Source organism: Panicum virgatum, chromosome 9N (genome assembly GCF_016808335.1).
Source record: "Panicum virgatum strain AP13 chromosome 9N, P.virgatum_v5, whole genome shotgun sequence".
In the NCBI taxonomy this organism is placed as follows: Eukaryota; Viridiplantae; Streptophyta; class Magnoliopsida; order Poales; family Poaceae; genus Panicum; species Panicum virgatum.
This window is the reverse complement of record NC_053153.1, coordinates 10294493-10433206: the sequence shown is the minus strand read 5'-3', so window position 1 is coordinate 10433206 and position 138714 is coordinate 10294493. Positions and strand designations below refer to the sequence as shown.

General features: G+C 50.8%; 11 protein-coding genes, 1 long non-coding RNA gene and 1 pseudogene across 17 annotated transcripts; 5 read left to right on the top strand and 8 right to left on the bottom strand.

Moving 5' to 3' along the window:
* Nucleotides 1–1409: 1409 nt before the first annotated feature.
* On the bottom strand, nt 1410–2996 carry LOC120692905 (zinc finger BED domain-containing protein RICESLEEPER 2-like). Its single transcript, XM_039976291.1, has 3 exons — nt 2119–2996; nt 1967–2020; nt 1410–1589 (listed from the first exon to the last, which is right to left on the bottom strand). Exons 1-3 carry the CDS (start codon nt 2966–2968, stop codon nt 1561–1563), a joined length of 933 nt encoding a protein of 310 aa, XP_039832225.1. The 5' UTR covers nt 2969–2996; the 3' UTR covers nt 1410–1560.
* Nucleotides 2997–7475: 4479 nt separating this feature from the next.
* LOC120687538 (UV-B-induced protein At3g17800, chloroplastic-like) lies at nt 7476–10111 on the top strand. The gene is made up of 3 exons (XM_039969551.1): nt 7476–7773; nt 8089–8369; nt 8959–10111. The coding sequence occupies exons 1-3, from the start codon at nt 7636–7638 to the stop codon at nt 9776–9778; spliced, it is 1239 nt and encodes a 412-aa protein (XP_039825485.1). The 5' UTR covers nt 7476–7635; the 3' UTR covers nt 9779–10111.
* A 244-nt stretch (nt 10112–10355) lies between these two features.
* LOC120688697 lies at nt 10356–14396 on the bottom strand (annotated as a pseudogene).
* Nucleotides 14397–17718: 3322 nt separating this feature from the next.
* LOC120688627 (actin-1) lies at nt 17719–20127 on the top strand. Of its 2 annotated transcripts, none has more exons than XM_039971017.1 (5): nt 17719–17857; nt 18370–18436; nt 18525–18918; nt 19040–19653; nt 19737–20127. In XM_039971017.1, the coding sequence occupies exons 2-5, from the start codon at nt 18377–18379 to the stop codon at nt 19800–19802; spliced, it is 1134 nt and encodes a 377-aa protein (XP_039826951.1). In that variant the 5' UTR covers nt 17719–17857; nt 18370–18376; the 3' UTR covers nt 19803–20127. The 2 variants fall into 2 exon arrangements, with proteins under 2 accessions (XP_039826951.1, XP_039826952.1); XM_039971018.1 differs by having other exon boundaries at nt 17766–17894; nt 19737–20074.
* Nucleotides 20128–52472: 32345 nt separating this feature from the next.
* Nucleotides 52473–53862, top strand: LOC120687679 (zinc-finger homeodomain protein 11-like). The gene has a single exon (XM_039969708.1). The coding sequence runs from the start codon at nt 52943–52945 to the stop codon at nt 53639–53641; it is 699 nt and encodes a 232-aa protein (XP_039825642.1). The 5' UTR covers nt 52473–52942; the 3' UTR covers nt 53642–53862.
* Nucleotides 53863–59139: 5277 nt separating this feature from the next.
* LOC120691567 (cytochrome c oxidase assembly protein COX11, mitochondrial-like) lies at nt 59140–63326 on the bottom strand. 3 transcript variants are annotated; one of them, XR_005682303.1, is made up of 7 exons: nt 62897–63326; nt 61685–61737; nt 60889–61013; nt 60754–60826; nt 60570–60674; nt 59596–59676; nt 59140–59491 (listed from the first exon to the last, which is right to left on the bottom strand). XR_005682303.1 is itself a non-coding variant. In XM_039974661.1 (7 exons), the coding sequence occupies exons 1-7, from the start codon at nt 63200–63202 to the stop codon at nt 59390–59392; spliced, it is 840 nt and encodes a 279-aa protein (XP_039830595.1). In that variant the 5' UTR covers nt 63203–63299; the 3' UTR covers nt 59140–59389. The 3 variants fall into 3 exon arrangements, 2 of the variants coding, with proteins under 2 accessions (XP_039830595.1, XP_039830596.1); XM_039974661.1 differs by having other exon boundaries at nt 60570–60669; nt 62897–63299; XM_039974662.1 differs by lacking the exon at nt 60889–61013 and having other exon boundaries at nt 62897–63287.
* A 1684-nt stretch (nt 63327–65010) lies between these two features.
* On the top strand, nt 65011–65842 carry LOC120692635 (cortical cell-delineating protein-like). The gene has a single exon (XM_039976015.1). It carries the CDS (start codon nt 65126–65128, stop codon nt 65483–65485), a length of 360 nt encoding a protein of 119 aa, XP_039831949.1. The 5' UTR covers nt 65011–65125; the 3' UTR covers nt 65486–65842.
* Nucleotides 65843–67158: 1316 nt separating this feature from the next.
* Nucleotides 67159–68154, bottom strand: LOC120692359. The gene is made up of 2 exons (XR_005682595.1): nt 67806–68154; nt 67159–67721 (listed from the first exon to the last, which is right to left on the bottom strand). It is a non-coding gene; the product is annotated as an uncharacterized LOC120692359 (long non-coding RNA).
* Nucleotides 68155–70678: 2524 nt separating this feature from the next.
* LOC120692358 (65-kDa microtubule-associated protein 6-like) lies at nt 70679–74485 on the bottom strand. The gene is made up of 10 exons (XM_039975630.1): nt 74216–74485; nt 73871–74077; nt 73130–73390; nt 72480–72698; nt 72227–72382; nt 71969–72128; nt 71711–71862; nt 71531–71618; nt 71261–71409; nt 70679–71134 (listed from the first exon to the last, which is right to left on the bottom strand). The coding sequence occupies exons 1-10, from the start codon at nt 74345–74347 to the stop codon at nt 70787–70789; spliced, it is 1872 nt and encodes a 623-aa protein (XP_039831564.1). The 5' UTR covers nt 74348–74485; the 3' UTR covers nt 70679–70786.
* A 6862-nt stretch (nt 74486–81347) lies between these two features.
* LOC120688695 (uncharacterized PE-PGRS family protein PE_PGRS24-like) lies at nt 81348–81725 on the top strand. The gene has a single exon (XM_039971084.1). The coding sequence runs from the start codon at nt 81348–81350 to the stop codon at nt 81723–81725; it is 378 nt and encodes a 125-aa protein (XP_039827018.1).
* Nucleotides 81726–82355: 630 nt separating this feature from the next.
* On the bottom strand, nt 82356–107591 carry LOC120693525 (putative 3,4-dihydroxy-2-butanone kinase). 3 transcript variants are annotated; one of them, XR_005683008.1, is made up of 21 exons: nt 107398–107588; nt 107218–107291; nt 107053–107116; nt 105915–106027; nt 105777–105824; nt 105522–105593; nt 105348–105437; nt 104278–104451; nt 104025–104108; nt 103305–103360; nt 96595–96725; nt 96376–96468; nt 95807–95874; nt 84285–84428; nt 84150–84193; nt 83814–83897; nt 83666–83733; nt 83477–83589; nt 83302–83397; nt 82764–82950; nt 82425–82669 (listed from the first exon to the last, which is right to left on the bottom strand). XR_005683008.1 is itself a non-coding variant. In XM_039976975.1 (20 exons), the coding sequence occupies exons 1-20, from the start codon at nt 107435–107437 to the stop codon at nt 82819–82821; spliced, it is 1788 nt and encodes a 595-aa protein (XP_039832909.1). In that variant the 5' UTR covers nt 107438–107587; the 3' UTR covers nt 82356–82818. The 3 variants fall into 3 exon arrangements, 2 of the variants coding, with proteins under 2 accessions (XP_039832909.1, XP_039832910.1); XM_039976975.1 differs by having other exon boundaries at nt 82356–82950; nt 107398–107587; XM_039976976.1 differs by lacking the exons at nt 82425–82669; nt 82764–82950; nt 83302–83397; nt 83477–83589; nt 83666–83733 and having other exon boundaries at nt 83823–83931; nt 107398–107591.
* A 193-nt stretch (nt 107592–107784) lies between these two features.
* LOC120693526 (putative 3,4-dihydroxy-2-butanone kinase) lies at nt 107785–115385 on the bottom strand. Its single transcript, XM_039976977.1, has 20 exons — nt 115204–115385; nt 115008–115081; nt 114865–114928; nt 114216–114328; nt 114076–114123; nt 113556–113627; nt 113384–113473; nt 112740–112913; nt 112509–112592; nt 111941–111996; nt 111043–111173; nt 110675–110767; nt 110296–110360; nt 109760–109903; nt 109636–109679; nt 108870–108953; nt 108713–108780; nt 108521–108633; nt 108354–108449; nt 107785–108258 (listed from the first exon to the last, which is right to left on the bottom strand). The coding sequence occupies exons 1-20, from the start codon at nt 115241–115243 to the stop codon at nt 108127–108129; spliced, it is 1785 nt and encodes a 594-aa protein (XP_039832911.1). The 5' UTR covers nt 115244–115385; the 3' UTR covers nt 107785–108126.
* Nucleotides 115386–118665: 3280 nt separating this feature from the next.
* Nucleotides 118666–122984, bottom strand: LOC120691795 (monoacylglycerol lipase-like). The gene is made up of 7 exons (XM_039974989.1): nt 122069–122984; nt 121875–121913; nt 121698–121768; nt 120014–120078; nt 119843–119932; nt 119630–119722; nt 118666–119435 (listed from the first exon to the last, which is right to left on the bottom strand). The coding sequence occupies exons 1-7, from the start codon at nt 122482–122484 to the stop codon at nt 119034–119036; spliced, it is 1176 nt and encodes a 391-aa protein (XP_039830923.1). The 5' UTR covers nt 122485–122984; the 3' UTR covers nt 118666–119033.
* Between the last annotated feature and the right edge of the window lie 15730 nt (nt 122985–138714).

Here is a 138714-nt window from a genome sequence, read left to right as displayed (position 1 = left end):
ACATGCGGCCATGGGTCCTGGCATTATCTCCGGCGTCGTGTCTGCACGTCGACCTCAGCGGCTCGGGCGCCTACCTTGACCAGGCCAGACCAAAAACCTCAGGGCAGGCCGGCAGGGGCACGTACGGCTGTAGGCTGTAGCAGCTAGCTTTTCCCTTCCCCAATCTGCCGTGCCCGAGAGCACCCAACCAGCCCACGTCCCCCTCCGCGATCCACACACGCGCACAGACAGGACAAGCGGACAGGTCCGGGCGTGGGGCAGAGCACGAAACCAGCGGGGATGGGGGAGATCTTTTCTTTCCGCCAGTGACCTCGTCGGTTTCCGGCCGGCTCCGAGACGCAGGGGCGAGCGGAGGAGAGGTGGCTCAGCTCCGCACGCCGCCGCTGCGTTCGGCGTGTGGTGGCGGCGAGTTCGGCCGGGGATGCATCGTGCGGCCGTGGAGCTGCCGGGTCACGAGGAAGTCTCCGTCCACGGCGAGAGTTGGAGGCCCCTCTGGAGGTTACGTGGCGCCGTAGTCTCTGGGCGATGTGTTTGGAGCCGGGAAAAGATCTCTGCGCCACAATGCGCCGGCGTCTAGATTCAGAAGGAACTTGCCATCAACATCAGATAACCCTCCTTTCATAAGGAAAACATCTATCTGATAACCCTCTAAACATGTCCTCGCAAGAAGGAACACACCGTGCATATGTTTGAAAAGGAAAATCAGCTCCACTGGCTAATCCAACCGGTGCATAGCAACTTGGAGTTTTCTTTAGCACGGCTTAGATCAAAATAGAAGTTGATGATGTCTGGGTTGTTCAGCCTTTGCACTCAACTAATTCGCGTCATCGTCATATATGATTTGCTGAATCAAATCAGCACTGTCAGGAAAATGCTGATTAGTAATCACACAGTTAGCTCAAGTGGACAGTTGTACGCGCAGGAATCGTCGTTAGGAACTTTTTCCACGTCTGGTTGGTACTTTCGCATTTAGCATTGAGTGTGCCTTAAGGATGGAATAGTGCAGCTGCAAAGGGTGTCTTCATCTGAGTTCAGAACTAGACTATGAAATGTCTGAAGAATCCTGCGTTCAGGGGCCTTGAACGAGACGGCAAATGCTGCCAACATACCCTGTTCGCATCACTGTCTTAGAAAATGAAATCGAACTTCTAGTTACTTCCAGAACATCGTGAGTTTCTTTCAGTCAAGATGGGAATGGGCCGACCCGGACCTGGCCTTGAACCTGGCCCTTATGGCCTCAGGGCCAAATTGTGAGGCCACGGGCCGGCCTAATCTACCATATGTATATGGCCTCATTGGCCCAATGGGCATAATGGGTTGACCTATTCTTCAAATATAACATATATATATAGTAAATATTATATTAATCATGCAATGAAGATGACACCAACACATAATAATATTTAATTCTGCAGTTAATCATCACCAGCAAACGTTATTACAGCAACAATCATGATGGTATTGATACATAAATAATTTCATTCAGTTTTTTCACTGCTCTGCCGCTGAATGTCACTGAATTGCTTGCTTGCTTGCCCTCTGCATGACGTTCCTCCTGCTCTATGAGCTTGCCTCTACAGTCTCCTCACCTACATGTTCATCAGTACATCAGAAAAACCACCATGAAGCTGCTATCCATTTTGCTGAAGTAACCTACATATTAACTAATGAATACAAATGGACTAATCATGAACACTGAAGATGTGTAAAAGCTGCACATATTATGCAAAAGTCTTGATGGGCACAAATCACATGTGACAGTACGACCATAGTTTTCCTAATCACAAAAGAAAAATGAAAGCTAGCATTCTACGAGTTTCTGGACAATTATATGGTCAAGCTCAGAATCAGAGCAACCACTGGCAGAACTTATAGAAAGCTTGTATAAGCTATTGAAGACACTGCAAGATAACTATATATCATCTAGTGGACTAGTGCTAGCTGAAAACTCGACAAACAACAATACCTTCCAAAGTCAAGATGATGTCATGAACTGAATCCATGGGGCGCCGAGTATTAGCTGCACAAAAAAAGAGCAGATTTTCAGTTCGGCATGAGGTTTCAGTGTGAAGCTTGCTACAACTATCCAAGGAAAATCTGCAGCGCATAGTAACATACCTATGGCTCTTATCCAGTCTTGTAAACACACTAGAGCTTCAACAGTTTCTGCAGTCATTCGACTTCGAAAATCTGATAGTACTCTTGACCCAGTACTAAATGCAGATTCTGATGCAACAGTAGAAGCCGGAACAACCAATATATCTCTTGCCATACGACTCAATGTAGGGTATTCAGCTGAGCTCATTTGCCACCATGCAAGGATATTGAACTGTTTACTTCGACGAACTGGTACCTTTGACAAATATGTCTCAAACTCAATGGAAGCCTCATTTGAAGATCGGGCACTAAGGGTGACATGCTGGTCCCAACTTGCCAAAGGATCATGATTATTTATAGCCATGTCAACATCACCTCCTTGTGACATGGGATCTGAACTGTTATCATTCAATTTGAGGTACTCTTGGAATAGACCATGTAGCAGATTTTTTACTTTACTAATCATTCCTATAGCATCATACCCAAATTCTAGTTTAAATCGAAAATCAAGGTATTTCAACTTGAATTGGGGGTCTAAAATGACAGGAATACAGAGATCCAACCATGATGCCTTCCAATACTTGTCAAATTTTTTCTTCATGTATTTGACCATAGTGTTCAGCTCAGATTCTTCCTCAAAATGTTGATTCTCCAATGTTAACTTCACTTTCAGCAACACATGAAGGTACAGGTTGGCAGTTGGGTATTTTGTGCCTGATATCACATTAGTGGCTTCATAGAATACCTTCAGCAACTTGCAAATGACATCAGCATTTTCCCATTCCTCAAATGATGGCTTGAAGGTGTAGTTCGGATCTTGAATAGACAATGAATCAAACACCAAGCGAAACTCTTTTGCTGTAGCAAGCATGATGTAAGTGGAGTTCCAGCGTGTGCAGACATCAAGGTTAGGATTTTTCTCACAAGTTATGCCTAGTTGTGAAACAATTTCTTCAAACTTTTCCTTTCTTGCTGAAGAGCTCCGGATGTACTTCACAGTCTCACGAATCTTCCTTATCATTGGGCTAAGATAATCCAGTCCAGCTTGACAAATCAAGTTGATGACGTGAGTAGCGCAGCGTTGCCGAAACAGCCTCCCACCACAAAATAGCATCTTCTTATTTATCAAATGGGTCTTCATCAACTTCACCATTGCACCATTGTTGGATGCATTGTCAAGAGTAAGAGCAAATAATTTATCTTCTATCTTCCACTCTCTTATGAACTTCACCATGGTGTTGAACATTACAACGCCTGTGTGGGGAGTCTCTATAGCTGTGAATTTCACTATTCTCTTTTGTGGCTGCCACTCCTCATCAATAAAATGAGCTGTAATGCAGATGTACCCCACCATTCGGTTAGAAGTCCATAGATCCATAGTCAAAGAAATCTTGGATGCAGAGGTTTTGAACAATCCTTGGAGATTTTGTTTCTCTTCCATAAATGCTTTCAAACAGTCATTATGCACTGTTTTTCTGCAAATCATCTTAAAGCTTGGGTTTAGACTGGAGACAAACCTTCTGAAGCCATCATATTCCACAAGTGAGAAGGGTAACTCATGCAACACAATCATCCTCATGAGTTCTTTGCGTGACACTGCCTGATTAAATGTCCAAGGCCCTAAGGCAACTCCATCGGGGGTCATGATAGAGGCATTTAACTGACCAGCAACTCTGAGAGCCTTCTTCCTTTCATTGCATCTTTTCAAGTGATTGCGCAACGAACTTGTTCCATGCTTACGCTCAGCACGTATATTCCTTGCACAATGTTTACACTCAGCAGCGACCACTACTCCATCAACACGGATAGGCTCATATTCCTTCCATACTTTGGACAGAAACTTTTGCCCTGGTTCAGAAAATGAGCCCATGTCAACATCAACCATCTGAAATCCTTCATCATCATCTTCTTCTTCTACCTCATCCTCATCATCTCCCTCTTCGTCTTCATCTTCTTCCTCTTCTTCTAGTTCATAGTCAGCGTCTTCATCGTCATAATCATCTCAACCATTTCAGTGTCGTGGGGAAGTCCTGATTAGAAAAGGACATAACTTAATGTGATAGCTATTGGTTAAAAGGTCTACAAAGTTTAAAAAAAAAGAAAAAGAAAAATGCTCACCACTGATATAAACTCTGCAAAGGTTTACAACTGAAGGAGACAACCCTGGTGATGGTGGAGACCTTATCCGTGATTCGTCAACCTACTCACATTTAAATCATCAGAAAGAAACTTCTGTAGCACATCTAGGCCAATAGATGCTAATGGTAAGTTTCGGTGATTAATGACAACCGTATGTGACTAACGTGTGTTTTAAAGGAAATCTCTTTGACTGGATTAGTCTCATATGAAATATGAAAGGTGACCCCTCAATTCGAAACAATCATGCGTACCAAGGACTCAATTTCAAAGATTAAGGATCTTTCTAGTCTCAAGTGTCACAAGGAGATGAAGGACACTTGATTTAGCTAGGTTTTATAGTTTCTAGTTCTTGATCGTACTATTAAGAGAGGTTCATGAGTTAGTAGCTTGATCAAAATTGAGTTGGCCTTAGAAATCTTGCACACTCACTCAAAAACAGCAAAATATGGTCAATAGAAGTTAACACAACTCTTGGAAGAAGAAACAATCAAAGTCACATTCAAATCCAAGTCAATTCAGCTGAAAACAAAGAAAAACAGCAGCACCGGTTGAACCGGTGCCCTAGCATCGGAGCATCCGATGCATGGCGGAAGGACCGATGCCCTGTCGGTCTATCTTCTCTGGAAGCAGGCAGGAATCAAGTCAAAAACTCTATAGCACCGGTTGAACCGATGGTCCCAAGAAAAGCACCGGTGCATTAGATGTACTTTGTTCCAGAGAACATGTTTTGGTGGATTTCAACTTCTCTTCAGCACCGGTTGAACCGACGCTTCAGAATCAAAGCACCGGTGCATTGGATGTACTTTGTTCCAGAACGCTTGTTTGAGTTGATCAGTGAACCTCTTCAGCACCGGTTGAACCGATGCCCCTACGGAGCATGCACCGGTGTAATGACGCAAGCGTGGATACTGTGTCAGAACTCCAACGGCTACTTATTGGACACAGAGAGACCGGTTGAACCGATGCTTATACTTTCTATCCCGTCGGTTCTTCCGGTGGTCACGGTTTTTCTGCAGAAAACTTCCAACGGCTATGTGACCTCCTCCACTCTATATAAGGGTACCCCCTGGCTCATTTCAGTTGCCTTTGACACCTTGAAAACCTAAGGCCACCCTTGAGAAGAAGAGAAAGAGCTTTGAGCAAAAGAGAGAAGATCTAGTGCTTTGTTTGTGCTTCAACCTTGAAGATTTCATCCTTTGCAAGTGTAGCAAGTGTGCTTGAGCTAGGGCCAACTGAGTGTAGGTCAAGTGAAGGCTTAGGAGCTTGTTACTCTTGGTGTTTGGCAGCACCTAGACGATCTTGGTGATCGAAGTGTTTCTCGCGGAGCTTGCCAAGGATTGTGGGAGCCCGGAGAAGAAGATTGTACGTGGCTTGAGCTCCACCACGCCGGGATGGTGAACGGAGACTCTTAGTGAGCGCCCAAGTCTCGGTGACATGGGAGGTGACAAGACTCTTAGTGAGTGTCATAACGTGGATTAGGGGTGTGTGCGAACACATCGACACCACGGGAAAAAATCCGGTTGTCTCTTGCACTCTCTTTCATTTCAAGCACTTACTTTCATGCATTCTTTCATGTGCTTGACCTTAGAGATCATAGCTTAGCTCTACCTTGCTTAGTTTCATATCTTTGTTAGCTTGTGTAGTTTGTTTTGTTTAGCCGGTTGGTGAATTGAGCCTTACTAGCATTGCATAGGTTAAAGTTGTTTTATCTATCTTAGAAATTTGAAAAAGGCCCAATTCACCCCCCCTCTTGGTCCATCGATCCTTACAACTTCTCACAATAACCTTTTTTATTTATAAAGGAAAAGTGGATCTATTAGCATTGGTGATGCATATGGATGGCTACCACCTGATCTATTCAGTATTCACATTTGGTAGTTTTGGAAACACTAGTTAAGTGGGTAAATAAATTTAGTAAGCATCCAATAGATTAGCAGCCTCAGTGGGAAATATTTTCATACATAACACAATTATATTGCCTAAAAAATAACACAATTATATAGCCATATGAGTTGCGTTCCAAGTTCAACATTTGGACCACAAATTCAAATGATTAGCTCACAGCACTGCAGGAAAGAAATATATTACTAACGGAGAGCAAGCAACTAGGCCAAGCCAACAATTGAGTCTACATCGAGTGGGCCGGCGGCGGGCTGCTCCTAGCACTTGGGGTTAGGGGGGCATGCAAAGATAAGGGACATCACTCATCCCCTTGTAAGTCATATGCATCACGGGATTCAGTCACCATACAGGATAGCCGCAGGACAAGAATAGAGTCTGAAATCCTACAAACAAATCCTAGCACAACCACGGGAGAAGAATAGAGATGAGAGAAGCTTACCTGATAGGACAGCTTCTGGAGGGGAGCACGACGTGCAGATTCATCGCCGCCGGAGGATAGCGCGACGCGCCGAGACGCCGCGGCGGCCGCCGCCGCCGCTGTCGCCGCGGCAAGCTCGGTCGCCTCCATGCCCCTCTCTCCCGTGCGTCTCAGATGGAACTGGCCAACTGAGTCCGTCAGGTGCTGAGGGGAGCTATATTTTGGGCCGACCCATCTTGCCCGTTGGGCCAGTAGGCTCCGGCTCATATGGCTCATATCTAATTTGAGACCGGTTCATATGGCCCATTGGCCTTGCTCTTATGGGTCGGGCCGACTACCCAATGGGTCGACCCGGCCGGCTCCCATCTTGATCTTTCAGCATTTGGAATGCCCAAAACCCTATCAACTCCTAAGCAAATGGGACATAGAAAACACAACATAATAGTAGTATTTTCTCGCAAAAAAAAACATAATAGTAGTATTGTACTTCCGAGATTACATTACTTATTACTTTCTAAAAAAATAGCTTAAACTATCTTGTTTATTTTCACATCAACTTATATCCAAGCTATCTAAAAAGGTACCCCAGGGGTCAGAGGTTGCGTAAATATCTGGAATTTGGGAATCGCAATCCGAGCCCAAGAGCATGCGAACCACAGGTGCGTACCGTGCCACCTGCTCCATCACCCGTAATTTTCCAGCCTGCGTGCACGTTTTGTGCTTCATTTATACGAATTTCCCCTTGCTTGAATTTTACATCTCTTTCACACGAAAAAAAATAGACCAGAAAAAAGAACAGACAATCATATCGCCACCTGTTCTAACACGCGAGAAGAAGAACACGGCGACGGCTGCTTCGTTTCCGTCCGCGTGCTCTGACCACGCGGCCTACCCCCCCTATATATAACCGGGCGCCCAAAAACCCCAACCTGACCCAACGAATCTCCCAGTCTCCAAACCAACCACCGCAGCGCAGAGAGAGAGAGAGAGATCCCCAATTGCGCGACCCCAGGCCGGGCTCTCCCCGGATTCGCGCGTGCTGCGTCCAGATTCGCGCGGCCGAGGCTTCGAATCGGCCCATGGAGGCGGCAGCAGCAGCCGCGGCGCTCAGGTCGCCCACCGCCGCCGCCGCCGGGCCCTCGCGGCGGCCCGCGGCGCCGGGCGCGAGCTCGATCCCCTTCGACCGGAGGCGCGGCTTCGCCTTCGGCCCCGTCAAGGTAGGGAGGAGCTCCTGCCCCTCTGTTCCGGTGAAGGCCTTGTGCCTTGACGGGCGTGTGCTTCTCTGTTGGGAAATGGAAAGGAAGCTGGTTGGATCTTATCTCTAGTTTCCTTGTGGCGTGCTTATCCATTTCATGTGTTTTGCGTCCTCGCTTGAGGAGGAAGGGTTTCACCTTCCTTGTGTTGCTTTGTTTTGGTGTGATTGTCCTGCAATTTGTCCATTATATATCTCCACAAGGTTCGGGTTGTCATGTATAATTCGTTTGAGCATGGAAATGGAGTGGTTGCCTGATGCTGCCGGTCGTTACGCGCAGGGTCTCGGGCGGCAGCAGCTCACCTCTAGGACTAAGAGGCGAAGCAGTGTGGTCAGGGCCTCCTTGTCCCCCTCGGAGTCCCTGCCGCCGTCCTCGTCGATCGCGCCGCTCAGGATGGAATCGCCGGCGGGGCAGCTCCTCTCCCAGATCCTGCACACGCACCCGCACCTTCTGCCCGCCGCCGCCGAGCAGCAGCTGGAGCAGCTCCAGACGGACAAGGACAAGGAGAGCGGTGCAGGTGACAAGCCAGCTCCGTCAGGGGGCGACCTGGTGCTGTACAGGTAATTGTGGTTTTTCGTCATTGAGTTCGTTACCCTTGTTACTTACGGTGCATCTAGCTGTTAGAGGATAGGATTTTGGTAAAGATATTTCTTCTGAGTTATCAGATTGCATATCAAGAGACCAAGCAAAACAGGCTGTCCAATAGGGATTGCATAACTGTCAAGCTATCATGGCCAGCTGATATGCTGCATCCATCGCAGATTAAATATTGTAGTTTATGGATGCCTGATGACCTTTTTAAACATTATATGCGGTTAAAATAAATCCAGAAATGTTTCGGGAGATGGCAGCACTACCATATATGGAGTGCTTCTCAATTGTGTCATGCAGAGGAAAAGACAAATTATTCTAGCCTATTTGATTGTGATGGATCTATTGTAGTTGATAAATATATGAGCAATTGATAATTGTCATTTAGAATAGTTTTCTGAATCACACTGTACCTTCCTTAAAAGGGATATTCCTAGTGACATCTGAAAGTTCAATTTGGTCACTTCTAATAATGAACTAGTAGTTACATGTGAGTTGGACATGGACTGTTGGAAAACTCTCGGCTAATTTCCCCTTCTTGTTTTTTTCTGGAAATAGGCGGATTGCTGAAGTAAAGGAAAAGGAGCGGAGAAGGACCTTGGAGGAGATACTCTATGCTCTGGTTGTTCAGAAGTTTGTTGAAGCTGGCGTTTCTTTGATTCCAGCTCTGTCACACTCCATTGATTCTTCTGAAAGAGTTGACCAGTGGGGAGAAACTGTAGAAGAAAGGCTTCAGCGTTTGCACTCGCCCGAGGCCTATGAAATGATCGAGAATCATCTTTCTCTAATTCTGGGGCAGCGTCAAGGTGATTCCACCGTTGCGGCAATAAGTAAGCTTCGAGTTGGCCAGGTCTATGCTGCATCTGTGATGTATGGTTATTTCCTCAAGAGAGTTGATAAAAGATTTCAGCTTGAGAAGTCGATGAAGAACCTCCCTTGGGGATCAGAAGAGGGAAACGATTCTTTCAATCAAGTTATGACGACCGACTCTATGCCCTCAGCTCAGGCTTCTAGCCCTCATCCGGAGATTGCCTCATGGACCCCACCTAACTTCAGCGCGGGAGGGCCTAGCCAATCTATCAAGCCTTGCCGCCTTAGATCGTATGTCATGTCATTTGATTCAGACACACTACAGAGGTATGCGACGGTTAGGTCAAAGGAGGCCTTCGGCATCATTGAGAAGCACACAGAGGCACTCTTTGGGAAACCAGAGATTGTGATTACACCTGAAGGCACGGTTGATTCTTCCAAAGATGAGCATATTAGAATTAGCTTCGCTGGGTTAAGAAGGCTGATCCTGGAGGCTGTTACTTTCGGATCCTTCCTCTGGGATGTTGAGAGCTTTGTGGACTCTAGGTACCATTTCGTGACCAACTAAGATTGGTCCCAAAGAGTCAACGAAGATTCATGGCTTGCATATCTGGTCTGTTGCTATGGGCTTCAGTAAAGAATGTTGTACAATGGTGTTACTGTTACCACAACCCGTGCTATATGCAATCCTATTTATGATTCGCCTAGTTTTATGGCATCACAGTATTGTAAAGACCTAATATCATTAGCCTGATATTTAGCATTAAGTTCTCTATTAACATCTGTACTGCCCGGGGTGCTGCTTTGTGTTGTATTTTATGACCCTGTCATCTGAAAACTGTAAGAGGAGCCCTAGGCTCCTAGCCAGTTCTTTTGCGAAGCCATTCTTGATGATTGCCTAGCTGCTGTTATATTTGACTATTTGAGTTTTTAACTCCAATTTAGTTCAGAAAGCAATGCTGAACATCAGAACATCACACAAATTTTTGCGGTGAATTTTTTCCGGGGTTGACATTCTTTCTTGTACGTTGCATGCCTGATGGCCGGGAATAGAGAGGTCTCAAATTTCAGTGCATTGAATTTGAACCAGTTACCAGTTCATTTTGTCGCTAGGATTTAGAGGTCAAATTCACCAGAGGGATAACTGAACTACACGTTGACGACCCACTTGAATCCCTGCCGCCAAAGAAGACACGATTTCATGTCCATTTTGTAATGTTACTAGACGTGTGAACATGTACAGCGTTGTGACACCTGGAACGTGAGCAGCCGAAGTTTACATGTTTGAGCACAGGGGAATTACGCTGAAGGGAGACCAGAATATATCGTTACAGCATAGTAACCATGTATGTCTGCTCCTTCCAACTAGATGAATCATGGAATACCGTTCAAGGCTTCGTAGCCTTCAATAATCTTGATGAAATTCTTGACCATGAGCCTCCCTTCAGTGGTTATGATGCTCTCTGGATGGAACTGCACGCCCTGCATCATGAATGTTCACGATGTAAATCTGAAAGGGAGAACGGTGATACGTAAAAGAAATGACTATGTGTTTTCAGCTGTTTTCATTCATAAACATTAAGCATGCTAGACAGATTGAAACAGTTGGTTTGAACAAAAAGAATAGAGTCAAGAATTTCAATAACAGCAAATAACAGCAATGGTGTTAAAAAGTACACTGGCAGAATGCATATAGATATAGGCACTACTGGAAACACAAACACCAACCAGAATTCTGCTAGTTTTGCTCAAAGGCAGCCGAATTCAAGCAACCTACACAAACCCACTAAGTCTAGTTCAAAGTTCAAAAAAAAAAACTCTAGTCTGCTCCCCTTGGTAATTTATTTATGGATTGTGTGCTGATGGCCCAGAGGTGAGCACAGAAGAAGAAAACTTGCGTTGCCGAACAGATATTTTCGGTCATGGTTCACAATTACAAAAGCAGTAGGATGACATGTTTCAAAGGCCTTAACGGTTATACAGGCTTCCAGTTATTATGCACCATTTTTTGGTCTTTGTGTGAGAGTCCACGAATCACAAGGCAACAGAAAAGGCATTTTATTTTGAGGAAAGCAACTTATAAACACAGTAGCAAATTTCTGGGTTACAAGATGCTTAGGATAACATCAAAAAAAGACATATGAGCATACCTGAATATGTCTGTATTTCCTGTGGCGAGCAGCCATGATCAACCCATCATCTGTCCATCAATAATTTCTAGGGCATCACGCGGAAAGCTATCCTTTTCAATCACGAGGCTGTGGTACCTTCCGGCTTGGAATGGGCTACAGGACAAGTGATCAGTGTTTTGCATAAAAAAGAGACAGTGCTAATAGATAAGTCGCATCTCCGAATGAAGCTTTAGCCTGTTGCAACTAAAGTGTTTCTTCTTTTCAACATGCCCATTAGGGTGCTCACATGAAAGAGATCAAATTCATTGTCGAAAATTTCTGTATCCTATTGCATTTTTTATGCCGCTGATGCTAAAATATTGAGATCCAAAAAACTAAATTAGCTGTGAAACTTGCATCTTGAAAACAGGGAGTCATTTTTTTAACAAGAAAAAAATTAAGAGCTTCCCTCCTGTACTGTTGACTCAAATGTTTAGAGAAAAATATACCATACTTTTCTACATTTCCAACAGCCCTAAATGGATGCTCCAAAGAGAGAACAGGACAAATTAACTTCCTTTCTTGGAGAAAATAAAGATGGTTCAACCGTTCAACAATGTTTCTTTGTTCCCTTTGTGGTAAAGCTATTAAATGGAACAAAAGAAGCAACTCTACTTTTGTGATAAATAAGTATAAGGATGATAAGTCCAACAGTATAACTCTCAAAAAAAAAAAACTTGATTCCAATTTAGTGAACCCAAGTTCTTGACTGGCAATATATTTTTTGTTGTATTGTCAAGCTGTTTGTACCATAGTGAATATCCTTTATCTTTAAATTATGTATCATCATTCCACATTTTGTAGTAAAGCCTAACTACTGTGCTCTTAACCTGGACATATAAGGCATGAATTGAGCTTATTGCCTGTGGCACTAGCAGGCTATATGATAAGCTGGTCTATATTGTTCTAGGCAAATGAGGATCACCAAACAGAAGAAAGAAGATAATCAAAGTATCAGGCTGTACATATGACAAGCTATACACCAACAACGAGCGAAGGGAAGACTTTAATAAGGGATCTTACTTTGGGAGACCAGAAAACAGAGTTCCATCAAGCTTCTCATCATAATGAACAAGAGAGCCCTTTCCATGCACAACTCCATAAGGAGATCGAACAACCTTCCCTACAAACATACAACACTTGATAGGAACACTTTCATGCAGAGCAGAAAATCAAGACAGGTTTGAAGTTTATAAAGAAACTAATGAAGTGAACAACTTGTTTATATACAAACCTCCAAATGCCTCTCCAATGCATTGTAAACCCATGAAAACCCCAAACAACGGTATAGAGGGTCCAAGCTCTGTAACTGTTTGCAAAGATATTCCTTAATCTTGAGGCGTGCCTGCCATTTCAATTTGGTTAAAAAGAAAATGAAGAATACTTAGGCATGCCAAAATAGCAGGTTTTAGCTTTGAGCTCCGTTGCACCTAATATGTTAGCATTGTTATATGGAATTAGTACAAAAGACACTAACCAGGGCCTGGGGAGATAAGTATTCCTCTAGGAGAAATCCTGTAGAAAAAGCAACACGTTCAGATGATTTTCTTTATTGATAGAAATCAACATGTAAACATGTAAGACTTTATATAGGACAGGTCAGCTACCAACTTCTTAATTTCTTCCACGGTGATCTCATCATTGCGATAAACCTCAAAATTAGCCCCCACCTCTCCCAGGTACTGCATATAGATAAATGTTAGGGAACTTCATTGAAATCCAGAAGAGAAGCTGTAGATATTTGTGACGCCTTGTTCCTTTCAAGAATGCATATTTATTAAAGATTTTCCATTGGACATTCTAAGAAATATCACAGCTTTGATTGCTCAAGCTAGCTTCATTCATCAAACATTCTTTTCACTAAGGATGTAACAGGGCAGTGTTAAAGCTTCACCATGTAATTATCTATGAATAAAGATGGAAAGTATTGTCATAATAATAAACACCATACTCAAGAGAATGCAGAAAGCTGCCTTTGATACTAATCCCTAATTATTCCATCACATCACCCATCTAATTATATTTGAAGTTACCATAATGTGAAAAAGTCCCTCCATCATTAATGTAGCAAAATATTGCTGTTACCTGGCATAGATTGTAAGTGAAGCTATCGTAGTTGTCTATGACTATGATTGGTCTAGTATTTTGCTTTACTCCAACAAATGCATCACCACCGTCCACCACGGAGATAGCTGATTTAGCAACAAATTTTTGCTGTTGAACTGTTGTGCATCCACTCAGAGCCCCTGCATGATGCAGTTAAAATATCTATTGGAATTAAACAAACAGGACTAAATTCTGTGAATTCTAGGTTTTCTCATTCTTGTTATTGGAAAAGTTAGCATAGCAAGTGATGGAAAGATATCGCAGCTTGCTAGAAGAATTCGCATAAACTTCTTTGACCATTCAATTAAAGGATCCACGAACAAGAACCTAGTTTGCTTCACTGAACAGGAAAAGTTAAAAACAGCATGTTTGTTTCACTACTCCCAATTGCTAAGACTCAGATTACCACTGCCAATATTAAAAAAGGAGGACAGAATACAGATCATTGGTGGGGGCAGGTAAGACAGAAAGAGACAGCCAACCAGCTTGATCAAGTACACGAAGCATCGCCGGCGGCCGGCGCTCATGACGAAGGCTATAGGTTGCTCCTACCACTAGGTGGATCTCGGATTCATCCCGATCGAGGGAACACAGCCAGGATACCCGACGGCATGAAACAAACACGCGTATCGCCAAGTCGCTCACCTACACGGAGGCTGGAGGGGCGGCGCGGCTCGGACCGCGGCGTTGCGGCGAGGGAGGCGGCGGGCTGGATCCTGGCCACTACGCGCGCGGCGTAGGCAATTGGATTCTATTTGGAGCAACGAGGCGGGGCGGCTCCGGGGGGTCGATCGGAGTGGAGAGAGAGGATGCAGCAGGAGTGCTCTGTTGGGGAGGCGACCAACTCTCTACTTTGGTGCCAAATCAGACTTTCTGCCTTTGATTCTGCGGCCTGTTTAGTTCCCACATAAACCCTATAAACACAAAAAAGCCGTCACATCGAATATTTCGATACATGCATGGAATACTAAATGAAGTTTATTTATAAAACTTTTTTATAGATGGACTGTAAATCGCAAGATAAATCTAATGAGCCTACTTAATCCATGTTTTGCAACAGTGATACTACAGTAACCATCTGCTAATTATTGATTAATCATGGATTAATTAGCATCATTAGATTCGTCTCGCGATTTACAATCCATCTGTGTAAAAAGTTTTGTAAATAGACTTCATTTAGTACTTCAAATTAGCAAGATTCCAACTCAAATTTTTTTTGGGTCCATCTAAACAGACCCTGCCTTACGTGTCCTGCAAATTTCTTTTTTAAGACAGCGTTTCCGGCAATTTTTATTTGACAAATTATGATGGACGCATCAATGCTACTCTCTTCGTTTTAAATTTTATAAGTTATTTTAATTTTTTTGGAGAGTTAAAATATTTCAAATTTGATCAAACTATACAATAAAATACTAACATTTATGATATTAATGTAGTCTAGTGGTTATAAGAGCCCCGGTAGCACATGCATTCCTGGGTTCGACTCTCTTTGGGAGCGAATATTTTGGAATTTAATGGCGCTATGCATTCAGTGGTAGGCGACGTTCCCGTCGACAGCGAGACGCCATTGGTGACTTCGTCAATCTCGAGGATTTGCCGGCTCGGTCTTCGAAAATGCTCATAGAGGTAGGTTTTGCGTACGTGTGTTCATAGGGGTGTGAGTGTGCGTGCATTGTGAGTATCTGAGTTGTACCGTGTAATCTCAAAAAAAATATTTTTTCATTAAATATTTTTATAGTATATCTATTTGATGCTATAAATCTTTATAATTTTTTTATAACTTAATAAAGCACAAGAGTAGTTTGATTTAAAAATTAAAATAATTTATAATTTGGAACGGAGAGATTATTAGCAAAAACGAGTGATGTAATTTGGCTAGCATTTTAGATGCACATGCACTGACCATTGTCACGGTCCCCGACTCCTCGTCCAGCTTTTCACCGTGCTATCTAAAAACCTTTTTTCCCATCTTATTAAACTCTTTTGTTCTGTAGACTTTAAACAACTGGTTTTATATATCTAATCTAACTATTAAACGATTGAATGGTGAATTGACGACCATTTCTTTCTTCCTATACTGTGCGACTGACTCCTCGAGTTTTGGTCATGTCCATTTTCCATAATACTAGAACTCATCAGGGATCCATTCCCAGATAGCTCCAACATCAATGTTTCATCGTAACCACATACTCGACCACGATGTGGCATCTTGTATTGGTATTGATAGCCCGATAGAGCAAGATCACGGGGAAGAAGATGTGCTAGCAGTTTTTGAGTGACCATGAATTCTTGCCATATGAGTGACCATGAGAGCAAATATTTTAGAATTTAAATGAGTTGTGTAGGCGATGTTTCCGTCGACAGCGAGCATATACGATGACTTCTTCAATCTCAAGGATTTGCCGGCTCAGTTTTCGAAGATGTTCTAGAGGTAAGGATTGTGTACGTGCGTTCGTAGAGAGTAAGTGTGCGTGCGTTGTGAGTGTCTGAGTTGTACTGTGTAACCGAAAAAAAAATCTTGCCATATGAAAAATGTGCTCTTTGGTTGTGATTCTGTTATTTATATAAAGAGTAAAGTCCATCACCAGTTTCTAAACTTGTGTAGTTGTGTCATTCCGGCCCATAAACTCACAAATCGACCGTTCACGTCCTCAAATTTGACCATATGTATCATCTCGGTTGATAAACTTGTTCCCCTGTGTCATCCCGGTCCCTAAACTAGAAAATCAAATGTTTACGTCCTCAAATTTGTTCAATCATATCATTCCAGTCCCTAAACTTGATTTTGAGTCTCACATGGGTCAAAACAAGGCGATCTAAAATCTATATATCAAAAATAATTCATAACTTTTTCATATGAACTTGAATAAAGATAAACTTTATATCAAAATGGTAGCTCTCGACGTAATCTACAATTTTGTAGTTGAAATATTTTTGAATTAAAACCGTAGGCTCTCAAAATATTGTTGTAACTTTATAGATTTTGGAATTTAAAAATTAAAATTAAATTTTGGGACTTTAAACAATTTTAATTCAAAAACTTTTAAACTGCAAAGTTGTAGATTTTAGATCATATGAGTCGAGAGATACAATTTTGATACAAAGTTTGTCTTCATTTGAGTTCATATGAAAAAAAATATAAATTATTTTTTGATATATAGATTTTAGATCGTCCGGTTTGGACTTACATGAGACTTGAAACCAAATTTAGGGACTAGGATGACACGACTGGACAAGTTTGAGAATCTAAATAGATGGTTTATAAATTTAGAGACTGGAATGACACAGTCAAACAAGTTTGAGAACACGATCGATTTACGAGTTTAGAAACCGGGATGACACAGTAGAACAAGTTTAGGGACCGGTGACGCAATTTACTTTTATATAAATATATAGTATCTTATATCGTGTTAGTGTTGGAAGCCATACAATACAAGAGAGGAGGAAAGAGCAAAGTGGGTGGGTGCTTTAATCATAAAAATGGCATGTGAGAAAGTTCACAGCCAAAAATGACATAAGAACCAATTTATAACTGTTCGGATTAGAGGTCTTGGCAAGAAACTAGTTCTTGCGCAAGATTTTCAAAAGTCCAAAATGATATTTCTATTCAACTGGCTTGTCAGTCAATTAACTAGCAGTTTTTTTTCTTTCATATCAAATCAATATCAATCACCAATCAGCAGCCAGCCAGCAGTACAATAAATTAGCACTAATTATCAGCCACAGCCAGCAGAATAGAGGGAGGATTTTTGGTGATGGACTGTTTGGTACTTTGGTGGTGCGACCTCCATTCGAAATTGTCAAAGCCGTTTCTAGAGGAATTCAAAACCTCGAAGTGCCTGGTAGCCCCGGGGGGGGGGGGGGGGGGGGCAATTCTCTCTCCCCCTGATCCGCCCGCGCCAGCCTCTTCCAAACGTGCCGGCCCATGATCCGTCCGCCCGAATCTCCGCGCACTCCCCCTGGCCCCTGGATGGCCGATGGCCCGAGCCCGAGCCATGCCCCCGGCGCCGGCGCCAGTTGTTGTCCGCACGCAGACGGGCACGTCGGGCGCGGAGCGGGGGGCCCTGGCCCCTGGCTTCCCTGGCCGTCCGCCCTCGGCCAGTGGGAGGCCACTGTTTCCTCCCGCACCGGGTGTCCGGGTCGTGTGGCGGGGCGTGTGGGGCCAGGGTGGGGCCGCGGCTCCCGGCCCGGGGCGCCGAGCGCGCTCCTCCGCTCGCGCAGCGCCCGCGACACCCCCGCGCCGTGGCTTATATACACCCCCGTCCCAACCCTACCGCTCCACCACCACCGCTTCGCCCTCTCCTCTCCTCCCTCTCCCCCACCGTGAGCTCGCCGCCCGCTCCTCGCCGCGGATCGCCCCCGCTACTCCGGTAACCGCCTTGCCACTCACCGCCCTGTGTCTCCTCGGTAGAGCCCCCTCCCCTCCCCTCTCCCTCCCCGGTACGGTCCTCTCAGATCCGCCCGGCATTGCTCGCCCGGCGATCCGATCTCGCATTCGCGCGCTCCCGCCGCGGATCCGGCCGGATCTCGCGGAAGTGGGCCGCGGGTTCCTTTGAAATGCTGTAGATCTGCCTGTTCCGGCGCGTGATCCGGTGGCATCTCGGGCGTTTCGGTAACGAAATGGCCCGATCTCCGGCGGCTTCGCGGAATGCCATGTTTTTGTTCGTTAATTGCTGGTTTGGAAAGTTTTTTTTCTGCTATCTTATTGGGAGGAAAAAAATAGAGGCAGGTAGTTCTATTGATTGCCTTTAGAACAGAAGATTTTGAATGTAGAGCCAAAAAAAAGGGAACAAATCATCCATAGCTTTGCAATTTGCCTGTTTGTTTATTTAATTCCTGCTTGATTTGACAAAATGTGGCATTCGTGCGAGCTTCCCTGTAGGTAAAAAATGGCTGACGCTGAGGATATCCAGCCCCTCGTCTGCGACAATGGAACTGGTATGGTGAAGGTAAGCAACCGTTTTGATCTCTGAAACACTCGTCTTCATTTAGTAACTGATGAGGCTCTAACAACAGCAATGTGGGTTTTGATGCCAGGCGGGGTTCGCTGGAGACGATGCGCCCAGGGCCGTCTTCCCCAGCATCGTGGGGCGCCCGCGCCACACCGGTGTCATGGTCGGGATGGGGCAGAAGGACGCCTACGTCGGTGACGAGGCGCAGTCCAAGAGGGGTATCCTGACCCTCAAGTACCCCATCGAGCACGGCATCGTCAGCAACTGGGACGACATGGAGAAGATCTGGCATCACACCTTCTACAACGAGCTCCGTGTGGCTCCCGAGGAGCACCCCGTCCTCCTCACTGAGGCGCCCCTCAACCCCAAGGCTAACCGTGAGAAGATGACCCAGATCATGTTCGAGACCTTCAACACCCCCGCTATGTACGTCGCCATCCAGGCCGTCCTCTCGCTGTATGCCAGTGGTCGTACCACAGGTGAGCTAATTTGATTCTATACTGAACCGCCTTTTGAAATTTAGAGATCTTGAAAAATGTTCATATGTAAACGAGATTGATCAATGATAAATCAATCTAAATCTGCTCTCTTACATCTCAGGTATTGTGCTCGACTCTGGAGATGGTGTCAGCCACACTGTCCCCATCTATGAGGGATACGCCCTCCCCCACGCCATCCTTCGTCTTGACCTGGCTGGTCGTGATCTTACTGACTACCTGATGAAGATCCTGACTGAGCGCGGCTACTCCTTCACCACTACTGCTGAGCGGGAAATTGTGAGGGACATGAAGGAGAAGCTTGCCTACATTGCCCTGGACTACGACCAGGAGATGGAGACTGCTAAGACCAGCTCCTCTGTTGAGAAGAGCTACGAGCTTCCTGATGGGCAGGTCATCACCATTGGTGCTGAGCGCTTCCGCTGCCCTGAGGTCCTCTTCCAGCCATCCTTCATTGGGATGGAAGCTGCTGGTATCCACGAGACTACCTACAACTCCATCATGAAGTGCGACGTGGATATTAGGAAGGATCTATACGGCAACATTGTCCTCTCTGGTGGTACCACCATGTTCCCTGGAATTGCTGACAGGATGAGCAAGGAAATCACTGCCTTGGCTCCTAGCAGCATGAAGATCAAGGTGGTTGCTCCTCCAGAAAGGAAGTACAGTGTCTGGATTGGAGGATCCATCTTGGCTTCCCTCAGCACCTTCCAGCAGGTAAATAAACATTGCTTCAATTAACTACATTCCAATTTCCTTAAGGTTAATGGATTTGCTTACAAGTTTGCTTGCAACTGCAGATGTGGATCGCCAAGGCTGAGTACGACGAGTCCGGCCCATCCATTGTGCACAGGAAATGCTTCTAATTCTTCGGGCCCAAGAAATGCAAGCCGAGAGGAGCCATTATCGCCAGCCTCCAGCCCTGTTTCTTTCTCTTTTTGTTGCTGTTTCTTCATTAGCGTGGACAAAGTTTTCGGCGGGTCTATCGTGATCGTTTTCTTCTATTCATCAAGACTGTAATATCTATTGCTACCTATGCTTCTCACTTGTGATTTTGAACACATATGTTCGGTTTATTCAATTTTATTGAGATGCCTGATGAGGCAACTAGCAAATACATATGGTGTTCTGATTGTCATTGGTTATTGATCTCTTATGAAATGAATGAATAATATAAAATTTTGAGCTCTACATATGTGTTACACAAGCCTTTTGTTGTGGAATTTGGTGCCTTTGGGATGCTTTTTTAACTTGTCTAGCTTTGAGAATTGAGATACTGTAACTTGTGCCATTGCATCTGTACTTTTCTGATTGCCGAGTCCCCAGTTCCATCAGATTCCCTCCTGCCTTGGTTGATGTGCTGCTGCATGCATCAGAATCATTCTGCTGTCTAAGCTTTTGCAGCGCATGAGCACGCTTTGCTGCTCAAAAGTTCTGATCGATACATCCTCGTTGGGATGAGGAATCTTTTCTCTTTTCTTCAAACATAACGCGAGGGAGCCTGGAACCATGTGATGCTTTGGCTGTCGTCTGGTTTTCTACAAGGTACTGTATACATTACTATATTGTGGGCCTCTTAGCTTGTTCCAAATGGGATGATGGTATGCATTGCCATGTTTTCGACAGATTGGATGAGCCTTCACCTGATCTGGTCGATCTGGTCAATGCGAGTGCATCTTTGCACGTTGTGTGCCCAATGTCACTCCTTTGCTTTGTGTGTGCTCCACATGTTCCTGCCTGATAGTTTGCACTGTGCCTTGTGTTAGATGGGCGTTGGAAATGGACAAATGGCTTCTAAAGGCTGCACAACGGGGCCGTAGCCACACAGGAATGAATAACAAGCCTGCAAATTTCATAGTATTTAAATAGACGACAATTTTTTTTTGCCACTATCTAAGGTTTGTGTTTGTGTGCAGCTTTTATGCTTGACTTTCCAGTCAATGCGAGGTTTGGGTAAATTACGCAGAAATGTTTAAATTTACCCATACCCTGTAAATTTCCTTTTCAGAACAGGCTATAGTACACCTGTACGTATCCAAATATCACAAGGTAACTGTGTTTACCATGTTAGTCTTGGAGTTATGATTGATGAAGCAATAAAATGGGATGCAGATGGAGTTAATGAATGAAACGGTGAGAAATTGAATTCATCAGGGAAATCATCTCAAGCTACAAACACATATGTAGTAAATGAAACAGGAATTGCCACAACGGAGCAAATGTGCACTATAGAGCCATGTTCGTCATATTGTAACATTGACTAACAATTTGCTGTTCAAGTGAACTATCTCAGAAAAAGGCAACCTGAAGAGTTTGCTGTGCAAAGGTGAAAACCTGCCCAGATGTTGATCCTTCCCTAGCATATCTAAGGGAATCACGGTACAGCTCACTATATTGCAAACATTCATCCAACACGAAACCATTCTTCGCTTCTTTCGTCTACCGTTTCAGGATGTAAAACTCTGGTAGAGCACGCACATCAAGAGCTAAGAATAACCTCAGTATATGGCTATATGCCAACACAAGATCCCAGATCTCTCGAACAACAACTGCACCAAGCTCTCTTGTCAGTGGCGTCGTAGCTGACAGTGAATGAAGATCCAGTGCCCTCCTTCGTGACTTTATGCATATCAATCGGACCATCATTATTAAGACTGGAAACATAATATCCTAATGATTCGATGAATTCCTCCTCAAAGATGTTGAATACTGTTACTGTGTATATTTCTGACACCTGTTTCAACATGTTTGAGGGAATTCTTAACATAGGTTTGGTAAGGATCCTCCAGAGTGTCTGCCCATCCAGCCATCGCATGTCCAAATAACTAGATGAAGACTGGCAAAGTTGTTGTTTTGTGGAAGTATTTCTTGAAGCAGCTTCCCAAGCTTTCAGGTCCGTTAGTTGCTGAAAGTTCAGCAGTAAAAACATTTTTGAAGTACACAGGAACCCATCTTTGCTGAATACTGTATAGAGACTGGAGCCATAGGTTGTCATCCAGATCATATTTATCAAGGATCTTCTTCCAACTCGACTCAAATATTTCTGTTGTTTCTGGCTCATTAATGCACACACCAAATTCCTCGTTAAAAGAAGCATATCCAGAATATATGTTTGCTAATTTTTCCTTGCATCTGTTTAATATCTGAAGTACAATACAGATGGTGCGTCTGTGGAAATACTTTTGCTGCTGCTGAACCAATGGCTTCATTATAATATGTAGTTAATGATGTAGGATGGTGTGAACCCATAGCAGCGATCCAGTTCTGAAAGAACCAAATGTTAGGAGGATTCTGTGAAATCAGTAAGTAATGCACAACCAAACAACTACACTTTGCAGGTGACGAGTGATACCAGTTAACAAAACTAATGGCAAAATGTCCTCATTCTATACAAAAGAAGTGTCAAGCTTATACCCAAAATCGTAGTATGATGATGTCCTAACTTTTGCATCAGCCCAGAAGGCATGTGTCAAGCAATCATTTTTGTTAACCTGAAATACGTATGAAAATGTAGAATTCTCAGCATTCAGCCGCTAGAAGTATCCAAGAAGCTTTTGGGTATCATCCAGCCCAAAACCACAACGGTTATGTTCTATTACTTCTTGATCATTTGCAGATTGATCCTTAAAATTCCTTCCCAATTCCCCAAGATGCAGATTCATAGTTATCAAATTTTCTTGAAGAACACTAGTTTTCGCAAGAGTGATCACCTCACTTTTTGAGTGAATGTAGTGTATCTTTGGTGCAAACAAAGCGCCGCATTACAAATGTTCATCCTTAGGCGAGCGGCGGGATAATCTGATACGTACCAAAGCCCATACAGCTGGCATAAGCATAATAGAATGTCTGGGCAGCTTCATGAGAAGGAAACTCCATTCCTACGAATGGTTCCAGTGTGCATATTCCTCAGGTGCAACATATCTCACTATGCTTGGAGCCTCTTAAGATAAATTGTGTTCCTTGATCAACTTGACCACAACCCACCATCCGCAGTACTTCTGAGTTACTTCAATCATTGCATGACACCCCTCCCTTACTGTTGCACGACTTCTCTTTCTCTTACCAGTGTTGTAGTTTTGCTTCTTATTACGGAAACCCTCCTTCGAACACACGAAACGCCTCATGATTATAGAGAAACCTATCCGACTTGCATAAGCTATGTAGAAAACCTTGACAGCTTCATCTGATTCAAACTCCATGACAACAAAAGGTTCACTGTTTTCCAGGTTCTCTTTGATGTGATTATTATTCATGTCAACCAGATCACTGCTGATACCTAATGCCATCTGGTTTCACTGTGATCATCAAGATCGGCATTTTCGTCTCCCAATGAATCATCTTCATTTGAGGTACTGTCCATGATAGAACTCAATGCTTTCGAAGCATAGAAGATGCGTTTCTAGCACTATGAACCATATACCCTGGAAAAACAATAGTAGATCAAACTTGTCGTGGTGCTGCAAACCACAGCCGGGTGGCGGAAGGCACCTGCCTAAGCCCAGAGGGTGTGTACTCAGGGGTTAGCTAGTCCTAGTTCGATCTCGCTCAAGAACACGATGAACACAGCGGGATTAGAGTGGTTCGGGCCGCCGGAGCGTAATACCCTACGTCCACTGTGTGTTGTATTGCCTTGCCGAGAGAGAGTTCGCGAGAGCTTGTGTGTGTCTGGAGAGCTTATTGTGTACAGCGAGCGCCTCCCTTTTATATCTCAAGGGGCGCGTACATGGCCGTTGGGACCCCGACAGGTGGGCCCAACGATGAAGTATAAGATAACGTACTGTTCATAATTATGGCGTTGCAGGCGAAGGAGATCCATCTCCCGAATTCCATGCCTGCTCCCGGAATCCTCCGTCCGGCGTGTCCAGGCGTTGTCTTGTCGGAGTGGCGCCAGGCATAGCTAGCGGCGTTGCCTGCCACGTAGCTGAACGGGCCGCATAACTTGCGGCATAGGAGGCATGATGGAAAAGTGTCGTGCTGTCGTATCCAATTAATGCGGCAGACGGGCTCTGCGCGGGTGCGGCACAGGCGGCTGCACTGTGTACCTTGGTAGTACGCGATGCAAAGTGAGGCCTGACAAAGGCCGTCCCGCGTGCCGCGGCGGCAGAGCATGCCTCAACCATCCGCATTAAATGCGGTGGGTGGGCGAGTCTTCCAGCAAAAAACTCGCGCACGAGCCCGCGCCCGTGCCTCCGGGACACGTGGCGGCTCCGGACCCCCACGCAGTAAGGGAGGTCCGGATGGACGCAGGAGATCCCGGACCCCTATGGGGGTCCGAGGCCTCGGCTGTCAGCTCGGAGCTTCCTTTCCTTAGAGACACGTGGCGTCTCCGGACCCATCCCCAGGCGGGGAACGGGTCCGGGGTCGTTGGCTTGGTGAGGAAAGAGCCTGACCCGTGGGGCCTGGCTACTCCGTCCTTTCCGCGCAGTTACGGATAACTACGCGGGTCCTGCCTTGCCGCAGTAAGAGTGGGTATCCCTGTTACAGGGTACCGACAGTGGCCCCCGGGCCCACCTTGGGGGAGGTACGATCCCGCAGGTGGGGCCACTACTGGGATTTGGCTCTGCATAGCTTGAAGCTCCTTACTGCAGGGGCCTTGACCGGCTTTGACCATCCGTTGGGTTGTTTGCTGCTTCATCACATCGCAACGGCTTACTGACTCATGGCCCCCACGCACGGTGGTTCACCTCGTCACGCGCGCGACGCTCGGCATTGTTGCGGCCGGAGTAAACGGTACATTTACCACCGGCGCAGTTCCCGAAAAGCTCGGCCACGCCAGCGCTTAATACGCGCTCGTCAGCTCAGTTTCCGCCTCGCTTCGCGCGTGGGCGACGGTTCAGATTCCGCCTTTTCACACTTTTGTTGGTTACCCGCCCTACCTGACAGATGGGCCTGGGCCCCCTTGTCAGGGACTGAGCGGTTAACACCAGGTGCAGGCGCCGCTTGGGTTCCAGCGACGGTTCCGGGGCGCGCCGGTTGAGTCAGGCTTTATAATGGGGCGAACCGCATACCGCGGTTACTTTCCCGCATTCGCCTTTTTCCTCCCAACCTTTGCACCCCCTTGCCTTCGAGCTTCCTTGCCCCTTGCTCCCCCACGCAGGCTGCTCCTCAGCTCCACAGAGAGATGACATCCCTTGCTCATCCCCGCCGTTTCCAGTCCGAGGAGGAGTTGAACACGGTGCGCCGCCTGCTTGGGTGGAGTGCTCAGGAGACCGGCTGGGGGGTCCGAGCAGGCTCGGTTCCCCTTGGCAACCTCTGCGCCGGGGAGTTTGTGCTATTCACCTCGCACATCTCCACCGGCGTGGGGCTGCCAATCTCTTCGTTCCTGCTACTGCTGCTGGAGGACTTCGGCCTCCAACTTCAGCACCTGACGCCCCACTCCCTCCTCCTGATGTCCATCTTCGTGCATTTGTGCGAGATGTTCGTGGGAGTGTGGCCCTGCGTCATCCTCTTCCGCTACTTCTTCGTTCTGGTGAGGTCCGGAAGGAGCAAGGACGAAGTGGGGGGATACTACTTCCAGGTGAGGAGTGGCCTTACATTCCCGGCCTCACTGGCTGGAAGTGGGAGGAGTGGCACAGGGATTGGGTGATCGCCACCACCGAAGCCAATGAGCGCCTCGCCCTGCCGACCGAGGGACCTGCCACCGACCGTGGATCCTAGAGGGCCAAGCCGTCCCTACAGCCGGAATTCGACTCTGTGCTGGGCAAGATCAGGTCGCTGGCGGAGAGCGGCCTCACCTCGTGGCACGTGCTCGGAGATTTCCTGAAACGCCGGATCGCCCCCCTGAAGCAGCGGCCGCGCCCTGCTTGGAGCTTCACCGGCCTCAACGACTGCAGCAGGACCCACCGTGGAGAGGGGAGCGACCTGACCCAGGAAGCCTTGGAGGTCCTGGTGCGGGCCGTGATGGGAGACGCCTTCATCCCAGAGAACCTGATCCTCCCTCAGGGTATTGTCCCCCTCTGCGAGGACTCCGCGAGGGTGGCGGTGCTGGCTACCCTGCCAACTCTTGACGACGGGGGGCTGGCCCCACGCCAGACCGGGGACGATCCGAACCGTGGGCTCCGGATCCCTGGCGCATCAGGGGATCAAGCTACACTGAGCACCGCGGGGTCCGGCGCCACCACGAAGGGAAGCAGGCCGTGGCCAGTAGCGCCGCCACAGCCGGTTCCAGCCAGGTACATAGTAGCTCCGGTGCATCGTCGGGGGATGCAGGCCGGCGCAGGCTACTCAGGGGTGACGGGACCCCAGTCTCGGAGCCCGCCACGAAGCGTCAGAGGACCGCTGAGGGCGCGGGCCAGGGTAGCTCCCGGGCCACCGGCCCTCGCGGGTCCTCCGGGGCGATTGCGCCGCCACCATCGCCGCCGAGAGATACCTCCCGCCGGCAGCAACAGCTGCAGCAGCAGCCGCAGGAGCAGCTACAGCGGGTGCCAGAGCGGCAACAGCAGCAACAGGTGCAACCCCGGGTTGCGTTCGCGCCGCAGCCACGGGAACAGCAGCAACATCAGGACCAAGCCCGGGTTGCGCCTGCATCACAGCTGCAGGAGCAGCAGCAGCAGGAGCGGAGGTCGGGCCTCCGAGGACGCTGGGTACCCAACACTTCTGGGTTAGTGTTATTCTGCTCTCTTCCCCTATGCCAGGTGCTCTGCTTTTTGCTGAAGGTTTCTCCGCTTGTTGCTAGGGCTCCTCGCCCCAGCAGTTCTTCTACCATCGCCGGCTCGTCGGCTGGTGCCCAGGCGACCGCGGCCTCGTCGGCGGCAGCAGTGGCGACGGCGGGTGCGGAACCCTCAGGTACAGTGACCTCTGCCAGCCCGGTGATGCCCGATGTGGTGCTGACAGGCGCGTCATTACCAGACTCAGCAGCACACAACACTGCAGCGGCGGGGGCAGCAGATGCAGCGGTGGCGGAGGCACCGGTGCTGGGCGCAGCCGCACCCGACGCAGCGACGGCGGAGGCGCCGACGCTGGGCGCAGCCGCACCCGACGTAGCAGCGGTGGAAGCGCCAGCGCTGGGCGCAGCCGCACCCGATGTGGCGGCGGCGGAGGCGCCGGTGCTGGGTGCTGCCGCACCCGACGCAACGGCGGCGGAGGCGCCGGTGCTGGGTGCAGCCGCACCCGTCGCAGCGGCGGCAGAGGCGCCGGTACTGGGCGCCGCCGCAGCCGACGCAGCGGCGGCAGAGACGCCGATGCCGGGCGCAGCCGCATCCAACGCAGCAGCGGCGGAGGCGCCGAAGACAAGTGCTGCAGCGGAAGCTCCCACCTCCAGCTCGGATCCTATTGTAGAGGAGGCATTGGAGGTGGTCTTTGGCAGGCAGCTCCTGCAGCTCCAACTCCCGGAGGAGGAAGCGACTCCCCTTCCCCAGGTGCTGACCCAGGTCTGGCGGTCGATAGTGGAGGCAACCTCCTCCACCGAGGCGGCCTTCCGGCGGGAGTGGTCTGCCCTGGAGAGCGAACGCCAGCGCCTCTCCGACTGGCACACCCGCCTGGAGGCGCACACGAAAGCGGAAGCCTCCCGTGCTGCGGAAACCCGGTCGAAGCTCAAAGCCGACCAGGAGGCCTATCGAGCCAACCTTCTGAAGGTATTCAACCGGGAGCTTGCAGTATCGAGCCGGGAGAAGACCCTGGCCTAGCGGGAGGAGACTTTTGCCTTGGAGGTTGTTGGCTTCGCGGCTCAGCGGTCCGACCTCAAGACTCGCCTTGCGGCCCAGCAGTCCGAGCTGGAGACTCGCAGCCAGGGTCTCGACATCCGCAGGCAGGAGCTGGACGAGCTCTCTAGGACCCTGGCTGGATGGCAGAAACAGCTGGAGGAGAGGGCCAGCAAGCTGGCCGACGCCGAGGCGGAGCTGGAGGAGGACCGGAAGTCCCTCTCCAAGCGGGAGGCCCACGCCACCGGCATAGAGAAGGAACTTGGGCGCCAGCGGGACTCCCTCAAGAAGCTGAAGGAGTGGTCGGAAAAGAGGAAGGCCGAGCTCGAGGAGAGGTCCCGTGAGCTCGAGGAGAGATCCCGCGAGGTGGAGGTGGCCAAGGCGACGCTGGACACCCGGGTGCAAGAGGCGGTCCAGGAGGTGGTCCGGAAGCACCAGGAGGACCAGCGCGTGGAGGCCCAGCGGATCGCTGACTGGGTGACCGAAGCGAGCCTAGCACTGGTGCCACTTGGAATGAGCCCAATCCAGGTGGCGGAGCCGCCAGCTTCGATAGCTGACGCCCTCCCAATGCTGAGTTCTGCTTCGGATTGGCTCTGGTGTCTAGAGCCGGTCCTTGCTGGTTAGCTCGAAGCTGAGGGTCGCGAGCTGATCCGGATGGTGGCGGAGCACATCCTGACCTGCCTCCAGAGCCATGACCCGGCCATCTCACTGACGCCCGTGGTCGATGGTCCTGTAGCGGAGACGGAGGCCGCCGCTTGGGACAGCGTGCGGGAGGTCGTCGACTTCGTTGCCGCCTACTTCAAGCGGGAGCCTGCAGACCCTTGAGCTGGGGATTGTATCTTTTGCGTTATGTAACAAACATTGTATTAGTTGAAAATTTTGAAATAGAAGAAAACTTCAACTTAGCTGTTTGTCAGTTGCTGATTTGCGGTATGCAGCACCCCGGCGCCCTGGCCCCCTGGCGGATAGGTTCAGTTGTTTGGACCTGTCTGCCACCTGAGCCGTAGAAGATACTCCGGACCTCCTTGGGCATAGGTGCTGCATAGTTTGCAAGGCGAGCGAGCGTCTTGTTCCCTGTGTAGCATACAGAACTATAGAGAGAAGAATCAAATTCGCTTATACGGTAGTAATGATACTGCAACTTAGCTGTTTGACGCATGCACAGTCCATTCATGATGTCTGGGACAAAGCGGATGCTCCGGGCCCCCTGGGAGATAGACTCAGTTGTTTTGAGTCTGTCTACCATTGAAACTGTACCTTGATATGCATGAAACCTCTGAAGCGGATGCCAGGACCCCCTGGTAGGTAGGCTCAATGGTTTGAGGCTGTCTACCACCAGTCAGGGCTTAACCTGTGTACCACTTCAAAGTTACAGCTTAGTAGCAGGCCCGCGGGACTCATCCTGGACCGGTCCGAGGCTGGTACCAGGTCCGGGGCTCTAGATGCACAGGTCCAGGTAGCTCAGTGCTTGTTACAGAGTGGTGGAGTGCATAGGCTTAGGGTACGGAACCAGACTAAGGCGCTACATAGGACTCCGGACCACTCCAGGAAACAGCATGATCTTCCCGGACCTGGCTTCAACGTCCCAGACCCATGGCAGCAGTGGGTGATGTCACTTTGTTGTACTCGATCCTTTGAGATATAGGGCTGGACATGCCATGTAGGATTTAGGAAGCCAACTCTTGAGCTGGAACGAGGTCCAGGCCCCTAATTACCCAGCCTCGGGTACTAGGGCACTCGTTACAGGGTGGTGGAGTGTGTAGGCTTTGGGTACGGAACCGGCTAAGCGGCTACACAGGGCTCCGGACCACCCCAGGAAATAAGTACCCCCTCTCCAGAGCTGGTTCTTAGGGGTCCGGACCTCTCTCCCAGCAGCAAGAGGGTCCGGATCTGTACGGCAGTCCAGCAACTCAATACAGATCTTAGTTGTAGCAACAAGAGTAGAGGTCCACGCGGGGGTTAGAAAGGTAAAATCTCGAGAATCAGAATGCGAAATTAAATTTTGACACAAAGACAGAACTGGGAGGAAATCTTTCCTTTGCAATCTTGATGTACATGGCTTTGCGCGATGGATGCCAGAGACCGGGTTTACGAGGTCGGACCTCTACCGCTCTGAGCCGCGCGTTAGCTGACGGTGCGATGGATGCCAGAGGTCGGGTTTACGAGGGTGGCCCTCAACCGCTCTGGGCCGCACGCGAACTCTAACGTATTACAAAGGAAAAGTTTATTTCCTTGCTCTGCCTAGGTGTAAAACTTACGCAGATGCTCTATGTTCCATGGGTTGGGCAGCGGTACTCCATCTTCTGTGGCGAGGCGAACGCATCCGGGCCGGCATACCTCTGTAACCTTGAAGGGCCCCTCCCAGCTGGGGGAAAGTTTGTGGAGCCCTGCTCAGCTCAGGATCCGTCTGAGGATGAGATCGCCAGCCCGGAGCTCCGTACTGTGCATGAACCATTGATGATAGCGCCGGAGCGCCTTGTTGTAGCGTGCATTTCGGATTGCTGCTCGCCATCTTCGCTCGTCAACGAAGTCCACGTCGTCACGCCGCAGCTGCTCCTGCATGGATTCGTCAAAAGCCTGGACCCGTGGTGAGCCCAGGTGGATTTCTGGGGGAAGGCATGCTTCAGCCCCGTAGACCAGGAAGAACGGAGTCTCCCCAATGGCTCGGCTGGGTGTGGTCCGGTTGCCCCATAGTACACACGGAAGCTCATCAACCCATTTGGTACCATGCTTTTTCAAGCAGTTGTAGGTGCGAGTCTTGAGTCCCCTGAGGATCTCTGCATTCGCTCTCTTAACCTATCCATTGCTGCGGGGGTGTGCCACGGACGCAAAGCATAGCTGGATGCCGATGTCTTCGCAGTACCCTTGGAAGAGTCTGCTTTTGAATTGGGTCTCGTTGTCCGCGATGATACGGTTTGGGATGCTAAATCTGCACACAATGGACTTGAGGAATGCGACTACTGATTTCTTTGTGATATTCACCACAGGGGTAACCTCCGGCCACTTTGTGAACTTGTCGATGGCGACGTAAAGGAACCGGTACCCGCCGACGGCCCGGGGGAATGGCCCCAGGATATCCACACCCCACACGGCAAATGGCTATGAGGGCAGAATCATTTGCAGAGCTTGAGCCGGTGTGTGTATTTGCTTTGCATGGAACTGGCATGCTTTGCAGGATTTTACCAGCTCAGCCGCATCCTGGAGTGCTGTTGGCCAGTAGAAACCATGCCGAAAGGCCTTGCCAACAAGCGTGCGAGATGATGAATGACTTCCACACTCGCCTCCATGGATCTCCGCGAGCAGCTCGCGGCCCTCTCCCTAGGAGATGCATCGCATGAGGACACCATTGGCGCCACGGCGGTAGAGATCCCCTTCTACCACCGCGTAGCGTTTAGCCAATCGGACTATGCGCTCAGCGGACACATCGTCATCAGGGAGGATGTCATCTTTCAGGTAACCCAGGATCTCGGAGATCCATGCATCGGGAGTTCCCTGATCTGGTGGGGGTGGCTCTATGAGGTCTCCAGGATCCTCAATAGAGCACACAGCCCAGGTCGGGCACCATAGGTGGAATGCCGCCGGGACTGCTAGCTTCGAGGTGCTAGCATGATCCCCTTCACCCAGCTCGGCAGGCTGGGAGGTAGGTCTCAGCAGCCGTCTTTCGAAGACACCCTCGGGCACGGATGCCCAGGTAGATGCTCTCGCGGAGAGATCATCCGCTGCTGAGTTGAGTTCGCGGGGAACGTGTTGCAGTTCCAAGGCGTCGAAGTCCTTCTCGAGCTTCCTCACGTGGATGAGGTATGCCGCGAGCTGGGGATTGTTGCAGCTGCAATCCCCTCAGACCTGCTTGACGATGAGCTGTGAGTCCCCCTTCACCAGAAGCTGCCGGACCCCCAGAGACAGGGCTTGCGTCAGACCAAAGATTAGAGCTTCGTACTCCGCCATGTTGTTGGTGGCCTTGAACTCAAGGTGCACTATGTACTTCAGCTGATCTCCGTCTGGGTCGATGAGGACCACACCAGCTCCGGCCCACTTCTCGCGGGCAGACCTGTCGAAGAAGAGTGTCCAGTGGGGCTTGGTGAAGACTGGTGTCCTGATTTCCGGCTCCGGGGGTCCGGCGTTGAAGTCCGGACCCCCAGAATTACTTGGGGAAGGAGTCCATTCTGCTATGAAATCTGCCAGGATCTGGCTCTTGACTGTGTGGCGAGGCTGGAAGTCCAGTTGGAACTCAGCCAGCTCTGCTGCCTACTTGGCGATATTGGCTGTGGCGTTGGAGTTGTGCAGGATCGCTCTTAGCGGGTAAGAGGTCACTACGACAACTCGGTGTGCCTGAAAGTAGTGGCGCAGTTTCCTGGATGCAATAAGTATCGCATAGATGAGTTTATGCGTCTCAAGATACCTGGCCTTCGGCTCGTGAAGGACTTCGCTGATGTAGTAGGCTGGCTTATGGATGGTCCGGACCCTGGTGACCGGGTCCGGTTCACCCTTATCCTCCACGTCAGGTCCTTGGGCCCCCAGTGGTCCTGGGTTCCCACTGGTACGAGGCTCCTCCGGACCCTCCTGTCCGGGCTCCGGAGCTTTAGGCAGAGGTGAGGCTGACGGGCCCCGTGTCTGGGGTCTGGCTCACCATCTTTGGCCACGGAGACCCTGGTGTCCCCCCGGCGAGTTTGCTCCGTCCTTTCGGCGACCAGCACCATGCTGACCGCCTCCGCAGACGCAGCAAGATATAGAAACAACGGCTCACCAGGCTCTGGAGCCACCAATACTGGCAGTGAGGTGAGGTGTTGCTTCAGTTCCTGGAAGGCTTGCTCAGCCTCTTCGGTCCAAGCGAATGGACCGGACTTCCTCAATAGTTTGAAGAAGGGGAGGGCCCTCTCAGCCAGCCTCGATATGAAGCGGCTAAGAGCGGCGAGAGATCCAATAAGCTTCTGGATGTCCTTGATGCAGACGGGAGGCCTCATCGCTTCGATCGCCTTGATCTTGGCTGGGTTTGCCTTGATGCCTCGATGAGAGACCAGGAAACCCGGTAGCTTCCCCGCTGAGACGCCGAAGATGCACTTCTCGGGGTTCAGCTTCGTGCGCGTGGCGCGGAGCCGGTCGAAGACGAGGGACAGGTCCTCCACTAGTGTAGATCCTACCTTGGTCTTGACCACAATGTCATCAACATACACCTCAACAATATCTCTAATTAAATTATAGAAGGTTTTGTTCATAGCTCGTACAAACGTGGGTAAGGCATTCCTTAGACCATACGACATGACAATGTAGCAATAAAGCCCATCTACTGTTACAAAGGCAGTATGCTTCCTATCCTCTCTAGACATCTGAATCTGGTGAAAACCAGAGTATGCATCTAGGAAAGACAAAAGGTCACACCCGGAGGTGGAGTCCACGATCTGATCGATACGTGGAAGAGGATAGGGGTCTCTAGGACATGCCTTGTTGAGGCTGGTGTAGTCGATGCACATCCAAAGCTTCCCATTGGCCATTGGGACGACGACCGGGTTGGCCAGCCACTCAGGGTGGTGGACCTCCTCGATGAAGCCAGCGTGTAGGAGCTTGTGGACTTCTTCGCGGATGAAGTTCTGCCGCTCCACGGACTGCTTCCGAGGCTTCTGGCGCACCAGCGTGGCGTCGGGGTAGATCCTCAGATTGTGCTCGATCACTTCCCTGGGGATCCCGGGCATCTGCGACAGTTCCCAGGCGAACACGTCGACATTTGCCCAGAGGAAAGCGATGAGCGCGTCTTCCTATTTCTTCTCCAGGTTCCCCGCGATGCGGGTGGTCCCGGAGGAGTCCGCCCCGATCTGGACCGTCTTCACGGGGACATCGTCCGGATCAGACGGCTGAACCCTAGGTGCCTTTGCAGGCGCCCTGGGTTGCGAGGAGGATGGGTCCTCCTCGGAACGTGCAGCCTCTGCCGCCAGAGCATGCAGTCTCTCAACTGCAGCGACGGCAGCGGTGCGGTCGCCCTGCACGGTGAGGACACCGGCAGGGGAAGGCATCTTCAAGACCAAATACCCGTAATGAGCAATGACCATGAAGCGGTAGAGAGCCGGCCGACCAATGATGGCGTTGAATGGGAGGTTCACCTCCGCAACATCGAACAGAACGCTCTCTGTGCGGAAGTTCCCCTCGGTCCCGAACGTGACCGGCAGTGTGATGCTCCCCAGAGGGAACACCGGATGTGGGCCCACTCCGGAGAATGGGCGAGAGGGAGTCAGCTTGGACTCCGGGATCTGCAGCTGCTTGAAAGCTGCATAGCTGATGACATTGAGGCCAGCCCCCCCGTCGATCAGCACGTGATAGAGCCTCACGTTGGATATGACAGGGGCGGTGACTAGAGGTAGTACACCAGCCCCAGCCATATTCTCCGGGCAGTCGGATGGCCCGAAAGAGATGGTGGTGTTCATCCACCTCTGGTGCGGCGCCGCCTTCGGGACCCCTGGCTTCACCGAAAGGACCTCTCGGCGAAGGGTCTTCACGTCCCGCCGGGAGACAAGCTCCCAGCTTCCGCCGTACATTACGTACAGCTTCTTGCGGCGGTCACTGTTGTCGGAATCAGAGTCGTCGTCGTGGTAGACGCCCTTCAGCTCCCGAGCAGGGGACTGGTACCCCAGCTCCTTCTCCCCAGCAGCGGCTCCGCTGTCGGAGGCCTTCTCCTTGCCAGGCCGCTGGCGAGGAGGGGGCGATCCGTCCTTGGAGGACTGCTCACGCCGCCCACTGACCCGCTTCGCGAGCTTCTGGATCTCGCGGCAGTCAGCGGCGCTGTGGCGAGCGGTGGGATGCACTGGGCATGAACCTCCGCTTCCACCTTGTGGGCGAGGGCGTTTGCCATGTGCATTCTGGCCCCCAGCCGCTGCTGCAGCCGCTGGTGTTGCTGCTGCAACGACTGGCCCACCAGAATGTGGCTCCCCGCGACTCCGGTTCTTGTTCTTCTTCTTCTTGCCACCGCCCTGAGCAGTAGCACCGGAGCCACCAGCCTTGGTGTCTCCGTCTTGGGGGGCTGAGTGCCATGCATGGCCCTCAGCGGCCCTGGCACACTTGTCTGCCAGGGAGAAAAGCATAGTAATGCTTTCCACCTCGTGCGTCGCCAGCTTCTCGAGCATCTTCTCGTCACGTACCCCCTGGCGGAAAGCAGTGATAATAGATGCATCGGAGATATGAGGAATGGTACCCCGTACCTTGGTGAAGCGCGAGATGAAGGCCCGGAGCGTTTCTCCGGGTTTTTGCCTCACGGCGTGAAGGTGTGCCTCCACACCATGCTGCTGGTATGCGCTGGCGAAGTTTGCTGTGAACCTCGCACAGAGCTCCTCCCAGGACTGGATCGTCCCAGGTGTGAGATTCATGAGCCAAGTCCGGGCTGGCCCAGATAAGGCTACATGAAAGTAGCTCACCATGACGGCGTCATTACCACTAGCTGCTGTGATGGCGGTAACGTACACCTGTAGGAATTCCGACGGGTTAGTGGTACCGTCGTACTTCTCCGGCAGGTGCGGGCAGAACTTGGACGGCCATGCGACCGCGCGGAGGTGCTCTACCAGCGCAGCGCAGCCCACCCCAGCCACCGGGGCGCATGCCTGTATCCGGGCGTTCACTGGAGGCTTTGGTGCTGCTACGTCCAAGTCGGCGTTGAGGTTGCGCCCCTCAATGTTGAGACGGCGCTCTCGCGCCCTCTCGACGGACATGCTGGCATCCTCTCCCGCACGCCGGCAGTTGAGCTCCACCCGCAAGTCTTCTGTCCGTGCACCCCTCACGGTGGGGGAGTGCACAGATGCCGACGCACCGCCCTGGCGCTGGTGGTAGGGTACCACCGCATTGCCGGGCGGAGGTCGTTGCCCAGTCCTTGCAGAACTGGGGGAGGCCTGAGCCAGATGGAGGAGACGGTCAACGTCGTCCCGCCACTGCCTCAGGGCGTCTGGCGAGGCTGCAGCAGCCGGAGGGTTGCGAAACAACTCCCTAGCCGCCGCCAGCACTCCGCCGCTCGCAGCCTGCGAGGGGGCCGTGACGGCCGCCCTGTCCCTTGCCGTCGAGCAGCGCGCACTACCGCCGACGGTGCCTGCCACACAGGCACAGTTGCCCCTGGAGCAGGAACTCGAGAGGCGTGTGGCTTGGAGGACGCCACACCCTCCGTCATCTCCTCGTCATCCACACAAACCATGGAGACGGGGAAGAGATGAACTGTGACCAACTAGGCCCCCTACCTGGCGCGCCAAATGTCGTGGTGCTGCAAACCACAGCCGGGTGGCGGAAGGCACCCGCCTAAGCCCAGAGGGTGTGTACTCAGGGGTTAGCTAGTCCTAGTTCGATCTCGCTCAAGAACACGATGAACACAGCGGGATTAGAGTGGTTCGGGCCACCGGAGCGTAATACCCTACGTCCACTGTGTGTTGTATTGCCTTGCCTCGAGAGAGTTCGCGAGAGCTTGTGTGTGTCTGGAGAGCTTATTGTGTACAGTGAGCGCCTCCCTTTTATATCTCAGGGGGCGCGTACATGGCCGTTGGGACCCCGACAGGTGGGCCCAACGATGAAGTACAAGATAACGTACTGTTCATAATTATGGCGTTGCAGGCGAAGGAGATCCCTCTCCCGGATTCCATGCCTGCTCCCGGAATCCTCCGTCCGGCGTGTCCAGGCGCTGTCTTGTCGGAGTGGCGCCAGGCATAGCTAGCGGCGTTGCCTGCCACATAACTGAACGGGCCGCATAGCTTGCGGCGTAGGAGGCATGATGGAAAAGTGCCGTGCTGTCGTATCCAATTAATGCGGCAGACGGGCTCTGCGCGGGTGCGGCACAGGCGGCTGCACTGTGTACCTTGGTAGTACGCGATGCACAGTGAGGCCTGACAAAGGCTGTCCTGCGTGCCGCGGCGGCAGAGCACGCCTCAACCATCCGCTTTAAATGCGGTGGGTGGGCGAGTCTTCCAACGGAAGACTCGCGCACGAGCCCGCGCCCGTGCCTCCGGGACACGTGGCGGCTCCGGACCCCCACGCGGTAAGTGAGGTCCGGATGGACATAGGAGGTCCCGGACCCCTATGGGGGTCCGAGGCCTCGGCTGGCAGCTCGGAGCTTCCCTTCCTTAGAGACACGTGGTGTCTCCGGACCCATCCCCAGGCGGGGAATGGGTCCGGGGCCGTTGGCCTGGTGAGGAAAGAGCCTGACCCGTGGGGCCTGGCTACTCCGTCCTTTCCGCGCAGTTACGGATAACTACGCGGGTCCTGCCTTGCCGCAGTAAGAGTGGGTATCCCTGTTACAGGGTACCGACAAAACTCATTCCAGCGATAAAACTATATGTGCAAAAATACGTGATAATTAACCAAATGAAAGATAAACTGCCATCTAAACTATACAGAGCAGTCCATTGAAAGGCTCAGGGTACCGATTAAATGTTCAAAGTTATAAAATCAAGATTGGTCAGGTGCTACAACAGAATATTACATTAGTGTCGCTCTCAATCAAGGCAACCTCGAAGGCTTTTGTTGTTTGCCATCTACAACTAAACCAATGCCAACGAGATAAGCATAATTTAGATTTGTCATGTGCCACGTAGTAATTAAGATTGAGCAATTATTCATTGTAAAACACCAAAGCCCAAATGTTATGAATCAGCCATCAGTTTCTAGTTTAACATAATTCTTCACAGTTCACACAAACCAGGCAAAATGTGCCAGTACACAGTATTGGTGCTACTCAAGGGTCAAAGCAAAGTACTCCCTGCCTGCATTGCTTTAGAGTCTCTAAGACACGAAAAGGCGTCCCCAGCCCGGCCGATTCCCTGGCCTGGGAGCGTGGCCACGTCGGTCACGTTTCCCAGCCGTCGGATCGGCCGGGCAGACGGCCTAGATCGAGCTTTCCTTTCTTATTTTACAAAAAAACCCTCGACTTTTTTCGAAATAAAACCCGCCGTCCATCCCTCTCTCTTAGCGAAATTTTCAAAAAAACCCTCAGATTTTGCCAAAACCAACCCGAAGTCCACTTCCACCCGACCAGCAATATTTTCCAAAAGACCCCCTGTGTTTTCTTAAAATCAACCCGCCATCCTTTCTCTCTCTCTCAGGAACTATCATTGAAAGACCCTCGAATTTTACTTAAATTATGTAACAATCCGTTACAATCGTTACTACTACAATAGCAACACTATACGTACAATTCGATCACCATTCTTCTATGGTTTCTCATACTACCTCCATAATAACGCGTCATATTTTAATATAACTACTACTTTCTAAAAAAATAACATGTCTACTAATCGCAACATATTTTCGCAAATACATTAAGTATCAGACTAATTGTGCTGCGCCCTCCCTAATAAACTATCTTACCCCTTTTTTCACCACAAAAAAACAACAAATGTAATAACTTCGTTTCGATATCCAAAATAATATACTACTTAAAATAGCATCTCCATAGTATAATGCTAAAAATATATACCATGTGCAATAACGAGCTGCAGACCATAACACCTATGCGAAAATAATAAAGTGATGGATTTATCTTAACTATGTTACTTAAAAGAAAAAACTACTACATGCATCAACTAAAGCTCGCATCAAATACAATACTACGACTTGAGACACGGGCTCGGCGGATGGCGGACTGTGTGTTCTCTGTAATTTTAGAAAAAACTCCTCCGACTTTAAAAAAATCAATCCGCGGTCTGGTCTCCACTCTGGGACATGAACTGAACTTGCTATATTCGTACTAATTATGTCAACCTCCCATGCAAATCCTCTCTCATGATTTCTTATAAAAAAAACCCTTAAATTTTAATTAAATCAAACCACAACTCGTTTCATCCGTTACTTCTACACGAGCAACATTATACTTACAACTTGAATACCAAAAAGTGTTGAAATCAAAAGTTGATCAACATAGAATTTGATCAAGAATTCAAAAACTACAACTTCATTATATAGAGATTTTTAAAATTCAAAACACTTTTGCAATTCATTTGCACAAACATGTACATGCAACCCATTGTACCTACAATACAGACACGAGAGTCTAAAATATATACCATGCATTATCACAACTTGTACGAAAAGGGAACCTATAGTCCACGACAACTTTTAAATTTGATGAATAATTAATATTTCCAAACATTCAAACCTAGCGCAGCAACGCCGCGCCCCAGCCTTTCTAGTTCAAATGAATTTGAATCCTGTCGTCGATAGGTGGGTTCAACCACACGGTTGGGCTGGTGGAGGCCGGTCGGACCAGGTGGTGGCTGGCTAGGCCAGGTGGTGGATGGCTGGGGCTTCCATTAGCTATTGGGAGCGTGGGGCTTCATATATACATACATACATACATACATACATACATACATACATACATACATACACTAGGTAGTACGTGCGCTACGCTGCGCCCAGACTGGCTCGTGGAGTCTGCAGCAGGAGGCAGGCCCACACGCAGAGGGCGAGGAGAGGCCGGCGTGCAGCGGAGCCGGTGGGGAAAAATGGGGGGGGGGGACACGGGGTCCATGGGAGCCCCCGTGCGACCCCATCTCCGATTGACGCCACCAGCCCACGAACTAAATCAGACGGTGACAGCTTCTGGGCGGGAGGGAGCCGACCCTGGTAGCCGTGACCTGGGCGCAGGTGAGCCCGCTGAGGGATGAGGACGATTTGCCTGTGCCTTCTGCTCCCTTCGCGATCCTCCTGCGCCCTTCGCGACCCCCCTGCGCCGCCCTACCTTGTGCTGCTCGCGCAGCAGCCAGCAGGTAGTGCTCCATCTTCCCAAGCAGTACATCGCCGCCACCTCCGAGCAGACCACCGGCGTCTCCTCCGGGCCAAGATTCCGGCCACCTCGCTGAAGATCCCCGGCCGCCGGTAAGCCCGGCGAACGGAACCCCCTCCGCCTCCTCTTTGTTTTTCCCCACTCACTCGAGTCCCTCATGCAATAAATCGGCGGCAATTTGGAGCACCAGAACCACCATCAGCCATGGATGTGGAAGATGTGGAGGCGAACCGAGCGAGCGAGCGCAGGCGGAAACCGAGCGAGCGCCTTGCGCGGAAGCATGCAGGAGCCGAACGGCAGCAGGCGTCGGATTGAAAACGCAGACATCGGGCGTGGGGGTGCACGAGAGCGCCCCTGGACCCGGAGTCCATCGAATTTTTTTCCCGAGGCGGTGCGGCAGCAGGGCTGCCCACACGCAGCAGGCGACGCGCGAGCCCCGCGAAACGACGGAACGACGAATCAACGAGCCGCGTCGAGCATTCTCTCCCGGCACGTGTCGCCCAGGGAGCAGCTGAGCGCTCCCGTCGCTCCCCCTCCAGGCCGCATAGTATATAGAGTGTGTGTGTATATATATATATATTGACGGTGTACCCAGACCGGGGTACCCACTCCTACTGTGTCAAGGCTGATACATGCGTAGTAAACCGTAACTACGCCCTGAGGGCCTGAGCAGCCGGACCCCAGCGGTCCGACTCCGTCTCACCGGGCCAACGGCCTCGGACCTACTCCACCACGTAGGGACAGGTCCGGTGACGCCATGTGTCCCAGAGATGAAAATGGTCAGGGTCTTCTGCCGTGGATTCGGACCCCCACAGTCGGGTCCGGGACCTCCACGTGTCTATCCGGACCCCTCGAGCCCTCGGCTCAGCACTCCGCTCGGGAGGGGTCCGGAGCCGCCACATGTCACGCAGACGCGGGCGCGGGCGCAAGCCTTCCGCTGGAAGCTCGCCCACGTGTCCCGCATGTGCGGGCACGGGCACAAGCCTTCCGCTGGAAGCTCCCTCACCCACACGCATTAAGTGCGAGTGGTTGAGGCGTGCTCTGTTGCCGCTGGGCACGGGGCAGCTTTTGTCAGTCCACAGTGCGGATCGCGAGTTACCGAGGCGTGTGGTCAAATCCCAGCGCCACGCATGGGCGGCAAGTCATGATGACCTACTTCTGACAACTCGCTAACAGTACGCCGCAATAGTGAACAGAGAGGGTAACGCGGCGCTGCACCCTACCCTCTACGTTCGTAGCTGCCTACACCGACAGGACGGCTCAAGACCATACCCAGTTGGAAGGTACGTACGGAGGCCGACGACGAAGATCTCCGGATCTGTAGCATTTAAGGCCAAAGTGTAGTTTATAATACATCGCCGGGCCCACCTGTCGGGGTCCCGCTCAGTGTACTGCTCCCCTTGGGCTTATAAAAGGGAGAGCACGCACGGTAGAAAAGGGGCTTTCCACAAGTTTTCACACATGCAGAGACAGGCATAGCTCCTCCCCCAGCTTGCACACAAGCTCAGGCAATACATCACACAGTGGACGTAGGGTATTACGCTTCGGCGGCCCGAACCACTCTAAATCCTTGTGTGCTTCCGTGTTCTTACGCCTCTAGATCGAGCATTCCTGGACTGCCCCAAGCACATCGTGCACTTAGGATTAGGCGGGTGCAATCCGCCACCTGGCTGTGGTTTTCCAAACAACTCGGTAACAGTACGCCGCAACAGTGAACAGAGAGGGTAACGATGCGCTGCACCCTACCCTCTACGTTCGTAGCTGCCTACACCGACATGACGGCTCATGACCATACCCAGTCGGAAGGTATGCACGGAGGCCGACGACGAAGATCTCCGAATCTGTAGCATTTAAGGCCAAAGTGTTGTTTATAATACATCGCCGGGCCCACCTGTCGGGGTCCCGCTCAGTGTACTGCTCCCCTTGGGCTTATAAAAGGGAGAGCACGCACGGTAGAAAAGGGAGTTTCCACAAGTTTTCACACATGCAGAGACAGGCATAGCTCCTCCCCCAGCTTGCACACAAGCTCAGTCAATACATCACACAGTGGACGTAGGGTATTACGCTCCGGCGGCCCGAACCACTCTAAATCTTTGTGTGCTTCTGTATTCTTACGCCTTTAGATCGAGCATTCCTTGACTGCCCCCAAGCACATCCTACAATTAGGATTAGGCGGGTGCAATCCGCCACCCGGCTGTGGTTTTCCACACCACAACATTTGGCGCGCCAGGTAGGGGTTGCTTGGCTTTCGCTTGATCATCGGTTCGGCATCACAATGTTTCAGGTGGCGAGCGCCCAGGGCCAGAACTCGCGCGGCAAGCGCCCGCGCAAGCAGGATGGCGACAGCGGGTCATGCTCTCCCTGCTCGTCATCAAGCAGGTCTCGGGGGAGCACAGCTTCAACAAATCCCAGCTCGCAGCATACCTCACTCATGTCTCGGGAAAGCCGACTCCGGTCGCACCAAGCCCGCTCCGGCGGAAAGCCCACTCCGGTCGCACTGAGCCGACTCTGGTGACTCTCTCCGACGTTAAGCCGACTCCGGTCGCACCCCCGACTCTACATCTCTGTAAGTCCTACCCTTAGAGACCCAGCAGGGAATAAAACCTTTTTCTTTGTAACTAGGTAGTACTTCCGTGTGGTCCAGTCCGGTGAGCCTCCCCCGTGGAGGGGTCTGGACCTCTACGAACCAGGTTCAAGGAAGCGTACTCACCTTCCGGGGAGGTCCGGAGTCGTGTAGCCACTTAGCCTAGTTCCGTACCCTAAGCCTGCATGCTCTACCTCCCTAGGGTGAGTACCGTAGTACCTAAGACCGGGGGCTCGGTGGTCCGGACAACTCCGTCCTCATAAACCCGTGTTCTGGCTTACATCGCACATCTCATGTACAACTAGTTATAAATGAAAAGTTTATTCTCAATTCGCCTCTAAGGATGTTACATTTCAATTTCAATCTAAGCATTCTGTTTGCGCTAACCCCCGCGTGGTTCCCACTCCTGTGTCCGAATTGAGTCGGCCGGTATGTGGTTCAGTTTGGGACCCCTCACTGCTAGAGGGGGGTCCGGGTCCTTAGGAACCTGCTTCGGGGAAGAGGTACTTGTTCCCGGGGGTGGTCTGGAGCCCTGTGCAGCCGCTTAGCCTGGTTCCGTACCCTGAGCCTGTGCACTCCACCACTCTGTAACAGGTGCCCTAGTATCCGGAACTGCGTACCTAGAGGTCCGGACCTCATTCTAGTTTGAGGGCTGTCCTCCTAAACTCTGTTCCATAGGTCCGGTTGCGTATCTCAAAGGACCTCTACCAACAGGATTTGGGACCACGTGGGTATGTTACTAAACGCCGATCCTAAGTCATGTGTAGGGCTGCTCAGCCACCATCCGAACAGGCTCCTGACCCTCGGCGACAAGGCGTGCGCCGAGGGCGGACTTCAGGCGACGCAGGCGCTCGACAGTAGAATCCAGGGCGGGAAGAACGGCGTTTCCCGATGACTCCGACATGGTTCTAGCCCCACCTGCGGGTTCATACCTTACCCGCAGGTGGGCCCGGGGGCCTCTGACGGTGTACCCAGACCGAGGTACCCACTCATACTGTGTCAAGGCTGATACACGCGTAGTTAACCGTAACTACGCCCTGAGGGCCTGAGCAACCGGACCCCAACGGTCCGACTCCGTCTCACCGGGCCAACGGCCTCGGACCTACTCCACCACGTAGGGACAGGTCCGGTGACGCCATGTGTCCCAGAGATGGAAATGCTCAGGGTCTTCTGCCGTGGATTCGGAGCCCACAGTCGGGTCCGGGACCTCCACGTGTCTATCCGGACCCCCCGAGCCCTCGGCTCAGCACTCCGCTCGGGAGGGGTCCGGAGCCTCCACGTGTCACGCAGACGCGGGCGCGGGCGCAAGCCTTCCGCTGGAAGCTCGCCCACGTGTCCCGCATGTGCGGGCACGGGCACAAGCCTTCTGCTGGAAGCTCCCTCACCCACACGCATTAAGTGCGAGTGGTTGAGGCGTGCTCTGTTGCCGCTGGGCACGGGGCAGCTTTTGTCAGTCCACAGTGTGGATCGCGAGTTACCGAGGCGTGTGGTCAAATCCCAGCGCCACGCATGGGCGGCAAGTCATGATGACCTACTTCTGACAACTCGGTAACAGTACGCCGCAACAGTGAACAGAGAGGGTAACGCGGCGCTGCACCCTACCCTCTACGTTCATAGCTGCCTAAACCGACAGGACAGCTCAAGACCATACCCAGTCGGAAGGTACGCACGGAGGCCGACGACAAAGATCTCCGGATCTGTAGTATTTAAGGCCAAAGTGTAGTTTATAATACATCGCCGGGCCCACCTGTCGGGGTCCCGCTCAGTGTACTGCTCCCCTTGGGCTTATAAAAGGGAGAGCACGCACGGTAGAAAAAGGGGTTTCCACAAGTTTTCACACATGCAGAGACATGCATAGCTCCTCTCCCAGCTTGCACACAAGCTCAGGCAATACATCACACAGTGGACGTAGGGTATTACACTCCGGCGGCCCGAACCACTCTAAATCCTTGTGTGCTTCTGTGTTCTTACGCCTCTAGATCGAGCATTCCTTGACTGTCCCCAAGCACATCCTACACTTAGGATTAGGCGGGTGCAATCCGCCACCCGGCTGTGGTTTTCCACACCACGACACACACACACACACACACACACACACACACACACACACACACACACACATATATATATATATATATATATATATATATATATATATATATATAAGGGTCTAACATTTAGAACCCTGTAACCCTAGGTCATTCTATTTGTTATGCTTTTAGCATATGTGTATATTGTATATGTACCATGTAGGACTTTAGTATACATATATTACAATCATACATCATGAGATACATTTCATAAGCTAAATGCTTTCCTTTGGAAAAATATAAATAACAATACCTACCTGGAATACTCCTGGTGAAATGCTACAATGGTAATTCCATGCGCTTGCGGATTATCTATCTATACACATATGAATTACCACATTTCTTGATGCATCACTAAAAGACAGCATGTGATATCTATTTCTGGTAGTATTCTAATCTGCGATGCTGTATTTCAAAAACAGCAGTAGGTGTGCTGATAACAACAAAACGATAATTTTCCACCATGGCAAAATCAATAACAGGATTAGAGGATTATTGTACAAACAAAGCAATGCCTCACTATGATACTGGCATAGGTAAACGCCCAGCAGCACCCGATTCAGTTGGAAGCCGCCGCTTATTATTTCCGGAGATAAAGTAGGCGAAGCCATTTTGAGACAAGGACCACACCGAGCAGACCGAAATCGATCGACCGAAGCCCCCAAGCGCGCCCATTTGATCAGAGACGCAGCAGCGAGCAAATCCACTCGTAGGCGAGAGAGATGCAAAGCAATCAGTGAGGCAGCTACGGCGAGGGCAAGGATGGGGAATCGCAACGGACCAACCCCCACGACCGCCGGCGGCGGTCCACTGCTCGCGAGGCTAGCCGCTAGGGCGCTACCGCCTCCTCAGTCCATCAGTCCGCCGCCGCGGCTCCGCCGGTTTCCCGTTGCTCGCCCTGACGCCCTCAGTGTCGTAGCGGGGAGAGAGCGAGCCAGCCACAAGGAAACGGTACCCCTGGGCCTCTCTAGAGTGCTGTGGCCCAATGGGTGGGGTTGAGGCCTGTTTGATTCATTTGGCCCAAATTTAGAGGCAGTGACAGCGCGCTCGAGGGCCGATCAGCACGGAAAAGCTCATCGCATGCCCAAGTCCACGCGCTTAAGCCCAAAAGGACCGTCGAGCACCATCATGGCCCAAATCTGCGTGGCAGCCTGGCAGGGGTACCCCGCGACGCTTTTTTTTTCATTTTTATAGTTAAAAAAACAAAATTTCAAAAATATATGCGGAATATGGAAATTTTGAAAAATGGGTGCACGTCGCCCCCCTAATTGGCGACAGGGTGACTGTCGCTCATCCAGTTGGCGACAGGATTTAAATGTAAAAAAAATTACATTTAGGTCATGGCGCACAGGGCGCATTAAACAGTGAACTTATAAAATCGATATAAAATCATATAAAATCGGAAAAATACAAAATACAAACTCAACTGTTCTTGATTCTATGAAATAAGATCTACAAATTTTGTTATATAAAGTTTTTCATTTGATCAATGTATCTAAATCAAGAAAAATAGTTCTTGTACCTAGAAAAATCTGAAATAATTCATTTGGTCTAGTTGTGCTTATCTAAAATTTACCAAACTTTTTTTATAGCTCTTAGGAAATAAAATAATGGTACTGTAAAAATTATGGCTTCTAATACTCAGTATAACAGCATGGATAAATAACCCATTTAAACTAGACATATTGCAAGATCTAATTTTTGAAAACATCGGGCCCACTCTAGAAAAGTGTAGGGGTATAATTGAAACTATGGATGGGTATACTTGCGAATAAAAGAATAGGAAGGGTCCCTTTTGTAAAAGAGCTAGAGAGTAGAAAGGTTATTTAAGAATTAGAAGAAAGGCCAGGGGGTTATGGGCAAAAACACTCGTCACCTTCCTCCTCCCCTCACTGGAAAACAGGGGAGGGGCGGCGCGACGCCGGCGGTGCCTGAGGCCGGCGGCCTGGGGCTCGACGGCGCTCCAGGAGGAGGGGAAAAGAGAGAGGAGGAGGAGGGGGTCCGATCCCCTACCTAGCTCGGGCTGGGGTTGAGCAGGGAGGTGGGGCGACGAGAGCGGGCGGCGGTGGCCACGGCGGCTCTAGGTGGCAGCGTTGTGGGTAGTGGGAGGGGGCGCTGGTGGTGGCGGCCAGAGTCGTGGGCGCAAGGGCGACACCGAGGTCCCTTTTATAGGCAGGGAGAGGCGGTGGCGAGGCGGTGGAGGGGAGGAGCCGCGTCGGTGGCGGTCCGGCGGGTTCGATGGGGTGCTTTAATGGCGTTTGGCCGGCTGCTCGTGTCGCGACGCGGCGTACGGTGGTGGCGTGGGCGTCAAGGCCGTTGTCGAGCACATGGAGGAGGGGGCGCGTAGCGGCCTTGCGAGCTGTGCTCGCCGTGTGCGCGAGCGCGCGAGCGCCAAGGCGGCGATGCTGTGCCGTGCGGCGCGGTGCGGCGCGGGGCCCACGTGTGTGCGCGTGGACAAGGCAGGGGAGAGCAGCGCGCGTACGGCCGGCGGTGATGGCGGTGCTGCACGCGGCCGCGTGCGCGCGTGGGCGAGCGGCGAGCTGCTGCGGCTGCGGACGTCGCGGCGGGAGGCGCGGCGGGTGGAGCACGCGCGCGCGTGTGCATGCAGCAGCGCTCGCGCAGAGGGGCCGGGGCGTGGAGGCGGCCGGTGGCGGGCCGAGCGACGTTGCGGCGCGGCGTGCGGAGCGCCGCGTGCGTGCGCACGGGGCAGGCCGGGGTGGCGCGCGCGCACAGGAAGGCGAGGCGGGCGGGCTGGGTAGGCGGGTGCGCAGCGCGTGCGGGAACGGCGGGCGGGCGTGGCCGGGCGGGGGCGGGGTGCGCGGGCTGGGCAAGCGCGCGGGGGAGAGCGGCACAGGGGAGGGAGGAAGGAGAGAGTGAAAGGAAAAAAAAGAAAAAGGAGAAAGGAAAAGAAAATGGAAAAAGAAAAATGGAAAATGAGAAAGAAAAAGGGGAAAGAGAGAGAGGAGAGAGGGGGGAGATTCGCGCCGGCGCTGATCGCGGTGACGACCGCGGGGCCGGTCGGCCACGCTCCGCGGTCGCTTGCGCGCGCGGACGAGGCCACAAGGAAAGGGGTCGGGGTGTTGGAAATAGGACGTTTGGAACAGAGAAGATTCCGAGAATTAGGGTTCAGGGTTTTAGGCGGATTTTGAGCTCAACGATGAAAGGTTTTTGAAAGAAACATTTTAGCGCGTGATTTAATTTTGATAGATTTTCGGGATGTCACAAACGCAGAGTACAACACATCCCTATTTATTGGTTAAAAATGGCTAAGGGTGCAGGTGAAGATAACACCACGATCACCCACATGTAGGCCCGTTTAGTCCCAAAAAATTCCCGTGTGCTACAGTAACTTGAATGTTTAACCACTAATTAGAAGTGTTAAATGTGAATAACTGACAAAACTCATTCCACAACCCCGGGCAAAATCGCGAGACGAATCTAATGAACCTAATTATGCAATGATTAGATAGTATTGTGCTACAGTAATCAATCTCTAATGATGGATTAATTAGGCTTAATAGATTCGTCTCGCGATTTTTCCATCCATCCGTGTAATTAGATTTACAATTAGATCATGTTTAGTTCTCTTAATCTTCGATTAAAAATTACTACAGTAATTCTTCCCCAAAAATTTTGGGAACTAAACGCGCCCCTGTCGTTGAAGGAATATAGCTTGTCTGCCGAGTGCATGTAAAATGGCGGCAGGTGCTGCAGGTACTGAAACCTAACAAGCTAATGAATTTTGTGGCACACTAGCTGTGTGTAGCTGCACGAGGCACCAAAGGAATTCATCATGATAATCTTTTCCATCTTCTTTTTTGTGCGAGACACAATCTTTTCGTTGCTAGTTCCTCGGGGAAAAAAAAGATCTTTTCGTACCGAGTTACCTAGCGATGTGCCCTGGCGAGGCTACATGTATATAAAAAAGCTGGATCGATATGCATCGCGATTTGTGAATCCAATATATGATATTCCAGCCTTCGGAAAGTTGATTCGCTCTGATTTTTCCAAGTAGTGGACTTGGTGCTAGGAGTTTTTTTTTTGAGATGTTGGTGCTAGGAACCAGTGCCATGACCACGTGGGGGCCAGTAACCATGACCAGCTGCATCCCCCGTAGTGGCATGAACGTTCTGCCGCCACGTTTAATTTTGCTTCCACCAAGAGGCCGCAAAATCTCGCGAGGGAACCACCATGCACTGCATCTCTGTAAGAAGAAGTTTATTATAGCATGCTATAAGCAGACTGAATAGACTAATCACTATTCAAGAACTAAAAAATTTTATGAAACAGACATATGGAACATACATTAATGATAAATAGACTAATCACTATTCAAGTGGTCTGAGAAGTAGACTGCAAGTATCCTTATAGCCAGCAACAGGCTAAATTATTAATCTTGTCTAACAGTACACTAAAATCTCGCGCTTGACCTATAAAAAAAAGAATCTCGCGCTTGACGGGCATGTCTTGGCTAATCGTTTGCATCGTGTAGCTTATCGCTTGCATCGTGCAGTCAAAAACAAATCCAACCAGACATTGCGATAAACATATTCTAATCTCTACATTCAGTGATGCTTGTACGTAGCCATATGCAGTAGCTCTACTAATGAGTTGAAACCTTCACCATACACAACCACCCCACCTAAAATTAATATACATATGAACCCAACCTAGCTCTATCCAAATAGTTAATTTCTCAACTCTAACCAACCCAACTCATTACAAGTGGGTAACCCATAAAAACCAATGAGTTCTACTATACATTTCTGAATTTGCATAAAACATAAATTTAACTATATATATATAATTTAGTAGCTCTGCTTTTGACATGGGGTCCACATATAGGTCTAGGTATGTCATTTTACACAGGGTAGCTGTCAGTCATACTGAATCATCTCCTAAAATTTCAGTCATTTTGATAAAATTTTATAGTGTGAATGTGATGTTTTATTTCATGGGTCCGGTTCTTGATATGGGGTCCACGTATAGGTCTAGCCATACTGTTTTGCACCAAGTAGTTGGTAGTCATACTAAATCATCTCTAAAAAAATTCAGTCAATTTTGATAAAGTTTTATAGTGTGAATGCGAGATTTTATTGCTTTGCCCAGAGGAGCGGCCACTTTATACTGTGTTATCTCCAATAGATCTCAATCAATTTTGATAATATTTTATAGTTTGAGCACGTGGTTTTATTTGCAGGATCCGACTCGTGGCTTTATTTTCAGGGTTCGGCTCATGTTGTGGGACTCATGTGTAGTTCTAGTCATACTGTTTTGCACAAAGTAGTTGCCAGTCATACTGAGTCATCTCCAACAAATTTCAGTAAATTTTGATAAAATCTTATGGTGTGAACGCGAGATTTTATTTTCGGGGTCCTACTCTTGCCATGGGGCACACATGCAGATCTAGCCACACTGCTTTGCCCAAAGTAGCTGTCAGTTATACTAAGTCATCTCCAAAAAATTTCAGGTAGTTTTGATAAATTTTATAGCGTGAACACGATATTTTATTCCTAACTACTGGCTCTCAACACCGGACCTACATTTATATATAGTCATGTTGTTTTGAACAAATTATCCATTTCAACCCACTCCAACCGGCATTTACATAGAACCCATTCCACTCCGCCTTATTTTCTAATACAACTCATTTTAACCCATTCAAACACACTCCACATCAGAACCCACCCCACAAAACCATTTCAATCCAACCCATTAGCAGACCTAGTATGCAGAGGAAGCAAACAAATAGCAATATCTCACAAAAGTGCTTATAGTAAAAAAAAAAGATCATGGAATTAACAACCGAACCTGCTAAACCTCTTGTCGGGGCTTAAAACTAAGAGCAAGTATTATAGAAGAGTGAGAGCTGGCTGAGAGCCTACGTGGAAGAGAGATAAAGCAGGAGAGAAGGTTGCGGGCAGTTGCTGAAGCGCCGGCTCGGGCGGGAGAAGAGGCCAAAATGCTGCCACTGTCCAATGATCACCAGGAAGAAGGTGGCACTGTCACATCCTGCACTAACCACATGAATTCCGATCTCCACACACACACAGCCGCAACATTTGAGCCGAAAAAAAAGGCCCCGATCCGGACGGAAAGGCACCTCGCCCGCCCTGGTCGAGCATCTCTTTCCAGATCGCAAGGGTCCGCCCGCTCCTGCCAGTGCCAGTGTGCCACCGCGGGTGCGCGATGTGATCAGATCAGACAAGACGGTTCGTAGCAACTGGCAAAGCACCACCACAATCGCGGCCGCCAACCCCCGCGCCCGAGTGCAGCGCACCTACGGACCTACCTATCCACGGGCTGTGCTGTCATACTCTGCAATGTGCTTGGGCTCTCCGCTCTCGCGCGCCGTGGCCTTTGTCACGGCAGGGAGTCGCCGCGGTCGCGCGCGCGCCCCCACACGGGGGGAGTTCCGGGCCGTTCCCACACGGGAGTGGGCGCGGGAGGGGGGTTCGCGGCCGTGCGCGCGACGCGCCCGGGTCCGCCATGTCGCGCGCGCCGCGTCCGTTGCCCGTGGATCGCTCAACTCGAGCGGCCGCGGCCTGGCCCCCGGGACGGACACGGCGGCGTGAGCCCCATGTGCCGCCGACCCGCGCACGGTCCACGCCAGGGGTCGGACTTGGACTCGCGCCGAGGGGATGCGATGAGAGAGGGGGCATGCGGATATGGGGAAGGGAGAGGACGGTGTCAGGCTCGGCTCGGCGGTGTGGCGTACTGGCGCGGGGATAGGGCTGGGCTGGTCAGCAGCTGTGTGATCTGCTGCCTGCCGGTCAGCTGCTGGTAGGTTTGTCGGCGTGCGGATTGGACTCACTCGCTGACAGGCACCTGCTGACGCCTAGCGTGCTGCGCTCTAGCCGTAGCCGCAGGCGCAGAGCCAGAGAGGCCTGCGGCAACGTCCTCCTAGTTTGAAGCGGCAACGCTGGTTATGAACGCCGTTGAAATTTAACGACGTTGTGCTACCTGTTCTCTTGATCGATCCAACACCTTTGCTATTGCTAGTAGTACCACATGTGCGTGTTGACAGATCTGCCATGCCAAATCTATCAGTGCGTGAGAACTTCTCCTGTTTGAACACGGCAGGCCATTTTCTATCGCCGGATCTCTCTCAGTTGGGTGCGAGCGGCACGCGCCCAGCGGAGGATGCGCCACGTCTGCAGACGAAATGGCCTGGATATGTACCACATGTTTCTGCATACTCCAACTAAAATAAGAGAAGCAGCAGGCTGCTTCAAGATAAAAAAAACCCGTAAATTATATCCTTAAAAGATCACAAATTATTGGAACTGGCTGCATTGTGGTTTTTTCTTTTGCTCTTGTGGCTCAAGTTCCGATGCTGATTAGTTATTTAACTACGTGCACGATTTGATTAGTCTTCCTCCTAATCTGTACACTCGATCCAAGAGCTTAAAATACCCGTTTTGTCCATGAGCGAGCCCACCAGATTATTCCTCATTGGGCAAGGTTCCATGTATCGGACAGAGCCGTACGCTACTCAACAGGCGCTTGCGGTACCACTCCATTATGCTAATATAATGCCTTGTTCGGCTGGGAGATTCAGCCAGCCACAACAGTATTTTTCTATCACGCTAAATCAGCCAGCTAGCCAGCCAACCAGCAGTATTTTTCTCTCACGTCAAATCAGCCAGTCATCCAGCCAGCCAGCCGAACAAGGCATAAGTCACTCTGGCACCGATTTAAGAGAATGTACAAGACACAAAACTATATGGTGTGCCTTCAAATAGGAAGAAGGGGTCCCCCCCCCCTCATCCGCCTCAAATGAACACCATGGAATGTTCCTATAATAAAGTTGAAAAATTAAATAGGACCGCCGGGTACTACAAACGTAGATAGAAGCACGCATGGAACATTATACTTAGATTACTAAATTTTAAAGTTCCGTTAGGATCGAAGTGCTAATGGTTAAAAGTGCAAAACTTTAATCCAAACAGAAGTGTTAATGGGGTGAGCTATTCAGCCAAGATTTAAAAATTTTAAAGTGAGCATAAGTGCTAATATATGCTAAAGTTTAACACCCAACTTTAGCTCCTCCAAACAGACCCTAAGACCACATTGTCTTGGCAATCATATAGATCAAAATTTTTCCTGTTATATATGTTAATAATTGGTATAAAACAGCCATTTTGCCTTGCATCTTGAATTTACGAATACCCAAACTTGAAGTTCTGGGCCCGCCATTGTGCCAGGGTCCCACACATCCTACGAAAATATGTTGTTCGAAGCTATATTATGGAGCCCTACTTTGCTAATTTGACAAAATTTTTTGAACAAAAGCAAGTTTGATCCAAATTTGACAAGACAATAGATTGTTGTGCATGCAGTGCAAGCTTAGCTTTTTAGACGTTTACTAGTCCTAGAACCGAACACGCGGACGCGGTAGATCTTTGAAAAGATACGGCTCAGAGACATTGCACCTACTACCAGTCTCTCCAAAGAAAAGCCATCCAGGAAAGTAAACCTGTAGTACTTGGCTCGTGCTGCCTGTTTGCTCGCCGGCCGGTGCTCTGGTCCTGGATCACAGTCCGGATTGCAAAGATCGCAAGAGCAGCCAGCCATAGGAATCTGGACGTGCCCCTAACTGCCAACCCACAACAACATCTCCTCCCCACATTACTGCCCAAGTGCTTGCTCGTAACCTTCGATCTGCATCCCAGACCCAGCAATGAGATCAAAGATGTTTATTACAGCATATATCCCCGGCGGCACTGGCCTAGATCTCTCTCTTCTCCAGCTCCCACGTAGCATGCGCACAACAGCTGCTGCTCAACGAGCCACATGCTGCTAGTAGACTAGTCTTAGTACCTAGCGAGAGAGAGAGAAAGAGAGAGAGAGAGAGAGAGAGAGAGAGAGGAGAAGAAGCAACAACCAAGAAAGGAGGAGAGAAGGCACAGCAAGAAGGAAGAAGGCGAGCGGAGAGGCTGAGGGAGAGCGCGCAATGGAGCAGCAGTATCAGGAGCGGCCGCGGGAGGTGTACCGGGAGTGCATGCGCAACCACGCGGCGAAGCTGGGCACCTACGCCTCCGACGGGTGCTGCGAGTACACCCCCGACGACAGCCAGCCCGCTGCGATGCTCTGCGCCGCCTGCGGCTGCCACCGCAACTTCCACCGGAAGGCCTTCCTCGACACGGCCGCCGGGGCGTTCGGCGGCGGCGGCGGCCTCCACGGCGCAATGCTGACCTCCTCCCCCGGCGCGCCGGCTGGCTACGGCATGCACATGGCGATGGTCGCCGCTGGCATGGGCGGGGGCGGCGGCGCGCACGGCTCCCCGGGCAGGCGGCGGACGCGGACCAAGTTCACCGAGGAGCAGAAGGAGCGCATGGCGCGGTTCGCCGAGCGGCTCGGCTGGCGGATGCCCAAGCGGGAGCCCGGCCGCGCGCCTGGGGACGACGAGGTGGGGCGCTTCTGCCGGGAGATCGGGGTCACCAGGCAGGTCTTCAAGGTCTGGATGCACAACCACAAGGCCGGCGGCGGCAGCGGCAGCGGGGGCGCCGGCGCCGGCGTCGCCGCTCAGACGTCGTCGTCCACGACGCGTGGCGGCGTCGGCGGCGTTGGAGGAGGAGGGTGCATGTCTCCGGTGATGGGCGGCGACGGCGAGGACGACGAGGAGGTGAGGGGAAGCGAGATGTGCATGTAGCATCCTTACTTACGGCGGCAATGGCATGGCCACCTGCTGGCTGAGATCGATGATTAACACCTCCTTTTGCTGCTAATTCCTTTTGGTGATTTTGCTTCCATGAGTTCTTGATTGTTGATGATGAGAGGCTGATTGTTTGAACGGCTGTACCTGTACTGATGCTGGGCTATTGTGATCATTCATTCATTGATATGTTCATGATCTCTCGCTTTCCTGTCTTATCAGTAATACCTATTTCGCCATGAAATTTTAAGTTGAGTGATGCACATATGCAAGAAAGCATAAGCTAAGATGAACTTTGCCTTCGTGGATTTGATCATGCATACTACTGCAAAATGTTCCAGAAACTTGAGGAAGTGCTGCTAAGAAAATTCATGAAATACCAGAGTTTGGAAATGTTATTTCGCGAAATACCATTATCAGAAAATCCTTGAAATGTCAGCCGACTCCGAAGAATGTTTTTGTAGTTTACTAATCTGAAGGTCGCTATTTTCTTCTTTTTTTGTATTTGTTTTGTATATCGTATCCTGCTTCGATTCTGCCGTTTAGATATGCAACGGGAAGTATTCACAATAACTGATCAAGGAACCAAGTGAAAATTAGCAAAACGTATTATGAAGAAATTCCAAAAATTCCCATAAAAAAGAACTTCCAGAAATAATCTTATTAGTGCTATCTGCTGTATATTCATCTTTAGCCGGTATGTGTTTTTAGTGAGATATTACACTGACTAGTTCAGGCGGCGCGCACTGCAACATGAACTGCTAGTTTGGAGTGTGTGGGCGACTTATTTTCTCCCGCATGCAATCGAAGGCTCAAATTAAAGCGCAGAAGCATGAACCGTTGCTCTATCGATCAACATTGAGTTTTTTTAATTGAGCGTACAACTCAGACACTCAAAATGTACACAAACTCACCTCTATGAACGCAAAGCATAACGTCGATAAATTCTAAAAAATTCGATCACACATGAAGTTGAACGCAAATTGACTCGGCAAAACATAACATCTATAAATCCTAAAAAATTCAACCCCACGTGAAGTTGAACCCATAACAACCTAATGTGCTACTGAGGCTTTTATTGTACTAGGCTACCATCTTTTTCGCAGTCAACATTGAGTTTACATTGAAATAAAGCCATTTTATGAAGGGAACGAAGTCTCGTAACTTTGTTTTTCAAAAAAAGAAGAAAGAAGTCCGATAGCTTCGATGATCCGTTGGTGTGGAGAGTTTATTTTGTCTTCCCCGCTTCTGTTTTTTTATAGAGTTTGTGCTTCTCGTTTTGTCCCTCTCAGCTGTGCAGAGACGAAAGTACCACATTCTCGAAGTCTCGGTTCTTGAACGACTGCATGAACTCTTTGAGGCCCTATTTAGTTCCTAAATTTTTTTGTATAGTACCCGCGAATTTTCAGACAAATGCATAAAGCATTAATATAGTTGAAAAAAATAACTAATTACACAGCCAAACTGGCTAGCACGAACTGAATCTTTTAAACCTAATTAGTCTATAGTTGAATATTATTTGCCAAATAATAATGAAATGTGCTACGGTACTAAAATCTAAACTTTTTCACCAACTAAACACACCCTGAGATTGGCTCAGGTAAACACTGCGGTGCTTTTGCTTACGGTTTCACACACCGTGGACGGAGACATAAACCGAGTCTTCGATATTCAAGTTATGAAAATTTGAATGTTAGAGGAAAGTTCAGGGATGAAAACGTCCGATAACAGTAGGGAGAAATTTGCCATGTATTTTCAGGACAGACACGTCACACGCGTGCAAGTCCTTCGCCGTGCAGCTCCGACTCACGGGCCCTCCACGGGACAGGCAGCAGCACACTCGCACTCACTCCAATAGTCAACGCCGTCCAGGCTAAAGATCACTGCGTCGCCGCAGGAGAAATGTAGCAGGCTAGCAGCAGCGATGCAGCGCTGCGAAAGCCGGCTCGTGCCACGGCCACCGCCCTGCTGCCACTGCCATTGCCGGGGCACGCACGCTACGGCCCGCCCGCTACCGGCCACCGCGGCACCAGCACGATAAGCATTTGCCTAGCTACGCACGTCCGTCGCACGCGGGTCCGGTGGGGTGGGTGGGGTTTGGGTTCGGGCTCCCGCCCGGCTCAGCCGCTCGGGTCTCCTCTGATTCCATCTCGTCGCGTCGCGTCGTGTTCCCTCCCCATGCCGGCTGCCGCGGGGCAGGGGGTGGCAGCGCGATCGGTACGGCGGATTCGCTTCCCCCGCCGCGCTTGGCGCGACGTGCGCTCACGCCTAGGGCTGGATATCAAGCCAGCTCGGCTCGTTATAGCTCGACTCGTTAACATATTGGCTCGGCTCGGCTCGTTAGTGAGCTCGAGCTAGCTCGTTTGGCTCGTGAGCCAATATAGAGAGACAATATGAACACACATCATCACAGAGTATGGCTCGTTTGGCTCGTTATAGCTCGTTTGGCTCGTTCCAATTCTTGCTTCTTATTCTGCTCTTCTTACCCATTTTTCAGCATTGTTCCAATTCTTGCTTCTTATACAACTATTCTAACTCATTTTTTATATAAGCAACCTCTTGTTCATACCTTGAGGAGTCATAAAGCTGACTAAAATAGAACTGAATATATATCATTTTGAACTTAGGGTCAAGAATTGTAGCAATAACCATGACATTGTTCTTCTCTTCCAAATATTTATCAAATTTGTTTAACATTGCAGCACTCATTTTCTTCAAATATGAGTCATTAGAATTTTTTGTCTTTAACAATGCACCCATTTAAATTTGCTGGCTTCATAATTAACTGGCTCGTTATGGCTCGCGAGTGGCTCGCGAGCCAGCTCGAGCTGCTCGTTATAAAACGAGCTGGCTTGTTATAAAACGAGCTGGCTCATTATAAAACGAGTCGAGCTCGAGCCGAGCCATTAACGAGCGAGTCGAGCGAGCTAGCGAGTTACGAGTTTTTCGTCCAGCCCTACTCACGCCCAAGCAGTGCGCTGCCGCCTGCCGCCGCGGCGGAGTAAAACAAAGCAAACCGGGCGCGCGGCTGCTGCATGGCCGCGTACCGGCCGGACTGCGGCTGCCTCGACCTCGATCCCGCGTGCCCCCGGCCGTGGAGCAGCGCAGGCAGGTTGCCGTGCCGCTGGCCCGGCGCCCATCCCCTGCCGCCCTCCTCCTACAGTCCTATGCGGTCTCCCTGTCGCTGCTTGCCGCCGGAGCCCGGAGCAACAGGGAGGAGGACCGCGGATCCCGGACGAGTGCTTCGTAAGATTTGGGAGATTTGGGATCCTCGTTTCGCTCGTCAAATGGAGGGATGAGGTTGAGGACCGGCCGAGGCGTGGCTGACTGGCTGGCGATTCGCTTTGATGAAGGGAAAACGGACAGCTGAGTGGGTCGTCTCTGATTGCAAGCTCCCACGATGTGCTAGCGTTCAAAGAAGATGCTTGGTCCCATAAAACAAACATCCGACAGTGGACATTGTTATGAACGACTCTTTAAACACCGTAGCTGCCTGATGAAAATCAATGCGTCATAAGATACGAATCCACTCACGATGCATTGGCAGTGGACATGATTTAGAAGACGGGGAGAGTTCGGATCTATATATAGCTTAAGACGACAATTGCGGAACCTTCACCTGAAGGATATATTGGAAGGGTCGTCATTAGCCCAACCGTGAAACTGTTTCCACGCATTGTGATATGATAATTTCAGCTAAATAGGGGACAAACATTTTGTGCATGGAAAGTGAAAGGACAGCAATGACAACGTCACCTACAGCATGCAAATTCGAAATCGAAGCTAAAAAGGCTATAACTATTAAAGCAAGCACTTAAATTAAATTTGGGTTGCACCATGATCTTTCTCATGATAAGATCTTCAAAACAAGATCACACTTCTCTATGTTTGCATAATTTAAAAATATTTTTTAAATACTAAATAATTAGTCTCAGCTACTTGGAATTATATATTTTAACAACAAAAATAATAATCATTTTGTACGAAAAAAGTTAAACATGATGCATAAATGATAATGTACTATGAAAAAAACACCAGAAACATTTCTTTGTGTAGGATAAATAATAGAAAATAATTTGGCAAATGAATGAATCAATATCCCCAAACAGTTTAGTCTACAAAGCGAAGAAATGATTTTGCATTGCAAATAAATTAGTTAAGCGTAGACAATAAATGTTGCATGAAGAACAAATGCATCTACATCGCAAAAAACTTATTTTTATAAGTATGTATACAGGTGCTAAATAAGTTAGCATATAAAAGAAATAAATTATTTGACACTCCACCTTATGAGTCTACAAGAGAAATAAATTAGTATACGTTAAGTATGACTTGTTTTTAAATGTGAACAGATAGTTTGATACTATACTAACAGGTAAGTTTAGGTATGTTAACATCTGATTATATATAAAAATAAACATGGTTGATATAAATTACTGAAATGATAAATTATAAGTTCAAATAGAGATTATGTACATGAGATTTATAATCATAAAAGAAAGAAAGAGAGAGAATAAAAATTGAAGGAAAGAAATAGGAAAGAGAAAAAAAGAACAAGAGGAATAAACACAAAAAGAAAATTAATAGAAAAGAAAAAATATATTCATATTTTGTCTTATTTTGCTGCATTAGTTGCAAGTAATATCATCGTATAAATGGATATATGATTTCGAAGAAATTTGAATAGAAATATTGGCACTCTAATCATATATTTACCAATGTTAGCCTAAACATTAAACGGTGAACGGTCGTCACCACCGTGTAGCAAATAGTCGGAATACACGACCGTTTAAGCGGCCTTATAAACGGTCGAGACGGTTTTATACGGCTTTACACGACTAATCGGTCTACACGGCTACCCATCGAGTAGCGTTTACACACCGTGTAAACGGCCGTGTAGGCAAACAGTGATATTTACCCACCAAACCTAGTACATCATGATCAATTCACGTGTCCATGCAAGTTGTTTCTGCATGTGTTGCTCCACAGATCCGAAGAAGGCAGAGCATATGATGAATATTTTCCGTACTTTTCATATTTTAATGTTTCATGCGTAGCATTCATTTGCATGTAGTAAGTCTATGAGGGGGCAGGGGGCAGTGAATAAAAAAAAATTATGACCTTATGTTTAGAAATCTATACAAAGGAATGGAAAAAAATATGAAAAGAATAAAATAGGATATAGGAAAATTATTATTATTGAAATGAAAAGAGGAAGTCAGGATAAAGAAAAAAGAAAAACAGAAACATACGGTGGGAGAGGGGTGCGCATCAGGAGTTGTACAGGATAAAGATGGTGTCCACTAACCAGGCAACAGATGACAAACTTGGGCCATACTACGGTAGGCGGCGGGTCCCGTCTTGTTGTGCAAACCGCTTCATTTGCCCGATTTCTAAAAGGTTAACTTTATTTGTCGAAGTCTACAGTACAACCACACACGGGAATCGCTTCCATGACCCCTTATATATTCATAACACGATGCCATCGCTTCTGGTATTAAAAAAAGAAATGCCATCACATCAATGCTGCAGGATCCTTGATACATATAAGGGACCTCATTTTGGTTGCGTCGGGTACACTATCACTGGTACAGATTATTTGCAAAATTTTCCGGACAAATGCGAGCTAACTACACAAGCAAACAAGCTCTTCTCGTGATGTTACATGAGATGCGCTATTTCGAAGCATACAGATTCGATGAAGTGTTTCTCTAATAGAGCAACTACTGTTGCTCTGTTTTTTTTCTACCTATCGTTCACCTTAAAGAACGTGTAGGAAAGAACTATATTGTTCACCCCCTCCATTTTGGGGTCTGTCTCAAACTCAGGATCGATGTAGAAGAATACCTGAAAAGTTTCACAAGTGTTGTAAAAGTTTTGCGCAGCGCACACAAATAATTGCAGATAACTGTGTGTACACAATATTTCATGACAGTGCAAACTGAACTTACTGGCATGTCTATCTGCTCCCCAGGAAGAAGTGTTTGCTCCTCAAAGCAAAAGCATTGTATCTTATTAAAGTAAATGGCAGCCTGCATGATAACAGGAAGAAAATACTACTAAAAACTCAAAATAACAGGAGACAAAACTTCTCTTAGCTAATGTCATGCAACACCCTAGCTCAAGTTAAACTTTCTGACTGATACCAATTTGTAAAGCTGCGAGAAAGAGTCAAACGTAATTCTGTCAAACAGTAGTTTGAAGCTATTTCCAAGAAATGAACCATATTTAGTATGCCCGATAACTTCTCAAGTCCCAATGCCATTCCTGTGATTCTCTCACAAATCTTGCTTCTCAGGATATGCTGATATGCTTTAGGGTGAAAAGTTGTACTTCATTACAAGACAAGTTTTTTATTCAATAAATAAAACAATACATGTACAACTTCCATTAAAAAATTTCAGGCAAATGGAATAGGCGACATTTCAATTTAGAAAATCTGGTTAAGTATTCGAACTTTAATGGGATAATAAAGCCAATATAATCTTGAAATTCGAGTGGAGGAAACCAAAACCAATACCGAGAAACAGTATTAAAAGTATACTACATACCTTTTTAACATTTTTCTACAATTTGAACTGAAATAATAATCCTTTATTACCCTCGACTATTAGCATTAATTGCGATTCGTTCCAAATGAGAATGCTCGTATGAAAAAAGGGCACTAATGGGAGAAGCATTACACCTAGGACCTAGCATTTCTTGGCAGCAGATTGAAAGATAGTGCCAGAAGGATAGTATTGAACAACACGGTATAGTAGAAATGGCTGGGAAAAAAAAAACTACTGCACAAAGATGGCATGACATTTCTAAAGAAAACGTCAAAATAGGATCAATGGTGATATAATTAGCTTCGAAGAAGAAACAGCAGATACATGCAAACTGTGCTAATAGCAACCAATGAAATGCAAATTGCAATTCAAACCTTCATTGGAGCAACATTGTATGTGGACACACCAGTAATTGGAGCTGAACTGCGATTTTCAGCAGTATAAAACGCCAGAGCACTTTCACCAGGTTTAACCCTAACCTACAACAAATGGAATAGGTCCAGAAAGAGTATACAACAGAAAATGCTAGAAAAATGCATATTAATCCCAACAGATTACCTCTCTCTGTGTAGGAATGAACTTCCATGGCATTCCATCAGCAACATCAGCGTTAAATTGGACAATGATCTCCCTGGAAAATGAAATATTTTTAAAAAGGAAGGTGCAAGCACTAGAGTTTAAGTAGAAATATACTCAGCGCGAGTGTTTTAAAGGCGCCAAGGCGAGCTGGGTACGCCTGGATGCCTAGGCGACAAGGCGTGGTTGTTGCCCAAGGTAAGCTGGGTCCGCCTGGACGCCTAGGCGACACCTTTAGAACACTGCTCAGCACACAATCAGTTTACACGTATAAGAAAACACTATCATTCATGACAAACAATTAGGCACGTGCTTTCCTCAAGTTCACAACAGTTAGTGTATGATTAAACCACAAATTCCTGTAGGGGATGCAGTGGTTGTCTTAGTGCTCCAATGAAACTAAGTCTTGGCTTGTATTTTGAATGAATAAGTACAAAATGCTCAATATTATTGAGTTGCATGCACCAACCAATTCAACCCAAAAGCTAAAGCTGATAGGGAGAGGTAGGCAATTGTACTTCAACACCCCCCCCCCTCACATGTGTAGGCTCCGCTAAGCCTCAAATGTGGAATAGGATTCTATCGCGCCCGCCAGGATTCGAACTCGAGACCTCTAGCCCTGATATCATATTGAGTTGCACGCACCAACCAATTCAACCTAAAAGCTTAAGCTAATAGGGAGAGGTGGGCAATTCATATATACTTCAACAAATATCATGAGTTATAATTGGTAGAGCAGAATTAAGTGAAGCCGGTGAACACATTAAACCGTTCTGGTATATTTCAAACTCATAAAACATATTTGTGGCAAAATCCTTTAATCGAGTCTTCAGGTTTAAAAGTATTCAGAGGAAAGGTTTCCATTAGTGTAGGAACATGAAATAAACATATTTCCATGTTGAGCAAGGCTCACCGTGACGTTGTAGTTCCATCTCGAGCATGTCGTGAGATTTTCTCCTCCACACTCTGCATAGAGCCAAGAAAGCTCAAGCCCATTTCATAAATCGGAACGTTCAAAAGGAATTTATCATCATATCAAACTTTCAACATGATCTATTTGAAATATGACTTTTGGCTTCTCTCAGTTCCAGTCATTTAGATAAAATTTGGCAATAATGCTATTTCAGATGATGATATCATCATCAATGTCGCCTTGACCTGGGAAACAAGCTACAAACAATAATCACTTTGTTCAGCTGACTTGTCAGCTAGCCAACCAGCAGTGCTTTTCTCTCACACCAAATCAGCATCAGCCACCAGCCAACAGCCAGCCAGCAATACTTTTCTCTGACAACAAATCAGCACCAGCTACCAGCCACAGCCAGCCGAACAAATCAGTCATCTAAGGGCAGTTAAAGAACATATTCGTAACTTAGGTTAACATACATGGCCAAAAGCTATGGTTGTGCTGAAAGCACAAGGCTTCAATGAAACCAATAGCGGAAGTTGGAGTAACTTTGGCCGGCAGCCACGGCATCCATGGTCACTTGTCGAGTAGTAGCCTCTCTACACTCAATTGGGCGAGCCAACTCCACTATCCTGAGCTCTCTATTTATATTTGGGTCCTGGAAATGGCAATAGAACAATAAACCAATTTATTGGCGTAGTGGTAAGTTCACTGATGGTAATGCTATCCTCTTTTTTTTTTCTCCATTGCTGGTTGCTTGTTTAGGCCAGGGGAACAAAAGGCTCTACATGGCCTATTATAGTTTAAGGAAAATAAAATAATAGAAAATTTTAGAAGCAGCAAATCACTATTTTGCATGGCAAAAATGCAGCTACAGATTCTAAATTTTTCATTTCGGGGGGGGGGGGGGGGGGGGGGGGCAAACACAAGATTTCAAACTGGAACACTCCCTGCACAAAAATTACTATTCCTCTTGTAATAAGACCATAGGAACTATGAACTCCACAGAGCTTCGAAATGACACATACTCCCACAACCAACATATAGCAAAGCATAACAGCCTATGGAACTAAACCCTACCATTGAATCATTGATGGAGCCGTGCAATTAAATCGGACCGAATAAAACACACATTATTAATATACGCCCAATGAGCAACGCGCATCTACATCCCTAACAAGGGAATGGAAACCAAATCGATGACTAGGGAATTCAGACCTCGCGTCGTTGGACGGTGCCGCCGTAGCCGGTAGCCTGGCAGAAGCGACGGTATAGCGGGACAGCCGCGTAGGAAGCGCCGACCATAGCGACCGCCACGCCGAGCAGGTACCCCAGCGTCCGCCTCGAGCTCTTCTCCCGACCCGCCGCCGAGGCGGCGGCCGCGGAGGACGACGACGAGGAGGCGAGCCCGCGGCAGAGGAACGCCGCGTCGGCGGCGGGCGGCCACGCGTGGCGCGTGGCGTGCCGGCGGGGGAGAGAAGGGGGGAGGCGCTGGTGGAGCCTGGCGAGCTGGCGCATCGCCATCGCGGCGGGCGGGCGGTGGTGTCGCCGCCGCGTTGTACTCTTTCCCCTCTCTCTCTCTCTTCGGTGCGTGACGTAAACCGGACCGCGCGGGTTTCGCCGGCGGCTCCTATATAACTTCTGGAAAACACACACACACACACACATATATATATATATATATATATATATATATATATATATATATATATAAAGCCCATTAAATTTAAATTAGCTTCAATATTTTGAAAAAATAGTTCAACATTTGAAAATAATACATTCAACATTTTTTACAAATTATTTCAACATCTCAAACAAAAAGATTCAGCAAATCAAAATCTAGATCAATATTTTTTTAATCCATCTTCTCCAGCGCCGGCGGGGAGCGGGGAGCGGAGGCGGTGGCGTGCGGCGCAGCAGCCGCAGCGGAGCACCAACAGCGCAGCAAAGCAGCAGTAGCATGCGTGGCAGAGAAGCAGCACGCGGGAGCAGCAGCGCTGCAGCGCGCAGCAGCAACGCGCGGCGGCGGCGTGCGGCCCGCCAACGCGCGCGACGACGGGGCGGCGGCGTGCGATGAGAAAGGGGTAGGAGGAGAAAGAAGACAGTGTTGAGAAAATTCAACGAATGAGATGATTTACACGAATCTCGAACACTAGAAAGTGGGGAAGAAAAAATCTTTCGGAAAATATATAGACCCCATTTGGGACGGCGGCTGCGGCGCGTATCAGCAAAACAAGCAAAAAAATCCCGCCGAACGGTCTGCGACCAACGCGCGTTTGCCGGCCGCCCACCACGCGATAAGCGAGCGTTTGAACTGGAAGCGAAGAAAACGCGAGAAGCGAGGTCCGCGCCGCTTATCGATGCGTGCCGCGCTTTTTTTGGACCGCAATCCCAAACAGGCCCATAGGATTTCCGGATTTCGCCACCCACGGCCTCTTTTTCGATGGGCCGATATTGGCCGTACAATTTGCGGCCTAGTTAGGTTGTTGGGTCGGCGATCCAACGGGCCGTAGCAGGCCCGCAGATGAACAACTCCAAGCTAGAGCCCGTTTCCCAACTAATTCCTGTCCAGATTTTTTCTTGTGACTTTTTCAAAAAGAAAAATGGATTTCTCTAGTCACAAGTGACAACCCATTTTATCATTTGTAGCCGACATCCTCAGTTCCCCTTGCGATCAGTGGGCACTGGCACGTTGGTCACATCAGAAACCCCCACTGTGACGACAGTGCGATCCACCACTCAACCGGCCATCACGCACTCCCATGCATGGGAATCCACTACCTGGTCATGGCCGATCGATCACACGCACCGCAAAACCGATCCAGCCGGCGGCCAGCGTCGCAATCGATTCACCTTTTGAAGCCACCCCCCAGAGCCAGAGATGGTGGCGGCGACGCGGCTGGTCTGGTGCGGCGCGTGTGCGGTGGGGATGTCGGCTAGTGGCCTCCGAACGAACACCACTGCAAGTGCGTTGCGGTGCGTCTGCGTGGCCGCGTACACGCACGCACCTGCAACCGAAAAGAAAAGAAAAGAAAAGAAAAAAAGCTGCCGCCTGTCGCGCGCGGGCGACGGGTGTTGGGGACGTGGTCCGGTCCTGGCACGCATGCCGTGCTCGTCGAGTTGCAAAGCTTCTTGCTCTGTTGCTCATGCTGATGCACGCCACAATCCACAGCGCTGACATTGTTATGCCGCCGCCTCTACCCGTTCCATGTACACACACGCGTGGTGCACGCACGGCGCCCACAAGGGGGGAAACGGAAAATATCTGGCCGTGTGCCATGGTAGCCTTGCATTGCATCGCAGCTCTGTCTATAAATACTTGGCACTTGCAAGCTAGCAACCATACTCCCCGAGAAGCCAAGAGCCATCCAGCCACCCACTACCACCAGACCAGGACCCGCAGCACTCCAAACAAAGAGCGGAGCGAGCTAGCTAGCAGCTGATCGGATGGCTCCGAGATCCGCGGCGGCGCTCCTCCTCGCGGCGGCGCTGCTGCTCTCGTCGGCGGGCGTCGCCGTCGTCCGCGGGCAGCAGCAGGGCAACCCGTGCCCGACGAACGCGCTGGCGGACCTCAAGGTGTGCGCCGACGTGCTCGTCCTGCTCAAGCTCAAGATCAACGTGCCGCCGACCCAGCAGTGCTGCCCGCTGCTGGGGAATCTCGTCAACCTCGACCTGGCCGCCTGCCTCTGCGCCGCCATCAGGCTCAACGTCCTCGGCATCCCCGTGAACCTGCCGCTCGACGTGCCACTCGTGCTCAACTACTGCGGCCGGAACGCCTCGGCCGTGCCGGGCTCCAACTGCTCCTAAGTTAATTTGTGTTAGTATAGCCGCCGGCTGGTCCTGTGGATCGGATGGATGCTCCATGGCTTCGGGTTTATGGATGCTCCATGGCTTCCGGTTTATGCATGCCACTGACAAGTGTGTGTGTTTTAGGGCTTGGGTGATTGGATGAGTATGTAGGTTAGCTATGCGTCGATGTAGCTGTCGCTATATATATCTATGCGTGTTTATATATTTGTATCTACGGCATATATTGTAAGTATGTTATGTTATTTGTGTATCTTCATTTCAAGTATTTATATGTGTGACATGATGTACTTGTATGTGCGAATGTACGGAATATCATGTACCATATATAGTGAAGTACTATGCTATTTATATGTATATATGTGATTATTTATGTTCAAGTATTTGTACTATAGGTTAGCATTAAATAAAAGAGTCAGGAAACAAAGAGTAAGAAAAAGGGTATGGATTTATAGGATTTGATTTTAGATTTTTTTTTGTTAAGATGGAGGAGATATTTTTTAGTTCATATGCGTAATAAAGTACACTAAATCATATGATATTTTAAGTTTAATGCATAGATCTAGCCATTAGAAACTCATCAAAATTAGTTTGGTATTTTTATGATTTTTCTATGATTTTGTATGAATTTTGAAAGATCTCTAATTTAAAAAGGAAAAATAAAATCGTATTAAAGGAGAAGAGTCTCACGGACCGTTTTTGGCCCATTCCAGGCAGGCCGCCCCAGCAAGACAAAAAATAAGTCCATAAGAAGGCACGGACTGCGGGTTGATTTTGGTAAAAGTCGAGGGTTTTTTTGAAAAATAAACCGAGAGAGGAAGTAGGACTGCGGGTTGATTTCGCTTAAGTATGAGGGTTTTTTTGCAAAAAGGCCGCGCTTCGCTTGATCGGGGCCGTCCACGCGCTCGATCCGGCCACGTTAGTTGGCCATCTTTTGGTGCAAGAATCGTAAGAGAGAGATGCGTTCCCATTGGACCAGCTAGCACAAGCAGAATAAACAGAGGTTACTCTTATCACCATTGTCCTAATTGCAGTCAGTGTTGACAGATACCACATGTGTGTTCAGAAATTCAGTGCTGAGAAATACGCTGACATAGCCGGGTGCCAACGCAATGGCCAAAATTCGAAAATTTCAGAGTGAAACCTCCGCGTGTTTCATGGAAGGTAATGTGCTTACGTAAATGTGCTGATACTCCCATTACAAGTTTCCGGCACGTCGTCACACATGTCTATGGTGAGCAAGGGTTTTCCTATATATAGCAATAGCTAGTTGAAAGTGTCTCCTAGTTCTTGGTGCGACGGCGGAACATCATCATTAGCCCGAAATGACTTGTCACCGTGTTTTTCTTTTCATGAATTTTGTCTCGCTCGTGGGAATGACTATGATCTTGTATTTTTTTTTCTAATCCTTGTATATTAACATACACACAAGTAGTTGAGCACCGTGTGATCAAAGACACATTCCAACTAATACTGCCCATATCTTCCTTTTAAAAAACAGAATATACCATTCATAGGGCTGCAAATTTGTGATTCTTAGGTCCACCCCAACCATCTTTAGTTCAAAATTTTGTACTAATTTTTTCAAAATAAGATCTGACTTTGAAGAAATAGTACAAAATTTTAAACTAAATAGAGTTGGAGGTGCATATGAGGGTCACTAATTGATACCCTTTTTTAGATAAAGAAATATTGAACAATATCCCGGCCTCTATATCAAAGAGTTATATCCGGCCCTTATTACAAACTTTGATAGCTAAACAGGAAGCAAATTACAAGCCACAAAGCCTATTACTAAACTGCCACCCGTTCCGCGCAAAGATGTCCATCGCCGTCACTTCCAAGGAGCGACATGCATCTGCAATCAAGTCTCTATCCTCCACCTTTTGCAAAATCAACCCAAGCATAACAGGAAATCCTCTGCTCGCTCCAGTTGCAAATAACCTAGCGGTATCTTGTTCATTAGGCATCCTCAAATACTCAGGTCCAAAAACCTCGACAACAGCAACTACAAACTTTCTCAGTGCTTTCTAAAGCTGTACTCTCACCAATACAAATGTACTCGTCCAAAGCATCGGCTGGTACTCCATAAGCTAACATACGAAAAGCTGCAACGACCTTCTGTAGACAAAATAGTCCAAGCTGACCGGCTGCGTTCCTCTTTTGCACAAAATAGTCATCATGTTCCCCAACAGCATTCATTATACGAAGAAATACTGGTCGCCTCATACGAAACCTATGTCACGATGCAATTATAAATATTAGCAAAATATAGTATAGGTGACATAAAAAAAGATACATAAATAGCCAACATACGAACCTGCGTCTAAAAGTCTTCTCTCGAAACGTAGGATTATCTGAAAAATAGTCTTTGTACAGAAGACCATGATAAAGCACTCTTTCTCGATCCAGTACATCATGTCCCTCAATGGAACCAATTCGACCCGGATGATTAACTGAATCCTCAATGATCATGTGTGCCGCACCAAAAAATGGATCATTCTCATCATGAAGAGGCATCAATCAATTCATTCATTACAAACTGATTGAATTCATCATCGGACTCCATACTTCTAGGCCAAGGTGATCCTCCTTCCTGGACCCTGAATTGAGGAGGGGCATCATCAATCTGTTCACCAGATTTCCAAGCATGGTGTACCTCTGCATCACAAGATGGTTACCTGAGACGACAGTGACGAGCGTGGCGGCTTCCTCCGTCCAAACGGCAAGGGCGAGCAAGATCGTGGCGCTAGGTTGCAGTGGTCGTGGTGGTCAGGTGCCCACTTGTCCTGGCACTAGGTCGCGTCGCGGTGGCCTCCGATCCACAAGCCATGTCGCCGGTGCCTCCCCACGCACGAAGCCTCCGGCGTGGCGGCGGCCAGGCGCACGGAGCTAGGGTGCGGCGGCGTTAGACTGAAGAGGGGAAAAAATAGATCGATCACTAGAGGGCTGACGTGGACTATTTTGAATATGAAGAGACTGATTTTTGGAGAGTCCGTTGGTTTCTCCACCGTTTTGGAAGACTTCTATTTTTTTAAAGACCTTCCCAAACTCTAAATTTAGCTAGTATTTTACAACTTCTGTTGGAGTTGCTCTAAGTGGCCCTGAAAAGGATCTGGAGAACAATTTGTTTTTGAGTATTATAAAAAACTACATCATTTCTGGATAACCAAATTGACCAGAGAAGCGCACATAAGCCTGTGAACATAACTTTTTTCTTTTCCCACATAAAACCCTGTAGCCATGACCCGAATAAATGCACAATATTATTAGGTTTTTTAAGACCAAAGGTGATGAAAATTATCCTCCAAAATAACCTAGCCATATGACACCCGAAGAAGAGATGCACAATTGTTTCATCATTCATACAAAAACAACACTGTTTGCTCTCCTTCCAATTACGCTTGGCTAAATTATCCTTTGTCAAGATAACCCCATGGTGGAGTAGACAAATAAAAATTTTTACTTTCAAAGGAATTTTCAATTTCCATACGTGCTTATTTATAGGTAGAGCTGAGTACATAGAACGAACTGAAAATTGGCCACTTTTGTGAAGTTGCCAGATTTCTATATCCTTATTATCTCCCAGCTGGATGTTAGCAACACGATGTCCCAAATCCATCCAGTCCATCAGGTTATTTCCTGTAAGGTGTCTCCTAAACGAGACATTCAAAGAGTCTCCATTAAAAACTGTATGAACGGTAACATGTTTGCGATTAACCAGATTAAACAACTTGGGATATTGATCTTTAAGGGCCGAGTTCCCCAGCCACTTGTCTTCCCAAAATCTGGTTTGTTTCCCATCTGTACTTTAAACGTCATCCAATTAAGAAATTCTTGTTTTACTGACATAAGTCCTGACCAAAACTGTGAATCACTAGATTTTTTCTCAGGTATTTGTTCCTGAGTATCTGCTGCCAAATGTCATCTTCATTAGTAAGTTTGAATAACCATTTACTTAAGAGGCATTTGTTTTGGATTTCTAAATCTATAATTCCCAGTCCACCTTGTTCTTTTGGTCTACATAGTATATCCCATTTAGATAATCTATTTTTTTTGTGACCATCTCTTTGCTTGAAGAATCTAGATCTATAAAAATTTAGTTTTTTGAGAACTTCTTTTGGGATTTCAAAGAAAGAAAGCATATAGACAGATAGATTGCTTAAAACTGAGTTTATGAGAGTAAGCCTGCCTCCATAGGAGAGCAACTTGTCTTTCCATGTACTCAATTTACATTCAAACCTGTCTTCTTTGATCTTCCAGTCTTTATTACTTATTCTTTTATAGTGTAACAGTATTCCCAAATACGTTAAAGGAGTTTCGGCTACCTGACATCCAAAAATGTTCATGTAGTCAGATTCTATCTTCTTTGCTTCACCAAAGCAGAAGAGTTCACTCTTATGGTAATTCATTTTGAGGCCAGATAACTACTCAAAGATAGTATGAGTTTCATGTCCTTGTCTACATCGAATTTTTCATAAAGTAAATCCATGTGTGGCGAGAAAAATCATCTATAAAAATAATATAATATCTATGGCCTCCTTTCGAAACGAAGGGAGCCGGACCCATACCCCTAACTAATTGATATCCCTAACTATTCATTTGTTGAGCTTACAAATAGAAGAACGGTAACTTTAAACCGGCCCTGATCCATGGTAGGAGTGCAGTATATTTTACATTCTCCCCCTCAAAAGTCCGTGGCGCACCAAGCCGTGCCCCGGCAGGGAAATACCAAAAAAAAATATGTTGTGGCCGACAGCATCACCCGCCCGCGTCGCGTCCTACGAAGCTATTCGGCTTATCTAGGCTTGGCTTGTCTCGATTTATTTTTTCTCACAGAATACTATTCATTCTACCAGTTCTGCACTATTCATGCGGCCGAACACGCTCTACGTCCACCACCGCCACGCCCGTGAGTCGCGCGCCGCACGCCGCACCAGAGGCCACGGTTCCACGAGGTGACCGACCCGCCTCGCCGGCTCGCCCCATTCCGTTGCGTTGCATGCCATGCATCCGGTAGCTGATCGAGGCAAAGCCGTTGTTGCCCCTTCGAATGCCTGGACACGTACGGTAACACGAGTCCGACCGAGTTGAGTACACGCGCCCGAGCGCCACCAGCGACCGAGTCCACTTCCGGCCGCCGACGGGGAGGGCACGCTGCGCAAGCGCATGCCTACGGTGTCGTGATGGATCGAGCTAGCAAATGTTCATCCATTAATTAACCGTGTAAACGAAACGTATCCATAGTATACACGACCGTGTTGCTACTATACTAGCACTCGTGTTCGACCTGCGACCAGTTCAAGACAGCGCCAGCGACGAGGACATGCCGCCGCCGCCGCAGCCCTTGGGCACGGCGGCGTAGCTGAACGGCGGCCCGGAGAGCCGCCTCGCGCCCTTGAGGAACTCGCCGCAGTGCCCTGCCGCCGAGGACCGGGGCCGCATCAGGAGCTCGGCCGCGCCGCCGCTGCCGCCGCTGCCGCTGGAGGACGCGCCGCTGCGCACGGACGGCGCGGGCCTGCCCGCGTCCACCCGCTTCCGGTTCGCGGCGCAGGGCTCGGCGCACGCCCGGCCGAAGCTGCTGCCGGGCCGCTTCAGGTGCGGCATCGCCTCCTTCTCGCTCAGCAGGGTGCGGAGCTTCTTCTGCTCCTGCGCCATGGATGCAGTTGCCAAAGTCACTTCAGGTTAATTCTTGTGGCTCGGCAGAGCTGCTCATTAGCGTCTTCTTGCAGGTGCCAGAGGCAAACAATTGCAGTGATGCTTGTGATATCTTACCCTGAGTCGCCTCCTCTCCTCCTCCTGCCTCAGCCTGGCGTGCTTGTGCTCCTCCAGGACGGCCACCAGGCGAGCCCCGTCGTACAGGAACGGCTTCTTCCTCTCGCTCTCCCACGCGAGCGTTCGGCTCATCAGGTTGTCAACGATGGCTGCAGATTTACCGACAGCGAGTTAGTGTAAGCGAACATCTGGCGAACAGAAACTCCAGCTCAAAGCTTCAGAGATGCAATGCAGTAGGGATAGCCAATTCATCATCTGCCAATGTACTACCTGGGATCTTGGAGATGATAAGCCTTGCTTTCTCGGCGCGTTTCAAGTTGAGCCGCGCAATTCTGCCAGTGCTGAACCTGTTCTCATCCTGAAAGCCACATTTCCCTTACTTTTTATCTTTTTATATCGCACAAAAATTCAGTTTCCAATCAATATTTCTAAATGCAGATTTGGACATACCATGCTGTACTCCTCGAGCCATTGCTCCTCCTCACAAGCCAACAGCCACTTGTTTATCCTGTCCATGATGTCCTTCCTGGACTGGAGCTCTTCCCTGGCCTTGGCGATCTGCTCGTCGATGCTGGCCATGAGCTCAGAAGGATTCACAAGGCCTGAATAAGATGCCGTTCAACATCAGGCACATACTATAGCCCTGATAGCACTTCCATCGATCTGAAACGCAATTCAGTAGCCAACACATGAGCTCTGAACCTTTACCTGAATCGATCAGCGCAATGGACTTCTCCGGCACGGTGCTCGCATCGGGCTCCACGTGCATGCTCCGGCAGATGTTCTCCAGCTCCAGCCGCCTCTTGAGCACCAGCTCCTTCATCCGGCTGGCCTTGAGCCTCGTCAGCCTCTCCACCTCCTCCTCCGTCTGCGCCGCGCCAACGCAACAGCTCAACAGATCAGTCACCGACATTGCAGCTGCATCTAGTTGATGAGCGACGAGAGCAGAGTTGTTCAGCGCTTCACCTTCTTTATGGTTGCTACGGACAGGACACCGGAGGACAGGGCCTCCTCCTTGGCAGGGTTCAGAACGGCCGTCACCTTCCTGAATCCCCGCCGCTCCTCCTCCGGCGAGTCCATCAGCTCCCAGAGCTCCACCAGCGGCACCACGGCCTCTCGCAGCTGCAAATGCAATGCAGACAGAACACGCCGATCGATGAGCAAGTTTAAAAAGAAACGGATCGGATGCAGGGGAAGGCTGGTAGCAGTTAGCACGCACCATGGCTGCTCGCTTGGCCTTCTCCGACGCGAGCATCGCCATGACCTGCGCGAGGCTGCCCAGCGTGCTGTCGCTGATGCTGGTGGGCTTGCCGGGGTCGGCCGTCTCGTGCAGCCCCGGGTGGACCTCGTTCACGATGGCGATGAAGTCCTCGCCGAGCACGTCGCACAGCGAGTGCACCTCCGTGACGTGCTCCAGGACCCTGTGGAGCCGCTCAGTCTGCAAAGGTTCCACAATGTGTCAGTTCGTCAGTGTCATGTTGCAGAATTGGAAGCCTAGGGGTGTTTATTTTAGCGTCGATGTCAGAGTCAAATTCCTACGAGTGTGACAGGCTGACGACAGGATTCTGAAACCAGTACGATAATACCAGGAAAGCCAAGGGCGAATTGACTGATGAACCAATTCCAACTGAACGACATGAACAGATTAAGACCTAAACTGACGGTCCTCCTACTAGTTGACAGGTCCACCTCGCCGAAGGTTCAGACCCGAGTGTTTCTGTTTATCAGTTATTTGTGTTAAGCAGTCCCTGGATCTGTTAATCTGTTGCTTTTAGTTTCCTGTCTGAAAGTGCTGCTGCACAAGCTTGCACATTCAGAAGTTTCAGAACCAGAACCAGAACCAGGAATGCGTTAGGTTGCCGGCCATACCTTCTCTTTCTGCAGATTGGTCAGGCGTGCCTTGTACTCGTTCAGCCTCCTGATCGTCAGGTCATGCTCCTCCACCTCGCTGGCCCTCGGGGAGCCCTCGTAGCCGTAGCTCCTCCCTGCAATTTCAGCGCTGATCTTCTCGATTTCCCACTTGATGTCGGCGAACTGCCTACTCCGTTCTGCTTTTATCGCCCTCAGTTCTTCCAGCAGGGATGTGGCCGATGACACCCGTTCGGTCAAAGACATGGTCCATTTGTTCACCTAGAGGAAGGAGATCACGACGGTGTACCAATCGTAAGTAAAAATCAAGTGCTGTCAACGCCTGAAATAAACTATTTCAGTCTTGAGTTTATCCACAGGAAGATTCAGACTGAATGTGTGAAAATGATTGAGTAAGTTGGCATTGAGAATTACTCCTACTCATGTTACTAACTGTTATCGTCTTCTATTTTTTTATCGTAACTATACTACTGTAGAAATTTATGACGAAACTATACTTTTGTACTGTATCAATTCCAAGAGCTACACTTAATTACTTGAGATTGCACGAGCAGTATTATACTACTGCATTTCGCAAAGAAAATGTTATACTACTGCAGTTATCCATTTTGATTCTTGACAGTGTTAAATTGAACGGATAAAATATTTCAACAGGAGCAGACAAGCAGTACTAATAAGTATCCAAAACACTGCAGGGAATCAAGAAAAAGAGACTACGAAATGGAAGAGAGCAATCAATACCTTGAGCTGCGGGCTGTTGTCGGCGCCGAGCGCGGCGGTGAGCGCGGCGATCTCGGCCTCCCCGGCGGCGAGCGACTGGTGCAGCAGCGCCCGCTCGCCGGTGGCCTCGTCCACCTTGCGGCGGTACACGCGCATGCACTCGGCCTCCAGCTCCCGCACCATCCGCTCCCGCTCGTCCCGGCTCTTCCCGATCTCCCCCCACAGTTGCTGCAATTGAAACCACAGGCGACGGACGGCCGCAGCAACCACGCGCTCAGCTCAGACATGCCATGGGCGCGCGCGCTCGCAAACGAGAGAGAGAGAGAGAGAGAGAGAGAGAGAGAGCGTACGGCCACGGCCACACACCTTGAGCTCCGCGAGCAGCGCGCCGCATCTGCCGGGCTCCGCGCCTCCTCCGCCACCCCCGTCGCCGCCGGTGACCGATCGAAGCAACGGCATCCCGTAGAGCAGCTCCGCGGCGGTGACGGCCTCTCCCATGGGCCAGACGGCGAGCGAGCGCCTCGCTTCTCCGATCGAGGTGAGGTCGCGCGCGCGAGCCTGAGGGGCGGGGGCGTTTAAGAGGGGTTGCTGCTGGTGCGGGCACGGGGGAGGAAGGATCGGAGGAGGCGTGTGCGTCGTGTCGGGTGAAGGCATATATAGCTAGCCGGCCGCGGGTCGTTGCATGATTAGCTGGGCTCGCCGACGTCGCTGTCGGCCGCGCCGGGGATCGGAGGTCGGAGCTACCAGCTCCGGCAGACCAGACCAGCATTGCATCGAACGGTGATGGGTGTGGTGTGGCCAGCCACACGCCGCCGGCTGGTCGATAAGTCGATTCCGTGTAGGCCCCTGATGAGCGCGCTGCGAAAGGCCAAGGGAGGAAAAAGAAAAGAAGCCCCGCTAATAAAGCCAGGGTTTTGGTGCAGTGCCATACTGCCACCATGGATGGATATGGATGCTTGGTCCGCCACCTGCTTCTCTCTCTCTCTCTCTCTCTCTCTCTCTCTCTCTCTCTCTCTCTCTCTCTCTCTCTCTCTCTCTCTGTGTGTGTGTGTGTGTGTGTGTGTGTTGCATGCCTAATCCTGCGGTTAGCGCAGAACAATCACGCTTGTTTGTTAATCGATCACCGAACTGAAGATCGTTAGTTACTGCCTTACTGGCTTCGATGGCCAATACAATGCATTCCCTTCTGGAATAAGCTTGGGCCAAATTAAAAGATGCAGACCAAGGCAATAATATTTGTAGCATATGGCAAAACAAAGAGAGACAAGCAGATAGTGTATGGGGTGCCGTTCGTCCACTCCTTTCATCATGTACACGTATGCACAAGTTGATCAGAATACGTTCTCACGGGTCACGAGCAGTCTTGTCCAACCCACTATTATTTCTTCCTTTCTATACATCCGGCCTAACAGAAATACGTACGTTAGGCCGTGCTTTTCATGCGTGGAGAAACGCCGCCAATAATTAAGCAAGCTATCCCACCAGAAATGTTGGTGTCATCAGAGGCCATTTCATTCACACTCTGAAGAAGCTTCTTACTATTACTAATTGAAGGCTCATTTGAAGTCTCCATATGAAGCCACCTAGGATCCTAGGTGGACACTATAAAAAATAGAGAAATTCTATAAATTCTCACAAAAATCAGAAACATCTAGCCATCAATCTAATAACTCTGATTAGAATAGCCATCGGATCTGTTATCTTTTCTTATAAATTACCAACATCTACCATTATGAAGATAGACTAAAGTAACCCCCTAAACATGTATCTAAATTACTCACCTATGCCATTATAAAAAATCTAAAGTAACCCCTAATCTTTTCGTGTAAATTACCCACCTATGCAATTATCAATGTTCCACAAGGCGCTATTCTGCGCTCGCCTAGGCGCTCTTATGCGCTAGGCGGGGGGGGGGGACCACCTCGCCTAGGGGGTAGGCGGACCCCTAGGCGGCGCCAGCTCGTCGGCGCCGGCGGGGGAGGTGGTAGGGGCCGGGGACGAGGCAGATCCGGCGACCCGGGGATGAGGTAGAACAGAGAGCGGCGGCGGCGGCGGAGGAGAAGGCAGGGGACGCGCGCCGGCGGAGGAGGAGGTAGGGGACGGGCGGCGGCAGAGGAGGTGGTAGGGGCGTGCGCGCGGCGGAGGAGGTGGTAGGGGCGTGCGCGCGGCGAAGGAGGAGGAGGCAGGGGCGGGCGCGGAGGAGGAGGAACGGCAGCCTGCGCGTCGCAGGTGGGTGGGCAGGCGGACTGGGCAGAGGCGGCGGCGGGTTGGAGGCAGAGGTGATGGAATCGAATGGAAAAGGTGGGAGTGGGGTTGAGATTCGGGTTGGGCTGGTTTGGTGGGCTGCTTTGGGCCTTTCTTTTCAATTCAAGGCCCACTAGTTCCTCATTTTTCCTTTTTTCTTTTTAGAGTATATGGTGAAGTATATGTAGTATATTGTACCGCCTAGAAAAACGCCTTGAAACGCCTAATCCCGCTTAATCCCGCCTAGGCTCTAGGCGGTAGGTCACCGCCTAGAATCCGCCTAGCGCCTAGCCTAACATTGGCAATTATAATACAAATAGCCCCCTAAATTTGCATATAAATTATCTAATTATATAATTATTAGAAGTTAAATTACTCCTAAATCTGAATTTAAATTATATAATTATAATAAAATATTAAAGTATGAATATAAAAATCTAAATTACAATTTCTATTATTACTAATATTATTGTTTATATAAAAATACTACCCATGATGTGTCACCATGTATTTATGTATGATGGAAGAGATAAGACTACTAATTCACAAACAAATAGTTCAACTAAATATATATATCGAATACATGTGGATGTGGGATGCAAAATAAAATCTATTATAACTAAATAATGATAAATATATATTTAGAGTATATGTTAGAATATTTAATTGATGAAAAAGAGTGTGAGATACATAATTATAATTATTGACCTCATTTTTATATTAATTTTAATTAGCTCGTGCATGAGCACGAGTTGATATGCTAGTTTACATAATTGTGCCCCGCCTGTATATTGTGAAGCTAAATATTTTAGCATCTCTGGCACCTCTGATTGGTTGATGATTATTAGCTACGGTCCCTCTGATTCGCACGAAGAGCTAGCTGTGGGTCTTAATCTGCGGGCTTTAGGTTAAGCAAGCAAATGGTTGGAGGCTGGAGCAGAGCATCCCGTGAGGTCAACCACTACTACAAATCGACCACGCACCAGCTGCCCTGATTGCGAGTTGGGCAGGGGACGCTGTGTGTTCCCAAGTCGGCCTTGATGACCCTCCTTGCTAGCACCAAACATGTTTATTAGTTTCTTAATCTTCTTTGTCTTGAACTGGGGGGGGGGGGGGGGGGGGGTGCGAGAAAGAGAGAGTTCGTGTGGGCCTCTGCGTATGATGCAAACATTCTAACAGTCCATATCATAGAATACCGAGGTGCACTTAAAATAAGCACTAAAGAGGGGAGTTCTACGGGCAGGTCGCATCAAATAAAGTAGAAAAGCCATGCATGCATGACAAGAAAATGACCTCTTAACAGATTCTTGAATAGAAAATACTCCTACCAGTGACAGTCGGTGGACAGAAGGAACAGGGAACAGAAAGAAGGTACAGTCACAGGAAGGGGGGAAACGGGTGTCGTTTTAATCATTTTCTTTCAGAAATGAAGGTATTTCTTTCGCAAGGTGCCTGAGAGGAAGCCTGATTTTTTTTTAAAAAAAAAGAATGTTCGAGAACTTCTGCACATGTTTTTTCTAAAAAAACGCAGGGGGGGTTGTTCTGAAACGGCGCCCACCGTATTTCACTAAGAGGAAGCGATAACGGCTTCTCCGCAGAAAACTCTCCGAACCCTGGCCTACCACAAGGGTCATGCCTGCCTTACAGCGAGGGGGATTTTATTACCCGCAGGCGGAAATTCGCTCCATCCGGGGTTCGAACTCGCGACCTGCGGGGTGCCAACCGGCTGCTGTCGCTGCTTGAGCTAGCAACCTTAGGCCTGCACATGTTTTTCTTGTGAGGACTTCGGTGCATGCTCTCCTGAGTAGATACAAAGAGCAGGAAAATGCTTTCTTTATCTGCCCTAACGGATCATATTTGGGTGTCTGCACGCAGGCAACCGTGAATGATCGGCCACTGAACGAACCGGCGCGCAGTTCCTTCCCAGTGGATGCTGTACTGACAAATCGCAACGGCTGGATTCATTCATCATCCAGGAAGGCCTTCATGTGCCGCGGAGTGTTATCCGCATGTGTCGCCTCACGTTCGTCTCGCTCAGAGCACGTGGATGCTGGTACTGCATCACCTGATGCTATACTAGATCTGGATGTAGACCATGCCCAAACCGGTCGAACTGCCAGAACAGGAAGTGAACAGCATGCCGTTGGCCGTCGGTTACATGTGCATGTGCTGCCTGCCAACACACGTAAAGATTCAGAGCAGAGAAGAAAAGGAGTCTTAAAGAAAGTTGACATTTTGACAATGAACAATCAGGGTCGTTAACTGCTTGCCGCCAGCACGGCAGGAAAGACGGGCGACTGATTGTCTAGCCGAACGCTGTTGGCTCCGTGGAGTAGAGCGAGGCGATCTGTTTCTCTGACAGAGGAAGAAGCCAATCGCCGATGTGACAGTGTCCATACCATTCGGCATTCGCATTGCATCGCGAAACGAGAGTTGCAGGAGTTCGTTGCAGTCAGATTGTTTCCTGCAAAACTCCCATGAAATTTATGGCTCCCTAGTCCCTAACCAACAAAAAAAGCAGTTTAATTCGTTTACAAGATTGTAGACGACACATGATTGCACTTTTCTCTCTAAAAAAAACTACACAACCCAGCCAATCATGGAGGCACTAATTGAGACCCGGTAGATGCAGGCATCATCCATATTGGATGCGCACAGGCCAAGGCAGCACGCAATCCCTGACTGTACCTTGGGCCGGGCCGGCCTATAGAACAATAATTCATGGCACCAACCGTCTTTCTTCCCAACCTCTTTCAGTCTTTCTCCTGTCTCATACTTTTCTCTGGCCATTATCAGCTTTACAGGGATTTCAAATCTAAAAAGAACGGGCGAGCAGCCCCGGATTATCGTAATGCGCCCTGATCCCTTGTTCACATTGTATCGTATGATTGTGTGCTTTGTCTAAAAAAAATACAGGCTTTACAGTTACCACCTACCAAGGTAGGTTAGTTGCAGCTTTTTGAGCACACAATAATTGACAGTATAAGCTGGAGATTTGGTACAATTATAAACTACAGTGTCGGAATTGGATGCTGCAGTTGTGGCCTTGATTAAACAAAGCTATATCGTTTCAAAAAAAAAACTATGTTCCATAACGACTTGCAGTAATGCAAAAACGATGGAACCCAAGACAGGCACACCAACTTGTTTAACCATCTAACATACTGCATAAATAATAGAAGAGTCTACAATGATGCACCTTACATGATTCTCAAGAGTGCGTTAAGTTATAGTTGCCTTAAGTGGACCAATATCCAGATGGAGTACAGTAGCATCACAGTTGTAAACAGCTTTGCAACTGAACACTACAGTTCTACATATATATTTTTTTTCAATTCATTGTCAATTGATGACGACATGCTTCCAGGTAAGGACCCCGCAGGGATGATTAAGAAGTCACAATCCATGCAAAAAGTATATTCATACTGATACGGTAGATCTAGGGATAGCACGAAGAACCTGTTCGTCGCCCTCCTTTGGAGGCTCTGACTACTTTTACAGTTCTTCTTGCTTGCCTCTAATTGATACATGATAGTCTCTTTTATAAAGACAACTGACTTGACCCCTAAGCAATATCCTAACCGAATCAATCTAACTTATCTTTTTCCTAACAAACCCATCTAATCCTTATTCCCGACACTATTCACGCGGTACAGTACCGCGTGGGCCCTGGACCGGCTCCACTTGCCATAACACTACTCCACCCTTCCAAGACAGCTCGTCCTCGAGCTGTGGTGGGTGGTGGCAGTTGCAGCAGAGAAGCAGAGGGGATGCCACGGCGAAGATGATGTCGAGGTTGCTGTTCAGGCCACCTGTGGCCCATGTTCTCCTTCGGGGCGTTCACCAGCATGTGCTCGAGCGCTTCATCGGCGCTAGACATCACCAAGGTGTCCAGGAAGCAGAGGACGCCTTCGCGAACGCTGATGGCAAAGTCATCATCGGCCTTGCCGTAGATGCGGTAGGAGGACGCCATCGATGCCGATGCGGGCGACGAAAGGAGCAGGTGAGGCGGCACAGCCAACAACGAGGAGGCGCGCCCGCCGAAGCTGAAGATAGGGCCGTGCTTGCCACAGTGGGCACGCCCGTAGGCGCTGGCGCGGACTGGGTCGCCGGGGGCACGGCAGGTGATGGAGACGCCAAAGCCGAGGCCGCTCGTGGCGCTGGAGAACCTTCGATGGGCGGTAGCAGGTGGACGAATAGCTGCGGACGGGTGCAGGCCGTAGTCACAGGATTCGGGGTCGATGCCTCGTCCCTCGACCCGGGAACGTCGTTCCGATTCGAGGGTCGGGGTCGAAGAGGGTCAGTGTCCCATTCAAGGTTGGATCGTGTCCCGATTTGAAAGGGGTCGCAGCCCCATTGCTAGCAGATTTAATTAGGATAAGGAGGTTAAGGACAGTGGATTGGTGTGGTTTTTGTTAGACAATGAGCTGAGTGCGTGTAGCATGGTCTAAATGTACTCTTTTATATGTTTCTTATATGCTTGTGCAGATTAGTTTCTTCATTAGTAGCACATATATAGTTTTTGTCTTTATCGACCCGAAGATATCGACCCCGATGAATCAGGGTCGCGTCCCACATAATAATTTATCGTTCCATAGATGTATACCCCATTCGAACCATAATTTTATAAAATGACGACCCTCGACCCTCGACCCCGTTCCTCGACCCGGTCGACCCAGGAACTTTGTGACTATGGTGCAGGCACGGACGGACGCGCGGGCGGCTGCAGACGAGCGGAGGTGTGCGCGGACGGCGTGCTGGCGGCCGCGGACGGAGGTGCGCGAACGATGCGCGGGCGGCCACGGATGGAGGTGCGCGGACGGGCACCGCGCGACGAGCGCGGGTAGGCGCGTACAGCCGCGGACGGGGGCGCGACGGGCGGGGACGGATCCACCGTGATGGGGGATGGACGCCGCGGCGGACGGGGCAGCCATATCCGCGACGGGCGGATACCCTGCTAATGAGGATGCGCGCCGATGAGGGAGGTTTCGCCAGGCGACGATGGACTGGCGGCGACGGATCCATGATGGGTAGGGGCTGCTGCTCCCCGAGCGGATCGACGACGCCGGCCGACGCAGCTGGTGTCGCCGGTGGCAGCGGCGTCAGAGACGTCGGCGGAGCTCCTGGCGCCACCGGTGGAGCAGCGGGGGATGGCGGTAACGGCGTCCGTGGTGCAGGGGTCGACGAAGACGAACCCGTGCGTGGCGCGGGGTAACCCGGAGGCGAGGCCGCGCGTGGCGCAGGCGTGGGCGCCATGACCCCGCGGGGCACGGCGTGCAGCGTGGATGGTGGAGGCACCGGCGGTTGCGGCGGAGGGGAAGGCGCCGGCGGAGTCGCTGGCGTCGCCTGCGGCGGAGTAGATGGCGCCGGCGGGTCCACAGGCGGTACTGGTGTGGGAGGCGCCGGCATGGGAGGCGTCGATGTCGGGGGTGATGCAGGGGCAGGCATCCTTGTCGTTGTGGCCGCAGTGGGTGCCGGTGAGGATGCGTACATGGAGTCGAGCTTGGCGAAGATCTCGGCGACGATGGAAGATGCAGTCGCAGGCCGTGCTGATGTTGGTTCGGCGGCCGGTGCAAACTTGCGGTTGATGGCGGCAACAAATCCTGCCCACGAAGCCCAGGAGTACCACTGATATGCGCTGCCCTTCAATTTGAAAGAAGCAATCCATACATTCTCATCTTCTACTGTCTCCCATGCGTCGAAGCACAGGTTGCAACGTTGCAACCACTGCAAGGGATCAGAACTCCCATCAAAGGCAGGGATGCGGAGTTTGTGGGCGATCGTGGGGGCTGCCATGGACGAACTGCTGTAGATGCAATCTGGACGTGGTGCTGGATTGGGTTTAGGGGTGGGAGTTGGGTGGGATTTATGGTGGTGGTGGCTGAAATGGATGGTGTCGCAAGATCGAAGGCTCTTATACCAGATGATATGGTAGATCTAGGGATAGCACGAAGAGCCTTTTCGTCGCCCTCCCTTGGAGGCTCTGACTACTTTTACGATTCTTCTTGCTTGCCTCTAATTGATACATGATAGTCTCTTTTATAGAGACGACTGACTTGACCCCTAAGCAATATCCTAACCGAATCAATCTAACTTATCTCTTTCCTAACAAACCCATCTAATCCTTATTCCCGGCACTGTTCACGCAGTACTGTACCGCGTGGGCTCTGGTCCGGCTCCACTTGCCATAACACATACACAGTAGCATGTCTCTTAGTTCAGGTTTTTGGGGATAACCCCGAGTAGTTCAATGCAGCAAACATTAATTACAATGCTATCATATATGGTAGCATAATATATAAGCTAATCAGCTCCAATCTGGCAAGAACAGTTAGTGGATAAGCACCATAAGTTGGAAATAAGCTGGCAAGTGTGGTTCAAATGATTGGCCAATCACTCCAATGCTAGATTCTATGAGAGCAACTCGCGGGTACATATGCACAGCAAGGTGTGCTGTGCAGTTTGCTGCCAGGAGAGATGCTGAGGACAATGGATGTAATTTTTCCAGTGCTTTATCAAACTTCACACTCTATATCTTTACATTCAAATATTTATAGAAGTGGGCAGATGAGCGTCCTGTAATTAGAGCATCACTATCATGCCCACCGCTACCATGAAAGTTTTGATGTTGGAGCCAATGAAATAGTAGACAGAGATCACAAGGACTGGCCTGTATAGGTGCGAAACTTTGGTAGGCAAGTGGAGCTGAAACAGCTGAAACAGAGCTATGATTTTGAATGGGACGACATGCTCCACAACGAAAGGGCTACAGCTCTGTACCAAGCAGCAACAGCCATGGCTCCAGGATCAGGAGCTGATGCCAACTTGTCAGCAGCAATATAGGATGATCTACCAGCCTGAAATTATGATTTCATAGTGTCAGCACCACTTGTCATTTTTTTTTGGGGGGGGGGGGATACAGGTTCAAATTTAATCATTGAGTAGATGGTTTGGTTTCCACTGCCTCAAAACTATGATCTAGCTTGTTCCCTTTCGACAATAAAGCACTAAACTACAAACTAAATATAAACAGCAGAAGTTCGACCTTCATCATCTAATAAAAAAAATCAATGGCCACAGATGAAGCAAATTGGTAAAACTGCTTGATTTTATTTTTCATAAAATGAGACCACCTGAAGTTTAAAATGCATAAAAAGAATGTCTTCTCTTTTTTCCAAAAAAATTCTTAACATGACAAACTTTCTCACCTGGGCCTGCATGTGTCTTGTGGATTCAGCGCCAGTCATGGCAGCTTCAGATGATACAATGAATGCATCAAGAGGGTCATCCCCAGCTTCAAGTCTCTACTCAATAAGAAAGACTTCTTGGGTAAATGACGATCCTTATCAACATAATAGAACCGATATATACATAAATGCCTACCTCTCTAAGAATTTCTGAAGCAGGAATCAGAGCATCATGCATGGTACGATAGCCTACACGAGCACCACCATATTTGCTGATGGCATCGATGGATGCTTGTAAAGCATTAGCCCCTGGAAGCAATGCATCCCTTGTATGACTTATATGGTACATGGAAGAGATTCGGTATGTATATGAAAAGTTTCTTACAATGCTTTGCTTCTACTGTTTTAATGCCCTTTAAACTTGCATAGGCAGCCTTACAGAGTATGTCATACCTATATAGAACAAGGATTAGTTATGCTAGAATTTTTGTAATTGGTAAGAGGAAGCAATTCCAGCATGAGAGTGGTGATACAAGATCCCAGTTGTTCCTCCCATGACCCGTCTAACTGTGGCACCAATCTCATTCACTGTTTCAGCCGCATCATTCATCGGGTAGCTGAGAAGAGGGGTACTAATATTAAACACAAATCCTGAGATGATATGCAGGGTCACATTACAAAAGGAAATAACTGCAGGAAAACAACTGACAGATGATAAATGAGGTAATATAGTTGTTTCTACTCAAGTGTATCTAAGCCCAATTGTTTAAAACAAAATTTTACCCAGTCAGCGTGTGAGCCATAAGCCCACGATACAGGTTTAACAGGTTGGCATGTAAAACTGATTTCAGTTTTTCCCAGATCATTACCATTTTTTCATGTCATCAAGTATAGCAATTGCCCCCCTATACATCTGAAAAGATTAAAACGAGTTACATTTTTAAATGCTAGGGGATTATACCTAGAAAAAATAGCAGAAAAATAGTCCTAGAAGTATGGCTCACTGTTGTCCCACAGTCACCATCACCTACTTTACTGTCCCATTCATTCAAACTATCCTTTATCTTGATTATTTCGTTAGCACCTGCTTCAATTGAAGCCTCTAAAATGCAGCCCTCCTTGGTTAGCTCTCGACTTTGTCGAAGCATCTGCCAATTAACAGAAAATGAGCTAAGTATGAAAGTATCAACCAAAGACACATTGTATAGGTTTTTTTTATGTCAACAAATTCACTTTTTTTAAAAAAAATGCAATACAATTTTACCTAGCTTCATCCACTACTAGATGAAAATTTCGGTAATAGTGTCATCAAGAGGTTATTTGAGCATAAAAGTAATATTCCTAATTATCCTATTTGCACTAAATTAGATGTACTATAGCGATCCCATCCATAGTTTTAGTTTGTGCATGTTCTCTTGATACCGAAGGTTTTATGACCAGGGGGAACTAGCAAAAACAGAAGCAGCTAGTAACATGGGAGAGGGTTGACCCTACTAGTTGCTTGAGCGCTCAAATGCATTTCTATTTTTTCTGAATGTTGTACACAGTGTTAGAAGCTCAATTTTCACTCTCATTGAGACTCTCATTGAGCTGAGAGGATGACACTCAGTGTTGGGGCAATTTTCTGGTTTTCTTCATTCACTGAAACACAATGCCATGCCTTCCAACGAGAGGGGTGGCCACACTCTTATACAAGGGGCTGCAGGGCAGCCAAAACATAAACCAAGGACTAGTCTAAGATGCTAACTGACTGCTGTCCTAGATGCTCTGTAGTGCTGCAGCAAGACCACTGTGCAGCAAGGACCAAGATGCTAGTCAAAAGAACTAAAAGCCGGATGCTGTCCTGCTAGATGCTGTCCTACAAAGACCAAGGGTACACGACTTATCCCTTCATTCTCCCACTAAGTCTTATGCGTCGTCTTGTGGGAGGATTAGACCATCCCGGTCCTGGAGCAAAGCTCAAGGAATTTGATCCTTCCAAGGGGCTTGGTGAGCAGATCCACAAGCTGATCCTTGGTGTTGATGTAGCCCGCCTTGATGCTTCCTTCCTCCAAGCAGCCTCGGATGAAGTGATAACTCACCCGGATGTGCTTGCTCCGTTCGTGGAAAACGGGGTTCTTCGCTAGGGCCAGAGCGGACTTGCTGTCCACTCTAAGCTCCACCGCTTCAGTGTCTCTGCCAAGGAGATCACCAAGCAGTCGAGCAAGCCAGAGCGCCTGAGTCGAAGCAGTGGAGTGTACTCGGCCTCGTAGCTGGACAAGGCCACCACCTGCTGCTTGACCGACTGCCAGCTAACGAGGCACTCGCCGAGGAAGAAGAGGATCCCGCTCGTGCTCTTGCTGGTGTCGATGTCGCCGGCGTGGTCGCTGTCGCTGTACCCGACGAAGTGTGCCGCCCCAGGGCACCTCGGGAAGTGGAGACCGTGGTCGAGAGTCCCCGCAACATAGCGGATGATCCTCTTCACGGCCTGCTGGTGCTCCGTCGTCGGTCGCTGCATGAACCGACTAACGTAGCCGACGGAGAACGCCAAGTCCGGCCGTGTGTGGGCGAGGTAGCGGAGGCTCCCCACAAGGCGCCGGTACTGCGTAGCGTCCACCTCCTCCGCCGTGCTGTCACGGCTCAGCTTCAGCCACTCCTCCATCGGAGTGAGGGCTGGGTTGCAGTCGGTGAGCCCAGCTAGCTCAACGACACGCTTGGCGTAGGCGGTCTGTCGAAGTGTGATCCCGGAATCGTCCTGGTGCACCTCGATCCCCAGGTAGGAGAGGCCCCAGGTCGCTCATCTGAAAGGTGGCCTTCATCTCCTCCTTGAACGCCACCACCTCCGCATCCTTAGTGCCGGTGATCACCAAGTCGTCGATGTAGACACCCACCAGCAGGGCATTGCCTCGATTGCCCCGTCGGTAGATGGCCGCCTCGTGCGGGCTTTGCTCGAAGCCCATCCCCTTGAGCGTGGAGTCCAGCTTGGCGTTCCACGCCCTCGGGGCCTGCCGCAAGCCATAGAGGGCCTTGCGCAGACGTAGCACCTTACCCTCCTTGCCGGGGATCGCAAACCCCGGCGGCTGGTGCACATAGACCTCCTCCTTCAAGTCGCCGTTGAGAAACGCCGACTTGACGTCCATGTGATGGACGCGCCAGCCCTCCTGGGCAGCCAGCGCAAGGAGAAGTCACACGGACTCCATCCGTGCCACGGGAGCAAGGGCATCGTCGAAGTCGACCCCCTCCTGCTGCACGAAACCTCGTGCCACCAGGTGAGCCTTGTGCTTGACGATGGCGCCGGCTTCGTCCCTATTCAGCTTGAACACCCACTTAAGGGTGATTGCGCGGTGACCGCGAGGGAGATCGGCAAGCTCCCGGGTGCGGTTCTTCACAACCGCATCCATCTCCGACTGCATCGCGGCACGCCATGCCACGTGTCCCTCGGCCTCTGTGAAAGACCGAGGCTTGCCGTCGTCGCACGCGAGGTGCAACTGCGCCTCCAGGTCGTGAGGCACCAGGCCCGGCATCGGCTGATCGCCGAGAAGGTCCTCCATCGTGCGATACCGCAGCGGCTCGCCGTCGTGGTACGCGTCGATGCGCTCCTCGTCGTGAGATAGCGGAGTAGCGAACTCCACCGGGCTGTGCTCAGCATGAGCAGGTGCTGGAGTAGACGTGCCCGGAGGAGTGGCTGTCGGTGCTGGAGTGCGTGGCGTCGCCGACTGTGGTGGTGCAGCCGAGGAACTCGGCGCAGCCGGAGTCGTGGCTGAAGAGCGTGGTGCCGCCGGTGTAGCAGGCGCCGGAGTCGGTGGAGGCTCGGGGACCGGGGTAGGCACGCTCGGCGAAGAAGAGCTGCCTACTCCCCCAGCTCCCTCGAAGTGGACGTACTCGATGGTCAAGTCGTCGTACGTCGGAGCCGAGCCGTCGTCCACCGCCTTGTCCCACGCCCATCCTCACCATTCGTCGAACACAACATCGCGCGCCATGCGCACACACTGTGTCTCCGGGTCGCGAATGCGGTAGGCATTCGAGCCCTCCGCGTAGCCGATGAACACTCCCGGAGTGCTCCTGTCGTCGAGCTTGCCGATGTGGCCAAGCTCCTTGGCGAACGCGAGGCAGCCGAAGACCCGCAGGTGGGAGACCGCCGGCTTGCGCCCATGCCAAGCCTCATATGGCGTCATGCCGTCGAGTGCCTTGGTGGGCGAGCGGTTGAGGATGTGGACGGCCGTCACCACCGCCTCTCCCCAAAAGACAGCCGGTATCCCCCTCTGCTTGAGGAGGGCTCGGGCCATCCCCACAACCGTCTGGTTGCGCCGCTCGATGACGTGGTTCTGCTGCGGGCTGTACGGCGCAGAGTAGTGGCGCTGGATGCCCTCATCCGCGCAGTACGCCGCGAACTCGGACGCCGTGAACTCGCCGCCGTTGTCGGTGCGCAGCACGTGCAACTTGCGGCCGCTCTCCGCCACCGCAGCAGCCTGAGCACGCCTGATGGCGTCCGCAACCTCTCCCTTGCTGCCGAGGATCATCACCCACATGTAGCGGGATGCCGAGGATCATCACCCACATGTAGCGGGAGAGATCGTCGACGAGCAGCAGGAAGTAGCGCCGTCCTCCCGGTGTGGCTGGTGTCACCGGGCCACACAAGTCCCCGTGCACGAGCTCGAGCCACTCCTTGGCTCGGAAGCTCGCCTGCTGGGGGAAGGGGTGCCGCCTCTGCTTCGTCAGCACGCAGACGTCGCACAGCTGCTCCATGTGGTCGAGGCACGGGAGGCCTCGCACCATCTCCTTGGCGCCGAGCCGCTTCAGGGCCTCAAAGTGGAGGTGCCCGAAGCGCTCGTGCCACTGCCATGCCTCGTCGTCCCTGCGAGCTGCAAGACAAAGAGACTGGGCCACCCCGACGTGGAGGATGTAGAGGCGGTTCTTCCCTCGAACCACCCTGGCGACGATGGTCCCAGATGCGGAGGACCCCCACTGTCGATCACCACGCGTGAGCCTCTCATCGAGCTGTCCAAGGCTGATGATGGAGTTCCGCAGCGTCGGGATGTAGTAGACTCCGGTGAGCATCCGATGCTCGCCGGACTTGGCGGTGAAGATCACGGAGCCCACGCCCTTGATCTCCACGGCGGAGGAGTCCCCAAACCTGACGGAGCCACCTACGTCGGTGTCCAGGTCGGAGAAGAACTCCCGCCGTCCGGTCATGTGGTGCGTGGCGCCGGAGTCGAGGTACCAGCCGTCAATCCTGTCGTCGTCGGAGCCGTTGCTGAGGACTCGGGCACGTGGCTCGTCGAGGTGGAGTAGGGTGGTGGCGGACGGTGCCACCGGGTGCAGCTCCATGGCTCCGTGAAGCAGGAACAGAGCCACCTCGTCATCCGGCTGGGCCTCCGCGACGTGGGCTTGGCCCCCACGCCTCCGCTGCGGGCAGTCCTTGGCCCAGTGGCCGGGCCTGCCACAGTTGTGGCAGGCGTCGTCTCGTGCCTCCTTGGGCCTGTCGGCGGCGCCGCCCTGAGCACCTCCACGGGCGCCGCCCTCGGCGCGCCCTCGTGCCCCGGCCTGGGCACCTCCGCGCCCCCTGCGCGGCTTGCCACGCTTGCGGCCACCAGTCGAGGAAGAGAGCTCCCCCTTCTTCCTGTCACCGCGCCGGGCCTCCCACTGCTCCTGAGTGAGGTGGAGCTTCCCGCCGATGGAGATACCTCCCGAGGTTGGTTGTGGCTCGTCGCTGTCGACGACCTTGAGGCGACCAATCGCCTCCTCAATCGTCATGGTGGAGAGGTCCAGCAGAGACTCGATCGAGCGAGCGGTCTGCCTGTACCTCTCGGGGACACACCGGAAGAGCTTCTCGACAGCTCTCTCCTCGTCGTAGGTGTCGTCGCCGAACGTCACCATCTTCTGCAACAGAGTGTTAAGACGGAGAGCAAAGTCATCGACGTCTTCACCTGGCTTGAAGGCCAGGTTTTCCCACTCCTTGCGAAGTGCCTGCAGTGTGGACTTGCGGGCGCGGTCGCTGCCAATGCGAGCCGCCACGATGGCGTCCTAGGCCTCCTTGTCATTCTCCTTCTGGGAAAGCGAGAACTGCATCTCGGGAGGGACTGCCGCGATGAGCGCATCCAGCGCCCGACGGTCCTCGTCGTAGTCGACGTCGTCGTACTGGACGGCATCCCACATATGCCGCACCTGGAGCCTCACCCTCATCACCGCGGCCCACTCGACGTAGTTGGACTTGGTGAGGGTTGGGCACCCGCCCCCGGGACCAACTTCCCGGACCACCGCCTGGATGCCGTGGTAGCCGGGGGCGCCGCCGCGTGCGCCCCAGCCAGGAGCGTGGGCGCCACCCTACGCACCGCCGCCAGGGGCGCCGCCGCCGGGGGCGCGGGCCCCGGGGCCGTCGCCAGGCGCGCCGCCCTCCAGGCCGCCGCCGCCAGGGTGGACTGCTACCCACCGCGCGGTCCGCTCCCGCGCCCTCTCCCTCTCCAGCTCCTCAAGGTCCCCATCGGCGGTGGTGTCGCCGGCGATGGAGCCGCTGAGGCTGCCGCGCAAGGTCTCAACCTTAACCTCCGCCGCACGCGCTGCATCTTCCGCCTCCTCTGCTTCCACCTCCGCCCTGGCCGCCGCCAGCTCCGCTGCAGCCAGCCTGGCCGCCCTCGCCGCTGCTGCAGCGGCTTGAGCCATCGCTCGCCTGCGCTCCTCTGCCGCGGCGAGCTCGGCGTCTCGCTGACGCCGTGCGCTCGAGGCGACCGAGCGCTGAGATGGTGTGTTGGACATGGCGCGCCTCCAAGGGGCTGCTGCGTGGAAAGGGGGAAGGGAACGGGGAAGAAGAGGCAGCCGGTGCTGCTGCTGCTGCAGCGGCTGCTGCTGCGCTAGCTGCTGGGAGTGGCTGGGCTGCTTGGGAAGGAGAGGAACAAGAGATATCCAGTCTACAGAAAAGTATGGCCCTAATACTAGATGTTAGAAGCTCAATTTTCACTCTCATTGAGCCGAGAGGATGACACTCAGTGTTGTGGCAATTTTCTGGTTTTCTTCATTCACTCAAACACAATACCATGCCTTCCAACGGGAGGGGTGGCCACACTCTTATACAAGGGGCTGCAGGACAGCCAAAACATAAACCAAGGACTAGTCTAAGATGCTAACTGACTGCTGTTCTAGATGCTCTGTAGTGCTGCAGCAAGACCACTGCACAGCAAAGACTAAGATGCTAGTCAAAAGAACTAAAAGCTAGATGCTGTCCTGCTAGATGCTGTCCTACACAGACTAAGGGTACACATGACTTATCCCTTCACACAGTTGAGTTGACAGTAAAATCATGTACTATAATGAAAATTGGCAATTTGATAACTTAAGTACTCGAGCAGACGTCCATACAAACTATTAGATAGATATTGTTGTATATGTCTTGTATTGTGCTTACTTGTACTCCAAGCCATATGGCAATATATATATATATATATATATATATATATATATATATACATATGTATATATATGTATATATATATATGTATATATATATATATATGTGTATATATATATATATATATATATGAAAGGTCACCCCCTCCAAGGGTGTGAGGTGTTTGCCTATCTCTCTACATGGTATCACAGACCGGGCGCCCCCCCAGTGCCCTAGCTGTGCGCCTCCCCACCCTCCTCTTCCGCTGCCCTAGCCTCCGTCGATCGGGATCCCCCCATCGGCGCCACCCCTCATCACGCCTTCCCTGCAGGCGTGAACCCTCCCCTCTGCGCCCTCTCCTAGGCTGCAGAACCCCTCCTCAGCAGATCCCATCTACTCCAGCCGGCCCCTCCCCTCCATGGCGACCAGCAGTACCCTGTCCTCCACCACCAGCGCCTCCTCAACAAGCTCTGGTGGTCAGGCGCCTCCCCCTGGTGATGCTGTCTTCGCCAACCCCTACGTCACCGTCAACGTCAAGGCCCATGTTCCCATGACGCTAGAGCTGCAGCGATCCAACTACTCCAAGTGGTCCTCCTTCTTCCGTGCGATGTGCGGCAAGTTCGGCTTGATGCGGCACATCGACGGCACCCCCCCCCACCTCCCTCCGCTGATCCACTTCGATCAGCATGGGAACAGACGGACTGCTGCGTCCGTAGTTGGATCTACGGCTCCGTCTCCGAAGCCGTCCTCGACTTCACCATGGGCAGCGACGATCAGACTTCTCGCGACCTTTGGGAGGCGATCTCCAAGCACTTCCAGTCCAACAAGGCGCCGCGAGCGATCTACCTGAGTCACGCCTTCCACTCTATGACTCAAGGAGACCGATCCATCTCTGATTACTGTCAGGAGATGAAGAAGGCTGCAGATGCCCTTCGGGACATCGACGAGCCAGTCGCGGAGTCCACCCTCGTCCTCAATCTGCTCCGAGGGCTCAATCCTCGCTTCATCAACATCGCCGACTACATCGCCGGCATGAACCTCGACTTCGCCGACGCCCTCGACCAACTCGCCCTCAAGGAGCTGCGCCTCGCCAATGCCGATCAGGTGGCTGCGTCCACTGCCCTCATCGCCAACAGCGCCTCCTCCTGTGGTTCTTCGACCTGCCGCTCTTCCTCCACGCCGGCGCCCCTGCAGCAACCTGGCAGCTAGCAGAACCAATCTGGTGGCCAGCAGCAGCAGCAGCGTCGCCGCAAGGGCAAGGGCAAGGCCAGCAGCGGCGGACAGCAGCAGCAGCGAGTCCCTCTCCCTGCTGGCCCGTGGGTCTACTTCAACCCATGGGCGCAGTAGCAAGGAAACCAAGGCGGCGGCGGCTTCCAGGGAGGCGCGCAGGGCTGGCCAGGCGTTGGCGGTGGCCAGGGCTGGCGTGGACAGGGCGTCCTTGGTCCTGCGCCCCAGGCCCATGCCGCCTACAGCCCCCACACCACCTACGCTCCACTGCAAGTCTCTTCGCCATCACCACCATCATGGGATCAGGTAGGCCTGGTGGCTGCCTTGCAGCAGCTCTCGCTGCAGGGCAACCAGTGGGTGATGGACACCGGCGCTTCGACACACATGCATAATTTAGAGGGTATACTCCTTTCTCGCTCTCCAGCTGCTCCTTCTTCAATTATAGTAGGCAATGGTGCACATATCCCTGTAATTTCTCGCGGTTTCTCCACTTTAGCAACCACTTCGTCTAATTTCGCTTTAAACAACATACTTATCGTTCCGTCCATTGTTCGTAACCTGCTTTCTGTTCGCCAATTCAGTCGCGATAATAGTTGTCCAGTCGAGTTTGACACCTTTGGTTTCTCTGTCAAGGACCTCAGGACGGGACGCGTGATTCTTCGCTGCAATAGTGCTGGCGACCTCTACACCATACCTCCTGTCGCCCTAGCCACTGAGCAAGCCCTAGTTGCAGCTTCTTCGTCTCTGTGGCACCGTCGCCTTGGTCATCCTTCTCCAGCAGCCATTACTAGTCTTCGGAAGCATAGTTTAATTTCATGTAATAAATCAAGTCGCTCTCTTTGTCATGCGTCTGCCCTTTAGTGCCTCTACCTCTAAAACTACTACTCCTTTTGAGCTTATTCATTGTGATGTCTGGACCTCTCTCGTGGCTAGTATTTCTGGTTGTTCTTATTACCTGGCTGTCTTGGATGATTTTACGCATTTTTGCTAGACTTTTCCCCTCAAGCACAAGTCCGATGTTCATCAGCACATAGTTGACTTTATTCGCTACGCTCGCACTCAGTTCGGCCTTCCTGTAAAATCCATTCAGGCGGATAATGGGACTGAATTTGTCAATCGCGCCATGCACTCCTCGCTAGATGCGGATGGCATAGTCCTTCACCTCTCATGCCCCTACACCTCTCCCCAAAATGGCAAAGCCGAACGTCTGCTTCGTACTCTTAACAACTGTGTGCGCACCCTCCTCATCCAAGCATCCATGCCTCCATCCTACTGGGCCGAGGCCCTTGCAGCTGCGACTTACCTCCTAAACCGACGCCCCTACACACGCCTTTTTCAGACGCCTCCCTCCTATGAGCACTTGCGTGTCTTCGGGTGCCTTTGCTATCCGAATCTCCAAGCAACCTCCCAGCATAAGCTTGCTCCTCGCTCGGCTGCCTGCGTTTTCTTGGGATATCCCTCGTCTCATAAAGGGTACCGTTGTCTCGACCTCTCTTCGCATAAGATCATCATCTCTCGTCACGTTGTTTTCGATGAGACCAGTTTTCCTTTCGCTAGAGAGCCTGTCGTTACCACCAGTTCCTTTGATTTCTTGCTTGACGACGACTCGGATAGTGTGCCTTGTCTTACTAACCCTACAGCTGGTGGCGATGTTCCTTCTGCGGATGCTCCGTCCACCATGGACGTCGAGCAACCGCTCCCTACATCTGGTGGGCGTAGTCCCGTGCCCCCACCAGAACCGTTGACTTCTCCTAGTCCGGACGGGTGTGGTCTTGTGCCCCTGCCAGGATCCGCCCGTGCAGCAGCCCCTTCTCCAGTCGTTGATCCTCCTGGACGATTTGGACAGGTCTACAGCCGTCGGCCTGCACCTGTTCAACCTGATCCTCCGGGTCGGTTCGGTCAGGTCTACACGCGCCGCCTCCCAGATCCATCTCCCAGGCGCCAATATCATGGCCCTCTTCCCGTCAGGCGATTTGGCGGGTCTGGCGGTTCTGTTCAGGATCTTCGGCCTCCTGTTCCGCCTCCACGGCCAATGAGCGGTTCACCTCCGCCTCCTACACTTCGCCGCATCACCCGTCTTCAGACCGGTACCATTTAGCCTGTCAGTTACAAGAATTTGTCTGCTGAACACACTGTTGCTTCTCCAGTTCCAGCCAATTATCGCAGCGCTCTTGCTGATCCTAATTGGCGGGCAGCCATGGCAGATGAACTTCAGGCACTGATCGATAATGGTACTTGGCGACTTGTTCCTCGGCCTCCTGGTGCTAATTTGGTGACAGGGAAGTGGATTTATAAGCATAAGTTTCATTCAGATCGTTCTCTTGCACGTCACAAGGCTCGATGGTTTGTTCGTGGTTTCTCACAGCAGCATGATATTGATTATGATGAGACTTTCAGTCCGGTTGTCAAGCTGGCAACTATTAGGACTGTTTTGAGCATTGCTGCTTCTCGCCACTGGCCAATTTGTCATCTTGATGTCAGGAATGCCTTCGTCCATGGAAATCTTGATGAGACAGTTTACTGCCAGCAGCCTCCTGGGTTTGTCGATCCCTCTCATCCAGATTATGTCTGTCTTCTACAGAAATCGCTATATGGTTTGAAACAGGCTCCCCGTGCATGGTACCATCGGTTTGCTACTTTCATCAGAAATTTGGGATTTGTTCCTTCAGTCTCAGATACATCCTTGTTTGTGTACAAATATGGATCCAGCACTACCTATCTGCTCCTTTATGTTGATGATATTGTTCTCACTGCTTCATCGACAGAGTTGCTTCAGACTATTATTGGTCGTCTTCATTCGGAGTTTGCTATGACTGATCTGGGGGGTCTTTATCACTTCCTTGGGATTTCTGTTACACGATCCTCGGATGGCCTATTTCTGTCTCAGCGTCAGTATGCTTTGGATTTGCTTCAGCGCGCCGGTATGAGCGAATGTAACTCTACCTCGACGCCTGTTGATAGCAAGTCTAAGCTATCAGCCACAGAGGGCTCTCCTGTGGCGGATCCTTCTGAGTACAGAAGCATTGCGGGTGCCTTGCAGTATCTCACTCTGACTCGACCTGATCTGGCCTATGCTGTTCAGCAAGTCTGTCTGTTCATGCATGATCTTCGCGAGCCACATCTTGCGCTTGTCAAGCGTATTCTGCGCTATGTGAAGGGTATGTTGTCGTCTGGACTTCACATTGGCACTGGTCGTGTGGATTCTCTCACTGCATATTCTAATGCAGACTGGGCTGGCTGTCCTGACTCCAGGCGTTTGTCTATTGTGTATACCTTAGCGACAATCTTGTGTCTTGGTCATCCAAACGCCAGACCACCGTCTCTCGCTCCAGTGCTGAAGCTGAGTACAGGGTTGTTGCACATGTTGTGGCAGAATGTTGTTAGCTGCGCCAGTTGCTTCAGGAGCTTCACGTGCCACTTTCTAGTGCTATCATTGTCTATTGTGATAATGTTAGCGCAGTTTACATGACAGCTAATCCTGTCCATCACCGTCGCACCAAACACATTGAGATTGATATCCACTTTGTTCGTGAGAAGGTGGCCTTGGGACAGATTCAAGTGCTGCATGTACCCTCCTCTCATCAGTATGCTAATATTATGACCAAGGGTCTCCCTGTACAATTATTTACTGATTTTAGGGACAGTCTTGGTGTCCGCTTAGCTCCCCCCTGCGACTGCGGGCGGGTATTAGATAGATATTGTTGTATATGTCTTGTATTGTGCTTACTTGTACTCCAAGCCATACGGCAATATATATATGAAAGGTCACCCCCCTCCAAGGGTGTGAGGTGTTTGCCTATCTCTCTACACAAACTCAGAAGAGGCACTATTTCAATAGTGAAATATAGGAGTAAGGACACACACAGATCTATAGAGGAAAGCAAAATATAGTTTTCCTTTAGAGACGATGAGTTAGTATAATCACTATGGAATTCCTACCTTATCACTCTTCATCGCACATGATGGTGGTGCTGGAACAGAAATTTTTGCAGGTTTTTGCCGATCTCCTGCAGAGCAATCAGTGTCTATCTTTAAGGGTCAATACGTTCTTGAGTGTGTACAGAAAAAATATATAATAGTGAAGCTTGGAACAATGATTGCTTGGTTAATGTAACATGAGCATGGTCTGACTAGGTCAACTTTCACCAATAGTAACACCTTCAATCAACTTCACTAGTAAATACGGACCAGATAATAAGAGTCATTTTTCTTTTGTCAAAAAGAAGATATGGCCAGCTAAACAGACATTTAAAGATACCTTTTGGACAACACAGTAAATTCCTAGCCATCCAAACTACCCATATCCTAAACATGTTAAAGCAGTATGCTTATTCTATGTGTCATCCAGAAGAGGCATGACTAATCCAATCAATCCAAATTACTGTGTATCCTAGCAATGCTAAATCAAGTAAATGGATTGCCAAAACTAAGAGCAACACTTATTACCCTGAAATGTAAGAAATCGCTACCATGATAAATCAACTTACTGTCTAAAACAAATTTATTACCATTGCTTCCAGCTGGCCAACAAGGAGCTTTAGTAGAGGCATCTAGGCACCGCAAAATTGTTGCATCTGACTTCATGATTGATATTGAGAATCCTACAGAAAATGATGGATACTGAGCATCCCACCCAAAGATGTTTGAAGTCATTCCATGCTATCCTAGTCAAGAAAAATGGTATTTTTTTTTCTTAGTTCCATCATATTAAAAATCCTATATGCTACCTTGCATGTCAAGTGAAGTCATAAAAGATCCTGTGTAGACTCTGTCAGTAGCAATTCCATATTCTAGTTGCAACTCTCGCACAGCCTTTCTAGTGGCAATCATCAACTCCATGACAGGAGTAGCACCTAATCTGTAAATTAGAATGGTACATAGATGAATATTGCATTCACTTATCTAATCTTTTAATTCAAGGGAATACTTAAAACAGTTGAAAGCGATAGTATCATGCATGTGAAAAAAATCAAACAAACTCCGACTCTCATTTGAAGAAAGAATAACAAATATGTAAAATTGCCAAACTTCATACATGAATTTCAGGATAAGCGTGATGCATAAATTATGGTGAAAGTAGATGTATAAATTTCATTTGAAGACCTTTTCATGGAACATATTCTGTTTTGTAAGGAATAATCTACAACAGGTTATTGATCTTCATCAGCAAAGTTTGCTAAAGATACAGAAGTGTATATATAGCTTTATCTGCACATTTGACAGTCCAATAGCTACTACCAGAAAGCCAAGGGCGCCAAGGGCCAGTCCTAGAAAGATGGGACAAACGCCAAATTGTGCTATATGCATATACTATACTGTCGTTGCACATTTCTCATGTCGAGTTCAATCATACCAAAATACTACAATGATGCAGGCAGCAATGCCATTCCACAATATTACCCAAAAGTCAGGCCAAAGTAATGACGGGAATAATTGCTATATTCCTCCAACCCTAGATGGGTGGGTATATATAGAACCTATATATGGTCCTCTAGGTGGGCCTCTATACACATGGGCTCAATATACTCCAACACCCCCCGCAGTCTGAACTACTGGCGCAGCGGTGTTCAAGACTGGACAATAAGAAAGCTAACACCCCCCGCCGTCTGAACAACCGACGCAGCGGTATTCAAGACTGGACAAGATGAGAGTACAAATAGAGTGCAAAGGGCAAATACCCCCGTAGCCACAACTAGCAACCGGCTACGTTGAGGCTGGATCGAAACTCCGAGAAGGTCGAGGAGGGCAGCCCCTGGGTGAAGATGTCTGCAAACTGGAAGGTAGTCGGGACATGGAGTACCCGAACATCGCCGATGGCGACTCTGTCGCGCACGAAGTGTAGGTCGATCTCCACGTGCTTCGTCCGCTGATGCTGGACGGGATTGCTAGAGAGATACACGGCGCTGACGTTGTCGCAGTAGACGAGCGTACTCTTGGCGAGTGGGCTGTGGAGCTCCGCCAAGAGCTGTCGTAGACAGGATGCCTCCGCCACGCCGTTAGCGACAGCCCGGTACTCTGCCTCGGCACTGGAGCGGGACACAACCGGCTGCCGCTTGGACGACCAGGAGACCAGGTTGCCGCCCAGGAAAACGGCGTAGCCGGAGGTGGAGCGACGAGTGTCCGGGCAGCCAGCCCAGTCAGCGTCGGTGTAGACCACAAGCTCAGCAGAGGACGAGCGGTGAAGTACCAGGCCGAGGTCCCCAGTGCCACGGACGTACCGGAGGAGACGCTTCAGCGCAGCAAGGTGTGACTCCCGGGGATCATGCATATGGAGACAGACCTGCTGAACAGTGTAGGTGAGGTCCGGCCTGGTAAAGGTGAGGTACTGCAACGCGCCGGCCAGACTCCGGTAGGCAGTAGGATCAGCCACCGGATCACCCAGATCAGCAGACAGCTTCGCCTGAGTGTCGACTGGAGTGGAGCAGGGCTTGCAATCAGTCATCCCAGCCCGCTCCAGAATATCGAGGGCGTACTGCCGCTGGTGAAGGAGAAGACCAGACGGGCGAGGTTCAACCGTGACGCCCAAGAAGTGGTGGAGCTGACCGAGATCCTTCATAGCGAACTCTTGCTGCAGAGAGGAGATGACACTCTAAAGCAACTGCTGACTGGAAGCTGTGAGCACAATGTCATCGACATATAGCAGCAGATATGCAGTCTCATCCCCACGGCGGTAGATGAAGAGAGACGTGTCAGACTTGGCCTCGGTGAACCCCAGTGTCAGCAAGAACGTGGCGAACCGAGAGTACCAAGAACGTGGAGCCTGCTTCAGTCCATAGAGAGACTTGTTGAACCGGCAGACCATATCCGGACGACTCGAGTCCACAAATCCCGCAGGCTGAGAGCAGTAAACAGTCTCTGACAAGGTGCCGTGAAGAAACGCATTCTTCACGTCCAGCTGGTGCACAGGCCAAGCGCGCGAGAGCGCAAGTGAGAGGACCGTGCGCACCGTAGCGGGCTTCACGACCGGGCTGAAGGTCTCATCATAGTCCACACCAGGCCGCTGAGTGAACCCCCGGAGAACCCAGCGAGCCTTGTAGCGCTCTAGTGTGCCGTCAGCCCGACGCTTGTGCGTCCAGATCCACTTGCCAGTCACCACATTGCAACCAGACGGACGTCTGGTTGACAAGAAGAGCCGCGTACTCCTCTTCCATCGCGCGACGCCAGTGAGGATCCGCCAAGGCGTCGCGGACAGAGGAGGGTACCGGAGAGACCCGCGGCTCTCCCTCGGTGGCGGAGAGAGTCGCGGCCTGGGACGCCATCCGCCGAGTCACTGTGGGATGTATATGCCGAGGATCCCGATGGATGACCGGCGGGTGTTACACCTCCGGCTCGGCTCGAGAGGGAGCCGGAGGAGGCAGCGGCGGTGACAGCTCCGGTGTCGGCGTCGCAGGAGCCTCCGGAGCAGGAGGCGGCGCCGGTGTCGACGCCGGTACACCTGCACCGGCTCAGCGTACCGCTTCGGCGTCAGGTTCAGCGCCGAGCGACGCCGGCACACCTGCACCGGCTGAGCGTACCGCTCAGGTGCAGGGCAAGGCACCGGGGCCGCGCGTGGCGCAGCGAGAGACACCGGGTCCGTGCGCGGCATGACCGGAAGTCCGGGGCCGCGCGTGGCGCGACCGCGGGCACCGGGGACGTGCTCGGCGCAGCAGAGATCACCGGAAACGGTGCCGTTGCGCCGGGAAAACCTGCAGGAAAAGGACAGACAGGTAATGGTGGATGAACCTCCGCGTCAGTCGGAAACAGAGACGCCAGCTCGAGATCAGAAGAAGGTGTGGAGGTGGAGTAGGGAAAATCCGACTCATCGAAGACGACGTGTCGGGAGATCAGAACGCAGCGAGAGGTGAGGTCAAAGCATCGGTACCCCTTGTGGTCAGGGGAGTACCCGAGGAACACACAACGAGTCAAGCGGGGCGCCAGCTTGTGAGAAGCGGTGGCGGAGGTGTTAGGGTAACACGCACCCCCGAAGACCCGAAGGTGCTCGTAGCGAGGAGGGGTACCGAAAAGAGCGTGGTGTGGAGTGGGAGCAGGAGAAGCAGTGGACGGAAGGCGGTTGAGCAGGTAGGTGGCGGTGTGGAGGCTCTCAGCCCAGAAGCGCGGGGGGAGAGAAGCCTGGATCAGAAGAGTGCGCACGACGTCGTTCGTCGTGCGAATCATCTGCTCAGCCTTGTCGTTCTGAGGAGAGGTGTATGGACAAGGCATACGTAGCTGAAGACCCCGAGACAGGAAGAAAGACCGGGAAGTGGAGTTATCGAACTCCCGCCCGTTGTCACACTGGACGGCCTTAACGGTGAGGCCGAACTGAGAGGACACCCAGGCAAAGAAGTGGAGGAGGGTGGGGAAGGTCTCAGACTTGGCGCGCAAAGGGAAAGTCCAAGAGTAATGAGAAAAATCATCAACAATGACCAGATAATATCTATAGCCAGACATGCTGAGTACAGGAGATGTCCACAGGTCACAGTGAATGAGATATAAAGCATGCACAGCATGCGAAGAAGAAAGAAAACGGAAGTCTAACATGACGACCTAACTGGCACGCATGACAGAGGTGCTCAGCAGGAGCCCTAGTACATGGAACATCGGTACTACGGCGGAGCTGAGCCAAAACGTCGCGGCCGGGGTGACCAAGCCGACGGTGCCAGGTGGTGGAAGAAGGCGTCACGGCAAAAGCAGAATACGAAGAAGCCGAAGACGAGGCAGCGGAAGAAGAAGCCGAAGAGTGTAAAGGGGCCCCGGGCTGTCACATCGGAGGAGCGGACGTCGGGAAGCCGAATCCTTCACAGTAAGACCAGAGGAGTCAAATTCGATAGAACAGGAGTTGTCAGCAGTAAACTGGCGAATAGAAAGAAGGTTGTGAACCATTTGAGGAGCAACAAGAACATGAGGAAGACGAGGAGCAGAACCCACGGCGGTGACAGGAAGGCAAGACCCATCACCAACCATGATAGAAGAAGGACAAGAAGGGTGTGGGGGTCGGGCAGAAGAGAGGATACCAGCATCGGGAGTGGTGTGGAACGAGGCACCCGAGTCGGCGATCCACTTGGTGCTGGTCGGCGGCGTCAGTCCCATGGTGCTGAAGGACTGCGCCAGAGCGGCCTGGTCCCACCCCCCAGGCCAGGTCGGCTGCTGGCTGGGCTGAGCGGGCGGGGTCCAGGACGGCGCGAAGAGTGGAGCAACGCCAGTGAACATGGCCGCCGGCTGGAGCTGAGGACGAGGCCCCCTCCCGGACCCTGGAACAGCCACATCGAGATGCGCCCTGACCATGGGTTGCTGAAGGATGGCCAGGGCGTACCTCCAACTGCAGGGGCAGGAGCGGGAGCCGGAGCCGGTGTCGGCGCGCCCCGACGGCCCCCACCGGTACTGGTGCTCCCAGAAGCAGGGCCACCAGTGCCACCACCACCACCCCGGCGCCGGCGACGTCCACAGCCCCCCTCCTCCGGTCTGCCCGGCGGGAGCAGCACCAAGGAGGGAGGTGGCAGGAGCAGCGGAGGAGGCCGGTGGAGTAGCAACGAGCGCAACGAGCGCGGCGGGGGTGGGCGAGGACGATCCGGGCGCGAGACCCCTGGTGATCTCCTCGAGAGCAAGGTCGTCCCGGACCTGCAGGAAGGTGGGGAAGGGCCTCTGGCGGGCGATCCAGCCCTTCAGGTGGTCGTAGGTGCTGCTCAGTCCCCGTAGGACATTGAGCACCAAAACCCGATCGGACACCGGATCCCCGAGGTCGTGAAGAGCATCGGCCATGCTCTTCATCCGCCGGTAGTACTCACCGACGGAGAGGTCCCCCTGCACGAAGGTGCGGAAGGTGGCGTCGAGCTGGAGGGCGCGGTACTCGGCGTTGCCAAGGAACTGCCCCTCGAGCGCCACCCAAGCCTACCGCGCGGTGCCGCCGTGGGTCCTGACAAGGTCCTGCAGATCTAGGGAGATGGTCCCGAAGATCCAGGACATGGCGACGCTGTCGAGGCGCAGCCACGCCACGTCCTGCGCCTCGATCGGCGAGCCGACAAGGACGTGGTCGTCGAGGGCGTAGCGGCGGAGAGTGAGGTGGACCTGGTCCCGCCAGCGGCCGTAGGAGGAGGACGCAGGGTCGAGGAGGACGGAGACCAGGGCCCTGATATTCTGGACGCCGGCTGCTTGGAGGTGGAGCTGGGCGACCATGGGGTCGGTCGGGTCGTACCGTGCTCCAGATCCAGCTGGCGGGGCCTGGTGGGAGGAGGCGCCGTGCTCGGGGTCGACTGGCTGGCCGGAGGAGATGCGGAGGTAGCGCTCCGCCTCGGCGACCCGGAGAGCGAGGGCGTCGGCCGTGGCGCGCTCGCGCTCCCAGGTGAGGGCTGCCACACGGACCTGCTCCTGGGCCGCCGAAGCCTCCGACTTGGCGGCGAGGAGGGCCGCGAAGAGGGCGGCATCGGCCTGCTGCCGATGGAAGGCGGCGGCGGAGAGCAGCGCATCCGCGGGGGTCATCCCAAGGCATAACCATGCGGGATCGAGCGCGGCGGCGTCGGCGGCGGCAGCCTGCTTGCCCGCAGCAATCGCGGCGCGATGGGCCACAGCGGCAGCGGCGGCCGCATCACCGGCCAGCGGCTGCAGCAGGGGCTGCAGGGGGCCGGGAGCACCTCCACCGCCCCCTGGGCCCGCGCCCCCTGTGCCAGTGCCAGCAATGGCGGCGGCGGCGGCAGCAGGGGCGCGCTGGGCAGCCGCGGCGGCGTCCGTGGCTCCCCCCGCGCTCCCTGCGCCCGCGCCCGCAGAGGCGGCGGCGGCGGCAGGGGACTGCAGGGCGGGATCAGGGCCGGGAGGAGGAGGCGGGCCGCCCGCGCCGGGAAGGCCTGCGCCGGCGGCTGCGGCCATCGCGACCGCGGCGTAGGGCGGCCGCGGGCCTGCCAGGGCACGCATCGCGGGCCTGCCAGGGCACGCATCGCGGCTGCAGCAGAGGAGGGGAGGGGCCAGGCGGCGGCGGCGCCCAGCGCTCCCCGCGCCCGGAGCAAAGGAGGAGGGAGGGAGGGGAGGGAAGGAGAGGGGAAGGGAGGGGGCCGGCGGCGCCAGCGGCCGGCCGGCCATGGCCAGCGGCGGCGGGTGCTGCGGGCTGGTGGGAGGGAGAGAGGAAGGAGAGAAACCCTAACCCTATGGTAATGATACCATAATGACGGGAATAATTGCTATATTCCTCCAACCCTAGATGAGTGGGTATATATAGAACCTATACATGAGCCTCTAGGTGGGCCTCTATACACATGGGCTCAATATACTCCAACACAAAGACGCACTGTCAATCAAGTCAAACATGTTCATATTCTGGCAGAAGATTTTAGCAAAATGATTTAATTATATTCTATGATTTGCATAGCACTCAACATTACTATGTCAGGATTGAAGAAGATGTATTTAATAAATACTAAGTTGAGAATTTTACTAAGCATATGCAACAAAACAACATTTGATAATGATGTACCCATTAGTCAGGAGAATAACCCTGTCACCTCTTGTAATAGGAACATATCGAGTTTCCTGTCAGAGTGAGCAGAAGTACATTCTTAAAAACGCATTTAAATAGTTCTAACAAGTTGAACTAAACTTTTAGAAGACAAATCAACTAACAATACGAAATGTTTATTATTGGTTTCAGTTATTGTGAGCACAGCAGTACTTAATGATAATAAAAGGTAGTTTAGGTCAACAATGTCAAATTCCTGCAATTAGGCCTAGTTTCAAAAACAATTTTTGTAACTAGGGACGGCAAATAAAACTAGGTAGCAGGAACGAAGCAGCAGAATATCATGGTAACTGGAGAAACAAGGTTTTGATTGGATTGAAAGAAGAAACATGATATTCATATTATCTAAATCACGAAGGTGAGGTTAGATGGATAGCAGCACAAAAATAAGAGAAGTTCCTCCGAAAGGTCTGGCTTGGGATTTCACTTGTTATCATTTGTCAGCAAATTTGGATTATTGTATATAGCTTGTGATATATACATGCATCTTAAGTGAATGCATGAACCGTATACCAATCATTTGCTTTGAAGTGCCAATTTATATTATACTAAAATTAGCCTTTCTTTCACATTGACCTCCAGTTTCTAAAATTTAAACAATATTTATATTTAAAAACAATGAAAGAAACTGCAGAGTTAGCAGAATCATGAAATCAAGTGTCAGAAGAGCTAGGGTACCGGTGACAAGATCTGCTTAAGAACACGAGTCACCACTACATCAACAGGCTGAAGTTCAGTGACAGCAAAGCCAGGCTCTCCATGCTAGAAACACAAAAGTACTGTACAATTAGATAATCAAAAGTTTATGCAAATGATGTATGCTCAATAACAAGCCTTTTTAACCTAAAAAAGCCTTTTGTGTACTTTTAAGTTGAAATAAAATGATCTGTTGCATTTATAAGCTGACAGAAATTTGCTGAAGTAAACTTACAATTCCAAGACCGAACTCTATTTGTTCTAGACCTAAACGATCAGAGGTCTCCTGACCAGGCAGTGTGCACACTGACAGAGCAACTCCCACTGTACCAACTAACTTGGATGCATGCCTTGCTTGCTCAGCTACCTCCTCAAGGGGCAAACCAGCATCGGCAGCGGCTCCAGCTACCTATAAATCAGACAGGTCGATATTAGTCTTAAATAATCTAGTGAAGCTTGTGAAGAATCAATAGTTATCTCTCAGTTGTAAATAGTTTCAGAACAACAACAAAGCCTTTAATATCAGAACAAGAACAAAACAAATGAAAAATTAAATAAGAGTTATTCACAACGATGTGTATTGTAAGCGGAAGATAAATTTAATCCATTTAGAACAGAAATAAATGCACTTGTCGCTCACTGGATCTAGCATGACAAGTTTGTATCAGGCTATCAGCAAACCTTACATGAGTTTTTATTTCTAATAAAAACAAATTGATCATTAAAGTAGACAGAATGGAGGAGTTTATAAGATTATGTCATGCATCACAACTTCATGGCTTCACCAAAGTGATGAGTGACGATCAACCATCCAATTGACACTATTTAGACCAGGTTTTATACCCCCTGAAGTATTTCAAACCGTCTAAATAACACTGTACATTGGGGGTTAAGTAGACTTATTCCAATGACAGAATATGCAGCAAGCAGAAAAGATAGGTATCTGATCTCGATGCAAAAGGAAGCAGGGAGGGCCACTGCATTCTGAACTAAGAAAACTAATAGACAAATCACATGATCAACTGAACATAAAAGACCCACAGGAAAAGGAAGATCTCCACCTCTATAAATTTGTAGTACCTGCTAGTTTAGAATGTACATATCATCCCACATGAACATTACGGTCTGAGGTAGAAGTTTATTTTTCAGAATGACATAGTCTACCACCTTTGACCTTCATTTCCATCATTTGTGGGTAAACCGAAGAAGGAAACATAGAATCAAAGAACAACAGAAACGGAAATAATGAATCCACATTTAAGCATTGAGAAAATGCCATATATAACTAAAATACGAGAGTATTACCTTATTCACAAGAATTGTCCCTGCAATGCCTCTCCTGCCAGCTATGCCTTGAGTCGGTGGGAGAGCACAATCATCTCCAACGATAACCATCTGATGTTGTTGGATACACATATGAAAATACATTCACCAGTTTTTATCTAAATTGATATCTAGAAGGCGTAGAACATGCGCAACCTCCACTTTGTAGCCTTCAGATTTTGCTTCCTCAGCTGCTAGGCCAAAATTAAGCCGGTCGCCCGTGTAATTCTGTATTTAAGAAGGGTGTTTATATATTCAATTGAACATGTACTAAGTAGAAGCTGTGGCATGCCACCAGCAAAAAAATTACAGATGTATTAACCCGTTGCACTATGGGTGTTCCTATTAAAGTCCCCCATTATCATTTGACATAAATTTGTAATACATGAAAGTGGTTGTAAAGGCAAGTACCGTTACTACTAAAAGACAGCCCTTAGGACCTGTTACAGCTCGGATAGCCTGCAGTATTAGAATTCAGAACACAGCATGGAAGTTCTGAAATCCAAGTGATTTTTCAGTTCTCTAGAAGCATTTTGAGAAGGAGCATACAGCCAAAATAGAGTTGACAGGTGGAGAAGTGAAAACATCTCCAGAAACAGCAGCAGTCAGCATTCCTTGACCAACAAATCCACCATGGGCTGGTTCATGACCACTTCCACCTCCTGCATGAAGAAACAAGTTATCAAACCACCTCACATTAGTTGATATTTTTAGCCAGCAGGAAAATGGAGAGTTGCCATTAAACTTTTTAACATTTTACTGGGAAAAAAAAGAGAGAAATCTGACTAGACAACTATCGAACCACAGTTTGAACACATGAAAGGAATTAAATAATCAAGGATAGCACGTGAGAGCACATAATGCCATTCCATCTAGCAAGATCACTCTTCAGCTCTCCAAGCATAGATGCTTAAAATTCAAAGTACCTCACATCTTCACTTAAGCAGTTTATAACTTCCTAGCAAATATCAATATTATACTCTGTGAGGAGGATTGCACTGTTCCACATCCAGCGACTCTAGAAAACATGCTTTAGACCTTGTATAGATGATCCGTGTAAAGTTTTTGAAATAGAATCTTTGCACATTTGAAGTACTAAACATAGACTAATCGCAAAACTAATTACAGAACTCATCTGTAACTACGAGACAAATTTTCTAAGACTAATTAATCCATCATTAGCGCATGTTTACTATAGTTTTACTGTAGCAATTTATTGTCTAATCATGATCTAGTTATGTTCATTAGATTCGTCTTGTAATTTACAAGCAAACTATGCAATTAGTTTTTTATTTTGTTTAGATTTAATACTCTATGCATGTGCCGTAATATAGTTTTGGAATTTTGAATTTTGCATCTAAACAAGGTCTTAATAGTTTGGCAGACAGCACAGTATCCGATTTGATATTTTAGACATAATAAGCTATCATGCACGCCAGAACCAAAACTACAAAGTATAAGCAACTACACAAAATATCATCAAATATCAGCCTAGTACTAGTGCATGATCGTTAAAACTTGCCAGTTACTGCACGAAATTATCAACTGCAAAAAAAAAATCAGTCAGGTTCATCAGCAAACTATACACTGCTCTACCCTCGATTACCACCGAATCCTAGCCTGATCATCGGCCTGAGTCCAAAAGTGAAATTGACGCACATAAAAGTTCCGAGGTGAGCATGATTACCGCAAATAACAGCAACCTTATCGTACGTCCCGACCACGACATCGGAGCGGAGAACCACCTTGATCTGCACACCCGAGCGCAAAATTAATCGCAGCAACCACAAATAAAATTATTGGGTGCGGAAGCGGCGGCCGCCGTTTAGAATTCAACCGCGTCGCCTCACACCTCGGGGAACCCGTCCAGGTACTGTAGCCCGGGGTACGTCTCGGCCAAGCCCTCAATGAACTGCGTCACCACATCTGCGCCTCAAAACTCAAAACCCATCAGGTTCCCCGGAATTTCGCGGGGGCCGTCGAAGCAGCCCGAGAATTCAACGCGAACGAGAAGGAAGCGGCGGCGTCGTACCGTTGGGATCGTTGATGAGCTTCTTCCCCCGCGCCGCCATGGGTGCCCCCGTGTGCTGACCGGAAGCGCAGGCGCGTCGCCGCGGATGTCACGGGAAGCCAAAAACACGCAGTGGGGTGCTCAGCACAGATGCTTTTCTGGTGCTCCCCGCGGGGGCAGAGTGGCGTGGCGCTTTGCCTCGTCGCCGTCGTCGAAGAGATGGCGACAAGTGTTTGGACGTATTGGTGTGATATTACGATGGTGCCCTTCTGCTGACAATGTTTGGGCGTGCTGGTTTGAATCATCCGATTCTTCATTTCAATATTTCGTTTACGTGCTACGAAGCTGACCACGAAATAAATTGGGTACGCTCTAGTTTTGAATTTGTAGTTCTCTACCCTCGAGGTGTTTACAAAGACAAGTCCAAAGAAACAAATTCGAAACATTCACGCACAACGAAGTCGTTACGAGTTACATACCACCGCTCGATCAAGATGAACCACGATCATTACCACCACCAAAAGCAAGCGAAGGTATCACGGGCAGTGCAAAAGCATGGTTTCACTTAACTTGTAGCGTCTACAAACTCATTGACCATCTCTTTGTACGATGTGAGAAGGGTGAAACAATACGGAAGTCTCTTTCTCGGCTCATGCAAAGCACAAGCGGAAACCAAATCGAAGTGTGGGGGTGAGAAAATGCCCCGGCCATTCTTCCTGTCAGTATGGTATTGAAGCAGATCAGACGCTACTAGCTCTTTGAACCGTGCAGCTTGTTCTTCACTGCAAGAGCAGCAGCTCGGTACCAGGCAGCTGCAGCCATTGCTCCTGGATCAGGGACTGACACCAGGAGGTCTGGAGCGATGTATGATGACCGTCCAGCCTGCAAGTGCCATCCGAATTATAGAAGGAAATAGGAGTATTTCTGTTTAATAATCAGAAGCGTAAAAGATGTGGAGTAGGAGTGCGAATATATACCTTTGCCTGCATCTGTTTAGTGGATTCAGCACCAGCTGATGCTGCTTCAGAAGATGCGATGAAGGCAGTCACAGGATCCTCCCCAGCCTTAAGTCTCTGCTCAGCACGGTAAGTTTTTCAGAAAACCATGGACAATTGAAGAAAGAGAAATAGAATCAAGAAGAAACCTGTTTCAGCACAGTAGAAGCAGGAATTAGGGCATCCAACATTGTGCGGTATCCTGCGCTGGCACCACCATACTTGCTAACAGCAGCAACAGAGGCCTCTAAAGCATCAGCCCCTGCAGAAAAGCAGCAAGATCTATTCGGTATGCGTAAAATTCATGGTATATGGACAGAAAGATCAAGCACATTTCTTACATTCATTTGCAGTAACAGTTTTGCTCTGTTTTAAGCTTGTATATGCAGCCTTGAAGAGTATATCATACCTGCAGTAAATTAGGAACTGTAAGTTTACTTAGTAGGAATCATACATTCAATAAGGAAACCATGGGCACAGATAGAACAAATATCATACAAGATTCCACTTGTTCCACCCATCACCCTTCGGATTGTAGCCCCGATTTCATTTATTGTTCCAGCTGCATCATTCATAGGGTAACTGGCACAGAGACAAATGCACTAAATTTTGGTCAAATTTTACATGACAGAAATAAGCTACAATTGTATCATAAAAAAAAACTCGACCTGCGAGAGGCAAGCCGCCCCCCGGGCATTAATGTAAGAAGACCTCTCACACAGGCCGAGAAAACCCCCGAACCCCTGGCCCCACCCTTACACAAGGGCGTCGTAACTCATACCGTAACCCATGTGAGAGCGGGCCGGGGTGAGCCAGGACCTATTTCCATGTGTTTTGGCGTGTAGGCAGGCGAGGGGATTTTTTTAACCTCAGCCTGAAATTCACTCCCACCGGGAGTCGAACCCAGGACCTGATGAGTGCTACTGAGGCCACCTAACCAATCCGGCTAGGCACCCTTTCGCAGCTAGAATTGTATCATAAAACTAGCTAACCCAACTATACTATCAGGAAAATGACACATAAAAATCCCACTGGTCGGGAATGAATCTATAATACTACTAAAGAAACACTCATCATCATGTATCATTCCACTGGACAGGAACCAAACTTAGAATTCAAAATGTATTGAAGTTAGTAAATAATGTCGTAGTTCATATATGGTATTCTATCACATGTCAGCAGCTTAATCACTGTATTTCTTATCTAGATTTCAAGAATAAAATTAAAAAGTTCTCAACAATATTTTGAAATACTTTTAACTTACCGCTTTTTCATATCTTCAAGTATAGCTGTTGCTCCTCTATACATCTGAAAAAACAGCACTGACATATTCAATCTTAAAACGGCAATAGTCAAATAAGCATAGAATTGATAAACAACTGACTCACTGTGGTTCCACAGTCACCATCGCCCACTTTATTGTCCCATTCATTCAGGATGTCCTTCAGATTGATAATTTCTGTAGCACTTGCTTCAATAGCAGCCTCCAGGATACACCCTTGCTTGCTCAACTCTTGAGGTTGATTAAGAATCTGCAAACAATAATAAAATCTTCATAGCTAAGGGACTGCAAGAGGCAACTGATGGCCGTGCATCTCCAGCGTGATTATAAAAAAGTCGCGTAGCATAATAGTTTTGACTAAAGTTGTTTGGGATTGGATTTTCTGTATTCCTCCAAACCCTAATGGGTGGGTAATATAGTAGCCTGTACATAGGCCTCTAGATGGGCCTAAACTATACACACCAACAAAAGTTTCATGAAGCAATACCGTATAACTGTAACTAAAAAGTTGACACCCATAACCACTACAGAAACAGTAGACAGCTAGTTGGATTTCTTGCATAATTCCACATTAGATCACAAGGGAACAGATGATCTGAGAACAAACAGTAAAAGAAAATCCAAATAGGGATTTTGTTTTACCTCGTCATCCTTCATTGAAGGTGATGGTGGTACAGGAACAGGAAACTTTGCTGGTGGGCGGTTTCCTATAGTCAAGTGATCAACATTAAGTTCAGAAAAAAAAGATTTAAAAGTTCAGAAAAAGTGATTTAAAATCAAAAGGTTCTGATAGCTAGTCATCCAGCAAAGACGTGACCTAGTCATCCAATTATCCACTAGGCACGCCACTCACCTAAGACCTAGCACCTTTTAGAGCACTGGATTCAAGCTTCCAAAGCATCGCTAGAGAATACTAGCTAAAGGCAGATGCAAAATGCCTGGGATTCTGACACCTTGATATCAAGTAATTTGTGAAATCCAACACATCATTTGATTTTGTTGCCATGACCATGATAGTTACCTTCAGAACCAACAGGCCAAGCCGGAGCTTTAGTGGGAGCATCAAGTCTCTTCAAAATGTTTTCATCAGACTTCATAATGGTGATAGATAATCCTGCAAATGTAAAAAAAGTGAAACAATATTGCCCACAGACCAGTTAATTTGAGAGTGTGTCAACAACACATGCTGAGGTATGCATTGTGGTTAGATAAAGAATTCCACTCACTACTAGTATAGCGGATGATAATGAATACATAAAGCATTTTCTTTCATGGGTGTGTGGAGTACCAATTAATGTTTATGATATTTGGTCAAATCATGTTAACTGAAGTAAGAGATGACAAAACTCGTCTACATGGTCATTTCAGAAAGATCACTCAAAAACTGACCAGCCATTTCAAGTGACGTCATAAGTGTGCCAGTGTAGACCCTGTCAACAGCAATTCCATACTCCAATTGTAATTCAGGAACTGCTTTTCTTGCTGCAATCATAAGTTCCATGATAGGAGTGGCTCCTAATCTGTATACCAGATATGAGGTTAAACAACAAAGCAACAAACTGCACTCAATTCAGGGTAAACAGCAAAGAGAAGGGAAATATATATGTTGATAAACGTAATGTAGCACTTTCAAAGAGATCAAGATAGAAAAAATGTGGATTTTATATTTAAGTAGGACTTCATATGGTAGACTGTATCATAAACATGCTGTCAGAAAGATAGACACTTTTGTAATAAGAACTAGCTAAATTAATGTAGAACCAGCTATTTCGAGTCTCTATCCTATCAAAATCATAGAATGAACAGCTACACAGATGGTACAACACTAAGTAACCTTTCAGGAATCAAAATGGATCCCCACCACCAGTAAACAAAGGATTTATCCATGACACAGGATGAACTCTGTACAAGTGATATCGATAATTCGATATGCAACATTTAAGCAGGTCCCTTTGGCGTATGACCAGCAGGGAAGGAAGCAGAAATCTCCTAATGAAAGATACTCATAATTTTTTCAACTGCTTCATGGCTAGCGTTGTATACTCAGGATAAGTTTGCAGAAACAACTTTCACAATAACCCATAACATGAATGGGTAATAAGATAGCTAAAACCAACTAACCAAGATTGAACATGAGCACCAGATATAATCATGAAAGATGCAAAAAGTAGAAATAGGGAAAACATCAACATACAATTAACCTCCCCACGTTCAATTTGTGTTAGTACTGACTCCACAAATATTATTCATTTTAAAGAGCCACAGGAAATGTTCAGATGTATATTACCCATTGATTAGGAGAACAGCATTGCTCCCCCTTGTGATAGGAAGATACTGAGTTTCCTGCAAGGATGCAAGGCCACCAAATGAATAATTAAAAGCAACTCAAGCTGCAGTAGAAAGTTCCCTTTTTACATAGTGCAGTTACTGAGCGTCCGAGACTGGTAGGCAGTGATTCACTTAAGGGGAAGGAGAGGATTAGTCTCCATTCCCGTAATTCATCTCCCACCCCATTCTCATCTTTGCCTCTCCTGTAACGCCTTTTTCTTAGTAAATAAATTACCTACCTTTTTGTTGAAAAGACCTATCTAAAAAAAAAGAATTTCAAAGCCGAGACAAGCTATAGTTTTCACCTTTCAAAACAGCTAACCAAACACTAAATACAGTTCAATGTTGGACTTCACAAATAATGGAAAATAAAGTGTTGAAATTAAACAGAGAAACATGATTAGAGAATTGTAGCAATCTATGTGCCTGCAATGCAGGACATAATATAGAATTTGAATATTGATCAACCAAGACAAATAGGTGAAAATAAATAAAGGGCCCAACAAAATGGTAAATCAAAAACTTACCTGTGACAGTATCTGCTTAAGAACATGTTCAACCACTACATCAACTGGCTGGAGCTCAACAACAGCAACACCAGGCTCCCCATGCTGGAAACAAATATATGTTTGTTATTACAGATTTACAGTTCTCAGATATGTAGAAAAGAAACATTAATGCACAAAAGCTCCCAACTATATCCATGTATGCTAATACAGTAATATAAAAGTATAACAACAGATGTGGTTCAAACTTACAATTCCAAGGCCAAGCTCCATTTGCTTTGGACCCAAACGATCCGATGTTACTTGCCCAGGCAATGTGCAAACAGAAAGTGCAACTCCCATTGTACCAACAACCTCAGATGCATGTTTTGCCTCTGCGGCAACATCTGCAAGAGATAAACCAGCATCTGCTGCAGCCCCAGCAATCTGCAGATCAAACAAACTTAACATAAAAAAACAAGAAGAAATTTTACAAGAAAACATTGATTGCTTCATGATTGACATCCATGCAGCACAGTGCCAGAATTTATTCCAACAGAAAAAGAATGGTGCAGACTAGATTAGATTAGAAACGTGTGTTTCATGAACATGCAGTACATCTTCAATGCTAGTTGAGAAGATAGCTATTAGCTAGTATTATTTACTGTCTGCACACATAAATACTACATCAGTTTACTTAAAAGGCGCTCCCCATTATTTTAGGCAAGCATAGTGCAATGCTAGTCAAATTAGAGGGAAAATGTTGCTTGCATGAAGAACGGATAAGTTGAATCAAAAGAGATCTTCTCAGGTCAGCTTTGCTGAGTAAACGAATGTAACATGCCACATGCCAGTAACTGAGATGATGCCTAAGAGCAGAATCTAGGATATAAAATACAATAGCAACAATAAAATACCTTATGCACAAGAACTGTTCCGGCTAAACCTCTCCTACCAGCTATCCCTCTAGGTGGGGGAAGGGCACAATCATCTCCAACAATAACCATCTACAAGTGAAGGATAAACGTTAAATAATTAATAAAATGAATGTGATCTGCTATAGGAACATAGTAAAGTGTGTTGATCAACCTCCATCTTATAGCCTTCAGATTTTGCCTGCTCAGCAGCTAATCCAAAATTAAGTCTATCACCAGTGTAGTTCTGCGAATGTTTGGCAGTTGAAGGTGAAAAAGAAACGCAACTGTAAGATGAGAGTAGTGCAATGCCTACAGTTTACACATATAAAGTGGAACAGAAAGGAGCATTTACAGATTAAAATATTGGGGGGAAAACAGTATCACTACATCAAGCATGAATAGCCATCAAATAGCCAGCCATTTCAAAATACATACAGAGACGTCCTGCCATTTTCCCTAGTATATTAAGAGAAGCAAATCTTCTCCCTCCACTCTATCCATTACTGCCAGTTTACACACAAATACAGGACAATAGGTGGAGGAAGTGCTAGCATAAAGTTAATGTGGTAATAAAGAAACAATGCACAATCCCAAAGCATCAGGTATTCAGAACGCACGATCTGCTTGTGCGCTAAAAGATCCCTCTTAGATCACGATTTGAATTTTTAAAATTGATATCAAAGTGAGACTACCTTTACTATCAGAAGGCACCCCATAGGACCAGTTACAGCTCGAATAGCCTACAATAAGAATGAGAAGATGTAGTTCAATGTCAGTTAGGAGATGATTTAAGCAACAGAAGCTAGAGAGAATTATACAAAAATAAACATACAGCTAAAATAGAATCCACAGGCGGAGAAGCGAAAACATCTCCAGAAACAGCAGCGGTCAACATCCCTGGCCCAACAAACCCAGCATGGGCAGGCTCATGGCCACTTCCACCACCTATGAAAAAAGTGGTGCTACAATTAGTTGAACATGACATGAACAAATGGAAATATCCAAGGAACCATCTGTGGTGAAAGTTAATAGTGAAGATTCTTTTTTAGAAGAAGTTCCTAATTGACAAGTCTATGATACTGCCATGGAATGTATTGGCTGCATGGGCTACACTGTCCCATATTCCTCCTCCAGCAGTATTATCTCCAAAGCGCAGTCCAACAGTATACATAAATCCAAATCAAAACAACTAGCCCAACTACCATGGGAGGTAAAAAAAACAAAGTAGATCTAGCCAATTCTTTTTTAAAAAGGGTAACGAGCATATGGAAGCAGGCAAACAGCTCTACTAATAATCATAATACTTCAATCTAATAAAAAAATATTTCCAAGTTAGATTATACCATATCTGATACTCGAAACAGGGCAATTCCGTGGCATTTCATATGTTTGACATAACACAGGAAGTCAGGAACTAACCATCATATGCCAATGCAATTAGAACAAAAGCACAGTTCGATCCTTGGAAGTTGGAAAATTACCTGAAATGACAGCAACCTTATCATAGGCGCCACGCTCTACATCAGCACGAAGAACGACCTTAATCTGCACAGGTTTCAGGGGAGATTCGTCACTTAAGGCTTCCCGAAACAGCTCCAAATTGTTCCCTAATGCGAAATATCACCTGAGGGAACCCGTCCAGGTACTGCAGGCCCGGGTAAGTTTCCACCAGCCCCTCGATAAACTCCGTCACTACATCTGCAAAAATAAACCAAAACGAAGCCCCGCCGGAACCATCCAATGCGATTAAACCCTACCAATCGAAGAAAAACTGACCGAAATTTAGCGAGAAATGGGGGAAGGAAGGAGCAGGCTGTTACCGTCGGGGTTGTTGATGAGCTTCTTCCCCTGAAAGGCCATGGCGTGGGGGTTCCCTGCGGCTGCGCGTGGCCCAGCGATTGCCGGCAGCTGGGAAGGTCGAGAGATTGAGGGAAAGACGGCGAGGGAGCAGTATGAAGTCGCCTCCTCCTCCCTCGTTCTGTGGGCTTTTGCTTGCTCAAGGAGCTTATCCTTTTATAGAAGCGGATTAGCAGTCTAAAAGAAACTGAGAAATATAGAGTTACCGTAATGCCCTTCTCGGCATAACCCCACACCCTTCTATGCAGTTTCCGATTTTTTTTTTGGAAAAAAAGAAAAAAAACCTCCCCAATGGTTCCCTATTCTAATTCCTCGTCTCCTAACAATTGGCCTATTCCTCATCTTTGTGCTAAAAAATATGCACCATATTGTGACTCTCAATCTCTTTTCCAACTGAAGTATAAGAAACTCTTGGAGATGGTCTATTTTTTCCTTCCCCATACTATTGTGTGGAAATGATATCTCTTAATCATAATAGTTGAAGAAAAGAAATTGATGGCAGGTGGCAATCCTTTCTTATGCGTAGAGATGGATTATACAATTATTGTGCCTTTTTCCCCTCCAAATGATATCTCTATATCATAGTAGTAGAAGAAAATAAATATTGCAACCCTTTATTGCTCTCGCATAGAGATATACTTGTATGTTTTTCTCAAATGTAAAGATTGATTGCATAGTTCCATTAATATTTGTGACAAATCATGTGATACTTCGGATCAAAGTGATATCTCTTTTATCATAATACAAGAAAAGGATATATTAATAGCATGTGGTAATACTATATTTTTCACACATAGAGATAGATCATACGAGTGCATACTAATCTAGTACGGCTTGTGATAACTTATGTGATGCTCCTCCATTTGAAGTGATATCTCCCTTATCATAGCAGAAGAAGAAGAAAACAAATTAATAGCTTGCGGCGCATAGAGATAAATTCTATCTTTTCACAAGTTGGTACATTGATTGCATAGTGATTTGGTACCATTGACGATAAATCATGTAGTACTTCTAGGTTCAAACAAACAAAGTGACATGTCTTTCTAGTAACACTAGAAGAAAAGAAATTGCAATCTTTTAATGTTTCCACGTATAGATAGATCATACAATCATCGGATCTTCTCTCATATGGGGACATTGATTGCACATTGGTCCGCATGCAATGCTCCTCGGTTCAAAGTGATATATCTTTATCACAGTAGTAGAAGAAAACAATTTGAGGTGTCCTTTATTTCTCTCACTGCCCCACATAGAGATAGATCATACAATCATCAAATCTTTTCTGAGGACATTGATTGCATAGTGATCTGACACATCAAGTTGAAAGTGTAACTTGGTGTTCTTGCACATGAAAGCAATATGAATAGGTTGTGGCATCCATCATAGTATTCCAATTTTGCTTATTTGTTCAACAACTTGCAATAAAAACCATAGTCTGAGTTTCCTTTCATTAATGATACACAAAGTGATACCTCCATAATCAAATATTTGCAGAGGATTATCTACACATATCAACGTATTATATCAACTAAACCCAGCCTCACACATCGACACATCGTGTGGTCTTTCTTGGACCCTCCAAGCAACATTATGCTAGAGAGTTTTTATATATGCAGTGTCTGAGGGGCGGAGCTGGCCTTTAGCATTGGGTCGTCAGACTCCGACGAATTTCAGCATATCCTATAGAAAACTACTGTACACTATGGTAGATGATCCCATTATCCAACACTGCAGACCCGGATGAGATTTTTGGCTGGCTTCGACCATGTGTCTCTCATTTTGACCGATATTGTCGGTACCCTATAACTAGGGTACCCACTCCTACTGTGCCAAGACTCGCGTAGTTATTCGTAACTACGCCCTAAGAAGCTGAGCAACCGGACCATTGGGGTCCGGCTCTATCTCACCGGACCAACGGTCCCGGACCCGCTACCCGCTCAGGGACGGGTCCGGTGTCACCACGTGTCCTAGAGGTGGAAATGCTCAGCACCTGTGGCCGCGGACCCGGACCCCCGCAGGTGGGTCCGGGACCTCCACGTGCCATTCGGACTCCCGCAGATGGGTCCGGGACCTCCACGTGCCTATCCGGACCCCAGTGAGCTCTCGGCTCAGCTAGCTGCTCGGGAGGGGTCCGGAGCCGCCACGTGTCACGCAGACGCGGGCGCGGGCGCAAGCCTTCCGCTGGAAGATCCCTCACCCACCCGCATTAAGTGCGAACGGTTGAGGCGTGCTCTGCTGCCGCTGGGCACGGGGTAGCTTTTGTCAGTCCACACTGTGGATCGCCAGCCCTCCTGCCGCATTAAATGCTGGTGGTTGGGGCGTGCGCTGCCAGAGCAGGGCATCGTATACCCACTCACGGGTTGGACAGGCGTGACATGCCAACACGGTAAGCCTGCCTGTTTCCAAGGCGGCTCGTCAGTTACCAAGGCAAGCATTAAAGATCGGGCTAATCCTAGCTAACCCTCGAGTACTCACCCTCTGGGATTAGACGGGTGCACTACGCCACTCGGCTGTGGATCTCCACAAACCACAACAGATATGATGTCGGATTTCATAAAGAAAGAGAGGGCCTCCTAGGAATCTCCTCCTTACAAAAGTCCACCGAGGTGAGTTTATTATCTTATCCAACGAAACCTGGCGCGCCGGCTTGGTCAGTTGGTCGTTTACTTTCCGTAAGCAAGCGAGAAGCACGACTGCACGAGCATTAAGCAGCGTAGAGTGTCCGGTGGTAAACATGTAAATTTGAGGTGATGTGAATGGCAAGGACGGAAAGTGCTGAGGTGGTGACTTGGAGCTTTCTAGAGAGGACAAAGGTATCAACCCGGACCGCCGGATTGCGGCGTCGAGTTCACTGGCTGGTATCGCGCACTGACCTCATCACTGCAGGAATCATCCCGGCCGTCCATCCGTAGATCGGGCGGCACCGCCGGTCTCCGCGTCGATGACCCTTCTGTAGTTCCGTTCAGAGCACCCTCTCCCGTGAACATTTTTATTGCGTGAAGGCAGGGAGTCGAGCTCTCGCCGTCGCTGAATGCGACGCCTCAGCAACTCCCGCCCGGAAAATAGGAGGATGGAGCGAAACGTACCGCGCTGATGCGGAAAACCGAAGGCCAGCGAGTTTACTTGTGCATCGTCACATCACGTGTACACGAGTTGAGATTGCCAAAAATCACGAAACGCTCGCACGGTCGCACAACCTCCGACACCGGCAGTACCCCGCGGCGGCGAGCCGGCGACGCTAGCCACTCGGGTTCGTCGCCGAGCACACTGCACGGTGTGGTGGCATGACCGCAGGACACGCAAACCAGGGGACGCTCCAGAGCAGCGTTGCAATTGCAATTGCAAGCAACACAAGGGGCTACCGTGCCAGGAACTGGAACAGGAACAGAGCATCAACATCAACGTCGACATGGGGAGGCCGAGCCTGTCGCAACTCTGACTTGGAATTGCAATCTTTAATGCATCAACCCGAGGGGAATGGGCGTCTAAATTATATAAGTATCGGGCACCACTCGTGCGGCCACACAGGGCGAAACGAACAACAATTTTACAAATCCATACGTATCCCTGACCAAAAATCTCGGGATACAGCACACCGGGAGGCGTGTGAGTAAAGCGCCATCACCGTAGGTACTCGGGCACTCCTGTCCTCTGCTCTCGCGTCGTCACCGCGTCATCACCGTCCGGAGGCGAGGCGGCGGCCCGCCTGCTGGTCCTCCGCGCTCCGCGGCTGGCGATCGAGCTGCGTCCTACGGCCGGCGCTTGCCGGTGGCGGCGGCGGCGGCGGCGGGCGTCAGACCCTGGGGCGCAGCCACGCCACGATGTCGTCCATCACCGCCTCCTTCTCGGGCTCGATCAGGAGGTCGTGCAGCAGGCCGCCGTAGAGCCTGAGGGACTTGTCCGCGGACGAGGACCGCTCGTAGAGCGCCCGCGAGCCCTCGGGGTCGGTCACCATGTCGTCGGCGCCGTGCATCACCAGGGCGGGGACGGTGATGCGGTGCAGGTGCTGCTGCAGGTAGGACGTCAGGCGGAGGATCTCGTAGCCCGTCCTGACGCGGATGGCGCCCGTGAACACGAGCGGGTCCGTGTACTTGGCGCGCAGGGCTTCCGGGTCGCGCGACACCGGCGGGCCGTTCCGGTGGGACGCCGTGAACTGGTACCTCGGCGCGATGAGGGCGAAAAGTGGCGCCATGACCTGCAGCAGGCGACAAAAAAAGATTATTTAGGGCTGAAAGGCGAGCGATGATTTCTACAGATTCCAGAAAAACTCTAATTGTTAGCACAATGATGTCTACAGATTCCACGCAAACTCTATTGTCAACACAGCATTTGTGCATCGGTTACAGGCTTCAAATGATCAGATATTGTTTAAGAAAGATCGAGTCATACCTTTACGATTGGGTGGGCAGGCTGTACACGAACAGCTGGTGATGTCAGGATAATACCGTTAATAAGAATATCTACCTCTGGATCAAGTGCAGCCTGTCAAGAATCAAAATAACATTTAGATGTATGAAGTATGAATGAAGCAGAACCCAAGTGCGCAAGCATACTACTGGAAAAGCAAGCATTGCACAGTTCATATGGTACCACTGATGTTACCTTCAAAATGATGCCACCGCCAGTTGAATGGCCAAAGCAGAAGCATGGAAGACCAGGGTTCTCAGCTAAGACTTTCTTGAGGTACATTTTCTACAGTGAAACAAAAGCAATTGAATAAGAATTTACATCTTTAAGTCTAAAGAAACAGAAACTAGATTGGATTGCTCATACCAAGTCACTGACGGCATGATCAAGAGACTGCACATATCCATGAAGACCATCACTTCCACCATGGCCTGTAACAGAGCATATTCTATAGATTAGAAAAGACTAATGAATCAATGCTTCGCACTGAATTTTAGTATGCCTGAAGTTCAATCATAGAATTACCACAAATTCTTAAGATTAGTTAGCTCAACAAGCGACACATGTGGTCAAAACTAAACTGAACAAGGGAAGATTTTTCTCATAGGCCATTTTTTCTTCAGAATTATTAAATGATACCGTGTATACCTAGAATCTGTCTATCCCCTCCTAGAATCTGTCTATCCCCTCAAACAGAGTAAGTGTCTATAAGTCAGCAATTATCAATTATCAGCTATCACAAAAGGGCGTACCCAGTGTCGTAGGCTTCCCGCACTGCGCGGGATCTGGGGAACAATTATCAGTTATCACAGCTTTTAGTTAATACCAAATGAGAAACTATTGAACTGATGCACCTTATCTAAGCTTCCACGTCACAAATCATTTACAAAATATAAGAATGGAGACCATGAAGTGATGTAGCATCATATCTAAGCTCCCAGCTAGAAACTAGTCATTAATATATCCATCTCAAGGTTATGAGTTCACCCTGACAGGCATTATGCTTAGGAAGTTAGGATCCACCTAAACTTTAAGAAATCTACCATTCAGTCAAGGGTCATACACATTTTGAAACCCACCAGTTAGCTAGTTTATCTCGATGTCACTATCTTTTTCTTTAAATGATGCGAACTTTTTTCAAATTAAGATGGAGTCTGACCTCCTACACTAGTGTCAACATAAATAACCAAGGAATGAACAGCCAAATGAAGCCAGCAAAATATCTAGACATCCAAAGGTAGAAAGTATGTTCATCCGAAATCTAGCTTTCAAATAGACACATCTCATTTCAATTTCGGGATCTATACCAAAAACTTTTAGAAAAGCAATTTTTGAAAATTCAAACAATGCTATGCACTCCCTCCGTCCCGCAAAGAGTGTAGTTTTAGAAAATTTTAGACACATTACTCATCCAAAGAAATGACTTTGTTGCCCCTAATTACTTCTACCAATTATGATTGAAATTCGTGTTATTTATTTGGGTTTCTAGATGCTCAATGAATGCATACGCATTGGAACTAGAAAAATAATATCTACTAAACATTTGATTGGCTCTATGTGTTTTCCTATGCAATAATTTTTTGGTGCTTGGTATTACTTTAATTAAATGGATCTCATTACAAGCTAAAACTACACTCTTTGTGGGACAAAATTTGAATGCTAAAACTACATTCTTTATGGGAATTCTTTATGGGACGGAAGGAGTAGCCCTAAATTTTTTTTTTCAAGCCCTCGAAAAAGTTGTAAGCCTCATAGAACTAGATTCCATGCCAGATCTTTTCACTGTCTTTGGTTCTGAGACACGCAAATCTATGGTCCATATTTGACACTACCCGTTGTATTCTTCTTTCAGAAAGGAACTTGAGAGAAACTGACATCTCAATTAATTCATCGTTAATAATTGTTTCCCGCACGAATTAGTAAAGTTCACAATCAAAACCGTGGAATATAACCGTGATCCGAGATATAAAACCAAATCAGAACACACATGCCTATCGTAATATAAGTGTGAAGCATCAGAACTAAAAAAAAGGATAAAAGAATCACTCACCAGTCCAGTCCATCCCGTACACCTTGATGCCGATCTCATTCAAACGCCTCGCTAAATGATCATATCTCCCACTGCCACACCAATCCAAGGAAGGTCAGGGTCAGCCATCCGCTACCACCCAGCATAGCCAAAATCATCATTTCGAATGGAACTGATAGGAACAGGAACGGTTCTCACCTGTGCTCGTTTAGCCCGTGCATGACAACAACTAGCGCCCTGCACCACAAGATCGCCAACAACATAGGACCAATAATCAGCACAATAACACCAGAAGGCACCTTTCCAGGGAGAAAAAAGGAACAAAAATTTTCAAGCACACGTGGGCACACCGGCACAGCCCCCTGGATGCCTGGATTTTCTAGTTCTCTCACCTTGGTTTAATGGTGGAGGGGGGCGGGTACGGCCACCAGCACTGCGTGAAGAGCGTCTCTCCGCGGGCGGTGGGGATGAGCTCATACTCCCGTCCGCCCTCCCGCGCCCGGCGGATGGCTATCTCCCTCCGCGCCAACGCCTGCCTGCGCGCGGCGACCATGGGCGAGCCGGCCGGCACCCGCAGCACCACCGACGCCGACGCCTTCCCCTTCTTCACGGTGGCGCTCGACGCGGACGGCGCGGCGTCGGACGCGGCTTCCGCGGCCGCGGCCCCCGGGCGCGCGCGCCAGCGGAAGGGCAGGAGCAGGAGCAGGGCCAGCGGCTGGAGCACGGCGAGGAGGCGGCGCAGCGCGAGCAGCGAGAGCAGCGCGCTGAGCCGCCCCGCGGCCTCCGCCGCCTGCATGCTGCCGGCCATCCTCGCGACCACCGTCGCCGTCTCCTATCCCTTCTTCTCCCTCCTCGGCGCGGTGCTGGGCTGGGTCGGGTCGGGTCCCCGGGCGTCGCCGCTCTCGTGGCCTCTCTCGCCCCCAACAACAAAAAACTCCCGATCCCGGACCGATCGCGCCCGCACCGCCCTAAAAATGGATTCCCCCACCACCCTCACCCCCAACCAGCGCGATCCTCCTCCACCGCCGCCCAAAAAAAGGAGCGCACGGCTGTATCGAATTATGCCGCCGCCCGCCGCCGCCGATTCTCGAACCGCCAGATGCTCGAGGCGCACGCAACGGGGGCTAGCTTCTCGTAGACGAGGGCCGGATTATTCGGCGGCGAGAAAGGGAAGGAGAAGTTGAGCAAGTCTTCGCGAGTGGGAGTGGAGGCGAAGCTTTATAGCCGCCGCTCCGAGTACCAAGAGGAGGCGCGGCAAGGCGGAGGGAGAGAGAGAGCGCGCCCGCCCGCAAGGCCGCAAGAATCGAAGGCATCGTTGCTCAAAAAAAAAACGAACGCAACGCATCGTCTCGTCTCGCGCCCACTGCGGGTCGTGGCCGCTCCCGGGCCCACGTGGCGGGAGCCATCCCGGAGGGACCCGCGCACCAGCCAAACGTGTGGACGGGAGGCCCCGATGCGGCCGGCCGCGTGGCGCCCACGGAGCCGCCGGGGGGGGGGGGGGGGCCGCGAAAGGAGACCGCGATGCGGCGGGCCCGTGTGTCAGAGGGTCCGGGCGGGCGGCCGGTCGCCGTCGCTTATCTCTTTTGTTATCTCCACCGGCCATCCGCATCGGTAGCGTCGCGCGGGCTCGTCGCCATCTAGATTCTCGCGGCCTGTGGACGTGGGAAAAGGGGCGGACGGGGATAGGGGCGTCTGGAAATTTCGGGAGCGTCGCCGCATATGCTTTGCTGCCGCCCGCTACCCGTACCCGTGTGTTTGGTCGCGGGATCACTGGGTTGGGTTGGATTGAATTGGCTCCGATTCTTATTTTGAGAATGGAGACAATTCATCTATTGTTTGGTTGCATGTCTGATTTTAGAGATGGATTCAACCCATCACATGTTTGGTTGAGGAAATTGTGAATCCGGGTTGGATGGCAACACTAACTCCGTTAGTGGGCCCCGTTAGTGGGCCCCACATGTCAGTCTCCTCTCTCTCCATCTCCTCCCTCTCTCCACTCGCCAAATCCCGCCGCCGCCGGTCAGCTCCCCTCCCCTCCCCCCGAAGGCGCCTCCTCCCCCGCCGCCGGACCTCGCCGCCGTCGTCGGATCCGCGCCCGAGCTCGCCGCCGCCGCTGGATCCGCGCACGGCCGAGCTCGGGGCCGCGGATCCACGCGAGCGGGCGAGCTCCTCCACCGCCGTGGGTGAGGTCGCCCGCCGCGGGCGCGAGCCGTCGAGGGGCGAGCTCCGCCGCCACAGACGCGCTCCGCCGCGGGCAGGAGGACGAGGACGGGTGGCGCGGTCGCGAGCCGCCGCGGGCGACGAGGACGGGCGGCGCGGGTCGGGACGGGCGGCGCGGGCGCGAGGAGGACGACGAGGACGGGCGGCGCGGGTCGGGACGGGCGGTGCGGGCGCGAGGAGGACGACGAGGACGGGCGGTGCGGGTCGGGACGGGCGGTGCGGGCGCGAGGAGGACACGAGGACGGGTGGCGCGGGTCGGGACGGGCGGCGCAAGCGTGAGGAGGACGACGAGGACGGGCGGTGCGGTAGCGACGAGACTGACGGCGCGGGACGCACGGACGAAACCCAGACGGGTTCGCTCCGCCCCTCGAAATTTGACGGGCGGAGGGAACCCGCATCTTGAGCGAATATCCTCTCCCGGAGCGGCTCCGCTCCCTTCGCCCCTCATCCAAACAGACCAAAAGTGGGTCGGCTCCAACCAAGTTCGCTCCGCACCTTCAACCAAACACACGGTACCAGCGGGGAAGGACGCTTGTGTTGTGCCCCTGCGGCCTGTGCTCCTCGGCGCCGGAGTATTTACTAGTGCCGGTCCGGGACAAAACCCGGGTGCAGTGCTGTGGATTTGGCTCGTGGTCGGGCACTCGGGAGCGGCCGAGGAGCGAGGATCTCGGCGATCAGGTAAACCTTCGCGTCTGGAGATCTCGGTGACGTTGGTTTGTGCTATGCTAATGAATAGTAATATTTTAACCACTAATTATGATGTCAAATAAAGTCAATTTATAAAACTAACTTCAAACCCTCGTGCTAGAAACTCTGAAGAATTTAATGAGACTTTTGACGGCGTGAATAGATGACGGTTACTATAGCATTACTATAGCCAATTATCGAATAATTACCGTCATTAGATTCATCGCGAAAAGTTACACTTATCTCTAAAAAAATTTTGTAAATAGATTTTATTTAGCATACCATGCATGCGAGATTCTTTTTTTGAAAAACATGCGCGTTAGGAGAAGAGAGGGAGAACCAAACGAGGCCATTGGCGTGCGCCTGCGATGTCTGCTTGGGGTGGCCTGGCGGGCGTAGCCAGCCACGTTGGGGGTCCGATTTGGGCGCGGGCCGCGCGGCTCCTTCCTGTTCCTGCACGGCATCATGCAACCGGCGTTTTTTATTTTTACCGGCAGCGGTGTAACCATGCTGGAGTATTGTATGGTAGACGGTTGCGCATTTTTTACAATTTAGTTTTTTTCGCGAAAGAATTTCACATAGGCCTTTTTTTTAATTTTTTTGGAGAAATGAACCCTGGGGTCGGCACTGTAATTTACGGCGCCGAGCTAACACGTCTCGGCGCCATAGATCACGGCGCCGAGACTCCCATGCCGTGCCACGCCTGCGATGAAGTGGACGCCGACGTTGTCGGTGCCCTGACCCGGCGGTCCGGACCCAACCAGTGATGATGATGCGTGTTCCTTGTCCCAGATGTTGATGCAAGAGGCAATACAGTAACGCACGGATTTATTCTCATTCCGGCCGTGGGGTCGTACGTCCAGCAAAGGGGTATGCGAGAGCACTATACTATCTTGCACCGGGGGTGCCTGTAGTAGGGGGTACAAGCGAGGCGAGAGAGTGAGGGAAGCTCCCAAGTCTCTGCTAGAGGAGGAGTTGATTGAGGCGAGTGCCAATATCGGGTTTCAGAGGAGCGTATGTGCTCTGCTAGTAGTGCAAAGCGTTGTCCTCTACCGAAAATGGGCCAAACCCCCTTTTATAGACACAAGGAGGGACGGTGTACATGCACAGGGGATCGTGGAAGTCGTCGTCTTCTCAACGAATCGCGGGGGTGCTGTGATCGAGCACTGTGGGAAGTACACTGTGGGGTATGGCGCCGGTCGTGGCAGTCGTCCTGGGCATCGTCCTTGACTCCATCTCACCGGACCAACGGTCCCGGACCCGCTTCCCGCTCGGGGACGGGTCCGGTGTCACCACGTGTCCCAGAGGTAGAAATGCTCAGCACCTGTGGCCGCCGACCCGGACCCCCGCAGGCGGGTCCGGGACCTCCACGTGCCATCCGGACTCCCGCGGATGGGTCCAGAACCTCCACGTGCCTATCCGGACTCCCGCGAGCTCTCGGCTCAGTTAGCTGCTCGGGAGGGGTCTGGAGCCGCCACGTGTCACGCAGACGCGGGCGCGGGCGGAGATCGCGCCGGCGTCCTGGCTCCAGCGGGCAGCATGGTCGTTGCTGTGGGGGGTACCATCCTCCAGACATGGCATGGAGGCGTTCCGAGGGTCCTACAGGCTAGGGTCTTGTCCCGGTCAAGGCCAAAGCCGCTTCCGAGGGTCATGCCCATGCCGTTCGAGGGCTCCGCGGAAGGGAAAGTACGAAGGAGGTATGAGAAGTTGGCAGTATAGTAGCTGGAGCAGTGCCGAGCACGTCTTGCACCACGTCGCAGGTTCCCACAGTGTCGCCACAGCATCCGGAATGGCAGAGCAGTGACCGGAGTTGGCGGACGAGACTCCGGTCACAGCCACTGTGGGGAATGGCGGTCTGACGCCGTCTGACCCGGGCGCTATGGAGGAGTGGTTGGCATTAATGCCTCCGTACGGCGGGCGGGTGAGCGGAAGGGCCGTTTGTCCCTTCCGTCGAAGGGTGGCCTCGAGCGAGGCGGAGACGATCCGCTCTCTCGAGGGCAGGCTCGCTACCCTCGAACGAGACGGAGCTCACCCCGCGGGTCCGAGAGGGGGGTGCGCATGGGCCGCACTGCGTACGTGGGCCGTGTGTTGGGCTTCTTTGAGTCCTTTCCTTTCTTCCAGGTTGGAAGGAGGCTGTAGGCCTTCGTGGGCCCAGTTGCTCAGCATGTGTTTGCATTTTTAGGGTGGTTTTAGTCCCTTGATTAGGGTGCCCCTAATCATGGTACCCGACAGTAGCCCCCGAGCCTTTGGTCGAGTCAAGGGATTCGGCCAAAGGGTATTTCGGCATTTTTCCCCTTGATGTGATCGATCGGCGTTGCGTTCCCGCCAGGCGCATCCGGGTGCTGGTCTGGCGGACGTGACAATTCGTCTGTCGGGGTAGTGTGCCTGCAGAAAAAGTACTCTGAGGCACGCGCGCCTTCTTGTCTTATTCAGGTGGCGAGACGCGTCAGCGCGCTGAGCAGGCCAGGGCCATGATGGCGCCTGCTGCTCTGCAGCTGGTGCTATTGCCCTGCTGTCCCGCGTTTAGGGTCTTAGCCCTGCTTTCCCTTGTCGCCTTGCGACGCGCCGTTCAAGGGCAGTCGGCCAGCGCCGATGCTGGGCTGCTCAGCGTCCAGGCGCTCGGCCTTGCGTTGTTTGGTCACGTCTCGGCACGGTAACCGAGGGCATCTTTTACTCGTGGGGTGTCGCACCGTCACGGGCGGTCCAAGCCTTCCCCTTGTGACAGGCTTAAGGCTTGGCACCCGGCGCAACTATAAATAGGGGTCGTGGGACTCTTTTTCCTCTCCAACTTCCCTGCTCTTACTTCTAGCATCGCCTAAGTCTAGTAATGTTTTCCTTTGCCTTTCACGGTCGTCCCCCGGACGGGGTGGCCTGGCTTCTTTTGGCTTTGATGCTAGAAGAATGATTGCGAGCGGCGAGGGAAAGCTGGAGAGGGCGTGCTCACCATCCCTCGGCTTCAGTGGGATTAGCAGAAGAACATTGGGCCCGAGGGGTCCTGTCTCTGCGATGTCCCTCAGCCTAAAGGGGTGTTGAGATGCCTTCATCGAGAACGTGCGGGGCCAGCAGAAGAGGTTCGCCCACGCCGGCGGTCTGATGCTTCACCTGCGCCCATCCCGAAGGAATTTGTACATCCCCAACAGGATGATGATGAACAACGCCGGGTGGACCCGAGGGTGGTTTTACCTGCGCAACTTCGGCAACCGGCTCCCAGCGTTCTCGAACAAGGTACTCCGGGAGAGGCCGGAGAAGTGGGACTAGGGGGTATCGCCCCCACCGCATCAGGCCAGGCTCGAGGTGCTCACCGACGCGTTGCGGCATCTGGCAAGGAGGGGGTTGACGGCGGCGGCCGTCATCGCGAACTTTCACCGGCAGAGGGTGATTCCTCTCACGGAGAGGAGCCTGCTGATTTTCGACCTCACCCCCGAGGCCCCGGCCTCGGGCTCGAGGACGTCGCTCGTGCTGCTCCCCCATGATGTCGCTGCCCGAAGGGCGAGGAACGCGGTGGCGGAGTTCCCCGACGACCCCGAGGATCTTTGGAAGATTAAGATGCGCCCCGAGGCGGGGTACCTTTATGTGGTAAGTTCCAGTTTCAATTCGTTGCCGATTTGTGCTTCTCCTCTCCATGCTCCCTGATTCTTACTTGGTTGCGTTTCGCAGGGGTTGAGCCGCATGGGCTACACCTAGAGGCCTCCGGTCCCGGAGGAACGCGAAGTCAACCGCCTGCATGCAAAAGCGGTGAAGAAGCAGAAGGACGCGGCGGAGGCGGCCGCCGCCAGAAAGAGTAAGAGGAAGGAAAAGCACGATAAGGCATGCAAAATTGCGCACGCGGAGGGGAAGCCGAGGCCCGCCACGCCCAAGTCCACCGAGGAGGAGGAGGGCTCCACGGATGCTGAGATCAACTTCTCGGACGACGACGAGGCGGCGACTGGCGCGGGTTCCCCGCTGGTCTATTGAGGGACAGGTGACGAGGATGTGCCCGCGATGCTGGGTGAGGCGAGGCTCACGCCAGGGTCGTTGGTGGATCCGCCTCCCGTGGGGGCGGGGCGGAGGTCGCCCATGCCAGCGGCGGGTCGAAGGTCGCCCACGCCGGCAGCGGGCGGGAGATTGTCTATGCCCGTCATAGGACAGAGGTCGTCTCCACCGGCGATGGGTAGGAGGACACCCGCCCCGCGGTGTCGACGGGTGGCGACGGGTCCGTGGCGAGTGCGGAGACGTCTACGCAGACGACCTCGAGGCTCCAGGCCGATCCGAGGACGACGCCCTCGGGTCAGTCCTCGAGAGGTGTCAGTGTGCTGCGGGCCCGAAGTAGCGGCTCGGGCAAGCGCAGCATGAGCGCCCGGTCAGGGTAAGTGATTTTGATTTTATTCTTCGTGTTCGCTTAATCGACCCCCCAATCCAGCTGACTTCAGCGCTTCTTCCCCGATTACCAACTCCGGGGCCTTCGCCAGGAATGTAGCCCCGCTTGCGTCGACCATGGCACTCAAGACCGGGGCGCGCGCCATACCGCACACGGCACCGCAGCCCCTGCCCGTCGAAGACATCGTGGCAGAGGCCGCGAAGCTCCAGGAGGCGATGGCTCGAGGGGCCCAGAAGGCCCAACAGGCTCGAGCGCCGGAGAGCAGGGGCGACGCCGGCCCAGGCGGTGCTATAACGGCCGCTCAGGCTGACGCCGAGGGGGAGGTCGACCGGGGCGGCGCAAATGACGCTTCCCGGCCGGACGTCGAAGTTGAGGCCGGTCGGGGCGACGCGGATAGCGCTGCCCAACCGGTCGCAAGAGAAGGAGAAGCTGGTGGGGGTGCGCAGGAATGCCCCGCCAGCCAAATAGGAGTGGTGACCCTCGTCCTCGAGCCCCCGAGGGCTGGGGTCGAGGGTGTCGCGGAGGAAGAGTCGGCGGGGGCTCGTGACGACGGTGTTGTTGCAGTGGTGACGGCGCAAACGGCACCGGAGAACGCGGTGCCGGTGGTGCAGCTGCCGGAGAGCAGCAAGGAGTTCGGGGATTTGAGGGACATCGACCCTGCTGCTGCGGCCAGCGCCGCCGATCGGATTGCCGAGTTCGTGTCGGCCCCCGAGGAGGTACTCAGCGCGGGGATGTCCGAGGGGCCCCATCACGGGGCGATCATCCAGTCCGGGGTCCCCTTGGAGTTTCTCCGCAACGAGCAAGAGGAGGAAGCCGTCTGGGAGGTGCAGTTCGAGGCCGGCTCTCAGATTCTGAACCACCTCGACCGCGCCTTGGAGCTCCATAGGACGACGGATTTCCAGATCAGCCAGGTGGGTGGCTCTCTCCCCAGAATCGTTTGTATTTAGCCTTGATTTTATGTGTTTTATTCACGCTCTTCCACTTGCAGCGGCTGAGGGACATTTCGCGCAAAAAGAGCGCCGAGCTAACCCGGCTGTACTCCCAAATGCGCTGGCTTGGGCAGCATAATGCCGACTTGGTGCTCAAGAACATCGACGCCAACACCAAGATTACGGATCTGGGGGCGCGTCAGCGGGCGCTAGAGGAAGAACTAGCGCAAACCGCCGGCGAGCGCGACATCCAGAGGGCCGCGGCGGAGCAGAAGGCTCAGGAGGCCGAGACGCAGACTGCCGAGCTGCAGCGTGTCAGGACGGTGCTCGAGCAGAAGGAGGCCGAGCTCCAGCACAAGGAGGCTGAGCTCCAAGGCAAGGAGGCCGAGCTCCAGCGCAAGAAGGCAACCGTCGCCACGCTCTCCGGGACCCTCGAATAAAAGGGCAAAGCCCTCGAGGAAAAGGAGGTGGCCATCCGGAACGCGGAGGCCACCCTCAAGGAGAAGGAGGACTCCCTGTCCTCGCTCGAGGAGGCCGCCCGAGTCCAGCAGGAGGAAGTGCAGAAGAATATTACGGGTGAGTGCTCGAGATTTCGCTGTTGTTGGATCCTAGTTTATCGCAGCTTATCTTGTCTCCTTTGATCAGAGCTGAGGCGGAGAGTGGCGGACATGACTGCGGTGAAGGAGGCGGTCAACACTGCGCTCATGGCGGCGCAGGCTGAATACACTGACCTGGAGCGGACCGCTGTGAGCGTGTGCCAGCAGCTCGAGGGGGAGGGCGCCGTGTCTGGTAGCTCGGTGATCAGCCGCCTGCGAGCGCTAGGTGGTCGGATTGCCGAGCACGCCAAGAGCACCTTCCGACTTGGTGTCCTGCGAGCCCTCGCCGAGGCCTCGACGCACTACATCATGGACCTCTAGAGGGTGTCATCAAGGTACGTCGTCCCAACCGACGCTGATGATGATGCTGCATCGACCATCATGGATGACGCCGCCGCCACCACCGAGGAGTTCACCGCCGTCCTGACCGCGAAGCTGGAAGCCGACATCCCCCCCTAGCCGAATTCAATGCTGTAGAAGACCCGCAAGGGGGGGTGATAACCTGTAGGTAGTCTGGGCCTCGGAGCCCATGTAATGAGTTAGTATTTTATCTTAATATTACTTGTAGATGTAAGGAAATGTATTTAAGAATCGACAGTGTGGCCCATCGAGGCCTTACGCGTTCGAGCCCTCGTTTTCTTTACTCTATTTCCTTGTTCTCGTATGCGACTTTGGTAAACTTCTGCGAGGAATTTCACGTTCATAAGCGACTTAAGCGTGAGGTCGTGAGGGGGGTGCCGTATCCCGGAGGCGTAGGTGGCCCCATGACTCGGCCGGCCCCGTACCGTAGTTGCTTATGCCTCGTGTCTGTTTTTCCCAAGTATACGAGAAACTTAGATACGAAAATTTTTCGAAAAAATAGCTGGTGATTTTTTGGGGACGTTCGGGGGTTCCCCCTGTAGTAGCCCCCGAGGGAGGCTTGGCTTTGCCGAGGGTAAAGCCAGGCGTGCCTCAGTGTTCGTGCGCCTCCGAGCCCCCGAGGGTCCGGAAAGTTCCCAAAAAATAAACAAGTAGAGCATACTCCTTTATTGTTTTGGGAAATCGTAAATGCGAGTACAAATGATGTACAAATAGCTTGGAACTCTAAGGATAGAAGCGACGTAGTTGCTGTATGTTCCAAGCATTGGTGAGGACTTCGCCGTTTTCGTTCGCTAGCTTGTACGTGCCGGGCTTGAGCACCTAGGCGACGATGTATGAGCCTTCCCACGGTGGTGAGAGCTTGTGGCGACCCTTGTTGTCCTGTCGAAGCCTCAGCACCAAGTCCCCTTTGTTGAGGTCTCGGCGCCGAACTCTATGCGCTTGATATCTTCGCAGGGACTGCTGATAACGTGCAGAGTGTAGGAGCGCCACGTCTCGAGCCTCGCCCACTTGATCCAGCGAGTCGTCGCGGGCTTGCTGGTTCTGCTGCTCTTGATAGGCCTTGAGCCTCGGTGACCCGTACTCCAGGTCCGTGGGGAGCATAGCCTCGGCGCCATAGACGAGGAAGAATGGGGTAAAGCCCGTGGCTCTGCTTGGGGTCGTTCTCAGGCTCCAAATAACCGAGGGTAGCTCTCTGAGCCACCTCCGGCCAAACTTGTTCAGCTTGTTGAAGATCCTTGGCTTCAGTCCTTGGAGGATCATGCCATTGGCACGCTCCACTTGCCCATTTGTCTGTGGGTGCGCCACAGCCGACCAGTCCACGTGTATGTGGTAGCTGTCACAAAATGCCAAGAATTTCTTGCCTGTGAACTGGGTGCCGTTTTCGGTGATGATCGAGTTCGGTACATCGAACCTGAAGACAATGTCAGTAAAGAACAGAACAGCTTGCTCGGAACTAATCTTGGCGATGGGTCGAGCCTCGATCCACTTGGAGAGTTTGTCGATTGCCACCAACAAGTGGGTGTAGCCCACGGGCACCTTCTGCAGCGGGCCAACGAGGTCCAATTCCCACACGGCGATCGGCCACGTGATGGGGATGGTCTACAGAGCATGAGCCGGGAGGTGCATCGTTCGAGCGTAGAACTGGCAACCCTCGCAGGTCCGCACGACGTCGGTGGCGTCGGCGACTGCGGTGGGCCAGTAAAAGCCTTGTCGAAATGCGTTACCCACGAGGGTGTGCGGCACGGCGTGGTGACCGCAGATGCCAGCGTGGATGTTAAGGATCAGCTCCTTGCCCTCGGGGATGGGGATGCATCGCTGCAAAACACCCGAGGGACTGCGTTTGTACAGCTCGTCGTCGATTAGGACAAAGGACTTGGCCCGCCTAGCGAGGAGCCGCGGCTGAGCGCGGTCCAGGGGTAGGATCCCTCGAATCATCCAGTGGAGGTACTGGGTGCGGCAATCTTGCGGAGATGGGGCCTCGTCGATCTCCATCGCTTCGGCCTCGTCCATGGAAGAGGTCTCGAAGTCACTGTCCATGGGCTCGGCCTCGTCCGCCGAGGGGTTCCCGCCGGGGGGCCCGGCGTTCGAGGGGCCTAGTTCCGCTGGATCCTTGAAGTCGACGAAGGGCTTGGTGACGTCGTGAGCAAAGATGTTCGGGGGGACGGTGGTCCACCCTAACGCGATCTTGTCTAGTTCATCGGCATCCTCATTGTACTTGCGCGGGACGTGGTTGAGTTTGAGGCCGTCGAACTTATCTTCGAGGCGGCGTACTGCATTGCAGTATGCCTCCATCTTTGGGTCGTGACAGCTAGACTCCTTCATTACTTGGTCAATGACGAGCTAAGAGTCACCGCGTATGCCGAGGCGCTTGACGCCAAGCTCGATGGCGATGCGGAGGCCACTGAGGAGGGCCTCGTACTCCACCATGTTGTTAGACGCAGGGAAGTGCAGGCGTATTACGTATCGCATGTGATCTCCGAGGGGTGAGATGAAGAGGAGGCCAGTGCCGGCGCCGGTTTTCATCACCAACCCGTCGAAGTACATGGTCCAGCATTCAGCTTGGATTTGTGGTGGGGGTAGCTGAGTGTCCGTCCACTCAGCGATGAAGTCGGCCAAGACTTGGTACTTGATCACCTTGCGAGGGCGTAGGTGAGAGTTTCTCCCATCAGCTCCACGGACCACTTGGCAATTCTACCCTCGGCTTCCCTGTTGCGGTCTATCTCTCCCAGAGGGAAAGACGAGACCATGGTGACGGGATGGGCCTCGAAGTAGTGGCGCAGCTTGCGCCGAGCTAAACCCACTGCGTATAGCAGCTTCTGGATCTGCGGATAGCGTGTCTTGGTTTCGGACAATACTTCGCTTATGTAGTACACTGGCCGTTGGACAGGCAGAGCATGGCATCCTCTTGTCTTTCGACAACGACCACCGCGCTGACCACTTGGGTCGTCGCAGCTATGTACAGATAGAGGGGCTCGCCATCTATGGGTGGTGTGAGAATGGGGGCGTGAGTGAGCGATGCCTTCAGCCTATCGAGGGCTTCTTGAGCCTCGGGGGGTCCACGTGAAGTGCTCAGTTTTCCTCAGGAGTCGATACAGGGGCAAGCCTTTCTCGCCGAGACGCGAGATGAATCGGCTGAGGGACGTTAGGCATCCCATGACCCTCTGTACCCCCTTTAGGTCTCGGATCGGTCCCAGCCGAGTGATGGCCGAGACTTTCTCAGGGTTGGGTTCGATGCCCCGCTGGGAGACAATGAAGCCCAAGAGCATGCCTCGAGGGACTCCGAACACGCACTTCTCGGGGTTGAGTTTTACCCCTTTGGCCCTTAGGCAATCGAATGCGATCCTGAGATCGGTTACCAGGTCGTCCGCCTTCCTGGATTTGACAACGATGTTGTCGACATATGCTTCTACGTTCCGCCCAAGATGGTCCCCGAATACGTGGAGCATACACCGCTGATATGTAGCTCCGGCGTTTTTGAGGCCAAAGGGCATCATGACGTAGCAGTACATGCCGAAAGGTGTGATAAAAGAGGTCGCGAGCTGGTCGGACTCTTTCATCTTGATTTGATGGTAAACGGAATAAGCATCAAGAAAGGATAAAAGTTCACATCCTGTAGTTGAATCTACGATTTGATCAATGTGTGGCAAAGGAAAGGGAACCTTCGGACATGCTTTATTTAAACTAGTGTAGTCTACGCACATCCTCCAACTCCCATTCTTTTTCTTCACTAATACAGGATTAGCTAGCCACTCTGGATGGAATACCTCCTTGATGAATCTGGCCGTCAGAAGTTTCTGCAGCTCCTCGCAGATCGCCCGGCGCTTAAGCTCGTCGAAGCATCGCAGGCGCTGCTTCACCGGCTTGGATTTGGGTCGGATATCAAGGGAGTGCTCGGCGACCTCCCTCGGTATGCCAGGCATGTCTGAGGGGCTCCACGCAAAGATGTCTGCGTTGGCACGGAGAAAGTCGACGAGCACTACTTCCTATTTGCTGTCGAGAGTGGCGCTGACCTGCAACACCTTGTCGTCGGGTGATTCGGGTCGAGGGGCACCTTCTTGATACCCTCGGCGGGTTCGAAGCTGCCCGCGTGTCGATATGTGGAGTCCAAGGCCTCGCTTGCCATCTTGTCGAGGGTGGCTGCGAGGGCCTCGTCCTCCGCTTGAGCCTCCGCGTGCTCGACGCACTCGACGTCGCACTCGTAGGCGTGCTCGAACAAGGAGCCGATGGTGATGACACCCTTTGAACCCGGCATCTTCAGCTTGAGGTAAGTGTAGTTGGGGATGGCCACGAACTTGGCGTAGCAGGGACGACCAAGGATGGCGTGGTAGGCTCCCCGAAACCCCACCATCTCGAAGGTGAGCACTTCCTTGCGAAAGTTTGCTGCCGTGCCGAAACAGACGAGTAGGTCGATCTAGCCGAGGGGTTGGACTCGCTTCCTCGGCGCAACGCCATGGAATGGTGACTTGCTGGGCGGAGCTTGTTCAATCCGATCCCCATGAGCTCCAAGGTGTGGGCGTACATGATGTTGAGGCTGCTGCCTCCGTCCATGAGCACCTTGGAGAAAGCGGGTGTTGCCGATGATGGGGTCGACAACGAGCGGGTACCGTCCCGGGTGTGGGAAATGGTGTCCTCCAACCAGTCGAGGTAGGATGGCGTGGCCTTGGTGACGGAGAAGACTTCCCGGTGCTCACGCTTGCACTGCCGAGAGGTCATGTTCGTCGTCGGTCCTCCAAAGATGAAGAAGGCGTTCTCCACCGGGGGGAACTCGTCGTCTCCACCTTTGTCGCCAGCATCCTTCTTCCTATCCTCGTCGCGATGCGCAACGCGATTGTAGTACTTCCGGAGCATCTCGCACTGCTCGAGGGTGTGGTTGACCAATCCCTTGTGGTAAGGGCACGGCTTCTTGAGCATGTCGTCGAACAGGCCGCCACCGCCTCGAGGGGGGGCCTCGAGGTCCTTTGCGGTCCGGGGCAGCGACGAAGGCCTCGTCAGAGTCTTCTGCCTGCCCAGATCCACTCTGGTTTGGTGGGGCCGGCTTCTTCCCTTTCTTCCCCCGCTTTTATTTCTTGGGGGCGTTAGTCTTGGCGTTGCTGCCCTCTGCGAGCGCATCTTCCTTGCGCTTGTTCGGCTTGTCGTCGAAAATGGCACCAACGGCCTCGCCGGCGGCATAGTTGGTGGCAACGTCGAACAACTCGTTGGTGTTGGCGGGACGGCTTCGCGCAAGCTCGTGCACCAGGTTCCTGCACGTCGTGCCCTCGTGGAAGGCGTTGATGACCTCGACGTGGGTGACGCTGGGGAGCTCGGTGCATTGCTTGGAGAAGCGTCGCACGTAGTCGCGCAGGGACTCATTGGGCTTCTGCCGGCACCCTTTGAGGTCCAGGAGTTCCCAGGGCGCACGTATGTGCCCTGGAAGTTGCCCACGAAGATCTGGACTAAGTCGGCCCAGTTGTAGATCTGGTCCGCGGGCAAATGCTCGAGCCACGTTCGTGTGGCGTCAGCAAGGTGAAGGGGAAGGTTGCGGATGATGACCGTGTCATCCGTCGCACCGCCCAGCTGGCATGCTAGGCGGTAGTCGTTGAGCCAGACTGCGGGATCGGTCTCGCCCGAGTACTTGACGAGAGTGGTAGGCTGTCGAAAGCGTGGGGGAAAAAGAGCAGTGCGAATCTCCCGGCTGAACACACGGGTGCCCGGAGGCTCCGGTGACTCGCCCCTATCGTGCTCGGGGTCGAAGCGTCCACCCTGTCGAGGGGTGTACTTCCTGCCATTGATAATGTTGCGGGCGTCACCGTCGCCGGCATGTCTGCGCATGTCGTGGAGACGCTCCCTTGCGGGAGTCTTTCCGATGCGGTCGTGCACCGAGGGTGCCTTCGCATCGTGCGCTGCGGCTGCCTTTCTCTTCCCTCCTGGTGGAGTGTGCACCGAAACTTAGTGGTCCTGCCGTGCAGTCCCACCGGGTTGCTTCGGGACTATCGAGCGCATGCGAGACGCAGAGCTCTCGGCCTGCTACACAGCGGCTTGCTCGATGAGCGCCTGTGCCTCGCGGCGCAGGTTGCGACCCAAAGTCGTCGACGGCTCGGGCATTGCTTGGATTAGGTAGGCGGCAGTGACGAGTTTTTTGCCGGCTGTTTTCAGTTCCGGAGGTTTGTCGACGTTGTCGTCGGTGAGGATCCGCTCCCGGGCAACGTGTGCCACTGCCTGGGCATGTGCGCCACGCACGGTGCGCTGTTGCTCGAGTGCGGTGCGCAGCTCCTGTGTCTGCCAAAGCTGCTCGTCGAGCTTGGCTTGAAGCTCCTTGAGCTGCGCCAGTTGTGCCTGCCGCGTCGTCGAGCTTGACGAAGAAGAAGGGGTCGCAGCCGGCACCACCGGTTGGTTTGCCTGCGCATCTGCCCCGCCGTTCCCGTCATCGCCCGGAGCGTTGTCCTCTTGCCCGTCCGCGAGCTGGACCATGAAGCACTCCCGAGTGGGATCGTAATCCCCCTCACTGGAGTCCTCGGAGCAGGTGAGGCAGTAAGTCGCCGCGAGCTGGAACGAGCGAAAAGCGTCGGGTTCACGGACCACGGAGTAGTCCTCGGCCTCCTTGGCCGTGAAGTTGTCCATGAAGAAGGTGATCTCGTCGGCGATCGAGCTCGCCGTCTCGGGGTAGGAGTCGTCAGGAGATGATGCGAAGAGGTTGCAGATCGACAGGAGGTGATGACCCGGTAGATCCTCGTACTCGGCGAAGTTGGTGCTGGACGAAGAGGCGTAGGTGGCAGCGTTGCGCATCCCGAAGTGAAAGGGCGACGGCGCAGTCGCGCCCCCCTAGGAGGCACCAGGGCTGCAGTCGATGATGGTGCCAGCGTAGATGACGCCGAGGCACGTGATGACGAAGCGGTGGCCTCGTCGGCCGCGACGCTGAGCTGCGACATGGCAACCTCAACCCACGTGGGGGAGCTGAGGCGTGCGGCCCGACGCCGCTCCACGCGCGCTTGTCGCGAGTGCTGGCCCGAGTGCCTGTTGTGCCGGGCTGGTGAAGTCAGAGTGTCAGGGTTGCGTCTGGGCGAGAGGAGCTCCATGAGGTAACCGTTGCCGGTTGCTTTGAACTCAAGACTCCCGAACCAGATCACGTATCCCGCTGGGAGCGGATCCGCCCATGGGGAATGGGTTGGATCTGCTCGCCATCCCTGGAGATCAAATGGGAATAAAAGAGAAACGTCACGCAGCGGACCCCTACCTGGCACACCAACTGTCGGTGCCCTGACCCGGCGGTACGGACCCAACCAGTGATGATGCTGCGTGTTCCTTGTCCCAGATGTTGATGCAAGAGGCAATACAGTAATGCACGGGTTTATCCTTGTTCTGGCCGTGGGGCCGTACGTCCAGCAAAGGGGTGTGCGAGAGCACTGTACTATCTTGCACCGGGGGTGCCTGTAGTAGGAGGTACAAGCGAGGCGAGAGAGGGAGGGAAGCTCCCAAGTCTCTGCTAGAGGAGGAGTTGATTGAGGCGAGTGCCAATATCGGGGTTCAGAGGAGCGTAAGTGCTCTGCTAGTAGTGCGAAGCTTTGTCCTCTACCGAAAATGGGCCGACCCCCTTTTATAGACACAAGGAGGGACGGTGTACATGCACAGGGGATCGTGGAAGTCGTCATCTTCTCCCCGAATCGCGGGGGTGTTGTGATCGAGCACTGTGGGAAGTACACTGTGGGGTATGGCGCCGGTCGTGGCAGTCGTCCTGGGCATTGCCCACATGCCATCCGGACTCCCGCGGATGGGTCCGGAACCTCCACGTGCCTATCCGGACTCCCGCGAGCTCTCGACTCAGCTAGCTGCTTCGGAGGGGTCCGGAGCCACCACGTGTCACGCAGACGCGGGCGCGGGCGGAGATCGCGCCGGTGTCCTGGCTCCAGCGGGCG

Bases quoted from the DNA above. Each gene is read 5' to 3' on its own strand.
- LOC120687679 (XM_039969708.1), top strand. From the start codon at position 52,943: ATGGAGCAGCAGTATCAGGAGCGGCCGCGGGAGGTGTACCGGGAGTGC.
- LOC120692905 (XM_039976291.1), bottom strand. From the start codon at position 2,968: ATGCTTGCTACAGCAAAAGAGTTTCGCTTGGTGTTTGATTCATTGTCT. The intron at 2,021-2,118 runs GTATGTTACTAT...TTTTTTGTGCAG, and splicing joins AGACTGGATAAGAGCCATAG to CTAATACTCGGCGCCCCATG. The intron at 1,590-1,966 runs GTATTGTTGTTT...ATGAACATGTAG, and splicing joins CATCATCTTGACTTTGGAAG to GTGAGGAGACTGTAGAGGCA.
- LOC120687538 (XM_039969551.1), top strand. From the start codon at position 7,636: ATGGAGGCGGCAGCAGCAGCCGCGGCGCTCAGGTCGCCCACCGCCGCC. The intron at 7,774-8,088 runs GTAGGGAGGAGC...CGTTACGCGCAG, and splicing joins TCGCCTTCGGCCCCGTCAAG to GGTCTCGGGCGGCAGCAGCT. The intron at 8,370-8,958 runs GTAATTGTGGTT...TTCTGGAAATAG, and splicing joins GGCGACCTGGTGCTGTACAG to GCGGATTGCTGAAGTAAAGG.
- LOC120688695 (XM_039971084.1), top strand. From the start codon at position 81,348: ATGACCCCGCGGGGCACGGCGTGCAGCGTGGATGGTGGAGGCACCGGC.
- LOC120692635 (XM_039976015.1), top strand. From the start codon at position 65,126: ATGGCTCCGAGATCCGCGGCGGCGCTCCTCCTCGCGGCGGCGCTGCTG.
- LOC120691567 (XM_039974661.1), bottom strand. From the start codon at position 63,202: ATGGCGATGCGCCAGCTCGCCAGGCTCCACCAGCGCCTCCCCCCTTCT. The intron at 60,670-60,753 runs GTAATCTGTTGG...GTTGTAGGTTAG, and splicing joins TCATTCCTACACAGAGAGAG to GGTTAAACCTGGTGAAAGTG. The intron at 59,492-59,595 runs GTAAGTTCAGTT...GAAACTTTTCAG, and splicing joins GGGAGCAGATAGACATGCCA to GTATTCTTCTACATCGATCC.
- LOC120688627 (XM_039971017.1), top strand. From the start codon at position 18,377: ATGGCTGACGCTGAGGATATCCAGCCCCTCGTCTGCGACAATGGAACT. The intron at 18,919-19,039 runs GTGAGCTAATTT...CTTACATCTCAG, and splicing joins TGCCAGTGGTCGTACCACAG to GTATTGTGCTCGACTCTGGA. The intron at 19,654-19,736 runs GTAAATAAACAT...TTGCAACTGCAG, and splicing joins CCCTCAGCACCTTCCAGCAG to ATGTGGATCGCCAAGGCTGA.
- LOC120692358 (XM_039975630.1), bottom strand. From the start codon at position 74,347: ATGGGAGAGGCCGTCACCGCCGCGGAGCTGCTCTACGGGATGCCGTTG. The intron at 73,391-73,870 runs GTATTGATTGCT...TCCTTCCTCTAG, and splicing joins ACAACAGCCCGCAGCTCAAG to GTGAACAAATGGACCATGTC. The intron at 71,619-71,710 runs GTATGTCCAAAT...TGTGGCTTTCAG, and splicing joins GGCTCGAGGAGTACAGCATG to GATGAGAACAGGTTCAGCAC.
- LOC120693525 (XM_039976975.1), bottom strand. From the start codon at position 107,437: ATGGCGGCGCGGGGGAAGAAGCTCATCAACGATCCCAACG. The intron at 84,429-95,806 runs GTAGGAATTCCA...GTTAATTGGCAG, and splicing joins GTGCGATGAAGAGTGATAAG to ATGCTTCGACAAAGTCGAGA. The intron at 84,194-84,284 runs GTGAGCCATACT...TAATCTTTTCAG, and splicing joins ATGGTGACTGTGGGACAACA to ATGTATAGGGGGGCAATTGC.
- LOC120691795 (XM_039974989.1), bottom strand. From the start codon at position 122,484: ATGGCCGGCAGCATGCAGGCGGCGGAGGCCGCGGGGCGGCTCAGCGCG. The intron at 121,914-122,068 runs GTGAGAGAACTA...CTTGTGGTGCAG, and splicing joins CCCTCCACCATTAAACCAAG to GGCGCTAGTTGTTGTCATGC. The intron at 119,436-119,629 runs GTATGACTCGAT...CGCCTGCTGCAG, and splicing joins CTGCCCACCCAATCGTAAAG to GTCATGGCGCCACTTTTCGC.
- LOC120693526 (XM_039976977.1), bottom strand. From the start codon at position 115,243: ATGGCCTTTCAGGGGAAGAAGCTCATCAACAACCCCGACG. The intron at 113,628-114,075 runs GTAGTCTCACTT...AAACATTCGCAG, and splicing joins GGTGCCTTCTGATAGTAAAG to AACTACACTGGTGATAGACT. The intron at 112,914-113,383 runs GTATTTTATTGT...TTTGATCTGCAG, and splicing joins GAACAGTTCTTGTGCATAAG to ATTGCTGGGGCTGCAGCAGA.